The sequence below is a fragment of the Myripristis murdjan genome, chromosome 12 (genome assembly GCF_902150065.1).
Source record: "Myripristis murdjan chromosome 12, fMyrMur1.1, whole genome shotgun sequence".
Taxonomy (NCBI): domain Eukaryota; kingdom Metazoa; phylum Chordata; class Actinopteri; order Holocentriformes; family Holocentridae; genus Myripristis; species Myripristis murdjan.
Genome location: NC_043991.1, coordinates 3,659,738 through 3,803,916, shown reverse-complemented (window position 1 = coordinate 3,803,916; position 144,179 = coordinate 3,659,738). Strand labels below are relative to the sequence as shown.

The window sequence follows — 144,179 nt, the reverse complement described above, 5'->3', positions numbered from 1 at the left end:
TGGGACACACACACACACACACACACACACACACAGCAGTGGACAGAGTTAATTAGTGGCCTTTTAACTGCAGCACCTGGAGTGTGTGGCCATCCGGATCCTCTGAGAGGTCCTCCTGTCCAGCTGCTAATCCCCTGGAACGCTGCAGTATATAGACACCCCTGGGAAGATACCACACACACACACACACACACACACACACACACACACACACACACACACACTGACACACATGCACCAACAAATGTGATTGCAGAATATGATTTTGCTGTATTACATTATGCACCCAAAAGTACAGATAGGCTACACCAGCACACACACAGACACACAGACACACACAGACACACACACACACACACATATGGACAGGCATTTATGAATACAGATACACACACATACACATGAAGCCCTAAATAGACCCTTGGAGTTAATGTCTGGCAGATGGGCCTCAATCTGTAGCTTCCCATGGTGGTGTATGTATATGTGTGTGTGTGTGTGTGTGCAGGTCTCTGTGTGTAATCTATATTTAACTCTGCGCTGAGAAACAACATGTTGACTTTACTCGTCTCCAGTGGGGCACAACAGGAAGTAGGTGCGAGTGAATGTGAAAGCGTGCGTGTGTTTTTGTGCACGAAGGTGTGTGTGTGTTTATGTGTGTGTGTGTGTGTGTGTGTGTGTATCCTCATGCTCATATTTTAAGCGGGTTGACATTTAAAGGTAAACTGCAGCAAAACAATGGCACTGTGGCTGTCAGGCTGTGTGTTTGGATGGAGCTCGGTGAAAAAAAACACCTCACTGATGACCTCTGACCTTAAAGGGGTGAGGAGGTTTGTTAAGTTTGTCGTATTTTGAATGTCCACAGTTTCGGCTTCAGTCGTCCCCCCGTTTTGCTCCAAAGAGCTTCACAAACCGCGGCTCAGAAACAAACTTAAAGCTAAAACATGAAGAAGACGGAAATTTCTCGATTTGTTTCGTGTCTTTGGTTTACTTCCCAATGCCGGGTTAATTTTTTATTTATTTATTTTTTTTTCTCAGCCCACGCCCGAGTCTCTACGACGATGTATGGCTCCGGAGATACGGCCGAAAAAAGCGTCCGGTTCATAGGCGGTTCTAGGGGGTGGCAGGGGGTGGCAGCTGCCCCCCTAGAAAAATGCCTTGCCACCCCAATTTCAGACAGTTTATTTATTTATTTTTTTAATTGTGGCTGTTCGGAAACTCTCTGTTACGAGACTCAAATGTCCGAGTGCAAGTAAATTCAACAAAAGATGACACTCCTACTATTTAAGGGGTTGATAAATGAATAAATAAATAAATAAATCAAAATGTATATTTCTAATGCCACCTTTTGGTTTTCTATTCAATGCTTTACTCATGTACCACAATAATGGAATGTTTTTGAGTTAAAATATCCTCATTTGGGGGTTTTCCCAAGCAAATATTGATATATGGGATCGTTTGGTATTAAATTAGCATATATATTTCTGCCACCCCTTAAAATCTCCATGCCACCCTCTTGCCACCCCATGAATATTTGTCTAGATCCGCCCCTGGTCCCGTTCAAAGTCAATAGCGTCCGGTCGGGAGTGTCACAGCCCAAATCGACCCTTCAGAAAGTGGTTAGGAGCGCGTTTCAGACCATTTGGAGTTTTTTCTTTTGGAAGTGAAATTTTTTACAACAAATTGCCCCATTGGGGATAATAAAGTTACCTTGACCTTGACCTAAAGTTGGGAAGAACAAACAACGGCACGCTGTAGTCTGATTACATTTTTGTATACATATATCACACGTTTCTCTGCTCTGAGGTTTGCAGGTTTATCCGCTTGTGTTTAGAGGCATTTTGATGTCTGAAACTGAACGGAGAGCTTCCAGACAAACTCACATTTTAGAGTTTAGTCTTTTGATTATCAGGCTACAAATAGATAGATAGATAGATAGATAGATAGATTTATGGATTAAGACGAATAAAACAGCAATCCATAGGATGACATGCAAAAGTACAAAACTTATTTCCAGCATGGTCCTTGGTGTTACACACAAGAAACAAAATAGACAAGAAACAGAGAAAGTCAAGACAGAGGTCATACAAAAATAGGTGGGAACAGAAGATATCCCATAAAACAAATAACAATTAAAAAGCAGTGAAACTATCTAGAATCAAGGCACATTCACCTTCTTCCATAAAAGCTGCTTGACCTGCCTTTTAAAAATTTCTCTAGATGTTAGGAGTCTTATGGCAGTGGGCAAACAATTCCATGCCATGATCCCAGTGTAGAAAAACGAATTTTTAACTGCATCATCTCATCAACTCCTTGACTTAAAAAAAAGCAATGTTAATACTGTACGCTAATCTGTGTTTGTGCATTTGTGTGTGTGTGTGCGTGTGTGCGTGTGTGTGTGTGTGTGTGGCAGAGCACCGGGCCTGCTGCCCCTGGAGTCCTTCACCATGGTGGCGGTGAAGATGCTGAAGGAGGAAGCCTCGGCCGACATGCAGAACGACTTCCAGAGAGAGGCGGCGCTCATGGCCGAGTTCGACCACCCAAACATCGTACGGCTGCTAGGTCAGTGTGTGTGTGTGTGTGTGTGTGTGTGTGTGTGTGTGTGTGTGGAAGCGCTCGCTGGCTGAAACGCTGAACGATTTACAAGGAGAGGTTGCACTCACAGCTGAATTTTACATCACACAGCAGCTGGGTCAGAGTTTTTCCTCAAGACCGAGAAAGAGAAAGCAAACACAGAGAAAGAACGAGAGAGAAAGAGAAATAAAAGAAACAAGACAAATCAAAAGGAAAAACTGAACGCTGGAAAAGAGAGAGAGAGCTGATGCTGTAGGCGAGGATGCGAACTGTTCAGCATCAAGTCAGAAACTTGTTTAAAGTCAAAAAGACATTTTATTTTTGTCTGATTTTGCTTTTTTCCCCCCAGTGATTACAAAAAAAAGTGTTATTTGCTCATTTTTGCTGGAGTTTCCGTCGTCCTACCTGCAGAAAATAAAATTTGAACTCTGTGAGTGACAGGCAGGAGGTCCTATGGTCTGCACTGGGCATCGAATACAATTAGTGTATCGTTACCTTTACTGACTTTTTAAAATATTCTTTATCACCACAGATATTTGTTAGATTTTAGACAAATGGGTGTGTTTCAAAATATATCTTCAAAAGCCATAGTAACAAATTTAAAACAGTTTTTAGAAGAAATGAAGGCATTTTTGTGTGCAGGTGACACATTTCGGTTTAAGAGACTCCAGCTCTTGGTTTCCACTGAAATAATTCCCCTTATACAGAAGCCCCATCTTTGGGCTTTTATTCTGAAATGTCATAACCCTAGCAGAGGTTCAGATTGAGTCTGAGCTGCAGCAGAGCGCCTGCTGTTGGCCTGAGTGAAACAAACGTCTCCCATTCAAGTTTATCTGGACTATTTGAGTCGATCTAATCTGATCCTCAAACGAGTCCCGTCTAAATTTAGCTCCAGGAGGACGTTTCGGGGAATGGCCGGCGCTCAGAGCGAGTAAACAGAGCCATCGATCACGAGCTGCGATCACAGTCCAGTTTATTTTCTCAGGTTCATTTTATGGCTGAAACTTTTTCCAGCCGGCCTTTGATCCAGCAGAGAGAGAGAGAGAGAGAGATATTCCTCATCCTCACTGTCCTTCATCCAGGCAGCTTGACAGGAAAATACAGCTTGTTAAATACTAATGATGATGTGCATTATTATTATAATAATAATAATAATTATTATTATTATTGTTATCTTTAATATAGGTTGGATTATCTTTGTTACTTTTGGTTCAGATTTCAAATTTTCCTTTTTTTTTTTTCTTTGTTATTTAAAGTGACCTTTAGTTTGGTTTCCTCCTTTTGGTTTTATAACACTTTTACAAAAAAAAAAAAAAAAAAATCTCATAAATTGCCCCCTGATTCAACTCTGGAATAATTTAATGCAACAAGAAATATGAAAAATATACACATGCACAGATGTGTGTGTGTGTGTGTGTGTGTGTGTGTGTGTGTGTGTGTGTGTGTGTGTGTGTGTGATGGGTCCTGTGTCCCTGTGTTCTATTTAGCAATAGAGTGAAACATCTTGATCCCACCATTGACCTTTTCTCCCGAGGACACTACTGTTTATGACTGTCCTCCCTCTCTCTCTTTCTCTCTCTCTCACACACACACACACACACATTCACACACACACACACACACTCACACACACTCAAACACCCTAGAGAGCAGTAATCAGGGCTTTCCTCGGGGGAGCTGTCCCGCGGTTTGACCCACAAGACATGAACTAACTGAGCATGACATCCCGACTTCCTCTGCTCGCCCCGCGGCCCGGCTCTCCTCCTCCTCCTCCTCCTCCTCCTGAAAACATCTCACTCTCCTCCTGCCCGCATCCCGCTCCTGCTGGACAAAGAATTAACGTAGGAGAAAAAAACAGTCTTTGGGCCAATCCCATTTCTTATTCTCACCCCTACCCCTACCCCTCTTTTTCGAGTGCCACTTGCCCCTTGCAACAAAGTTACAAGGGGTAGGGGTTGAAATACTCCCCCATGAAATGGGACAACCCTTCAGCCCCGGAAACGTCATCATTAGTCATCAGCAGTGATGGGAGTAACGGCGTTACAAAGAAATGGCGTTACTAACGGCGTTACTTTTATCAGTAGCGAGTAATCAATGAAATTACTGTTTCTTTGATTACTCAACGCCGTTACCGTTACTGACAATAAAATGCGCCGTTACTTACTACTAATAATTATTATTACTTTATTATCCTCTTCAAAAAAATGTGCGTCTTGTGGAGAAAAAGCGGTGTGTCAATTTTTTCGTAACTTATCAACATGCATGGAGAATGAGCACAAATTACAGGAAACACGTGTTCCCCGACGGCAGAGCAAATAGTGCCTCCGCCTGCCAGACAGAAGACCGGGGGTTCAATTCCCCACCTGAACAAGCTGGCATCACTACTTTAAACTGTAATGAATTACTTTTTCAAAGTAACGTGCCCAACACAGACAATGATAGATGAAATTTGACAGCAATGTCCACACTGCAACAGCAACGCAAAAATATGTGCATTAATAAGAGGATTTAAGAAAAGAAAAAAGTAATCATAAAAATTACTTTCCCCAGTAATTGAATTACTCTTCTGCTGCAGTAATTGAGTAGTAATCAAAATTACTTTTTTACAGAAGTAATTAGTAATTGTAACTTATTAGTTTTGTGAGTAATTGGTCCCAACACTGGTCATCAGTGACGTTGTAAACAGACGCGACGTTTTTTTTTTTTTTTGCCGGTAAATCACAATCACAAAATGACGTCTTCAGCTGTGGTAATCTCTTTTACGTGGGCTGTTGGCATCTTTTTGCGGTTGTCAATAGCGAATCGAAAGAATGTAAGGAGAAGAATACGTCTCCGCTGCGCGTCATGCCGCCGATAAGAACGCCCCTCAGCCTCAACAAGAATTGGGACATCCCTACCCCTATGCGTGAACGCGCAAAACAGAGGGGTAGGGGCAAGTGGTCGGGTTAAGGGGTAAATTGGGATTGGCCCTTTATATTCTGTCCTCGCTGTTGTGTGTCAGTCCAAAGCAAGACAGATAGCAAACAAAAAGTCCAGTCAAGGTTTAAGTTTGGCTGAGGTTAAGAAAAGTTCGTGGTTAGTGTTACAAAATAGAAATCCTATGTAAGGAAACAGGAAATGGACTTGGGAATTGAACCGTGATCTCCTGCAGGGAAGCTGATGTTGACCGACTGATCCACCAACCCTCCGTCCTCCTAACGTCGACTTCCTCGCTCTTTTACTGCCTCACAGTGTGAAACGTGCTTCCAGCTGAAATGCATTACTTTGAAAATAAAGTGCATATTTTTGTCCGAACCCGACCGGAGACGGGAGCATATAACTGAGCCTGAGCCGAACCTGTTTCTGTGTCTGAACCCGACCCCAGCCCGAGATTTTGCTCGTCCCCCATCACCAGGATACATTTACAGCCTGAGACAGCCTACATGTTGCCTTCAGTGTCATCACGTAAACTAAAGCACTGTACAGGAAGTTTTCCAGAACAGACAGCAGGTCCATCATTTGTCACTAAAATAATGCCGATGTGACCGAACCTGAATCAAACCTGAATATAATTTCAAAATTTTTGTCCAAACCTGGCCTAACCAGTCGGGAAAGTGTGCTCCTCTCTCTCTCTTCCTCTCTCTCACGCTCTCTCTTTCTCTCCGCCCACAGAAAAACCTTGAGCAGAACCCAGAGCTTGGTTCTGGTCAAGGTTTTTCTGTTAAAAGGTTGTTTTTTTTTTTTTTTGCCGCTGTCACCCTGTGCTGCTCTTTGGGGCAGATTTTGGTCCATGGATTTGGCCGATATCTGTTGGGTTTCTGTAAAGCTCCTTGAGACAACTTTTGTTATGATTTGATACGATACAAATAAAATTGAACTTACAACTGAAAATTGAAAATTGAAAATACAACTGAAAATTGAATTGAAAAAAAAAAAAAAAAAAAAAAAAATGACAATCCAACATAACTTACTGTGGCTATCACACAAAATACCTTGAGACTGGGCTTCACACGGACCACGTGATGCAGCATCTGAAGTTTAAACTGAAGAGAGAGCCACACTCACTGTAAAAAGTCTTTTTTTTCAGTCCATAACAGACATGTTTCATCTTACGGCCTTTGTCAATGTTTCAGGAAAACATTTACAGACAACAGTTCAGTAATACCTCTTCATTAAGCTCTGTAGGGTGCCTCCTTAGCACATTTTCATTCCCAAGTTGTCAAATTCTGCAGCTCGGTCACGCCCCTTTCTCATCCTGATGCTGAAGATCACCTTCAGCATCAGGATGAGACGGGTTAGGTTTACTAACTGAGTAACTCTGATGCAGTATTTATTTATTATTGTATTTATTTGGTCGGAGAACACTGTTTTGTTTGCGTTCCTGAAGAAGACAGTATGTGCCACAATCCTGCAGTAAATGATCTTGCATCAGTGTTGTGACGCTGCAGTTCCCTCGCCGCCTTCTGACTTTGTTTGATTTACAAATAAATCCTGATCAGAAGCGTGACGTGGCCGTGAGTCCGAAACAGCGGTCCAAATAAAAACGGGGAATCCCGCTGTATCCATGAATCCTGTTTTATTGACTCATAAGCTGTGCACGTCCAGTGGGAATGAAATAAATTGCGCAACAACATGAGGCATTTTGTGTGATCATCCTGCTGATGGAGGGATGTGACTGCGCTTTGTCTGCTGCCAAACATCTCCGTGTTGTTGAGATCGCTTACTGCTAATAAGTTCAGCTGGAGATGCGAACGCTTCTCTAATGAGATCAGCCACAAATATGATCCCTGCAAATCTAATCTCCAGTCCTGTATCAACCCACCACCACTCAGGGTTTGGAGAATATTTCTCCTGTCCCCACCGGTCCGCAGACATTCTCTCTTCAGCTTAAGAAAATGCCAAGATTTAGAAACGTCCTCCACCCACTCCTGACAGCTGGTCATGTTTTTAACGTTGATTTATACAGGTGATGTCACTCAGACACACGGTCTCATTCTCCAGACCAACACTAAGTGCCAAGTGATAAACAGATTAGGATTAAAATGCTAAGAACAGACGCTCTCTCTCCCTCTAAAAGAAGATGAAACTCCCTCGGGGATCAGGCTGCTGTGGTGCGTTCCAGGTTGAGGGGGCAGAGCAGGAAAATACCTTTTTGCTGAGGTGACGGTGAAAACAATGAAGTTATGGGAGCGAAGGCCATGGCTGCACTTTACCGGACATATAAAAGGAAAAATAAGTGTTCAGCAGCCCAAGGATGAATTTATTAATAAAATTATACCAAATGTACCAATGCAAAGAAAGAAAGATGCTTTTATCTTTACTCACTTTTATCTTTACTTATTTTTTCACCACTTGGACCATCTCCTATTACTGTGAGGGTTTCTCATTATGGCCTCTGAAGCTTTTTAGTCCACAAACATAAGACGTATAAATGCCAAGGTACACCAAGGACACATCTATGGCCTGTGGTTCTCTGTAATCCCGTGCATTGCAAACAGAAATGAATGCACACACTAATACGGGGACAAAGGAACCCTGAGGGCCTGGATGTTGTTCAGTAAAGAAAACTCGAGAGCACTAAGGAGAGCGCAGACCTGGACAGTTTTGTGCCTGTCACACCCAAAGACAACATTCCCATCGGGTCGTTTTTCAGCTAATTTGATTTCTTCACACGGCAAACATTCACTTATATAATGTGGAATCAGGTTCTGTCTCCCCCCAGTTTCATAGTTTTGTCTAAAAGAGGGCACTGTCCAGTAACAGAAATCACACAGATGAGGACACTCAGACACTCAGCCAGAAATTTTTTAGATAGAGATATCCTGCCAGCAGACAGATGTGCGCAGCAAATGTGTGCAAACAGCTGAACTTTACAAGGACTGAATAAGTCAGAGAATAAGCAAGTAAATAAATAGGTATTCTTTTTACATAGGCTCAGTTTCTAATTCCTCTATCTATCTATTTATTGCACATATTTTTTACATCATCCACATAATGCACACACTGTTTTATGAATTTCTAACGCACATATTTTTATATTTCTTTTTTTATTTCTTGTATCTGAACATGATTAGTCTTCTCTTGAGAATTTGAGCAAATGACCCAATTTCTCCTCAGGGATCAATAAAATATGATTCTGATTCTGAAATAAACAAGCAAACTGTGCCGTCCATTGCACACCAACATGCAAACAGCGGAGCTCCTCGGTGCCTCGCTCTCCGGCCTGTGCGGATAAAACACGAGAGGAAATAACTGATTGTGTGTGAAACTATGAATTTTGGATGAGCCAAGCGATTCAGGAAGTTCTAAATTATATCTGGGATTTCCAGGAATCTGGAGAAATTCGATCATCATTTGTAAGTCGTCTGACTCGCGGCCAAGTTTTCCTCACACGCAGCCAGAATCAGATCACCCGAGTGGAGGAGTTTCTCCGCGGGGCAGAGCACGGTCGGATCAACATGAGGTTATTTTAGAAACACACCATGTTTACAGCACAGAGCTGGCCCTGTAACGCTGACCGTCCACTTTGTGTGTGAGCCTGCACACACTCCGCTTTAAGTCTGTGTTTACGTCTAGGTGAATATTTATTTTCCCTTTTTTTTTGTGAATGAACTCATTTTATAACATACTGTAGAAGAAAAAAGCCACAGTTGATCCCACATGGTGTGAATACGTCACTTATTTCTGAGTTTGTTTTGCCTCCTCTGATTATCTGTGCAGTCATTTGCCAGCCGTTTTATTTTGTCGTCATGTGCTCACAGTATGATCGTGTGTGTGTCCCGTTTCCTTAGGTGTGTGTGCAGTCGGTAAGCCCATGTGCCTCATGTTTGAGTACATGGCCCACGGCGACCTCAACGAGTTCCTGCGGCGCCGATCTCCCACCCAGTCGGTGCGCACCTTGAGCCGAGCCAGCCTGTCCGGTCGCAGTTTCTCCTCCGAGCTGGAGGCGGGGCTCCTCTCTTGCTCCGATCAGCTGTCGATCTCCAAGCAGGTCGCCGCAGGAATGGCCTACCTGTCGGAGCGCAAGTTCGTCCATCGGGACCTGGCGACCCGAAACTGCTTGGTCGGGGAGGAGATGGTGGTGAAGATCGCCGACTTCGGCCTGAGCAGAAACATCTACTCGGCTGATTACTACAAAGCCAACGAGAACGACGCCATCCCCATTCGCTGGATGCCCCCCGAGTCTATTTTCTACAACCGCTACACCAGTGAGTCGGACGTGTGGGCCTACGGTGTGGTGTTATGGGAGATTTTCTCCCATGGGATGCAGCCGTACTACGGTATGGGTCACGAGGAGGTGATTTACTACGTGAGAGATGGTCACATCCTCTCCTGTCCCGAGAACTGTCCTCTGGAGCTGTACAACCTGATGCGGCTGTGCTGGAGCACGCACCCCTCAGACAGGCCCAGTTTCAGCAGCATACACAGGATACTGGAGCGCATGCATCAAAACACACTGAGCGTGAACCCCGACCCTGAACCGGACTGCTAACCTGGGAACTCTTCCATGGCCAGTAGCCTTTTTGTCCATATGCAAAACCTTGAGGTTGTATAATGTTTTGATGCATTTTTGTAGCGTGCACCCATCAAATAGACGTAGTTCTAGGATTATAAACAAAGTATTGGAGCATTGCCTGAAAACATGTGGCATGAACGCTGATCATCAGCCTGACTACTAACCTTTTCGACTTCTAACCTTTTGAACTTTACATAACCCTGAGTTAAGCCTAGTTTTAGTGCCATGCATAGAATATTCCCCAATTTCCCCTTGGGGATCAATAAAGCATTTCTGATTGTGATTGTGATTTCTGATATTAGATATTTGCCATCAGCTTGACTCTGAATGGTGGAAATACTTCAGGATTTCTTTTTTTATATACCGACCAGGATCACAACTTTGTACTTTTTTTGTTTTGCCATTTATCTATGGAAGGTTTAGCAGACACATTCGCTTTTTGGGCAGCAACCTGCCTCACGCAATGGCCAGACTGGAACAGCTAAGGGTTACATGCCTTGCTCAAGGGCCACTAGATGGAGAGAATGTTTTGGGTCACTGTTTCTACCAAAATCTTCCATCGAAGGACTCAAATTGGTAATCACAAACTGTCATCCTTAAGTAATTTGCTTATTAATGCTTAAGTGGTTTAAATAAATGGTGAAGAGTCCTGTTTTTCTAATACACCACACCCTAAGCCTTCACTGCTGACCTTACATGTCTGGTTTATGCATGAAAAATGTTTGAAAGCATGCATGAGCAGACGCCAACTCCGAACCCTGGACCCTGAGCTTAAGCCACAACCCATGAACACTTGAAGCCGCCATGCAGATGTAGCCGCCGTAAAATCAAGGGACTTCATCCATTGCATGTTTGCTGCGCATGTGGGAGCATTTACTTGAAAAATTCTTCTGTTTTCACTTTAGTTCAGTTTTCCAATGCTTCAAAAATGGTCTGCAACGTAAGATCGTCCACAATAAGTCAGGTAAATCTGAAGCAATGTAATTGTGTCTTTTGCTCCACAGCCATAGTAGGACATTTTCAAAAAGTTTCCCTACACACTGATGCGCTGAAGTTTCCCTGGGTAGACAATGACATTTAGCTTCTTTTAGTAGCAACTAACAAGTACGAGTTATTTTGGATGTTGGCTAGCACTTTAGTGTGATCATGTGACAGTCATGCACAAACGCTCTGTGTTTTCCCCGTCCACACCACGACACTAGACTGCCATGCTAAAATGAGCAGATATCACTTTTTCAGTGTCTTTTCAGGAGTTTTATCGTTGTCGTTGAAGTTGTAATTCAAGGTACGCTGCGTAATTGTGTGATGCTTTGGCTCCATCTAGTGGCTGTTGCCATCTGCAACTGTATACAGACTCAACAGGTCAGGAGTTATAAGGTATACTACATTATTTATCACAGAGTTAATATTTTTACGCCATAACACAAGTTGAGACAGAAGCTTAGACTTAATTAAAGGGGTTGCATCACTTCAAACAATAACTGCAGGAAACAAAGCAAACATACAGTGGTAATGCCCCGCTGTTTGCAGCAGTAAGTAGGAAAGGACTGTTTGGCTAAGCTGAGCTACGCACTGCAGGTGTTGTACCTGAAAAAAACAAATGTAAAAGTCGATAATTAGTTTCATGGATGTGACGATGTTATTCCAACTTGAAGTTTGGACGTTAAACCGCTTGAAGTGCATGTGCCTTAGCCCGGCTAACACTGGACGTGGCTATTTTCAGAGCTCAAAATAATGGCAGCCATCAAGGTAACAGTGGATTGTTTTGATCATTTACAGATTTGAGCAAGTAAATGATTGTGTATTTGACTATAATACTGCGTCATGGCGACATCTTATATTTTGCTTTTGGGCTTACACCCACCTAGACGCTCTCTAGCCTATTCCACGATGGCACAATATCACTTTAACCTGTCGCTGTTGATTGTTTTTGTAGACAAGACTGTCTATTCCAATTTTGGGCATTCTCATTTTGTCTTTTCTTTCTCTTTTCATTATGTTGTTGTTGATCTTTGTCTTTTTATTTTTTTTTTTTTAAACTTATTTTACAGTGTTTGACACACAGCATTACACACTGCAAATCAGTTACAGCAGGCATTGGGAAAAGAAATGGTTACAAGTATGGTGATAGTTTCTTTGGAGTTGCTTCATAATTGCCAATAAGTCTCTCCCTGAAGCACACACACACACACACACACACACACACACACACACACACACACACACACACACACACACACACACAGATCTCAATTTCTTCTATGGCATCATTATAACCATTAAATTAAATTATGGTCACATTGTTCCACAATCCAAAAACAGTTAGCTCATGTGTCATCAGTAATCTGTTTTATTTATCTTCTGGATTAATCAAAGCATTTTTGTGTTCATTTGGTTTGTTTTGAGAATTGATGTAATTCATAATTTGTGGTTTATCAATACCAAGTGAGAGAAAACTTTTATCAGCTTGTCTACTGAAGATGCCTTTGAGATGCATGACTTTTTTTTTTCTTTTCACATGTGGTGTGATGTTATATTGTTTTTATTTGTTTTATTACATAAACCATGATGCAACTTTTATCGCATTCATTTCCCATCAAGTATGATATGTCTCTGAGTTGTTTGCAAATAAACAGAATGATCGAACATGTTTGTATGTCAGATCTGGGCAGGAGTTGATTTGTGGAGCGGACAAGATCCTTTTTCCATCATGTTTCCAGCATATTGAGACAGTTTACCTGCCCAAAACCCCTCTGTGAGATCTGTGTAAAATCATCTGCTGAACATGAGCATAGTGATTTAGTTTTGGTGATGATGCTTCATTGGTTAACATATAAACAGGCCTGACCACAGAAATGACTGAGGCCCTGAAAAGGTCCAGTCCTCAATGACTGGAGGTCCAGGACGGCTGGAGGCTGGATGGGTGGTGGTAAGTGGGCGCTTAGGGTCAGGGCCGGGTGTTAGGGTTACCATGGAGGCAGGTTGGGTGGTGCTAATTGGGTGGTTAAGGCTAGGGCTGGGTGTTAGGGTTAGGGTTAACATGGAGGCTGGGTTAGGGCTAGGGTCAAGGCTGAGTGTTTGGCTGGAGGTCCAGAATGGCTGGAGGCTGGCTGGGTGGTGGTAAGTGGGTGGTTAGGGTTAGGGCTAGGGCCGGGTGATAGGGTTAGGGTTAACATGGAGGCTGGTTGGGTGGTGCTAACTGGGTGGTTAAGGCTAGGGCTGGGTGTTAGGGTTAGGGTTAAGGTGGAGGCTGGTTGGGTGGATGGGTGGTGCTAACTGGGTGGTTAAGGCTAGGGCTGGGTGTTAGGGTTAGGGTTAACGTGGAGGCAGGTTGGGTGGTGCTAACTGGGTGGTTAAGGCTAGGGCTAGGTGTTAGGGTTAAGGTGGAGGGTGGATGGGTGGTGCTAACTGGGTGGTTAAGGCTAGGGCTGGGTGTTAGGTTTAGGGTTAACATGGAGGCTGGGTTAGGGCTAGGGTCAAGGCTGAGTGTCTGGCTGGAGGCTGGCTGGGTGGTGGTAAGTGGGTGGTTAGGGTTAGGGCTAGGGCGGGGTGATAGGGTTAGGGTTAACATGGAGGCTACATGGGTGGATGGGTGGTGGTCATTGGGCGGTTAGGGTAAGGGCCGGGTGTTAGGGTTAGTGTTAGATAGATAGATAGATAGATAGATAGATAGATAGATAGATAGATAGATAGATAGATAGAATTTTATTGTCTGACCCAGAAGGTGCCAGAAATCTTTCTTTGACAAGGCTCAAAAAGGCTTACATGTATACACCCACACACACACCAACACACACACAGTAGGCATTAAAAAAGACAGAAACAACAACTACAGTACTCATTATAAAAGACACAAAAAAAGACCACTATTCCTTAAAAGAAGGGAGAAGGGAAAGGACCGGCTCCAAGTTAAGCTTTTGAGCTGTTGAGGGCTGTGACTGCAGATGGAATGAATGATTTTTGGTAGATCGTTTTCCTGGCCCGTGGAACTTTGTATCTTCTGCCTGATGGGAGGAGGGTGAATGAGTGATGGAGCGGACGGGAGGGTTCCTCTGTGATCAGGGTGGCTTTCCTGATCACAGAGCGCTCATACAGATGGGACAGTGGGGTTTGTGGTGAACCAATTATTTTGCGGTTAAGGTGGAGACTAGGTGGGTTAGGGTTAGGGGTTAGGGTCAGGGCTGAGTGGCCAGGAGGTCCAGGATGGCTGGAGACTGGATGGGTGGTGGTAAGTGGGCTTTTAGGGTTAGGGTCAGGGCCGGGTGTTAGGGTTAGGGTTAATGTGGAGGCTGGGGTAAGGGGTTAGGGTCAGGGCTGAGTGTCTGGCTGGAGGTCCAGGACAGCTGGAGGGTGGCTGGTGGTCATTAGCCGGGTTTCCACTGTGGCGCCAATCGTGCTGCCAGGGCCAGTTGCTCTTCCACTGTCACTTCCGATCTCTGCTGGCTCCTCGGTGGAGCTGTCGGTGCCAGTTTCCAGGTGCTGATCTCCCACTTAATACCCATGAGCCAGACAGGGCTAACCGAGGTCTGAGTTGAGGGCTTACCTGGCTTTGGGCAGGGACACAGTGCCACCCCAAAGTGTCTTGAATGTCTGCTAAATAAAGTTTTTATTGCCTTCCTCATAGAAAACAAAGGCTGAAGTGGTTCGTCGACTTCGACCAACAGCATCAAAACGGAAATGAAAATGTCTGTTTCAAATTGTCCGACTCTTCATGCAGGGTAATCCCAGTCTCCACTCTCCAGTCCTATATCTGTTATGTCCAACATCAGTGTACTTCAGCTAAAACACTGTAAAACAATCCATCAGCTTCCTGCATGAGGGCATGTGGCCTGCACATTCACCAAATCAAAGACCCGCCTCCAACTCATCCATTGGCCAGGAGTCTGTGTCACTCACTGACTACACTGACAAATAATAAATAGCTGCTGGGGTGAAGTTTTGATGACTGAAGTCCAATTCAGTAACCCAACATTGGATTTAGGGCCGCCCAAGAAAAACAGAGCACAAAATAACACCAAAACAAATCGTTGCTTTAATAACCCGTTCTAGACTAAAAATCATGCCAGTGGTGAATCGTGTGAAAAATGGATGTTGTGTTTTCTGGAGGCGAAAAAAAATCCCATGTGTCCATTTGTAGATGTTTTAATAGCAAAGGTCGAGCATGTCTGCAGTTTATGGAAGTGGTTTGCACAATTTATAGTTAATGAGGCTGAAACAGATTTGTGAAAAAAAGAGCAGTCGAGTCTGAAAGTGTTTAAGCTCAGCTGTGCGCTCCTCGCCCGAGAACTTATCGTGCATTATGTGATTTGCATCATAATTGGCACTTCATGTTAAACTCCTTACGCTTTGCATTCAACTGCTTGCTGATTAGGCACATCACGAGCAAATAGAACTATAATCCACTCAGGTATCATAATCTGTGCCCTCAGATTACCAATCCATGCCCTGAATTTGCCCTGAAATCTGAGGGCACAGTTTACAAATCCATACGGCATGGATTCTTAATCTGAGGGCACAGATCATGAATCCAAAATCATGATTTTTAAACCGTGTACGATTTCTAAACTGAGTACAGGTTTACACGTGGGTCTTTTTTTCATTTTCACATGACATCCAATGGAGATCCACAATAATATTTATACAAAAATCTGCATTTAAAAATTCATCTAAAGACTAAATTTTCTGAGCCGCTTCTTCTTTCTTTGGCTGTTGTTGCTATTCTCACCTTGACAACCATAATCCACCTCACCGTCATCCATGCCCACATCACACACACACACACACACACACACACACACACTCTGCAAATGGTAAAAACCACAGAAACGTCCCCTGCAGAGTCTTGCCCTGATGAGGACCTTATGCCTGCAAAGCGCTGACTCCCATGACAACAAAGGCTTTTGTAGATTTAAAGCTGCGAGCATCTTCCCTCCTTGGTGGATTTGGAGAGCCTTGGACACTGTGGATGCAGCTCAACGCTTCACTTTCTTCTCAGTGGAGGTCTCATTCTTAGAGGTAGTATCTCAGTTGTTTTCTCGCGAGCTGGTTCCTGTTTCCAATGAGCAGCCATAAACCCCAGGACTTCACTTTTTTTTCTTTTTTTCTGTTTCTAGAGTTGTTTCTGACTCACCCAACATCACCGAAAAGCCAATTTTCAGGAACAAAAAGGGGGATTTTGGCATGAACGTTGAGGGTCTCTCTCTCTCTCTCTCTCTCTCTCTCTCTCTCTCTCTCACACACACACACACACACACACACACACACACACACAGTCTGTTAATGTGTAATATGTAATACATCCTATTTATTTTGAATTATTTGTATGTGTGCAGCAGCTGTGGAAACAGGAGGGAACAGGGATAAAGACTCTGTTGGTTTTACTTGAACTGATCTTTAAATTCCCTTTAGTGTTTTTTCTTTTCTTAATCTGTTCTCTCTCTCTCTCTCTCTCTCTCTCTCTCTCTCTGCTTACCTCATCATGAAACTTCCCTTGAGACACACACACACACACACACACACACACACACAGACACACACACACACACACACACAAAGTAATTTCCCATTCTGAGCCAAGTGGATGCTGCAGTACCGTAACTCACCACAAGAGGGACTAGATGAGTGAATGGCAGAGAGGGGAAGGCAGGAAAAAAAAAGATTTATTGTGTTTTACAAATAAAATGTATTATTATAATTAAGACATTAAAACATGACATGCTGGAGCTCAAATGTTTCTTCTTCTTCTTCTTCTTCTTCTTCTTCTTCTGTTACCTCTCTCTGCAGGGTTCATCCACCTCCCATGCATTTTATTATTACTATTTTTTCTTTAGCAGGCTGATATGCAAAATCATAATATGTGCTATTTACACAGAGAAGATGTGTTTCTTTCTTTTATGCTATGCACTCATTTGCAATTAATTTGATCCAAAGTAATATCTCTGTGTTGATTAAAACACATTTCAGTGCTGTGGAGCCGCTCTGTAGTAAATCCACTGATCTTTTGCTTTCCGGTGTGTTCCTCTGTGTGTGTGTGTGTGTGTGTGTGTGTGTGTGTGTGTGCTTGTGTTTTGTCAGTTTGTCTGCTTTGCTGAATGTGTGTTTTCGCCTGTCTGTGTTTACGTGTGCATTCGTCTGAGAAAGTCTGAGCATGTGCTTTATGGAGGACATCTGTGTGTGTGTGTGTGTGTGTGTGTGTGTGTGTGTGTGTGAGTGTGTGAGTGTTGAGGATGCCCAGTGTAAACTGTTTAGACCAGGCAGTGTGGACGGCGGCCTTGGCCTCCTCTCCTTCATCTAAACTGTGGATAAGAGCGTCTCGTTCTCACTTCCTCCTCATGTCCCTCTCCTCTCCCTCCCTCCTTCCTCCTCCTCTCTTTCTTCTCTCCTCTCCCTCCTCCCTCTATCCTGCTCAATCCTGGTTATTTTGGTTGCTCTTTCGGTAGTATTTCTTCCTTTTTTTTTTTTTTTTTACTATTCTGTCAAATCCCCCCTCAGGTCACCTGGTATAGAACAAAATAATCCCATGTGCAATGAAAAATAACAAATTCAGAAAATTTGACCATGTAGGCATGTAGGAATTCATCTCATGCATGCCTACAAATTATACACAATTATCACAAGGCTTCTTCTACATGAGCCCAAAGTAGGAGCAGATCTAAACAAATTGAGTAATCTAAAGACTTTTTCATCTCATGCTGCTCTCTGCAGCTCGCCAAGCCCTTAAACACGACATGAAACTTATTTTATCTCAATAAAATAAAACCCTGAATCGTCCAAATCGCAGGGGAATCAGAGGCAGTCAGTCTGACGGGGGTTTCCAGCAGCCGAGGCGTCTTTGGCCGCTCGACATCAACACTGACAGAGACAGGTCGCACGTCTTTTATGTTACAGAAACAGTAAATCAGCAAAAACGGTGACATCAGATCAACTGATGGGAGAAAAAGTGGAGAAATGAAATGAAACTCGGAGAGAAGAGCAGCAGGAAAATCAGCTGGATCCCCTGCAAACACATCACATGATGCACAGAAAATGTCTCCTTTTTTTTTTTCTGTACCAGTTACTTGTTATTTTTCTTCCTACCTCCTTACCTCCTCTCTCCTTGCTTCCTTGCATCCTTTCCCAGTGTTGAAAAATGTACTCAAATCACTTGAATGCTTATAAAAAAATAGCAAAGCCATGATGAAAAAATACTGCAATCAAATCCCTGCAATAATAATATTACTAAATAAATAAATAATACTGAATAATATTACTAAAAAAGCAGAGATGCATTCACAGTAAAAGCACCTAAAACATCAAAAATAAGTCATTCTGAAAAAAAAAAAAAAAAAAGGTTCCTAACTCCTCCATGTACTATAGGTTAGGCTGTTAAAGTCTGATAATTCATCAGAATTTATTTAATTTATCATATGTTTTGCAAGTGGAAGCTCATTTTAAAACAACAACAACAACAACAATACATTCTAATAATATAGCACTTTTCATACATAAAATGCAGCTCAAAGTGCTTCACACAAAATTTTAAAAATGCCCAAAGAGCTTTCCAAAAAAAAAAAAAAAAAAGCACAGAGATGCAGGAAGCACTTAAACTCATCCCTAAAGAACTTAAATATGTTTTGCATATTTTGCAAAGCAGCTGGTGCCACAGATGTCTGATATCCAAATACACAGGAAGTACCTCCAAACTGTACTCAGTTACGTTCCTCACCGCCCCTCCCTGGCCTGTTACTCCTCTTCTTTTTCTGTCATCAGCTCCTCTCTCTCCCAGCATGCCGTTCGCTTCTTCTGCTTGAAGCATCATGTAGCTGAGACGCTGCTGCAGCTGAAAGACGGACGGTTTCATTTCGAGGCCGGCTGCAGAAAACAGCCACGACGTCTCACTCACAGCTTCACTTTATCTACTTCAAATAATAAAAAAAAAAGAGTTTATCTGAACGGACTCTCCAGCCTTCCTGCCGGATTCCAGCGGCGGCTCGGCCTCTTTGGAAAATCAGACTGACGAGAAACCTGTGTTGTCATGGTAACCCCCCCTGGTGTTCGTTTGCAGCAGAGTGATTTGATAAAGTCGCAGAGGAAGTTGGGATGTTTGATGTGTTCAGAGTTTCTGAAGGTTTCAACACAGCTGCTGCCACGCTGGAGTGTGGGAGTTTCTTACTGTGCTATTTGACCTTTGACCTGTTCAACACAGCCTGGATCAAAGTGCTGATTCCCATCATTTCTAATCAATACAGCGAAACCTCAGCGCTCGCTTCTGTGAGGAGGGACTCGCCTCTGCTGCAGCTTCTTGTCGGCCGTTGCCGCAGCCCAGCAGGACGAATGCTCAAATTCAAACTCAAAAAACAAAAAAAAATGACCCTTTAGAAATTTGATTTAAAACGCTCAGAGAACCTTTTATTCTGAAAAATTACTAAAGAACCATTTAAAAAGGTTCTTTACTGAACCAGTTGGATCCACAAAGAACTTTCTTAAAAACAGTTCTTTAAATAGTTAGTCCTTTAAATAGTCTAGAACATTTTTGATGGTTCTTTGAGGCAACTTTGAGGTTTCTTTAAAGAACCACTTACACAAATAGTTCTTTAAAGAACCTCTCGCTCAGGGGTTCACGGTAGAACCAAAAATGGCTCTTCAGTGGCATCATTTAACACCTTTATTTTCCTCTGTGTTGTGCCATTTCCTTCTTCTCCTTCCAAATTGAGCTAACCCTGCTAACCATGACCTTTTCCTAACTTGAACCATGTAGTTTTGTTGGCTAGAGGTCTAAATGTCGATAAGCAACATATTTTGGGTTCAGGAACTTTAACATTTCAACAAATTTGTCGCGTTGCAGAAACGTAAAATGGAAACATTTTTATTAATTCTAACTTATTATTATAACTTTTTCTTTTTTTTTATGATCAAATATTTGTAGCCGTCCACCACAGAGAGCACCTGAGAAACTTGGATTTTTTTTTTTTTTAAATAACAGAGGGAGACAGGGCTCTTTGGCGCCCCCTGTGTCTTTGGAGGGGAAACTGTTTATATATGTTGTTCTGGGATACGTGTTATTATTTGCTCTCCATATTTAGGGACACTGTGAAACTGTAAACCACAAGCAATGATAACATTTATTTTGTAGGACATCAGTGCTGCAGAAAAATTACATTTTCCTCTCTCGTTTCTATGGTGACTGGTACACAGTCATGTCAAAGTGTGTTAAAAATGTATTCTGAGCCGGGCTGTGAGAAAGACTTTCCTTCTGTCTTTCCTTCTTTCTTTCTGTCTTGTTTTGTTTTTGTGAATTTGAAGAATTTGTGAATGAGTTATCTGACTAGGAGTTTTCTGTTTTGAAAAGATGGACAGTGTTGAGGCCTGTAAAGAAGCTGCAGCAGAGCGGGAAGTTTATCACAGTTCCCATCGATGGAAATGAACATTTTAACAGGATCTGGGTGAATAAAAAAACACCTCAGTTCAGTTTCCAGCGTCTCCTCTGCCGCTTCGTCCTCTCCTCCTCGCCGCCGAGAGGACACGAGGCCGCCGGGACGAGTTTGTCAGTCAGCGCCGCCGGCCGGGACCCGCAGAGAGCGTCTCTGTCGACACCGCCGTGAGGACGCGACGTCCGCCTCACTCAGCGACGGCACACAGGAACTTCCTGTGTGGCTGCTGCACCGCGAGCTCTGATTGGCCCGTCCACGGAGCAACAGGAAGTAGTGAGCACATATATCAGTCAACTGGAGTCTGGTGCTCCACAGCCATGGAACAATAAACACAGCGCACACACACACACACACACACACAAACACAGAGAAAACATTCTTTCCAATAAAAACATTTGGCTGCTGTTTAATTCGTGTCACACATGACGCATGTGGCCCTGAGTGCTCTCACAGTAGCGTTCAATATTTAACCCCAACACACACACACACACACACACACACACACACACACACATATTTGCTTGTAGCGTACATCTGTAACTACTGTGATATGACGTTTCTGTCCACAGCCTTTAATAATGAAGTCAGGACATTGACACAGAGCACAGATACAAGCTCCTTTATTAATAACAAACTAAACGTTGCTGCCAGCACAGAGTAAATATATAAAAAACAGCCAGCAGAGACTTTATTTCCTGTGAAAAATGAATCATTTAAATGTAGTCAGGACATTTATGGTCGTATTTTGGTCGTAAGTCTTTGTTCTCTTGGTTTAGATGCTGAGAAAAGCCAGAGGTTGATTAACGCTGAGAAAACAGGCCAGAAAAACATCAGGGGAACAATGTCGTCCTCAATCAGTCAATCAATCCATCGACCAGACTTAATTCATGCAGCACTTTTCATATAAATACATTAGCGGAAAGTGCTTCACACAATAAAACAATGAAACAATAACCACACGGTCATAAATCTGATCAATGTGCAGCGAGGCAGGATTAAAATCAATGAGAAACAGATAAGAAATAAAGGCAAAACTCAACTTCGGACCATCTTTGAGACACGGGTGCTCCACAGAACCAGGTGCGTTATGGTCAGAACCACAAGGGGATTTGTTGTTATTATTGTTAACATTATTATTATTGCTGAGAAAAAAGCTACAGAGAATTCCTCTGTGCGTCATGGTGTCACTTTGCTGCCTCTGTTGGCTTTAATACATTTTATATTTTTTTAATATATATTTTTATGTAATTCTGTATGTTATTTTCTACTTTACTATGTGTTGTACTTGTATTTTACAAGCTGCTGTAAAGCAAATTTCTCTTCAAGGGACAATAAAGTGAAATGAGACACGATAATATATTATTTTCTAAACTTGATGTTCCAATACAATTTGAGATTGTTTTATTCTTAACAGGAAGTTCACAAAGTACAAGAAAAGGTCAGAAATTAAAGAGGCACATTTGCCAAACGTAGATTTTCCACATTGGCCGGAGGATTTTAACCAGACAACTTTCCCGACACGATTCAGCTTCTCTGACTCTGGTTGGACATGAGTGAGGGTCTAATTTCAACGTTACATAATCCTTTAAAACTGAATTTGTTTGAGAAGGCTCCTTTCAAAGAGAGAAGACACAGTCATACGTCAGAAAGACACTTTCATATTAAATCAACACACAATCACACAATAATTCAGACATTTGTCATTTTTTTTTATTGTTGTTGGGATATCAACAATATGTTTCTGGCTGGACATTCATTGATATTGGCCCCTATTTATAAATGTAAATATAGATATATGTATATGTATGTAAATCACATTAAGTTCCTTGTCGTGGTTCATTTCTATAGACTATATGATTTGTTAAATCTGAGACATGGCGGTATTTTCCAAAAAGCATTTTAAAGCGATATTTCACTTTGGTAAGAAAACAGTTTTCAAACATGGAAATGGAATAATGTAATAACGTACAGACATGTCGTCCTCTGAAAATGTCTTTGTAGTCGACATTTTTCCTTTTTCAAATAAAACAAATGACTGTAAGAGTCAATTTGTGAGCCAAAATACTGTGATAGAATATTTCAATTTTTTTAGCAAGTACATAAATATTTAAGGAGTTCATGAAAGTTCATAATGAGACAATTACTAAATTTTTTTGCCCTTACTTACTGATAACTCATAGTAGACAATTTTCACTTAGACATTGGATGTGTAACATGTTTATATTACAAACTACACTCTGAAGTAGCTTGTAAAATATGACAGATTTCTTGCAGGATGCAGCTACCAAACAACAAGTCCTCCAGCCCAACCCTCTAATCCGACCCAAAGCAGCGTCTCCTGAGCGAGCTAGCCCGCTAGCCACCACAAATGTGTGGTTAAGGTTAAGAAAAGGTCAGTGGTAAGGTTACAAAAAGTTCAGCTACCTAAAAAGGAACACTGCTTTAGCTCGGGTTTGAAGTCGGGTCGGCTGAGTCAAAGTCACCTCACTAACGTCCTTATGCAAACTGTGTCTCTCCTTTATCACCACACCACAGTGTCATTATTTACAGGACCACAAGAGGGCGCTTGACTTGACAACATGACTGTAGGTTGTAATAAGCTGTACAAACGACCTAAGGCGGTCAATTTTTGCTGGACAGTCTCCTACAAACACATGTGCATCATCAGCAAAACGTTTTATCCATGACACCATACCATGAATTTAACCAGGCTTTTAGCTGCTTAAAGTTTTTCCACAGCACATAATCGCTTTTTTTTGGAGTCCGTATGGTGTATAAGCATCAAGAGCCGACACATCACACCATCAAACGAAGTAAAAGTTTCTGCAAAAGTGAAATATCGCTTTATCACTGGCATTAGTCTTTGCTCCATTTAAAAGGAAATGCAAAATGAGTAAGTAAGTTTGTTGGGAAACACAGAGGACATTTATGAAGATAACTGGAAGGCACTGTGCGCGCGCGCACACACACACACACACACACAAACACGCACACTTACTTTCAGGTCACAGACATCTTAAAAACTCTGCAAACACTGTCTAAAAGGAAAATTAGTCATCGGGGTCACATCACAACTGAATTCTCCATATTATCATGACATAAAAAAGATAAAATAAAATAAAAAAAAAAACCTACAGTACATTTGGAAAGAGTATTACACAGTAGAATTTACAGACACAGAACACTTTCCCTTTGGTGATTAACTTTGAATAATATATTTTATATACATACATACTGTACACATATACTTACACTGGTATACAAGGAATGACATACTTACAGACAAAAACATACACAGACGGAGAGTTTAGTTGGTTTACTATATGACCTGAATCGATGCTGTGTTAGAGGACGGTTACAGTGAACGTCAGACATGGAGGATCGGGTCCAGAGCCACACATTTAAAGAGTTTGCTCAGTGAAACTACGGCTGGCATGTTGCTGCCGCCGCTCTGTAATCACCAGACTCCATCGCCTCGGAGGAACCGGGTGGCGGAACAGATTAGAGAAGCTGCCCCCTCCTTCAAAGGTCAGCCTCTGTTTTTTTCAACCCAGGCCATATTAAAATGATGATTAATGTCAATACACGTGGAATAAAACCTGTTAAAAAACAGTTTGCAACCATTTCCTCAGTGGACAGTTTCAACATGTATTTGCCTGTACTTCTTACGTTTCCTCAAGACAAAGGAGTTCCCTGTTGGACGGTGTAAAAGCTAAAAGAGGTGAGTTTCAGAAAAGCTCGTGGTGAGGTTTTGCTCTGTACAAATCAACATATTAATACAGCCTGAGTTGAAAAATACCAAACCTTTTCCTTAAAGGAATACGGCAATGTTTTGGACAAAATAGTCTTTTCCCAACTTTCCCAGATAGAGACAAGAGGTTTGATACCATTTCCACCTCTGTACATCCAGTGGTTCAGTTCCTATGGGTAGCATTTCATGTTAGCTTAGCATAAAGATTTGAAGTCTATGGGAGTTGTTAGCCTAGCTCTGTCAAAGTGAAAAAATAAACCTTACAGCAACTCTGAAGGTGTCTTATTTACCCAGTGGATCATCATATCAATAAAAAAACAAACACAAAGAGAGAGAACACAGTCCATACAGCGAACAGATTTGTTGCTGTGAGGTTTAATTGACAGAGCTAGGTTAATAACTCCAATAGACTTCAAGTGTTTATGCTAAGTTAACATGAAATGCTAACCATTGGAACCACACTACTGGACACACAGAGGTGAAGATGGTATCAAACATCTCGTCTCAAACTGGGTAAACAGGAACAAGGGAGTTTTGCCAGGAATTTTGCAGGCAATGTTTGGCTGAGAAAGACCATTCAGTCAACTTTTATCTGGGTGAATGAAGGTTAAACAAACGTTGCCTCTATTCAGGCATTTCAGTCGTAAAAGGCAACGTGACACAAGGCAACTTTTTGGGGCAATCCTGACAAGTGACGATGCTCGAGTACTTCATGTAGTGTTGTTACCTGATGCAGCTTATTTCCATTTTCGACCCTGTTTCTCATTCTGCTGCGAGCTGCTGGAGGCATTGTCTGCCTGTTTGACCCAAAAACTGCTTTAAGTTTCCCAGCACAAAAAAAGCAGTCACCTGGAAATGTTGAGATGCGAAGCACCACCGTGAGGTTCAGCTGAAACTCGGGTAACTGTAGGTGCACTCCATTTGGCTGTCCCAGCTTACCGCTTGGACATTAGAACTGCAGTAGCTACTGGTTATTATGCCAATTGTGTAAATGTAGCTGTGAAAACAAACAATACTTTAATCTGTTTTTTGGCTCTTCATCAGGGCCGAACCTTAAAATAATCTCTGAGCTTCTGCAGCATTTTGATGTTAATCCAATGACGATATCATCATGATTTAACTGGAATATATGCCGTCGCGTTGGGTCTGCAAAATCTGAAGCACACCCAATCATTCAGGAGGGGATCTTAATCCCACAGGCATCAAAAATACAGATTAAATTACGACATTAAATTGACTAAATGCACCGAAGCGGCTCAGTTCTTTGTGCTTCTGGTTGTTTAAATTGTGATTTGATTTTCAGATCATGGGTGCAAATAAAGAGTGGTGCTTCGCATCTTTGACACTGTGCGTCCTTGCTTTACCAATGCACTTCATACAGGAGCATCATCGAGATGAGATGCTCCACATTTTGGCAGTCAGGAGGTTATTAGGCATAAATCCATCCTGTGATGGAGTGACTTAAGGCCTCTCTGCAGTTATGTAAATTCACAATAGGCTTTCTGAGTATTATAATAAAAGTAAACTGTAATGCACTTCAGTGCCTGAGAGTGTTCAAGGACAATGTGTCTTTTAATGAAAATGTAAAAGTTATGATGAGCTTACTAACTCAAAAAATGATGACATAAAGAAAATCAAAATAAGTTGTACATCTTTACTTCATATCACCATATAATACCTTCACATCATTAATGTGCGTGCCTGTTTTTTTTTGTTCAAACTGAGATTGTGTGTTAGTTGGAATGTTTTTCTGTACAGTCTCCAATCTTCTACAAAGACCCTCGCTGGTGTCGGACCTATACAAACACTTCGTGGCGGCTTTGCTCCTCTGATGGCAGAAATAATCTCAATCTTGGTTGAGTTTAACTTTAAAGGACGGAGACAAAAGAACCACAGAATTTTTTACAGAAAGCCTATAAGGTCTCAGATTATCGAGGAAAAAGGCCACGAGCTGATAAGACCCTCGCATCGTAATCTCATTGTTGTTCACCTGAATGTTATCCGGAAAGTGCAAGTTCAATACTAATCTACCAATATCTGAAGCAATATATGAAATGTCTGTTTTTTTTTTTTGTTTGTTTGTTTGTTTGTTTGTTTGGCATTTTCTTTATTCAATAGCGTCAGCGAGCTGGTCTCAGTCTTTGAAAACCCAAACCAGTCGAGCCCTAATTACCCAAAGCCTCTTCAATATATTGATTTAATTTTGCCTCTGAAAGCTCTATATTTCGCCGGCTGCTCGTGGTTCGCCTTCACGCGGAGTGTTTCCCTGGAGAAAAATGTCCAGTAGGAAACACAAGAATTTTCCTCATGAGGGAAATTCCAGACTCCAAGGAAACTTGTTGGCTTTGGCCAGGCGGTCTGTGACTGAATCTCAGTAAAAACACACGAAGCAGCACTTTTGCTGCTGCTGACTGACACATTGCAGTGTACACATAACTAATTAGGTTAACTAGTTGGCCAATACTGTGAACGCCATGTGCATGAATGAATGAAAAAAGAAGCTAGAAAGACATTTATATTTTTATTAATGTCTGACCAGAGCCAATAATATTTGCTGGGTAGCTAACGTGCCCTCTGAAAGGCTCCAACCGCTGCATGTTAACTCCGCCGATGAGATTATTTCTGCCTTCACAGGAGCTTAAAACTATTATTATTATTATTACTTGCATAAACAATACTGGAGTGCAACTCCTTCTCCTCCTGTACACCAGCTGGTTTCTGCAAGCTGCTGTCCACCACAGTGACGCTGAGCTGCAGGAGAAGATCTGCAGGTGAACACGTTGCAGTCTAATCTGAAATGGCATCACCTGTTACGCTGCGTTTGTAAACCACATGCATGCAGGTGGCCGTCCTCATCAACCTCGTTCCTTCACGCCAGGGTTTCCCACCCCGCTGCAGCTGCCGCCCTGCCTGAAGGAATTTAATTACTATTGGCTTTAAGGGCTTTTTTATTTTAGGCGACACAATTTCTTCATTCCCCTGTGCAACAGCATCCGCCGCGTGGACAGAAAGGCTCTAAGATACTGTTTACTGTACAGGCACACAACTGCACAAGGCACAGAGCGCATTCCTTCAAAACTCTGCGAACGCTCACTGGATATGTTTCTCGAAAAGGTGACCTTCACCTCGCCTCTGCAATGCACTGCGGCACAGAGCCTGCTCCGACAGAGAAAGACACCATCCTGCCCTTATTTATTTTAATTATTATTATATATGTGTATATATATTTTTTGGTCAAGGTGTCTGGAACAACTTGTTTTTAATTCCTTAAAGGCAACAAACAATTCAAGACCTGTCACAGATCTTGGATCTTTTGTGTGTTAAATGTTAAAAAAAAAAAAAAAAAAAAAAAAAAAGCAAGAAAATACTGGGATGGTTTCACAAAAGCGTTTTAGTAATAAGAAATCATCGTGTGGGACATTGGAGTAACTGAGTCCCCGGCGTATAAAAGTTATATGACCACTTGTGATTAAAAGAAGAACGATTAATGTAGTGCAGAAATTAAATTTAGGTCTGTTTAGTCAAACTGTGGGCTCGATCCAAATGGGCCTCACATCATAGCACTGCGGTATTTTTGGTGTCTCTACATGTCAAGAATAATTATATACTATTAAATAATTCTCATTTGAGTCTCTAAAAAAATACATTTAATTTAAAAAAAAAAGTTTAAAACCTTGGGCTTAGAATATGGGTGAAAATGTTATCATGAAATTCAGCCGAGATTAGCATGAAGTTATGGAGATTAAGTTTTATAGGAGAGAGTGGAATAATGTTCAAAGTCTGGGTTGGGACCTAAAAGTTGTTTTTTTTTTTTTTTTTTTTTGCAATTGAAAAATTAAGACAAGTCCTCAACTGACTTGTCAGAATTTTAATTTTAAGCCATGGGCGCCCAAATCCAGCGGCTGTTTCATGTTGCTTGCATGAACGTCTCAGCCCTTGAAATGTAAGGCACAGTGAACCAAATACTGCAACTTTGTAAACACGGGATGAAATCTGTAATTTCAGCCTGCAAAATCAATTCTCAAATTAAAAAAAAAAAAAAAAAAAAAATCTTTTCTCAGATCCTGGAGGGTGGGGGGGTACGGTTTAAAACCCACCGCTACAGGTCGCAAAGCTGGATCAGAACAGAACGAGAGAGGGCGGGTTATACTGGCATCACCTCGACTTCACAGATTACATCTTAAATAGTTCATATCAGCATCGCCAATAACAACAAATTCAACACAATTATAAAACAATAAAACTAAACAAAAATACTAACAGCCCGTCAGAGTCTCTCCGACGAGCAGACTCCGCCCCTTTTTCTGTCTCCGCACAGATGAAGTGTATTTGTCTCTTCTTTATTTCTTTTATTCATTCTTCATAGCCGCCATCATCCTCTTCTTCATCCTCTTCTCCACCACATCGATCTCTGCACTTTCATCTCAGCCTCCTCTAATTCCCGTCTTCAGTCCATCTCTCGATCCGTTCACCACATTTCCCATCAACCCCCCCTTCGTCAAAGCATCTTCTCCTCTTGGTTTAGCTTCAACGCCATTTATCCTCTCTTCCTCAGTATCTCCTGCACAGAGATTAACCACCGAGCGACCGGGTTAATCTCTGTAATCTCCTGCGCCGCGACACCGTTACACCACCGAGTGTTCGTTGTGGTGGTGGTGGTGCATGCCGCCGCCGCTCAGCACCGTGTGGTTGATGGACGACGCCGATCGGTCGGACCCTTCGGCGGCCGTCCCGTTGACGTTCTCCTGGCGCTGGCAGCACAGGATCTGCCTGAAGGTGGCGCTCATCTCCTTGTCGCGGTACGAGTAGATGATGGGGTTCATGGCTGAGTTGAACTCGGCCAGGAGCAGGAAGAACTTCTCGTAGGTCAGGACGTTGCAGCTGGCGCAGAAGACGTCGAGGAGGAGCAGGACCAGGCCGGGCGTCCAGCACACGATGAACGCACCTGAAGGAGAAGGAGAAGGAGAGGAGAGATGGTTAGAAAACACTTCTGGAAAGGGATGATGGTAAAAATACAGAGGCTTTTTACAAAAATGGGCAGGAGTGCCTTCACCGTTTCACCCATTCAACTCTGATTTTCCCTTAAAGGAATATTCCAACAATTTGGGCAAAATACCATTTGTACATCTGAAACAAGATGTTGGACACCATTTGCACCTCAGTGGTTCAGATCCTGTGGGTAGCATTTCGTGATAGCTCAGCATAAAGACTTGAAGTCTATGGGAGTGTGTCAATGTGAAAATATAAACCTTACAGCAACTCTGAAGTTGTCTGATTTGCACTGTGTGTCATGTGGATTTCTTGTTTTTTTAAAAATGAGTTTTAGGATCATTTCAGGAGAAATTAGATGGTGGAACTATAGCCGCTTAACAAATTTATCCTTCCATCTATTACAGTGATCCACTCACTGCTAAAGGTACAGGAAACCGGCATAACTTAAGCTCTCCTAAAGTGATATTTTAGGAGAACGTTTTAAGAAAATTCCAAGATGTTTGGAGACACTGGGAGGTTTATTTTTTCACTTTGATGGAACCAGGCTAACGACTCCCATAGACTTCAAGTCTTTATGCTAAGCTAACATGAAATGCTAATCATAGGACCCGAGCCACTGGACACACAGAGGTGAAAATGGTGTCTGACATCTCGTCTCAGTCTGGGGAAATCGGAAAAAAGGGATTTTACCCAAAATGTTGAAGTATTCCTTTAAATTTCTCCTTAAGAAGCTTCAAAGTTAGAAAAAAAAACACACTTTTCCATACTGTATGACAATGTCTTCTACATGTTTGCACTGAAGCGACATCACACTTCCATGCAATGAAATATTTTAAGCCACGATGCCGCAAACTGCAAATATCTAAATGTATTGAATGTCATTTTTTACACTTTCCCATGGAATTCAGCAGGACATATCTGGGGTCTCTGGAAGCCGTGGGACTTCAAAATCCCCAAAACACTGATTTATTCCAACTGCAATAAAATTCATTGACAGAAATCTCCCAGACTTTAGCAGAACTTGTACACTTTCTCGTTTCTGTTTTGATCTCTTTTTCTTGTACTTTCTGTGTGATGCTTTACTCTGTGCTGCAACCACATTTCTCCTCCTGAGGATTATGGCGCTGAGCTGAATGCCTCTTCTTGGAAAACGCAACAAGAACAAGCTCTTATGTGGGAAAGCCAAAAAAACATCAAGCGAATTTGAAACCAAGACATTAGAGAGGCCTGGTACATTTGCGTTGAAATAATTTATTGATCACTTAAGTCCCTTTCCCACACGCACTGCTACCCTGAACCGATCTGGACGTTACCGGAGGAGCTGGATGTGAGAACGCAAATGTCTAAATCAGCTGGACATTAGTCAGATTTGACCCTGCTTTCCACTCTTCTGCTGATATTGCAGAGACGTCCAAATGCATGCACTATTGGTTTCTGCAGCGATGTTTTTGCGTCACATCCTGCCTCCTGCATGCTGCTTCCCTCGCCTAAACAAAAAGGAGTATTTGCAAAAGGAGAGAGTGCGTCTAACACGGACGATCTCCTGAGTTCACATGAGAAAACGGCTTTACGCTCTTTGAATTTGCCCTCACACTGAAAGATGTTAGCACCAAATGTTTTGCACAGTTTGTGGTTGTTTGTCGCAAGTTACAATCTCAAATCTTCAAAGTCCCTCTTTTCTTTTCTTTCAATCTCGATACTGAGCGTGAAACTGTAAGTCCCTATGCCATCCATTAGTTTGACTGAACAGTATAAGCTCGGACCTTTATTTTGGGGTCACTGGACAAAATTACGGCTATAAAACCTTTTTTTCTCCCAACCATTTGAGAAATACAGGCTTCTGTGTGCCACAAATACAGACAGTTGAGATCATTTGCTTTTATTTCTGACATGTTACTCAGGGCTTGGGGTTAACTTCTCTACTCTACTTTCTGTGTTTTCAGTGTACATCCACACAGTGGTTTGGCACAGCGAGGGAAATCTGTTGAATCCAGATTGATGGACTCGGCGTGTTTGCAAAGGCCCCGGTCTCTCCTTGGTCCTCAGATTAAATATTATCCTTGCCTCGCCTCCCGCCCGAGCCAGCGCCGAAGCCTCGACCTCAGACAGCCTCTGAACTCTGACCACCGTCGCTCTGCAGCCTCGTCTGCAGCTCTCCAACAGGTACAACGCTGACATTTACTTTCTTCTACAAGTTTTAAAGATGTTTTTTGGCATCTTGTTTAGTTCACAGTGCACAATGAGAAAGACTGACCTCATTCCACAATATAAATACATATTTTTTAAATTTACTGTAGAGGTGAGGGAGGTTGAGTCATGGGATAACTGCTATGTACAATGAAAAACAACAATAATTATAGCAATCCCCCCACACACACACACACACACACACACACACACACAAATCCTTCCCACATAAATGCACGATGTGTTAAATGCCACCTTCAATGCCTCCTTGTAACTTTGTGCAAACTCTGACTCAGCAGATTGGACTGGATTAGGTTTGGTTTAATCATCCAAGCTTCCTAATCTCACAAACAGACAGTCTGGCCTGAAGGTGGCGCTATACCAGGGAGGTCATGGGATGGGGTCAAAATCAGTAAGTAACCCCAGGAATTTAAACCTCCAGAAAAAGACTCAAGTTACCCTGTGTCGGATACTTTATGTCTTTTTGACCTAAATAACCCTTTAAATAAAACATAACCTGCCCAACGCAACACTTTATACACTTTGTGTGAATCATGTTTTTCCCTCCCAAATGTCACTCTGAAATCAAAACTTTTAGACAAATGTTCAGAGGGATCATTTATTTGTTAGAAAAGTTTAATTTAATAACACTTTCTCGACGTAAAATTATGTGTTATTCATGTATTTTATACATGAATGATCTTAGGCTTACAATATTTTGATTGAAAAAACACGTAATTATCTGTACCTCAGCTTTTGTTTTGTTTTTTAGTAATGTATGGCACTATTCTTACAATTAATATATGTTAAAAGTAAAGTATTTCATGTAATTATACAAATAATGCTTGTAAAAGTACAGTAATAGTGTGCTTTTTTGCTACAGATAAATAGTTTTTTTTTTTTTTACAGTTTCTTGGTGGATTTAATTTAATTTTACACCACTTTTCTGTTTTTTTTTTGTTTTTTTTTTATGTATTTATTTTTAATTTTAGTCATTTTCTGGTTCCCTTTCTGCCAGAAAATAACATTTTTTTTTTTAACTTACTTTTTTTTTTTCTAACAGTGCAGGTGTGGTTCTGTTAGGGCTCTAAAGCAGAGGGAAGTTTTTTGCAGATTATAAATGTCATGTTCGAGTTCCTCAGTGTCCCACACAACTAACACCAATGTGTGCAAAATGTTATGATATTTCCTGCATGTTTCATACAAGTGAAACAGCCTGGAGGTCAAATCGACCCCAATGAAAAACCGATGGGTACAACCCTAACCTGGCTGTCCCCGTTAAATTAGGAAAAGTAAATTAATATGAAGCAAATATATTCTGTATCTATCTATCTATCTGTATAGTTTGAGTTTTCATAGCCAGGAGCTGTCAAGTGGAGGTCAGGGCAGGGATACAAAAATGGAGTAAATCAAGCAGGGATGAAACCAACTACATTAAAACTTGTCAACATTAATTTTGCAAGAGATTTAATGGCTCGGCCAGACGGCTCCTGAGTGCAAACAGGGTCAGACATCGATCAGAAACCCTGTTTACCACAACCGCCTTACCCCAAAATACAAAAACTACATCTACAGAATCAGCACTGATGGACCTCAGCCGCAACCTACGAGCCAGTGTGCAGCAGGGAGAAGGTCCAGAGAGATAAGAGAAGACCACAGGCGATAACTCGGAGAGCCTTGATGGGAAACGAGCAGACGGAGGCGAGGGGGAGACGACGTGGACGCGCCTGTTCTCCCTCGCTGTTTTGCAGGCAGCAGCTGCAGCGCGAGGCTTGACCTCACTTCCCAGCTATGCAGGCAGAGTCTCCGGAGTTAGATAAATTTCTCAAAACCATCCACGGCCCGGCGGTGAAACTATCCCAACTATTTGTCTCTCGGTCAAACATTTTGGCCTCATCACGACAGAGATTCAGCAGAAACACCACCGCCGCCACGGGAACCGACACAGCAGCCAAGTCAACAGACTGGGGGTCAAACACACAATCTGTCCGCCTCTAAACAATTTGTTTTCACACACACACGAAACCACAGCACTGCTGCAGCACGGTGAAACAATGCAGACAGCTTTTTAGACACACTGATCATTAATTATGTTGATTTCAGTCTCTCCAATTTTTTTTTCTTTCGCATTTTCTCACACTTTCTTATACCTGGTGCAAAATGTAAAAAGTAATGAAACTGTCTCATACTTTGCTCTCCGTTTAGGGCAGGAACTTCAGGAAATCATGACTGAAAACTAGTCGTGCACCATCCATTTTTTCAGTTTTAATACAAAACCTGGACTTTGGGTGCCAATACCAGAGCTCTTTTATTTTGATTATTAGTCGTATTATTATATTCATTATTACTATATTATTCTGCAAGATTGCATGAAGCTGTCATAAACCACAGAATACATCTTAACAAAGAGTGAAAATATACAAAAATGCATAAACTATCAATGTTTTTTCAACGCAGTTTGTTTGAACGGCAGGTTAAGTGGCTTCACATCCAAACAGTGTGGGAGTGCAAGTCGCCATGGCAACCGCTTTGCAGTTTTGAAAAGCAAACCAAGCGCACGTCGACGCGGTTTCAACCACCCGCCGGTCGATTCGGCTCACGCGGCGGCAGAGGTTTCTAACTCGGGCTGCGGTACCGGCACACGCCACCGGGGGCGCCGTAACGTAATCAGCGCCGTGCGTCCGGGACGGCACTGCAGAAGAAGAGAGAATGCGTGTGTGTGTGTGTGTGTGTGTGTGTGTGTGTGTGTGTGTGTGTGGCTATTGCTGGACTGGTAAAATCAGTACGATATCTGATCCTTTAAATTACATCTGCATCCCAAATGAAAACACACAGTTTCTCGGGACACACATTTCTTTCAGTATCTTGTCTCTCTCTCTCTCTCTCTCTCTCTCTCTCTCTCTCTCTCTCTCTCTCTCTCTCTCTCTCTCTCCCTCATCTGCACTTTGACAAAACCTCCTCTGTGTCTTTAAAATCGAACCCAGTCGGTCTGAGCAGAGAGAGGAATGCAGGATGTTTGATAGGGCATGTAGGACCTGAAGCCAAAAAAAAAAAGAAAAGAAAAAGAAAAAAACTCTCCATGTCCTGTCACTGCAGAAGAGGGAGAACTCTGTTTTTCCCCCAGACCGTGGCGGCGGTTCAGTTTCTGTGAATTTTTGAGGCCAGGTCCCGAGAAGTTTCACTCTCCGCTTGAGAAATGAGCGTTTTCATTTCCCCTCTGAATCCACGTTCAGCCCCAAACCTGCGAAAAAAAAAAAAACCAAACGAGGGAAGCGTGGCACACAGAGCGGAGCGGCGTTCCTGCGACACGAGGTCCGCCGAGGGTGATCCAGAGTTTTTGTTTATGGAAGAAGCGAGGGAGTTTTTTTGGCGAGGCGTTTTTTTTTTTTTTTGCCTCGTCACCGCTGACGCCGCGAGTGGAGGAGAGATGGAAAGAGAGGACGAGAGAGCGGAGGAAAATAAACAAACAGGGTTCCTTAGCAGGCCTGGAAAATAAAAAATTAAAAAATTAAAAAAAAAAAAACTGGAAAGGTATGGAAAATGAAAAACTCGGTGCCGTCTTTGATCCTTGGTTATTTTGCGGATTACATAAAAGCAGAGGTTCAAAAAGACGCTGTTACCTCACGACCACACACTTGATGTGGTTTGAAGGAAGTGAGGAAGGGAGGAAAGAGCACAAGATGTGAGAGGATCAGTTTACGCCTCTGCTTATTAGTTTATTAGATTATTATTTCATTAGATGGTGAAAACACCTCTCTGGTGACAGACTTTGCACAGACTCAAGTCATATTCATATTTTTACGGGACAGAAAAATAAGAAAACCACATTTTTTGAGCGGAAGGGGCCTTTAAGTTTCTTAAACCTCAGCAGCACAGGCATTAGTAGGATTTTCCTCCAAAAAAAAAAAAAAAAAAAAAAAAAGTGTTTGGTGGTGTGTGTATGTGCAAAGACACTCCATCCTCTCACTTTTCAATTTCAGAGTAAAAGAGAGAGAGAGAGAGAGAGAGAGAGAGGACAGAAAAACGACTGGAACAGGAATAAGGGAATAATGGAGACTCTGCACTGCCACACACACACACACACACACACACAGTAGACGTACACAAGGACGCACATGGCGTGGCACACGACGAAAGACACTACAACACGATGAAGAAATGCGAGGACAGAACCGAGAGAGAAGAAGAAGAAAGAAAGAAAGAAATCGGAGTTCAGTCGGTTTCCGTGTTCGTTTCATCCGGTTACAGGCGGCTCGGCGGGCTGATCCTCGGTGTCACAGCGATTTGCTTTGTACCGCTAGAACAGAAGATTATGAACAATGACTCGGAGCTCGTTTGGTCCGCTTTCCAATTGGCTCTGCATGACACCCCCCTCCCTCCCCCCCCCCTCCCTCCTCCCTCCTCCGTTTTCTGGATGAAGAAATGGCAGCTCTTTCCTCATCGGACTCTCTGCCGGTTGGGAAAGAGCTCGCTCCGAGGGCCGATGGTGTCATGTTTGTTCCGAGAGGCAAAAATGCGTCTGTCATCGTTTGGGAGGTTTATTATATTGTCTCTTAAATGTCACTGGAAACATTTTTTTTTTTTTTTTTTTTACGTCCGTTCAACTCCGTGCCTGTTGTTGATTGTGTCTGAGGACGGAGATGTGGAAAAAAAATAAAATAAAAGTGGCTTAAGAAGGAGCTGATTTCACATTTACGTCACAACACGGAGGGCTCTACTTCAACAATCCAAGAGTACAAGTGTATTCAGTGTGTTCAAGTCCACTGTTGCTCTTTTAACAGCAGAAAAGGTGTGTTTGCTCCAGGCGCCTGGTTGAAAAAAGGCTTGTCCTGAGTCTCTTCTTTGTATTTTGCTATTTTGCACTTATTTTTAACTTATTATATCCTGTGTCTATCTCAATACCTCTTGTCTTGAATGAGCTACTGGATATCTGAATTTCCCTTCAGGGATGAATAAAGTTTTATCTATCAATCTATCTATCTTCATGAATCCTGGCTGTGTTTTGGGCGTAACATGCAGTGAACCAATCAGAGTGCCGTCTCCCGTCCCCTCTAACAGCCAGGTGTGTCCCACCTTGGTGGGCTGCTGTTCTAATGGAGGATTCTCCAGGTAAGAAGGAAGGAGACGGAGTGAAAGCTCCCGAGCAGATCAGGACTCCATCTGAGCTCCCTGAGGTGAAGCAGCGTCCCTGTGTGTGGGACAAGCAGAGCGGACGCTCGCCGGCGCCCCCTATGGAGACCACCATCACTGTCTGATGATGAGCTTCAGACAGCAGAGAAACCTGCAGCACTGACCTCAGAGCTGCTGTTTGCTGCTCAGTCACTTTCAGCTTCAATTAGACATTGTGCTTAAAGCCCATAAAAATCTTCTGTGTTCATCAGTTTTATATATTTAGAAGTGTTTTACATGAAAAACATCCCTTTGTGCTTTAAATATAACTCTAAATCTTCTCCTCATTAAAAATGCACAGATCTATAAATATGCAAATAGGCCCTGCCCCCCTCCACTGGCTCATAACCAGAGCTGTGCTCACACGGGATGTCCTGACCTGTGACTGTCCTGAAGATTGTGCCATATTTTAAAATCTAGCCATGAAAAAATAATTTCAGCAAATGTCTCTGTGCCACTAAAACTGTTCATGTGAAGCAGCTATTTCCAGTTGGTCTAGTTGATCTTTTCAAAATAAAATACTCCTTTTACAGAACTCTGCTGGAACATTCATTCATTCATTCATCTTCTAAACCGCTTATCCTCACTAGAGCCTATCCCCTGCTGGAACATGCTGGAACATGCTGGAACATCAAAAAAAAAAAAAAAAAAAAAAAAAAAAAAAAGTCCTGCGACACTCGTGAAAACTGCACCATTGTTCATAATCTGAGCATGAGAAAAAAAAATATATTTTAGAAATGCAGTCCATTTAGTGTTTGCCACCTTTTACTATTATTTTTTCAGCAAAACTCTTAGTTACACTGACATTGTTCATGTGAAGCTGCTGCTTTGTTGAAAATAAAACACAACCAGCTGTTATGCAAATGTTATATGCTAATGATATGCAAAGCAGCACCCTGTCAGATGATGGGATTGGCTGTGGGATCTGTAAATCTAGCTGGACTAACTCTCGTTTAAATCTCAGATTTTCGGAGCGTGGGCACACACACCTCCACCTGCAGCAGCCGAGTGTGAAAACACTTCTCTTACGCCCCTGAGCTTTGGAACACACGACCTTTAGACATCAGGGAAGCCAGCTCACTAGACATCTTTAAAAGAAGATTAAAGACCCACCTTTTCACTCTGGCCTTTAACCAGCTCCTATTTTATTCCACACTGTTGTCTTTTATTGTTTTATTTGCATCTTTTGTTCTATTTCAAATTTTATTTCAATTTTTCTGTTTAATTCCACCCTGTGCTGTGTTTTATTCTTTTTAATGTTTTATTTTAAGGTTTTCAAATGTTCTTCTTTTTATTGTGAAGCACTTTGAGCTGCAGTTCTTGTATGAAAGGTGCTATACAAATAAAGTTTTATTATTGTTATTCTCTGGTGAAAAGTCAGGAGAGTCACGGTCAGACATTTTTCAGGTGATAAAACTTAAGAAAATCACATTTCTGAGTGGAGGAGACTTTGAGTTTCTGTCTTGTCACAGAGAGAGAAGTTTAAAAAAAAAAAAAAAAAAAAAAACAGCGTCCCGTCAGTGACAAAGTGATTTGGGATTAACGCTGAACACCGCGGCCTGCGCTCGGACAAACGCTGAGTGACTCCTGCACACCTCTCACTGTGTTTCTCAGCAGGTCAGGACTGTTCTTCTGTCTTTTCTGACTTTTTTTGGGTAACCTCCTGTTTGAGCAAGACGTCAATCCTTGTATCATTCGTTCTTTCTATTTTCAATTGCCAATCAAAAATTAAAAAATGAAAAAGGTGACTGGTTATTTTGTTATTTGTTTTTTAATCTAACACAAAAATCCAAAATATGCCTTTTTTGGCACCGGACGGTACCCTACCGCGCCCACCCGGTCAGGTCTGCCGGATCTGACAGGTGAGCGTCCGGTGCCGCTCAGCTCAGCTGATTTTTTCGGTTGTCATGTCCTCTTCTTTTAGAGCCACACGCTTTGGTCCTCGAAACAACACTAATAACTATCCATGGTGGCGGTGATCAGGGTGGCGGGACTGAATGCTCCTGGCTGCTGTGATCTGCTGTGAGCTACCGCTCATTACCAAACTTCTGGGTCACGTAAACCGGACCAATTAAATAATAAAATCAAATTCAGTCCTGATTCCCGTTTTTCCATTTCGCATTTTTGATCCGAGCCTAAAATTGAACTATGAAAAACCAGGCATATTTTGGATTTTGGTGTTAGATTAAAAAACAAATCATAAAATAACCAGTCACTTTTTCATTTTTTAATTTTTGATTGGCAATTGAAAATAGAAAGAACGAATGATACACGGATTGACGTCCCGTGAGACTGAGGACTCCTCTCTGAGGGAGTCCCAGCTGGGACAGAGTAAAGCTAAATGAGAAGCGTCTGTCAGGCTGAGCGCTGACACACTGCGCTGCTCGGCTGGTTTGACGTCTTCATGTTGGGCTATCTTTTCTTCTTTTTTTTTTTTCGTGTGTGTGTGACGGCCCGCCGCCTTACACTTATCGTTTCTCATGTGTGTCTCTGCGGCGGCTTAGAGTTTCCACTAATGCTCTCCTCTCCCAGGCGCCTAAAAAAAGAAAACACCCACCAGTAAATTACTAGTCTCAATCCTCTCTGTGTGTCTTACGGCCTCTCTTTTCCCTTAATCTCTCTCTCTCTCTCTCTCTCTCTGTGGTCACTCCATTCTCTCTCTCTCTCCGTCATAAATCTCTCTCACAAACACCGTCTCATCACCTTTAAGTATCACTTCCACATTTTCCCTTTCTCTTCCTCTCATTCTCTCTCTCTCTCTCTCTCTCTCTCTCTCTCTCTCTCTCTCTCTCTCTCTCTCTCTCTCTCTCTCTCTGTGGTTATAACCATGATCCCGCTGAAATAAGGAAGCGGACAGAGGAAGCCACGACATGTTTCTGAATTGGCCCAGCGGCTTTCCTGTTTTACCAAGAAGACTTTTCTCTTTTCTTTACCAACACTTTCCCACATCAATTACACCCCCCCTCTTCCTCCCAACACACACACACACACACACACACACACACACACACACACTGTGCAGATTGTATGTAAGTTCAACTTCAAAATCCAAGTGTTTATGCTGCCTGATAGCGGAGGCTGGGGTCGCGGTGGCGTGAGCTCGTGACCGAGGTGACAAAGTTTGCAAGCGGAGGTTCAGTGTGTGTGTGTGTGTGTGTGTGTGTGTGTGTGTGTGTGGGCCTGTATGTGCAATATTCTGACGTTAACCAGATCAAAAGTTGGGCTGGGTGGCACGGACACAATCAAACGTTGCGATATCTCCACATTAGCACTGTCACGATGAATATTAGTGCTTTAATCCAACATTTACACACTGTAGGGTTTTGATGAACAGCTGTTAGTAAAGTGAGATGTATAAAGTGATAAAATGTATATCCCTTCACTGTAATGCGGCTTTCAAATCCAGGAAAAGACAAAATACAAACCCAAAACCCTTCACGCCTGTTCTCATGTCACAATATGGATAATATATGTAATATCGACCCTACAAATACTTTTCTCATGACTATAACCTGAATAAAGTCATAATCAGTAAGTAAAACCTGCATAAAGACGTGTGGTGTATTCTGATGTTAGCTGGGTTACTGAGGGCCAGGTTATCGCCGTGTGCACACCTTTTATCGAGTTTTTGCAGCTGTTCACACGCTCTGCTTTAATCTCCTCTCGTAAAAAAAAAAAAAAAAAAAAAAAAAAAAAAATGTCCTGCAGCACGATGCTTTGCAAGAAATGCAAGAAAACAGCCGGCAGGGTCAACAAAGAGGTACGCAGCAGCGAGGAATATGAACGGAAAAGCTCCATAAGCAACTCAGAATATTGTTTTATTTAGATTATTAAGTCAGTATGAACACAGTCTATTGTTGTGTCTCAAATCGCGCACTTCTGCACTTACACTTAGTACTTTGAGTGCATAAGTGCATTCACACTGAAAATACTAACAAAATGCAGCGCACTGCAAATACCCGGATGTACTCTCAAAACGGTCAGAAAGTTGAGTGTGGAGCGACGGACACTTCTCACCCTCACGGCACCACTGACCGGAAGGAGCTACCTAAAAAAGTTGACTTGACTTTTCGTTTTACGACTGTTAATATGTCACTTTATTAAGTTTTAATTTTTTTTCAGGCGAGAAAGTAACCACATAGATTCCAAATATGTGGTCAGTTTGTCCAAATAACGTCTGTTTTGAAAATTGCTTCGACGTTTTCGGATAACTCTCAAGCTAGCGATTGTGCAAAGTACAGTCACTTCCGGTTGTTTACAAAAATAAAACTCTAATACCTTAGAAGCAGTGGTGATGCTTTTATTTTGAAGATAGGATGTGTACACGTCTACTTCTGGATAACTTTACCACCGAAAACCAAAGCCGGCCGCGGCTCTGGTCGGCATCAGGCGGGCCGGCCGCGGCTCCGGCTGGTACCGCACCCACCCGGTCAGGTGTGCCGGATCTGACAGGTGAGCGGCCAGTGCCGCGGTCGGCTCGCCTGATGCCGACCGGAGCCGCGGCTGACTGTGGCAATCATCATTTCCGGTAAGTGCACAACGGGAAGTGCACCAATTGAGACACCCTTCCATGTCGAAATTCGCGCACTGTGCCGGTAAGTGTACTGTCAGCTAAGTGTGCTTACAGACAGTGCACTAACGGAAGTGCGCGATTTGAGACTCACCATATGTTTTTTTTTTTTTAATTTGTTAGTTGGTCCAGTGAAAATAAGGACTGAAGTTTATCAGTTTATTTGTTCTGTTTCTTGTTAATATTCAACTTAACATCAACTTTATATCAACTCAGTATAAAGTTAGTATTAGCCTAGTTAATACCATGTTAGAGGTCAACTGACAGGCGCCTTTTACTGTAACAGAGTCAAGTTGTGTTTGTACTGTCACGATTCTCCAAATCCACCATTCACTTTGATTTTCACTTTAAACTTTTTTTTTCTCTCCAGTACTCTGTGAGTCTTGATTTGCAAAGACAAACAGCTCAATGCTTTTCAGCCTGAACAGCTGTCATTTACATTTTCAAATTCTTCTTCTTCTTCTTGGTGTCAATGTGATATAAATGCCATGTTTCTTTTTTTTTTTTAATGCACCTCACTGGCTGCTCCACAGTCACAGTATTTTCCCGTCTCCCTGCAGGCAAAAAACAGGAGAGGGAGAAGGTGGGGAGGGAAAAAACCCAAAACAAAACACAAGAAAACTGTGAATCTGCGAGTGATTTCGAACGCACATTTCAATCCATTTTCTATGTAAAACAGAAATCATGACAACCCCATAATATTTACGCTGGACCATTTCATATGAGGCTAATCTGCTTTGACTATAAAGACTCAAAAAGTTGAATATCAACATTAGACAATACAAATAAAATGTGAACTTTCATTTCTAATACACTACAGTGGTGCACTAACACTAACCCTGTGCACATTTTGCTGACAGCTACACATAGCTGATCTTTCTGTTGCACATATGTATATACATTTGCACATACATTTGTATATATATTTGTACATACATTTGTCATGCTCTTCTGCATAGTTAATATTTCTTGTGTATTTCCCACATGCTGCTTTTTTTTTTAAAAAAAAAATTTAAATGTGTATTTATCATAGGACTATTCTGTATTTATTTATTTTTTTTTACTATTATTATTCTTTATTGTTTAACTGGCATTCATTGTGGGCAGCAAAGTAAGAATTTCATTGGGCAGGGAAACTCATTTCTTTCTGTGCACATGACAATAAATACTTTGAGACTTTGAGACAAAAAGACAAGTTCTATAGATTCCTGTTGTTTGCCGTTAAAAAGGTTAATAAACATCACAAATGACTTAAGGCCACTTCCTGCTGCCCGGGGTCCTGTGAGAGTGGTGCACCTTCTGCTCCACACACACACACACACACACACACACACACACACATATTCTTTCTAAAAAAACAAGATAAAAAGCTAAAGCCTGCAGTGTCTCTGTGCAGAAACGCTTCATGACAAACCGCCTGCAGACGTGTGCGGCGGCCAGAAACCCAACAAACGCCGCCTCACATGCGGCGTCGGCGAGGACAGGTGCACCCGCCCAGCTGGCCGCCGGCGGGATGGATTAGAAATGCTGCACTGTGACCGCAACGCTACACACACACACACACACACACACACACACACACACACACACACACAGAGAGAAAGTGGATGATGATGTCAGAGAGGAAGAATGTTAATACCTGTGACATCATGAGCCGCATGCCAGGCATGTTTCCACGCTGACAGGGGATTGGTGGGTTTGGCTCGCACTCAGCCCTGATTGGTTCTGCTCTCAGTCAGCCAGAGGACACACAGGCATTGTTGTGTGTGAGAGAAAGAAATGTGTGTGTGTGTGTGTGTGTGTGTGTGTGAACATTCTGTGGCCTCGACATGAAATGTGATTATTTTAATGTTCAGCAAATACCACGAGGTTAGGCAATTGTTTATTATAGAGGTTATGACATGAGTGTAAGTCAATAGTGTGTGTGTGTGTGTGTGTGTGTGTGAGAGAGAGAGAGAGTGTGTGTGTGTGTGTGTGTGTGTTGGAGGGGTTACAATGTGAGTACATACAATACCGTGGTGTTTAAGATAATCAGATCATTCACTGAGGCCCCCCTGCACGGCTCTGCACCTGACGTCCACACACACACACACACACACACACACACACACACACACGCCGAGCTGAGCTGATGAATAGAGTGAGGTCATGGTGAGTTGGACAGGGCGGTGGAGTCACTGGAAAGCGTCGAGGAGGATCTCTGTCGGTGTCAGTCAGACGGGATGAGACAGAGAAGCTCCCAGGATGCACCGGGGCCACGTTCCAGCGAGGGATCATCAACAAGGCGAATCATAAATATATATTTTATACTACCTGACGTGGAGTGGTTGGTAAACTCAGCTATAATCTACAACTCAGTCTCAGAAGAAGTATAAAGTAAGGCGGCATTTCAGACTTTTGCAGGACAAACCTCACAAAGTTGAAAACAATAATAATAATTCCAGCCATAAACAGGCCTAATTTCATGTTTTATTTTATTCTTGTTTCTATTTGTCTGTTAGTTTTTTGTGTTCAAAGAGAAATAAAGAAGCGTAAAGAAGCCTGGCCATGCTGACACATGGACTGTTTATATACTGTATATACATACTACTACTACTAAGAGTACTACTACTGCTACTGTTACTACTGCTGCTACTACTGCTACTACTACCACTACTACTACCACCACTACTACTACCACTACAACAACTACTACTACTACTGTTACTACTACTACAACTACTACTGCTACTACTACTACCACTACAACAACTACTACTACTACTGTTACTACTACTACAACTACTACTGCTACTACTACTACCACTACAACAACTACTACTACTACTGTTACTACTACTACAACTACTACTACTACTACTACTACTACTACTACTACTACTACAACAACAACAACTACTACTACTACTACTGTTACTACTACTACTACTACTACTACAACAACAACAACAACTACTACTACTACTACTGTTACTACTACTACTACTACTACTACAACAACAACAACTACTTCTACTACTACTGTTACTACTACTACTACTACTACAACTACTACTACTACTGTTACTACTACTACTACTACTACTACTACTACTACTACTACTACTGTTACTACTACTACTACTACTACTACTACAACAACTACTACTACTACTACTGTTACTACTGCTACTCCTACTACTACTACTACTACAACAACAACAACTACTACTACTACTGTTACTACTGCTACTACTACTACAACTACTACTGCTACTACTACAACAACTACTACTGCTACTACTACCACTACAACAACAACAACTACTACTATTGTTACTACTACTGCTACTACAGCTACTACAGCTACTACTACTACTACTACTACTACTACCACTACAACAACTACTACTGCTACGACTACTGCTGTTACTACTACTACTACTACTGCTGCTATTACTACCACTACAACACCTACTACTACTACTGTTACTACTGCTACTACTACTACAACTACAACAACAACAACTACTACTACTACTACCACCACTACAACAACTACTACTACTGCTACTACTGCTACAACTACTACTACTACTACCACTACAACAACAACTACTAATACTACTGTTACTACTGCTACTACTACTACAACTACTACTACTACGACTACTACTGTTACTACTACTACAACTACTTCTACTACTGCTACAACAACTACTACTACTACTGTTACTACTACAACTACTATTACTACTACTGCATTTCATATACATGCTAGTTTCTTCTAATTGATACATTTGCTGTTATTTTATTCTAGTACACTATTGTTCAACATTTTAGCATTAATTCATTCATTCATTCACATTTATTGTTATTTTTTACGTCTGTTTTAATTTCCCCTATTCAAATTGTTTCTTCTAGTTTTACTGAGCTCTTTTATCATCGTTACGACATCACATCAGTGTGTATTTTTGAGTACATCTGATGCTGTGGCAGGCAGTAACACATTATTGATCTGTACTTCTCGCCAATAAAGAAAATGATCAGAGCGTCAACAAACAAGCAAACAAACAAACAAATAAACTTTACAGTCATATAACGAACTCTCATATTTTTCTCTCCTCTTCTTTTAGCCGTCTGCAGTCACTTGATGAACCAAAAAAAAAAAAAAAAACTTTAATGAAATACAGAGCTGTTGATTTTATTTTCATGAAACGGAGCTTTTGTCTCACAACAATGTCGTTTTTAGTCGGTCTGGAGGATTGGGATAAACGCTGGCTTGGTGTGTGTGTGTGTGTGTGTGTGTGTGTGTGTGTGTGTGTCCCTGTGTCTCTGACCCTGTTTATGTGCTTTCTATTGTCTTTGGCAGCAGAAATTAATAACACACCAGATTCTGCAAACCGTTTTTGCTCGTGTTTTCCCATCATTGACTTAATGATACGTACATGAACTTTTATGCAGACGGAGTTAATCCCACGTCCCAGTGTTCTTTATTAGACCTGGGGGCTCGTGTGTGTGTGTGTGTGTGTGTGTGTGTGTGAACGTCCCCGTATGCCCGTTTACACCCACATATCCAACATGTGCTCGTGTGTGAGCGTTTCTATGTGTGTGAGCGCTTGTGCACGTGTTTAAGAGTGTGCAACAAGCAAGCTGGGATGTCTTTTTTTTTTTTTTTAATTTTCCATTTTCTCCATCTTCCCGGGAGAAATCAGCCGGTTTTTACGGCGTCCTGAGCGGGAGGAGCCGGGGCCGGCGGGGGAGCCCTCGGTGTCATCTGGTCAGCAGATGGAGGCGCCCGCAGAGGAAACCGCTGCTCATCTACTTTCTGTTCAGGCCGCGAGCGCCGGGCTCATCAGAACTTTCACCGAAAAAAAAAATAAAAAAAGCTGAGAAGAAACAGAACCCTGACCTCGCTGATATCGTCGAACTCACCAGAGGTTTCATGCTTAACGGCCTTTTTCTATCATTTTGGTCAGAATGAGACAAAAACCCAGCAGAAGAGGGATTTCCAGAGATAAAACGAGAGTTAAGTGAACATTACATGTCACATACAGTCAAAACACGCAGATTATCTCCCTTAAATCAGCAAGAAAAATCCGCTTTTTTTTCCTTGTCTCTCCTCCCCGTGTTCCAGAGTGCTGACAGATGACCTCGCCCAGAGCAGCGGCGCGTTCGTAAAAACTGAAACAAAACACGTCGAGCGCTCGCTCTGCCAGGAGGGACGGGGCTTTTGTGAATCAGAGAGGAGAAACAAATCACGCCTGTTCACTTTTACAACACACACACACACACACACACACACACACTTTACTGCTTCCCTTTTCCACAACACCTTTCTGGAGAGAGCGTCGCCTCAAGGCCTTACTTGATGTTTTACCTGTGTATCTTACCAGTTTAATTTCACTCAGAACTAGTAACTTGCACACTCGTTCACAAGAGATTTTGATTTTAAACATTCCTAATGGAAGGACAGAATTAGGGAAGACTGCATTTCAGTTTTATGCTCCTCAGAAGTGGAATGACCTGCAGAATGTCCTGGGTCTAGATCACCTGATTTCTTTAGATTGCTTCAAAAGCTTATTGTTCAATCTTCTGCAACCGGTTTGTAATTGTGATTTATGATATTATGTATGTTTTATTGTAATTGTAATCAGGGCGTCATTGGAAAAGTGAGCTTGCTCTCAACTGACCTTCCCTGAATAAATAAAGGAAATAAAATAACCTGCACGCTGCCGGCCAGAGATCATCAGAATGAAGTGTGAAGCGATATTTGTTGCATTGTGATAATCGTTATGAAGCTGTTTCTTGACATTTTCTACAGCTCAGTTTAAGACCAGAGTCACGGAGAAACTTTCTTTGGAGAGTCCCATATAGATGCCAGACAGAAATTTGAATTGTTATATACCCTAAAACTTCAATGAAAAGCCGAGTGTCTTTTACTGGCCTGGTTTGGTGGAACTACACGGTGTGACAAGCAAACGCCACCTCAACAGATTTTGGCATATTTTTTCTGTATCGTTATATATTCTCCGGTATCTTTTGAATATGTTTTCTAGCTTCTGTTGAGCAGTAATTTTGGGTAAAAGGAAATAAAGGCACATCAGAGGCACTTAATAATAAATAACCAAATGAATAGCTGAAGTTTTACAATAAGCTAAATATCACCAAGAGCGCAGCAGAATATCAATAAGACATAAATTATACTTCAAAATGTCTGAAGAACTGATTTACCGGTTTCTAGGCCTTCCCCAGCAGCAGGAGCGCGTTATTATGGATCCCACCAGAGTTCTGGGCAAGACACGCCCACCAGCTCTGTGATTGGGTCATAAAATGTGTTTCCCGGTTTCCCATTCGCTCAAACAGGCTTGTCATGAGCCAGAACCAGAACCAGGACCAGGACCTTAACCAGGTGTCTTGCGGGTTGCGGTGGGTTTCATAATAAGCCAGCAGGCCATGTTTGTCAGCTGATGTGTTCATATGTTGTTGAAAATAACATCTTATTGGCATTCTGCTGAGCTCTTGTTGATATTTACATTATTTATCAGCTGACATTCTGTTCCTCCATCTAGTCCACATCGTCACAGCAGAAACTTATTTATTGAAGAGACTCTGGCAAAAAAAACCCATACACTGCTTGTACAGCAGCTTATTAAGAACTATAGTTACGTTTTAAAGTGAAACGCCCTCTAGTGGTCCAATAAAGAACGATGCCGTGGTGTGGTGTCAAAGGAGAGACATGTAAGGAGGTTGGTTGGGGGTTGGATGGGTCAGTCCACTCACTCAGCCCAATATTATCTGGCTAACTTAAGCAAACCTCAACCCTGACCTTTCCCTAACCTTAACCAAGTAGCAGCCAGCTCACATGCTGGAGAAACAGTCCTTCTCAAAACTTATTTCAATAATGTATCCTCTGTGAAATATTTTCTCAGCCAAGTGCCAACAACAGTTGGTAGAAAAAAATCCTATATCATCCTATATCCTATATCAGCATCTGAACCAACAACCTGATACTGAGATTCTCTTGTTTCTGTTTCTGCTTCTTCTTCTCCTCTTCCTCCTTGTTTCCAGCTGTATCGCTGCTACGCTTCAACCACTGATCCACTTTCTGGATTATTTTATTTTGTCAGAGTGAACAAACACCCTTGCTCCACGACCACGGCAGCAGATTTAAACCACAAACACACACACCTGACACCTTCAGGAAACCCAGAGGGAAAACTGAGGATAAAATGTGCTTTATCACACTTACATTATGGTAGCATTGGCTAGTCATTTTAGGAATAATGCACGACTGATATTTTTTAAATTGACACGTACCCCCTGCAGTACTGCAACGAACCCCTAGGGTCCCATTTGAGAATCGCTGCTTTAGCTCGTATTAGAGGGCTGGGACAAACGACGACGTGAGGATCGGAGGATTTGATGTTCTTGAATGTTTCAGAGTCGAGCCAAATTAGTGTTTTGTAACGCAGCCGCCTGGTGTCTCTCAGCTGGTGAGAGAGAGAGAGAGAGAGAGAGAGAGAGAGAGAGAGAGAGAGAACAAAGTTTTTTGGGGATTTTCTGGAAGAGTTCCTTCAGGGGACGGAGCAGCAGCAGGCGGTCAGCAGGCGGACAGATTTCTGTAAAGACTCAGACTGTAGCTGTTTTATCTCTTGTGGTGAGGCGAGGGAAGGGTTTTGTCTCTCTTTTCTTTTCGGAGCAGATAGTCGCACGTCACCTCCCTGAGTCCCAGCCAAGCCTTTACTGGCAGAAACTCCTGAGAAAGGAGAAAGGGCGTGACGTCTTCTGTTTGTGTTCTGGAGAAGTGACTGCTGTTTCCAGGTGAAGTCACCGCCCGACAGCGTCTTGCAACACGTCGGCACTTGATAACAGCTTCTTTTTCTTTTCTTTTTTTTTTAAAGTATTATTGGGTGAATTAGAGGCTGTTCCCACCTCGTCTTAACAACCGTCTCTGCCAGTCCTCCTTCCACACAAAAAAATAAAAATAAGAGCACTGAAGAGGCAGCAGGTCTTTAACAAAAGGAGACGTCCTCGCTCACTGCAGCTTCATTTTAATGTCAGTCACTGAAAATGTATTTCACCTGTTACAGCTAGGGATGCTAACCGGTGGCCGTTTGACCGGTTGTTGACCGTTTGAACTTTAACCGAATAATCTTGTCGGTTAAAAACCCTTTAAGCCCGAACTAGAGTGCCTGTAGAGAGAGGGTCTCCTTACGCCGCCATTGCTGTGAAAAAACTGAACCGTTGGAGTGAACGGAGTTGTCAACACAAATGCGCATGTCAGATTGTCAGATTTAAATACCGTAACTACCGTAAGGTTTTATCGATCGAAAAATTTCAACTGTTCCTGAAGGCGGAGAAGTTGCTCTTGCACTTACATACAGTTTAATACGGTAAACATGGCGACGGGATGCTCTGCCAGGTTTCGATGACGTGTCCGACTCTGAGAAAAACGAGGGTCGATACGCTTCAGTCTGCTTAGTTGCTCTAAGAATAAATGATTTGGCTTCACTAAAAGATGGAGTGCCTTTTTCCATGGTTTAACAATTTTCTGTTCCATATGTCTTAGGGATGCTAACCGGTGGCCGTTTGACCGGTTGTTGACCGTTTGAACTTTAACCGAATAATCTTGTCGGTTAAAAACCCTTTAAGCCCGAACTAGAGTGCCTGTAGAGAGAGGGTCTCCTTACGCCGCCATTGCTGTGAAAAAACTGAACCGTTGGAGTGAACGGAGTTGTCAACACAAATGCGCATGTCAGATTGTCAGATTTAAATACCGTAACTACCGTAAGGTTTTATCGATCGAAAAATTTCAACTGTTCCTGAAGGCGGAGAAGTTGCTCTTGCACTTACATACAGTTTAATACGGTAAACATGGCGACGGGATGCTCTGCCAGGTTTCGATGACGTGTCCGACTCTGAGAAAAACGAGGGTCGATACGCTTCAGTCTGCTTAGTTGCTCTAAGAATAAATGATTTGGCTTCACTAAAAGATGGAGTGCCTTTTTCCATGGTTTAACAATTTTCTGTTCCATATGTCTTAGGGATGCTAACCGGTGGCCGTTTGACCGGTTGTTGACCGTTTGAACTTTAACCGAATAATCTTGTCGGTTAAAAACCCTTTAAGCCCGAACTAGAGTGCCTGTAGAGAGAGGGTCTCCTTACGCCGCCATTGCTGTGAAAAAACTGAACCGTTGGAGTGAACGGAGTTGTCGCCTCTCTCTCTACAGGCACTCTAGTCCGAACGTGTCGTCGCCGACACAAATGCGCATGTCAGATTGTAAATACCGTAACTACCGTAAGGTTTTATCAATCGAAAAATTCCAACTGTTCCTGAAGGCGGAGAAGTTGCTCTTGCGCTTACATACAGTTTAATACGGTAAACATGGCGACGGGACCCTCTGCCGGGTTTCGATGACGTCATTACGCACAAACAATAACAGTACACGTAAGTACACATACTTGTGTACTTCTGGCTGTCCGCTGCCTGTGAGTACTGCGATGATGTAAGACAGGGCGAATCACACGGATTCCTTTGGCGTGTTTCAGTCGAGGACAAGCACAGCTGCTTTTAGACATGACAATGCAGTTTTCCAACAAGCACACACACACACACACACACACACACACACACACACACACACACACACACACCTGAAGCAGTGGCCTGTGTGAGCAAACTAAGTGTTAGTCTGCGGCTGTGTGTGTGTGCAGAAGCAGCGATACACACCACCGAGCCGGCCTGGCGTCTTGCTGAGTGGAAAACGCGCCACCTCTGCTGACTCCTGAGCCGTGAAGCTGCCTGAAGCCGCCCTTTTTTTAAATTTAATTATCATTCTCATTATTATGGAGAGAAACTCATGACGGCTTTGGGTTTTAACTGGATGGAGGCTGTCGTCATACAAAACCACATTTGAGACAAAAAGGTCAGTTAGCTCCTGAATCCCAGTACCGGACGTCGGGTTCTGCCACTTGGTTCTTGGTTTCGTGGTTTCATGCTAACTCTCCTTATCTATACAATCATGTATATACTTCAATCCGATCTGTATATTTCATATTCATTCGTATATTTCACATCTCATATCTCTTTTTCTTAGGTTAGCCCTTATTGTATATTTTTAGTTTTAGCCTTTATAGTCTTTATTGTATATATTTAGCTTTTATTCTATTTTATTTAACTTTATTATATGTTTCTACTGTTGCTGCTGGAACACCAGAATTTCCCTGGTTGGGATCAATAAAGTATATCTATCTATCTATCTATCTATCTATCTAAAAGCTGAAGTTTGTTCATGCACTGGAACAAGTTACTATAAAATCACCTGTACGCAATCTGCAGCATGCATAAGCTCCCTCTTTTATTTGTAAATTGTGTATAATTTTGAATTTTATCATCTTGGACTGCCGACATCAGTGGATTTGCTGCCATTTTTGTGGAAAAAAATATTTTTGTTAACTGAAATAAAAATGAAACTTTAATAAAACGATAACGAACTCCAACTGTCTTGTGTACAAAACGAACAAAAATAAACTAAATTTATAGACAAATTGCGTTTAGTTTTTGTCTGTCAGTTTATTTTATACATTTTTTTAAACGGTATGATTTTTCTTGTTTTTTACTACGCACTACCTTTTCTGACCTCTTTCTGACAAATAATACCCCATATTACAAAAAAAGACTAAAACTCACACTGAAACTAATTAAAAACTGAACAAAAACTAAACATTATCAAAACATTACAATGAAACTAAACTAGTCAACCCGCTTCACGCAACTGAACTGACACTGAAAACAAAACGGCAAAATGAAATAAAAACAGAAACTAATGTAAAACTCTAATTTAATTTAAAACATCTACAATTTTTACCAACACTTGTTTGGGAATTTGAAGTCTCGGCTGGAGCCATAATGACCTGTGAGCGATGATTACAGATAAAACTTAGAGAAAAAGGGAGTTTTAAGTATGAAAGTAAAATATAAAGTGCTATACAAACAAGCTGTTACATGCAATATGGCTGAATATGCACATGGGATGACTTCTCTGTGATTTATGATTATTTATATGCCTGTGAGACGGTTTTTTGAATTATAAATTAACTGTTGCTGTTATTTTGAAAGTAATCTGGAGAGCATTTTCGTTAATAAGTTGTGTTAATAAATTGTCTTTGCTGACTGCAGATCCACAGTCGCTTATCGGTGTATGTGGGATTTCTTGAGGCCACTTCAGTCTTATTTCACGGAGCTGCTGCAGCGTTTTGGCTTTGCTTTGCACGACGCTGTAAAGTCGCCCACAGTGCCAAGGCCTCTTTTTTTTTTTTTTTTTTCCAGAGCTGTCATGAAGATAACCTGCAGGCCGCGCACTCACCTCGCTGTGAACCTCTCCTAAATGCTTTTTTAAGCACTTTCCACCGAATTAAGTGTTTGAGGAAATATTGCGGCACTTGGCGTTTGTTCATTTTTTCTCTGTTTTTCTTCAGAAAAAGAAAAAAAAAAAATCAGGTTTATACAGCGGGAAATGGGGCGGGAGCTGCGGGGCCACAGTGAAGGCCTCTTTATCAGCGGCTTCCACAGAAGTTTACACCATCGTGCCGACGTGCATTTCTGTCATGGGAGTCTGAAAACGAACGTGTTATCACGGGAAAAGCATGACTGTGTTTGTCTGGCAGCTGCATGGAAGATTTGGCTTTCTGAATCTCATGCATGTTGTAAAGCAAAATGCTTATTTCCTTTAAAAAACTACCAAACCCACAGAGGTGAGCATCTTCTTCATCCCTTCTCTGCATTTACTGACATCAAACTGAACATAAAAACCTTTAACAGAGATTAGTTTGTGTGCAGAAAGTAATATAATCCATTTTAATCTCATCTCATGAGTTTATTAACCTGAATTAATCCTGAACAGAGGCGTTAACAAAGCTGAGTTTATATTAAATCCACCGCTGTGTTAAATTAATGCAGTTACTGTATTCTTTATGTAAACTTGCCTCAAACCCACAATAAAAAATCATGAAACTGTTATTGCTGTTTATGATCTGCATTAATGTGGTCCTCAGTCTCTGTATGTCATGTTTTATTATTATGCATGTTTGTTTATGCTCATGTTTTGTCTAAAGTGAGACCGCAACATCTTTATGTTTTATTTAAACACACGTTACGCCGGCGCCAACGCATTTGTTCCGGTATTACTGCGCCGACAGCTCCCGTCAACGCCGCGGATGTTTACACACCTGCCAGGTGAAGCCAAATGTGCAGCGACACTGAAACAAAATAGTTCCAGCGGCTGACAAAACGATGGCTGAGAAGAGGTTTTGGTGATGAATCTGTGTGTTTGCATCCTTCAGAAAACATTTTCCCTCTGCGGTTCACGGCTCCACACAGGAGAGGAGCTGATGGGTGACACCTGGATGATCTATTCCACTCACCACTTCATGTTAGTGAACGCATTACTTCACTAATATTAACAAAATCTATCTTATAGCTTATTCAAGCAAGTCATGTGCATTTAACATGAACTGCAACTGCTTACTGCTGTCAGTGAACGCGTTATTTAACATCAGGTGTTCTGTCTGCTCTGGTTCTCTGTGTCTGTGAGGGAACCAAGACAGCCCTTTATTACAATTTTGAAACACTCAAAGTCACACACACACACACACACACACCTCTCGTGCTTGTTACTGAAGACACTTTCCTCTCTTTCCCCATCTAATTCATCCTGATCCAGCCTAAATTCAAACTGTGTTAACATAAATGTGTGATAAGGAATAAGGAAGGATAAGGAAGGAAGTGAGGAAGGGAGGAAAGAGCACAAGACGTGTGAGAGGATCAGTTTACGCCTCTGCTTATTAGTTTATTAGATTATTATTTCATTAGACGGTGAAAACACCTCCCTGGTGACAGACTTTGCACAGACTCAAGTCATATTCATATTTTTACGGGACAGAAATGTAAGAAAAACACATTTTTTGAGCTGAGGGGGACTTTAAGTTTCTTAGAACAGGCATTAGTGGGATTTTCCTCAACAGCAAAAATAAAAAAGTGTTTAGTGGTGTGTGTATCTGCAAAGACACTCCATCAGAGAGAGAGAGAGAGAGAGAGAGAGAGAGAGAGAGAGAGAGAGAGAGAGAGAGAGAGAGACCCTGAGAATGGAGGAGCCACTGTGAACAGAAAAACTACTGGAACAGGAATAAGGAAATAATGGAGACCCCGCACTGCCACACACACACACACACACACACACACACACACACACACACACACACACACACACACTCATCAACACGATCTTTGTTCAGGCGCTGTCGATGAGTTCACGGTCACACTCAGACTGCAGATATCACAGAATAAAAAACCCCGTCCTGCATCTACACCCAGTGAGAACAATAGAGTGACAGTGATAGAACGATAGATAGAACAACAATGGAACAATAGAACGACAGACAGATAGAACCGGAGGAAGAATGACAGAACGTTAGAATGACAGAGAGACATTTAGATGATAGATACACGGACAGAACAACAGATAGAACAAAATATAGATAGAACAGTAGGTAGAACAATAGATAAATTGATAGACAGATAGAACAACAGGTAGATCGGTAGATAGCTCGGTGGAATGATAGATGGTAGAACGACAGACAGACAGACAGACAGACAGACAGACAGACAGACAGAGAGACAGACAGACGGACGAGTGAAGGAGGCCATGTTGGTGTTTCTCCTTACTGAGGACGATCACCACGGTCTTCAGCAGCGACATCATGGTGTCCCGGTTGCGGCGCGGCCCGGAGCTGTGCCGCGACATCCTCATGGTCCTCTGCCGCACGTAGACGAAGATGTGGGCGTACAGCGTCACCATGACGACAAACGTCACCAGGTTGAACACGGCCCAGAACACCAGGTAGGAGTTGCTGTACAGCGGCGCCATGTTGGAGCACGAGTCCACGCTGCAGATGCAGTTCCAGCCCACGCTCGGGATGGCGCCCATCACGATGGACATGGTCCAGATGATGACGATCACCACCACCACGCGCCGGTTGCTCATGCGCGTGTGCAGCTGCATGCGGAACACGGTGATGTGGCGCTCGATGGCGATGGCGAGGAGGTTGGCCACGGACGCCGTCAGGCTGGTGTCGATGAGGCCCTGCCGGAGGAGCCACGTGGACACGGTCAGGCGCCGCGTGTTGGGCCCCGTGTTGAACATCAGGTAGAAGTAGGCCAGCCCGGCGAAGAAGTCGGCGGCGGCGAGGTTGGCCATCAGGTAGTAGATGGGGAAGTGGAACCGGCGGTTGACGTAGATGGCGATCATGACCAGGAGGTTGGCGAGCATGATGAAGATGCACACGGTGATGCCCAGGCCCATCACCAGCCGGCTCACCGTGTTCCACTCGGTGGCCAGGTATTTGCCGCTGCGGTTGTAGAAGAAGGCGATGGACTCGTTGTAGTAGCACTGCTCTTCGTCCATGGTGGAGGTTTCTGATTGGACAAGGAGACAAAACATTAGGGCTGAGCGATTCATCGAATGTTATTTTCAGTTACGGTTTTGGCTTCAGACACTTATGAACCCAAAATAATCGAGATAAATACGTTATTATGCAGCTTTCCATTTCACAGTGATGCTCTCGTTTTGTCGTATGTTGGTTTGTCAACGGAAAAAAGACAAAATATTAGGGCTGGGTGATTAATCATATTTTATTTTCAGTTACGTTTTTTTGGTTTCCGAAGATTATGAAAACAAGATAATCAAGAAAACCATTCTTGTTCTGCATTTTCAACGAGGCTCTCTCATAAATTCACTCATCCGGGCGGTGGCATGTTTACATTTGAAGTAAAAAAAAAAAAAAAAAAAAAAATCAAATGTTAAAGACACTTCCAAAGACAATCATGTTAAACAATCATAATCTCAAAATAACCATGATTATGATTTTTGCCGTAATCGAGCAGCCCTACGAAAATATGACCTTAACTGGAGACTGACTCAAGTTATCCATTTGATTAAAGACGGCCACCTTTCACCCGAAATATATCTCTGTCTTGCAGGTTTAATAGCAGATTATAGATATCTGTCTCTCTGCAGCGGAGCCAAAAAGCCAAAACCAGATTACTGAAAACATGAAGCAGCGACGTCACGCTGCCAGCTGTGTTTACAGGCTGCGTGCTCCGGCGTGACACGGCCAGATTGGAAGACAGATTAACTTAGATGGAAAAGGGGTCTGTCGAAATTCCCACATATCTGTTTTGCTAATTTGTGACGGGACACCACAAACAACAAAAAGAAGACGCATTTGTTTCATCCTTTTGTCACACGTTCCAGTGTTCTCTCACACATGCTGGATTAAAATTCAAGTTCCCGTTTAAGACTTTGCTTCTGATGAGGAATAAAACACCAAACGCACTCAAAGTGAATAAAGTGCACGGTGCACGCGCCCGGAGGACATGAACAACGGGAACGGCGGTGCACTGAGCGGCCGGGGAAGTGGGACAGAGGTCGGCGGATAAACGAAAAATTAAATCTACAAACAAGTCCAGCTGCCCTCCGTTCAGCTCTCCTCGGATAAGCGGGACCTGGAGGAGCGAGGGCCTCCGCAGATGAAACCTTGGATCAACATCTCCCCTTAAAAAAAAAAGGCTCCAGGACGTTCATGATGTTCTGCTTTTCATTTTGCGCCAGACTATAGATCAGCTAGGGCGATCGATTTATGTGTATTTATGCATCTGTATGCATCAGGGCACGGACAAACAGCCATCATCTCCCTCAATAACACTCTGTAACCAAGGCAACCAATCTTCCTGTACAGTCTATATCCTTATGTGCAATACATTTTTCTCTTGTGCAATACTTCGATTATGTGCAATATATTAGTAAGTATAGCAAGTATTCATGTCCACTTATATCTGCACTCATATTTGTACTCCACACTGTAGCTACATTCCTGCTTACTATTACGCACTTTATTTTTTTTACTTTTATACTGTTATGATTCCGTGAATCTGGTACCTTCGTATATTCTTATATATTTTATATTTTGCATTGTTGTTGTTATATTGTCTTGCACTGAAAATGGAGTTGCTGCGATTTCATTCTACTATCTGTAAAATGACAATAAAGGGCATTCTGATTCTGATTCTGAGAGTCAAATGTGTCAAATGAAAAGCTGGTATACCTGGAATAGACCAGGAATGTTTGCAGCCACAGCATGCACGCACACATACACACACACACACACACAGATCCCCCTCCATGACCTCTGATGTGCTTCACTTCACTTGAGGCCACAAATTTATACAATCGTTATTAATCCTTTTTTTTTCAACACAAGTTTCTCTTCAAGCCGTCAAAGCAACAGGTGATCGTTTCTCGCCTGCAGGTGATTCTGCTCCTGATGAAAAACCGACAAACAGCTTCGTCTGTGTTGCTGACGGTGGTTCAGGTTTCTAAACGCAACTTTTTGAAATTGAAAACAAGGCAAACACTACCGTTCATAAGGTTACTGCTTTAACCTCCTCGTCACGTTTCGTCACAGAAGAGACGGACAAACCGGAGGAGGAATGAAGAGCGACGCGGCAGACGGGTTTTTTAAAAGTTGGCCTGAAAGCGAAACGAACAGATGTGATGTTGTGAAAGCTGTAATGTGACAGATGGAAAGCTGCAGCAGATGGAACGCTGCATGTCGGCTGTAAACCGTAAACCCCTCAGACTGGTTTATGCTGCTAAACACGTTTTAGTTTGGGGGACTGGGCTTTTTCATCTGAGCGCTGAAAACAGTCATCCCAACTTTATTTCAGCGCTTTGTGAGATAAAAATGACACTGTTGCTATAAAACTGGAGCAGGACAGTCCAGGCCTGTGTGTGATAGTCAGTAATGTCACGGCTGTGGTTTTATTTGGTTTAAGACAAGGCCTCTCGACGTCTCTCGCCTAAATAAACCTCTGATAAAACATGCGGCGCTGTTGTGGATACTGCTGAGTCGCTATGTGGTGCAACGTTTCCTCGGAGCTGCACAGCCGACCTTCAGCGACACGCTTCACCCCGAACCGCACCTCAAAGTCTGATCGCTGACAAAAACTGCACGGCTCATCATGTGGAGATTTTTAAAAGCAAACTCAAGACTAACTAAATTTTTTAACTAAATTTTATTTCACAAAATTTTATTTATTTATTATTTTTAACCTTTTAGTCTGAATTTTATTTATTTGATTATTTATTTATTTACTTAATTATTTTACCTTTTTAGACTGTTTTTTACGTGAATTTTATTTATTTGATTATTTATTTATTTACTTATTTATTTTACCTTTTTAGACTGGTTTTTAATTGAATTTTATTTATTTGATTATTTATTTATTTACTTATTTATTTTACCTTTTTAGACTGGTTTTTAAGTGAATTTTATTTATTTGATTATTTATTTATTTACTTATTTATTTTACCTTTTTAGACTGGTTTTAAAGTGGATTTTATTTATTTTATTAATTATTTATTTACTTATTTATTTTACCTTTTTAGACTGGTTTTTACGTGAATTTTATTTATTTGATTATTTTTACCTTTTTAGTCTGGCCTTTAACTGAATTTTATTTATTTTATTACTTTTATTTTTTTGGATGTTTACTGAATTTTAATGTATACAGTCGTCTTATATCTCTATAGTATCGATTATCTTCTCTCTGGTGTTTCCTCACTTCAAAGTGGCGAGTGTAGGACAGCGTTTCCTCAGTGTGTGTGTGTGTGTGTGTGTGTGTGTGTGTGTGTGTGTGTCTATGTATGTGTGGGAGAAGGAGGGATATCTCTTGTGTCTATTGTTTGTTGTATTGTTTTTATGTAAAGCACTTTGGGCTGCTCCTTTTGTATGAAAAGTGCTCTATAAATAAAGTTTGATTGATTGAGTGATTGATTATCTCGTCTGCACACACATACATACACACACACACACACACACACACACACACACACACACACTTCATGACTGCTAATCCAAGAGATGACATGCAACATCAGCGGAGCTCGTCTCACTGAGTAGGAATGAGCGTGGCCTTGACTGTATCTCCCTGCTCCTTAAACAAGAGCCAAAAAGTGCTGAGTCGCTGTTCAGCAGCTCTTATCAAACCGAGGGAAGACAGGAACGCAAAGCTGAGGGCCGAGGCGAGTGTGTCTGAGCAGGAGCACCGTTCAAAGAGTGTGTGTTTAATCAATAAACCCAATGAATTAGAACATTACAGCACAGAATGCAGTGAATCTGATGTGATGCAGGTCGGCTGCCTTTAAAAAAAAAAAAAAAAACACAGGTCATTTGTTTCCTTCAGGCGGGGGGGGTGGGGGGCCGAGGTAAGGGTAGGTGGAAACACTGGCTTGTGTGTGTGTGTGTGTGTGTGTGTGTGTATGAATGAATCCCAGTGTGATACGCGGCTAAAACATGTTTGTTTTTTTCTCTTTTTTTCCATCTGGTTGAGCTTTACGAGAGTTCCTGCTTTTAAAAAACGCTCCAGAGGAAACTGAGAAAACTCCGCACAGCAACAACATGCCACTTAAGAGTCACACACACACACACACACACACACACACACACAGTCAAACAAAACAAACAAGCAACAATGATCCCGTGTACAGACACACAAATACAGATACACAAAAACACGTACACAGCCTTCTTTTGTTATTAAAGTTCATCGTGTAATGTGTGTGTGTGTGTGCATGCGTGTGTGTGTGTGTGTGTGTGTGTGTGTGTGTGTGTAATAAAATCCACACTGATGCTTGCCAGTGCTTAGTCTCTCATACATCCCAGACCGGAAACGGGACCTCAAGGCTACAACAGCGTGCGTGTGTGTGTGTGTATTTGTGTGTGTGTGTGTGTGTGTGTGTGCATGAGTTAGAGGAAAAAAAAAAAAAGATGGAGCATTGCAGGTTCTGGGTTGAGGCCCAGTGTTTTTGTGGAAATCCTTTCTTCTTTTGATTTACTCTCCAACATGGCTGTGGTGCTGCTCTGCTCTGCTCTCTCTGCAGTGACACAGCAGAAATCCTCCCAGAGCTGCAAACGCGAGGAGAGACCTTCCACTCGGGCTATCAAAACTTTTTTAACTTCTGGAAAACTTCACCCCAACAAAAACTAAAATAAAATAAGGGAGACTTGTGGGACACATTTGCAGAAGTTTTTTTTTTTTTTGCCAAAACATTTTAAACTTCCGCAGCCCATCTGCATCGAAACACACTCCATAAATCTCATCAGCAGCGTACTCCCCTGAAGCCCGTTGATGTACAGGGCGGATTACGCAACGCATGAGGAAGAGTTACAACCCACGCAATTGTTCACTCATTCTGCTTTTGTTCCACAGCACGCCACGACATAAAACGTTAAATTTATCCCTTTTATTAATCCTCGTCTCGGAGCCAAAGGCGATATCGCCCGTCGGCTATATAATACAACTCAAAATGTTGGCAGCGTATCACATCCTTAATGGTGTTTTTATCCCCCCGTGGCCAAATTGGTGTATATTAGGCATGGCAGCGCACCAATGACAGTATGAAGGAAGTTATCAATTAAATAAATAACTTCCCCGGCTTTGTTTATGTCCATAATTTCCTGCGGCGGTCTGATAAGGAGCTCCATCTGCAGCCGTGTTTGCTTGGAGTGGCTGTAAAATGTTATTTCGCTGGCTGTAACTGCACTGGCATTGTTCTGTATTATGCTTGATATCATGTTACCGAAGGGACGAGCGAGTGATTTATATCTGCAGCCATCCTGTTGATATTTGAGGATGCATAATCCAACATAAACAGCGGCTAATAATGAATATTGCTGTATCTTTATTATAAACGGCGGCTGTGTGTTGACACTGGGTTTAATGGCCAACGTGTCAAGGTTTCCAGTCCGTCATCTTTTTTTTTTTTTGGACAGGGGTGAATGATTTTACACGACCGACTTAACATTTCGCCTCATGTAAGAATACGATTTTATACCATAAATTATGGGCTTAATCCATCAGATAATACATAAACAGTAATCTGAATTTATAGCCGTAGGATCGCCATGGAAGTCGTGGAAGAAAACACGAAACTATAGGGGGCGACATGATAAAATTTTTGGTAATATCAAGAAAACACTGGTCGGATTATTGGGGAAATATTGCTGCCATGGAAATTAAAACATACCACGGAGATTATCTTTGACCCAAACAGCGGCAACCTTCTGCATGACTCATACTGGCTGTCAAAATAAGAGTCCCTGATGGCTGTGGGTCCTTAAACAGCCGGCGACTGCTCTTTTTTTGTGTTACAAGTCTGCTTTTGATAACTGAAGACTCAGATTTTGATTAGATTAGAAAGTCTTTATCGTCCCCGAGGGGCAATCTGATTTGCAACAGCAGTCGACAACCAAATTCATACCATAAAAAAAACAGTACAATACATAGAAACATAAATACAAATAATAAATGTCATCAGGTGAGTTATCATGACCACAGATGTACAGGTCAAGGACACAAGCCTACTTTTGGCAAAGTTTAACAATACCTCCCAGCCGATTTTTAATAGTAATGCTAAGGTTTCCCATACCAGCAAATCACTGCAAAAGTTAAGATCGACTCAATAAAAGATGAATAAAACATTTTTAAAAGCGATCTGTCAACATTAAGACCCCTCAGCTTCCTTAAAAAGAACAGTCTCTGATTGGCTTTTTTGCAGATGTAGTTAGTGTTGGCCTCAAAAGCCAGTTTGTTATATTATCTTCTGTTCAGCTTAACTTGTTGTAATGCTAACAGCACTTTAAGCATAGTGGACATGAAAGGCTGTGTGCCGCGGTAAATAATGCCAGGGCTGTGATTTGGTCACACACACGAGCCAATGGCGAACGCCTGCATCAACGGATTAAACAAACGAACAAGTTGCTTAAAAAAAAAATAATAATAATCGACGAAACAGTGCTTCAATATAGCTCTATCTGGTTTTAAACACTGGAGCACCACAAGGCTGTGTGCTGTCACCTTTGCTGTTTTCCTTTTACACTAATGACATGGCGGTGAATCTTAATAATGTTCAACTTTTTAAATATGCCGATGACACGGCCCTGGTTGGGCTAACGTCTGAAAATAATGCCACACACGAGGAGGCCTATTTCAGACACACCCCTGTGTTGCAGGACTGGTGTCAGGCCAGTTATCTGCAAATTAATGTGCTCAAAACAAAAGAACTTTTAATACAAACAAAAACAAAGGGAGCTATCAATATCACCCCTGTCATTCTCAACAACCAGCCTGTGGAGGTAGTGGATCATTTTAAGTACCTCGGCACAATCACTGACAAAACCTTGAGCTTCACTGAGAACTCAGAGAGCATTTTAAAGAGAGCAAATCAGCGACTGTTTTTAATGAGGAAACTAAAGAGCTTTGGTGTCAGTCAACACATTCTGGAAATGGCATACAAAGGCCTGGCAGAAAGTATTTTACAATTCAACATAGCTGCTTGGTGTGGCAATTTGAGAGCGAAGCATAAAAATAGGCTCTCCAAAATTGTACATTGACAGATATCTGAAGATGCTTCACACCCTTTGAATTCAGAGTTTGAACTGCTCCCATCTGGCCGCAGATTCAGGGTTCCAAAGGCAGGCCGGAACATTTATAAGAAATCTTTTATTTCACATGCCAGACAAACACTGAATATGATGTGACCATCACTTCTTCTCTGTGGGTTGTGACGCTCTGATCTGCTGCTGCTGTTTCATGTTCATTTGCAAAAATTATTCTCTTGTCATCGTACTGTATGTTGTGGAGTGTCTTAATAATTTGCTTGTGTGTCGATCTGTTTGTGTGTGATTTGATGCCTTGGAGAGGCCAAAGACAAATTTCCACTAAGGTGGACAATAAAGTCAATCTAATCTAATCTAATCTAATCTAATCTACAAAACGAACGCACAACAAGAAGTCTGCAGTGAAGGATAAACAAGAAACTTCTATTTGCACGGGGGCTTGTTGATTTTTCTGTAATCGATATATTTGGTCTCTGTAAATATTTTATAGAGAGCATTTTTAAGCACTTTACACATAAAAAGGGCTCTTGTATGGCTGTCTCTGAAAAAAGGCCCTCATGTGAGCCGCTTGTAGTTTTGAGGTTTGTGATCGTTGTGTTCGCGGAGATGAGCTTGGCCTTTAGACGAACTGAGAGGAGACGCTTAGTGACCGATGAAGGATTAATGCAGGGAGGATCCCTAATGGAGAGCGAAGGGGAGGGTGGTTGATGACAACTCGTGTCAATTAAAAAATCCATCTTCCCTTGTCGTCTTGTGGTTCGCAGTCATAGTGTGTCTGGCGGGAGAAGTCGCCAGCGCCTCACATGCCTGAGGGCAGCAGTCACTGCTGCAAAGTGGAGGAAGTGTCAGTGGCCTCTCTCTGCACATTCCCAAAGCTTTCATCAGACCCTTGGAAGTTCGACCCTGCAGAGAGAGATCCTGTCACTGTGTGTGTGCGTGTGTGTGTGTGTGTGTGTGTGTGTGCGCGTGCACGTGCATCTCCAGCTGCTTTTCATAAGGACATCTAAAAGGGAAAGCTTGAGCAAAGGCGTGAAAGGATGCAGGGACAGGTTTTAGAACAATAATCACGATAGTAATAATCATAGTAATCAATATCACAGTCTTAATAATCTTTATTTCTATAGTTCTTCTCAAAACAACAGCTCAGCGTTTCAGCGTTTTACAGCATTTCATAAAGCTGCATGCTTGATAAAAAATCACGATACCTGAGTTGGAGCTCAATACGTTGCACAACTCTTCAGAAATGATCAATAAAATGTATAAATAAAGCTTCAAATACGTCCTGTTACATAACACCTGGGCTGATTAATAAAATACAAAACATGTATGATAAATTGGGTGACACTGTCTCGAGAATTTAGCTCAAAATTCCCACTGACATGAACACAGCAGAGCACAATGCACTAAAACGTAGACGTCATGAAATCATAAATGATCTGTATCGATACACGGGGCGAGATGATCACTTCAATACTGTGAAAAAAAAAACTGCGATACTCAGCTGTATCAGTTGTGTTTTAGCATTAGAAAAGTAGAAAGGCACAAGTCAGGAAACTTCAATAAAAAAACATAAAGGTGTGTAAAAGAGAGCGTGAACAGACTGACTTGATGATTGACAGCTGCTTTCTCCTATAACCATGAAAACAGCTCCGCGCTGCACCTGATTGGACGAACGAGCGCTTCACTGGTGGACCGTCAGCTCCTGGATTTCAAACCGGACCAACATGGTGGCTCTTTTGGAAACTTCCTTTTATATTACCAGTACAGTTCAAATGTGTTTCTGAACCCATCTGAGGCAGGAATAAAGCCTGCAGCTTTAGTTTGACCACGGCGGTGAGTTGTGCTCGATGGGCCTAACTTGCATAAAGTAGCGTAAAGACCTCGACTTTACGGAAACGACGAGACGCCGGTGTGATGTTTTCTCTCGAAACACAACACAAAGCCACCAGACTGCATCACAAGGCTGCTTCCATAGACAGTGAATGGGAAGCGTGGAAATGAGTGATCCACTGAGGGCAGAAAGGAACGACAGAGCTAATCACAGACCACGTTTACATGCACACCATATTCCTGTATTATTCGGAATATCCTCAATATTCCGGTTGCGCACGAGTCATGTAAACACACTGAACCAGATTAAGGTCATATTCCAGTCTGAGAATATTCTGGATCAGACCCCTGGTATGTGCCTGTTCTAACCGGAATATTGTGCCGTGTAAACACCTTAGTCGGAAAATTCCCCGTACTGGAATATTCAGTCGCGTCTGCGCATGCTCGATACGCAATGAATCCTGGGGCGTCTTTGTTGTTATGGTTACTGCAAGCGGGGAGAACGACGTGGCAAACAGCAGCAAGAGCCAGGAGACTGCAGTCTGCCTTCAGCTGATCAGAGACTTAAATATCATGGAGGATATCGATGGAGAAAACACAGCTTCTTCTTCTTCTGTATTTCTGTATTGCTGCCCCCCGCAGGCTGAGTGTCGCATTACGCATGAGCGTGGACTACACTGAAACACGGGAACATGCCAAGTAACATGTAAACGGAATATTCCAGCTGCTGCAGCGCATAGAAACACCTTATTCTGAAAATTAACCGGAATATTGACCCGAATCAGGATATAGTGTGCATGTAAACGGAGTCAGTGGCTGAGCTCACCTGACGCCTCTTCTGACACCGAAGAGAAAACATCACTTTTATGCGATGAGAGCTCGCCGCCTTCGACTGAGCTTTCCTGAGTCGGGGTGTCACGAGAACCGATCCACCCGAAACCACATGGAAGCCAAATCTCAAGAAACAAAACGGCGCTGGGATTTCTTAAAAGTATCTGTACAACAACTTGTGCTGTGACTTTGTGCCGTCTACCATCAGCAGAGCACGCAGGAACCCTCTGACCTGCGAACCAACAAACAAACTTCTGCAGAAGCCGCGTGCGGAAAGGCGACATATACGAGCAAAAGCCTCGGAGGAAAAGCTGCTTTAGCATCTTCCAGACCTCCAGACAACCACGTTTATCGTTTGAAACCAGGACACAAATTCATGCTGTATTAAGTGTACGGGATGAAGCTCGTCTTCTTTAAATGCATGAGTGGATTATTTCCAAGACATAAAACTGATCCATTTTCAAAGTGAATGTTCCTGACAAAAACAAACAAACAAACAAAAAAACTCGTATAACAACCAGAAAACTGCAACCGCTCCGAAGCTGCGCGGCGATGCGTCCACGCTGATGATGCCGCCACTGCTGCCCCGTTTTCGGTGGTGAAATCATTTCACTCGACTACTAACTCTTTGTGTTACGTCCCACATGGAAATTCGGACCAATCAGAGCGCAGTTTCCTTGCGCAAGGCTTTTTAATCACAGACTCCGGTCGGCTCGTAAATACCGCCGCGTGAACACAAACCAAAACTCAAGGCAATTACGCAACAAACTGGTCCCTGTGTCGGACCGGGGCAAATGAACTACAGTTGTGAAACGCCCTGAGTGTGTGTGTGTGTGTGTGTGTGTGTGTGTGTGTGTGACATGTATGCGTTCACAGCAGGCCGTTGAACCCCTGATGTTGAAGACAGAGAACAAAACGCTTGTTGTGCCTAAAATGTGTGTCGACACACTCCCTTCATGCTTGTTAGCAAAGTGTGATAATGTGTGTGTGTGTGTGCATGTGTGTGTGCATGAGCAAGCGAGGGAGAATAAAGTGATTTGTGTGTGTGTGTGTGTGTGAGTGTTACAGAGCAGGACAGGACCACCCTGAAACCGATAGAAGTGAGGTCATTTCTCAAACATCAGCAACAAGGCTGCATCCATAAACTCACAACATAGGACTTATTATACACACACACACACACACACACACACACACACACACACACAGTTGTCCCTTTCTGTCTCATACAAGCACACACTTTAGTAAACTGCTAAACCCAAAAAAGTCATAACATTGCTTTAAAATATGACGCTTTAAAGAAGAAATAAAGGAAACACTGAGGAAAAGTTTCAGCTCGTAGCGTCAATTTGTTTTATTTATTTCTATTTATTTGTTTCAGCACATCGATGCATCAATAGTTTATAATTGATGAGCTGAAATAATGAATCAGTTGTTACACCTCATATGATACACAGTCCAACCAACCGACACACAAGAAACGCAAACCTACGTCTTCAGTATTACAGGAAATCTATTTTTGTTTTGATTTATTGGTTTTATTATTTCATTTTTCCAGTTTTTCCAGTGTGTGCAGCGACCCGGCGCTGGGATGCACTTCCATCAACTTTTCTAAACTCACAACTGTTAAAAATAGTCATTTCAACAAGTTAATCTAGACTGAAATTTCAATTTTCTTGAAATCAGTGAAACAAATCAGCAAATGAGATGAGATCATGTGTTTTTTTGTTTGTTTGTTGTGTTTGTTTTTTGTTATTTGCCTTTTTTCTTTTTTTTCCAGACATGAAATCCTCTGGGAGGTGGTGGCTTTGTGGCCGCTCCTTAATTAATCCTTGATGTCGACTTTGATTAAAAAACAAAACAAAAAAACAAACGAAACAAACAAACAAAAAAAAACAATCAGCCAATCACTACAGAGAACATGAGTGGAGGGCTGACAGGACAAATGCCGGTTAATATGAACTAACAACATTACCTCTGCCTTCTTTTTTTTTTTTTTTTTTTTTTTTTTTGCACTGGTCGAGGGGGAACTTGGCCGAAAAAAGTCTGCGACCCAGTGATTTACACGACCAGTAGGGGTCGCTCCACTTTAAACGCTGCTTGTACAAATGACGTGTGTGTGGTCATTTTTTAGGTGGAGGACCGACTCTGGAAACAACAGGAATTACCTCACACCATTTGCTTTTTTTTTTTTTTTTTTTTTTTAAAGATTCTGTGTAAGAGAAGTCAATATATTTAGAAGTGCAGCCATCACACCGCCGGCCTCACACACACCGCTGGGATAAACTCTCTGGATCAGCTCTGCAACCAAGCCAAAGTCCGCTCGCTCTACACTGCTTTTTTTTTTTTTTTTAAATGAAAAATATGAAATAAAGCCCTGCTAGGGATACGCTTTCAGGAAAATACCGCTACATTTCAGCTCTGACATGTTATTCGTCCACCCAGTGAAAGCTGAGGCTGAGTTAGAGAACATTTTTATATCTCTGGTGGCCAGACAGGCGATGTTCCTGTGATGGACGATCCACCGGGGGGATTCACTGCAAAAATGTGCAAGAAAGAGGAATATGACTGTTTCCTGCATCGCTTCGAGGGATAATGATTCATTTCCCCTCTTTCTAAGCGATAAAACAAATTTATTTTGGTGTAAAAGCTTGGACGGGAAAAACGCAAACCCACAAAGTTGAAGTTTTTTACATTATCAGTGAACTAGCAGGCTGTACATCATCTCTAATCTGGCATTCCAGATTATACAACCCAGATAAAACTCATTTTGGCTCCTCGATTAGAGAGGGAATCGTTCATTTGTGCACAAAAACTCAGTGAACCTGTAAGAGTTGTTGCATTAACGCGTGATAGATGAAGCTGGATGCTGTAAACCCCCGGGCTGGCACACATCTGGGACGTGATCAAGGTTTGCAGGAGTAAAAAAAAAAGCATTTTTAATATAAAAAAAATAAATAAATGCCCAGAGTGCAGCGAGTTCAGCTGTGCAGCACTCGTCCAACGGGGCTTTGATGTGAATGAGTTATGGGAGATATGACGGAGGTAACATCTGAAACTGATAGAAACCGTCTTCACTGGACGCTTTGATGCTCGTCTGTAAACTCTGTCTTTAGGCTGGGATTCACGGTGAGAGAGCCTGTCTGCACTTCACCTCTCTTTAGCTGGCTAACACTTAGCTTATAATAACAATAATAATAATATAAGTATAAAACCGGATAGTTATTCAAAACACCCGATCAGTGCCTAAAAATTAAAGGAGACAGTCATATTAACGATCAAAGCTACATTTTATATGAAGTCCATTCAAAACAATGGCTTCTTTTTCCTCAGTGGTTTTCAAAGCGTGGTCTGGGGTGCTCCGGGGGTCCTTGTGGAGCTTCTAGAGGTCCTCAGCAAAATGAGGACCAGTTTCATTTCATTGTTATGGTGCAAAAAAAAGTATGAGCGATTATTTTAACATGATGTTTTAATCTCACCACTTTGAATATGTTTGTTAATGTTGTGTGTTGAAGTGTGAGCTTCACAGGCCTTTCTCCAAAAAATTATGTTCCTTTACAACCAAACTGCTTTCTTCATTCTGTTTAAGGGGAAATGCACTTTTGTCGTGGATTATATGTCTTTGTTTTATGTTTGTTCTGTTTGACATATCTTGAATATCATGTCAGATGGTATTTTAGCCTTTTTTTTTTTAACTTTAGCCACCAGAGGTACATGGTTAAGGTTAGAGAAATACATTTATGTAACGTCTGCAAAAAACAAAACACCACTAGTTGCTTCGTGCTGGACTCTCCGGTCACCTGGATGAAAGTGTTTGACCCGACCTGCTTGCTAGTGTGCAAACGTTGCAAACATAATCCACAACTCAATCACATTTCCCTCAAAACATGGGCTGTGACAATCACCAGGTGTTCTCACAGATTATTTATTTATTTATATTTGTCTATTTTGCTCTGTTATTTTTATTTATTTATTTTTTTGGTTTATTCACATTATGTATTTTTACTATGGGTAAAAATGCACAAATGATCATATGATAACACGTGTGTTTATGGGTATATGGTTTAAAAATTGTAATTTGGATAAATCCTATGGAAGTCAGCTGATACAGTAGCTACTGAGTAGTGGAGAAAGGGTAGGATTTAAATAAGCAGATCCGTCTTTCTAGACATGTTTTTGTTGTTTTGACTATTCTGTATTGTTTTTGCATCCTGTTTTTTTTTTTTTTTTAAATAAAGCCTACATTCATTCATTCATTCATTCATTCATTCATTCAAAACGCCCCTGAAAAAGCAGTTTAAGAGACAGGTCTTGCCTTTTATTCCTTAACCGACACGAAAAAGGCCTCAGCAGAACTCACACCTCCATCAGCACCACGCCGCTTCCACAGGTCGATTCATCACCAAACGTTACTCAAGCCCGGCGCCACACCCCTCTTTGGAAAAGTGTGAAAAACTAATATGTGTTTCCTTGCCTTGTGATCAGCCTTTCCACCAAGTTTCATCCAAATCTGTTCATAACTTTTTGAGATATCCAAACAAACAAAGAAACAGAGAGAATGGGGCCCAACCACTGGCAGAGGTGATAAAAACCCAAAGTCAGACTCACTCAAACTGGGAGTCCACAGTTTAATGAGTCAGCATGCAAGAAAAAAAAAGCCTGAAACCCCTTCATTATATGATTAATAGTGACAGTCTGGCTCTTTTCCATGTAAGAAAGCCCTTCAGCCGTTCATAACTTTAAACTGTCGCTCACAGGGCCGCGCCTAAAATCACCTAAATCACAGCACAAAAACTGCCATCTTTATCTGGGAATTAACATTTTGATGAGGAGAGGATGCACACCTGAAGCAGTCTGCTAAATCTGGACACACACCTGAAGCAGTCTGCTAAATCTGGACACACACCTGAAGCAGTCTGCTAAATCTGGACACACACCTGAAGGAGCTCAGATTTTCTGTCCCAGATGGACACGACCGAGGCCTGAAATTAAAAAAAAAAAAAAAAAAAAAGCAGTGGTTTTCTACCTGGAAGCTTCTCTAAACCATCACTGTGACTTGGTCTATATAATTTAACATTATTTATGGGTGTAATTTAGGCTGATAAAGCATGCAAACCTGGAAACTCGTGACCTTTGACCTCTAAAGCATAAAAAAGTATTTCTTTTCTCCTCATATGGTTCTGCTGCTGGAGCGACGTTGTTTAGCCTGTTTGTTTGTGAGGCAGCCAAGTGCTAAGAGCTGGCTGCACACACCTCCTCCTCCTCCTCCTCCTCCTCTTCACCTCTCCTCTCCTTTTCTCCTCTTTCCTCCTCTCTTGTCCCCCGTCCTCTTTCCTCCTTCTCCTCCCTGCCTTTCCCTCTCTTCCTTTCCTCCTCTCTTTTCACCTACATTTTTACTTTCCTCCTCTTTTCTCCTCTCCCCTTACTTCTCTCCCCTCTCCTCCTCCTCCACCTCCTCCTCCTCTCCCCTCACCTCCTCTCGTCTCCCCTCTCCTCTCTGCCAACACTCCACACAATGGACTTATTGTTCCTGTTCCCCCACCCCAGAAAGCAGCGAGAGCTATGAAACAGAACTTCTACAACCCAGAGCACACACACACACACACACACACACACACACACAGGCTGCCTTTCTCTTTTACAACACACACACACGCTCACACTCTCACACACACTGACACTCCCTCACACACTCTCTCTCTGCCTCACACACACACACACACACACACACACACACGCGCGCGGTGTCAAACAGTTGCAGCGTACGGGCAGAGCTCAGAGCTCCGAGCTCAGCACAAGGCCGGGATTGAGAGCTGCTGTTGAGTCATGTGTGACTGCAGCAGCGACGGGGCTGAATCAGGCTCTGCAGAGGACGATGCCCTCTGAGCCACTCGAGACGCTGCCGCCTCAGGAGGGGAAGAAACCCCCTGAAACCCCCTGGAACCCCCTCAGACCCCCTGAAACCCCCTGAAACCCCCTGAAACCCCCAACGCACGCTGCAAACACCCAGTCACCCAGGCTGCTGGTTGAGAAGAGATTTAAATGCAATGGAGCAGAATATGGAGCTCTAATGTAGAGAAATGAAGAAGTACAAAGATAAAAATACTGAGTTCTGACATAGAGAATAATAAAGAATAGAATAGAATAGAATAGAATAGAATATGGAGTTCTGTCACAGAGAAGAGAATATGAAGTACAAAGAGAAAAATATTGATTTCTGAGAAAGAGAACAGAATAGTCAAGGACTGAATAGAATAGAACAGAATAGAGTAGAACGAAATGGAATAGAATAGAATGTGGGGTTCTGTCTCGTAGAATAGAATAGCACAGAATATGGAGGTCTGTCACAGAGAACAGAAGAGTCAAGAATAGAACAAAATAGAATAGAATGTGGGGTTCTGTCTTAGAGAACAGAACAGAATAGATGAGATTAGAATAGAACAGAATAGAATAGAATAGAATAGAACAGAATAGAATAGAATATGGAGTTCTGTTGTAGAGGAGAGAAGACAAAGTGAGGCGTGGAGAGAGAAATACGGAGTTCTGTCCCAGAAAATATAAAGAAAATAGATTAGAATAGAGTTGAATGTGGGTTTCTGTCTCAGGGAATAGAATAAAGTAGTATTAGAAGTAGAATAGTACACACTGGACGAGAATAGAATATAATAAAACAGAATATGAAGTTCTGTCGTAGAGCAGAGAATGTGAAGTACGGAGAGAGAAATATATCCCAGATTAGAATATGGGGTTCTGTCTTAGGGAACAGAGTAAAGTAGTATTAGAATAGGACAGAATGGAGAAGAATAGAATAGGCCTCACTGGAGCAGAATAGACTAGAATAGAATAGAATAGAATAGAATAGAATAGAATAGAACAGAAGGCGTTCCGACTTCTGGAACATCAAAAAATAGAATTAAATATGGGCCTCTGTCATACAAAACAGAATAGACTAGTACTAGAATAGAGTAGAATAGAGCAGAATAGAATTGGCACCACTAGAATAGAATAGACTAGAAGAGAATAGAATAGTATAGAATAGAATAGAAGGCGTTCTGGCTTCTGGAACATCACAGAAAAGTTTGCCGAGCGACCCCCCAAAATGAAAACCAGGCCTTTAAAAAAAACATAAAGATGTGTTTACATTTTCATTAGTGGCATCCTGCTCCCCTTAGTTATTTGTTTGTTTGTTTGTTTGTTTGTTTGTTTGTTTGTTTGTGGCTTCAGTCAGGGAACTGAGCTCCTGCAGCAGTAACAGCTTAAATCCAGACAGATACACCCGGAGCTCCTCGGCTGCTCTGGGGGTTCTTGTCGGTGTCGGTGCAGCCGCTCGTTGTGGCCGCTCAGCTGATTTTAAAGCGGCTGACATCACGGGGCCATTTTTCAGACAATTTAAAATCCTGTTTCCAAAAAAAAAAAAAAAAAAAACCTGCGTCAGCCCTTTTCTGAGCGTCTTTTTTTAAAGCGTCCACTTGCGGAGCGTTTTACAGTCACTTCCCACAGGATTCCATAAAAATATAGACAGTGGCAGCTGAGGAGGGAGGGAAAAAAAAAAAAAAAAAAAAAAGGCGGTATGTGTGAACACGGCCGCCGCCACAGGGGGGGAAGCAGTTAACTCGCTGCTTTTTAATTACCAGTGTGTACAGGCAGGCGGAGCGGCTTTCACAGCGGCTTCTGGTTGGTCCAAAACCACGGAAAGCAATGTTTCATTTCTAAATAACACCCAGGATCATAAATAACTTACCCTCATTTTAATTTGGCTTCAAGTTTTTTTTTTTTTTTTTTTTTTTTTTTTCCAGGCATCACAGCTTGGGAAAGCCCGGTGACCAAACCAAAATCCAGCTCGCACGTTCTCACCAGCAAACAGCCGTCCATCTGATCAGCCTCTTGCTCTGCGACCTCTGCCTCATGATCGGGCCCACATGTTTAGGTTCAAGCCGCTTTCCAGGCGAAACGGCAGCAAAACAAATCCATAAACGGAGGAATTAATCCGTGAAAAGCCCTCAGAAACACAGTCAGAGCAGCTGATAAGCCGTGTAAAACACACACACACACACACACACACACACACTGTACACAGTGCACAGCATCAGGCTAAACCCAAAGCGTATGTGGTGACGTAACACACCCTGAAAAAAAAAATAAATAAATAAAAATACTGTATGACTTGGAGCTGTTGACTCCCTGACTAACCAAAGTCTGTCCATGTGGTATTTGTTGTTGTTGTGTTGTTTTATTGTCTGCTTTGCATTAGGCGGTGTTGCCCTTTTGTTGTTTTGTTTGTTGGCTTTCATCTTTCATCTTTAATCTTTCGTCCGTCTTTAATTGACTTGTTTGGCGTGGAGAGACAAAACATCTGCGGAGAAAAATCATGCATATCACTGGAGGATCTCCCAGTTTGCCTCATTGTGCCCGCGAGTGCAGGTTTCTGTTATAGTCTCTGCTCTTTACTGAAAAACCAGAACGAACAGGCTTATCATGACTCCCTCTGTGATCTACATCAGTATAACACATCGTGGCTAATTATCCAAATGCTGCGACTACCTGCTGATGCCCTGCTACTCTACTTTCAGCAGTTCACGCAGGAAATGTACATCGGCTGACAAAAATATTCTGTCGTACGAGGAAATGATTAAAACTTGACGGGGCTCGGCCAGCAGCAGCTTCACACTTACAGACAGACAGCGGACATGACTGACGCACAGAGCCTGTCTCACCTCTGATGGTGTGTGATAGAAACTGTCTGGTGTGTGTGTGTGTGTGTGTGTGTGTGTGTATGTGTGAGACACTTTTTATGTCTAAATCTAACCGTTACAAAGTGCTTTTGGTGATTAAATCTAACCATGTGAAACTGATATATATAGACTATATACACTACTCACAAAAAGTTAGGGATATTCGGCTTTCGGGTGAAATTTCAGGATGAACCTAAAATGCATTATAACCTTTACAGGTGAACTTAATGTGACCTTCTGTAAACTTTTGAATGCACATGTCCAACTGTTCAATGTTTCAGTACTTTTTGCACAAGTTGCTGTTCTCTAACAAGGAGTTTAACGGCAAAATTCACATCAGGTGTTTGATCCATGAATCGACCAATAAATTTCCTGGTTCAATTAGAATTGGTATTTAAACAGTCCTCCTCATCATGCTGTTCACATTTTGACATCATGAGACCAAGACAACACCTAACAGTTGATCAGCAGCACCTCGCCATTGCGAGGCTTCAAACAGGATGTTCTCAGATGGAAGTGGCCACTGAGCTTAGAGTGTCACAGAGTGTCATCAGCAGGTTGCAACAGAGATACAGAGAGACTGGAAGAGTCACAGAAAGGCATAGAAGTGGACGTCCTTTGGCCACATCCCACACTGATGACTGCTTCATTGTGAACAGTGCCCTGCGGAACCGGATGATGAATGCCACTCAACTCCAGGCACATTTAAGGGAGGTGAGAGGCACCCAAGTGTCACGTCAGACCATTCGAAACCGTTTACATCAGCATGGTCTGCGTGCTAGACGACCTGCAAGGGTACCTGACCACACCACCAGGCACAGGTGTCATCGTCTTGCATGGGCCAGGGAGCATTTACGCTGGACGAGGGACCAGTGGGCCTCAGTGCTGTTCTCTGATGAAAGCCGATTCATGTTGAGCAGAAATGATGGCCGCCAACGATGTTGGAGACGTCAAGGAGAGCCCTATGCATCAGCCACTGTTGTCACCAGACGAGCCTTTGGTGGTGGTGGTGTTACTGTGTGGGCAGGTGTGTCTGGTCAGTACAGAACTGCCCTACACTTTGTGAATGGTACAGTGACAAGCCCATACTACCTGAATAACATCATTAATCCAGTCATTGTACCCCTGCATGAACGACACAGGCCTAATTTCATCTTCATGGACGACAATGCTCCAGCTCATCGAGGTTGCATCATTAGGGAACGGCTGCTGGAGACTGGGGTACCTCAGATGGAGTGGCCTGCGCTTTGTCCAGACCTGAATCCCATAGAAAACCTATGGGATCAGCTGAGTCGCCGTGTAGAGGCTCGGAGCTCTGTACCCCAGAACCTCAATGTCCTGAGGGCCGCACTTCAAGAAGAGTGGGATGCCATGCCTCAGCAGACAATAAGTCGACTTGTGAACAGCATGAGACGTCGTTGTCAAGCTGTAATTGATGCTCAAGGGCACATGACAAGTTATTGACACTGACATTTTTTGTTGTGGTATATCCACCACTGTTGTTGGCTTTTGTTTCAAGAAATTGTTTGAGATGAGGAAATCACCAGTGTATGCTTCTACTTAAATGCCCTACTTTCATGATATAATATCACTGTAGTGTGAACTTTTTACATTTTCCATAAATTTCACCCGAAAGCCAAATATCCCTAACTTTTTGTGAGTAGTGTACATAGACGATATATATACACTCATACAGAACTAATCCTCTCCATCATGACTGTGAGCCACTAGCAGTGTGTGTGTGTGTGTGTGTGTGTGTGTGTGTCAGCAGAGACCCTGCCCTCTGCCTGGATTTTCTCGTTCTGCTGAGCTCGGGACTCTTGTGGGCGTCGGCCTTTGGGCAGCAGGTGTGCAGCTCCCAGCCAATCACAGCGCAGCGAATCACAGAGGCGGATCGTGCAAAAAAAAAAAAAAAAATAAATAAAAAAATAAAAAAACCTCGCCAGGTGAAACGCTGAGCGAATTTCCAGAATTTCCCTGGTTGGGATCAATAAAGTATATCTATCTATAAAGCTCCAGAGTGAATCCGCTGGCAGATGTGGGAGAGGATGAGGGAGAGGAGGAAGAGCGACGCCCTGTTGGGATGTTTTTAACTGGACAGGGAGGTGCTGACGGGGCAAATCTTTTTTTCCATACACTCTGAATGGCCATTTCATTCCATTGCTATCCTAGGAAACAAAGCCTTTAAAAAAAAAAAAAAAAAAATGTTATTGTTATTATTATAATCATTATTTTATTATTATTGCATTTGTCATTATTATTATTATTATTATTATTATTATTATTATTGTAGTCACAATTGTTTGTACACGAGTACATGAAGGAAGAGATGGATTTGCTGTTATTTCACTTTATTTTTAAAAAAAAAAATTTCTGTATGGGTGAAGGGTGTAAAAAAGTGTCGATGTTTGTCTATTAAGAACAGGACACATGAAATATGCACAAAATGATGAGGTTGGTTTGGATGTAATGTCTGAATTTCCCGACACAAGAAAGTATAAAAAAAAAAAAAAAAAAAAAAAAAATTAAAAAAGGCAGTTTGTGGCCAAGTTGAATGTTGTGTGTTTAGAAACTGCAACAACAAATCCTGCTCAGTCTGCCTTTCAGTGCATGGGACGGGGCTGGTGTGTGGATGTGTTTGCTTCAGCCCTGGACTCGGACTTGGACCTGGGACTCAATCTCCTTCAGGTGGTTTTGCACCTGTAGTCCGTCTGCTTGTTCCACTTGCATCTCTCTTTTGGTTCGTTTTGGTTTTAAAACACTGAAGAAAACCCAAAATCTATGACCAAAAGCCATGCATCAGCCTGCTGCCTGGCCGGCTGAGGATCTCGGTGACGGGACGGTGAGCCGGTGACTCGGACCGGAGACTTGAGTCAGACGTGACGCCGGTGACTCGGACCTGGACCCGAACGCTGGAGGATCAAAGTCACTCGAGCCCTGCCTGCTTGTGCATGCCTGTGTCACCGTCCACAGTCACATGCTTTACAGAGAGTCATTCACATCTTAGTCATCATCTACACACACACACACACACACACACACACACACACATTAAGTACACATTTAAGACTTGAGGTGAGTAACAAGTGAGTAACCTGAATTAGAGGAACTCAAAGTTTTAAAAAAAAGACCATTCCTTAATTAATTACACATAAAATCTGTCTGCTGATGTATAAATCTAATTATAAACCTGCATTTCAAGACCAGACCTGCCACAGCATCAAATACACTTTTATACGGAACTTTAAAGGAATAATCCAACATTTTGGCCAACATAACATTTTTCCGACTTCCCCAGACCGAGACACCTCTGTACGTTCAGTTCCTATGGGTAGCATTTCCTGTTAGCTTAGCATAAAGACTTGAAGTCTATGGGAGTTGTTAGCCCAGCCTTTTTTTATTTTATTTTATTTTTTTTTATTCCAAAGCATGTATTTCAAACATGCATGATCCTCTGTGGAAATCAGACAGCTTTAGAGCGGCTGTAAGGTTTATTTTCTCTACTTTGACAGAGCCAGGCTAACGACTCCCATAGACTTCAAGTCTTTATGCTAAGCTAACATCAAAAGCTACCCACAGGAATTGAACCACTGGACGTACAGAGGAGGGAATGGTGTCCAACATCTGGTCTCAGTCTGGGGAAGTCGGGAAAAGAGGATTCCACCCAAAATGTTAACGTATTCCTTTAAACGGACTTGAATGCAGTGATTTTGTTTACAACCGAAGTGGCTGTAAACACTTTAATATCACAGGTAATGTTTATTTTCTTCATTATAATGATATTTGACTTGTGTCGCTCTTGCAGGGTGCACACACTGTGATCCCCGCGTGGCTCGGTCCAGATAAACAGCCTGGACCGGACGCCTCCCTGTTCTCTCTCTCCACTTTACTGCTGGGTGTGTTCAGCTGTCCTCTGATGAAATCACACTATTGGAGACAGGTTCCACAGATTACATCAACACAGCTGAGATGCAGCGTGGGATTACATCAGCGCGGCCTGCAGGGAGTTCTGGGTTCGACTCCAAACCGTTTCCCTCCAAATTCATCGCCTTCTGCTGCGGGCCGCCGGCCGACAGAGCGAGCGGCGAGCCAAACTTGGCAGGACGGACGTGTGCAGATCTGCTCACACTCTGCACTAAACATCAGCTTTGCATCATCATCATCACCAGATACAATTCAATGCAGACGTAATGGAAAGTAATGCAGGGAACAGAACATACACGGTATTCAGATTACAGCTCCATCAAAATATTTGAGGGGAATACGTGGAGAGTACTTAAATAAATTAACTTGATTTACTTAATTAACTCAAATAATTTTTTTTTTTTTTTTCAACTCAACATTGCCATCATTAGGATTGGGGTCTTCAGCTCATGGGAATATCCTGAATCTTATTGGTTCAAGCAGACAAAGGAAACACCACTGGAATGCAAATTTAAAGACTTATGATAATAATAATAATGTGCTACTATGATAATGTAATACTAATAAGCTGAAAGTAAATTACCGGACCCCCTATTAAAAGCTTTAAACAGCTTCCTTGGGGTGACCCTTTTCACACATCCGATTGTGGTAAAAAAAAAAAAAACCTGTTGTATACACCATGTATTGTATTGTATTTCCTGGATGATGTGTGAATAAACTTAACTAAAAAAAAAAAAAAATGCTTTCCAGCCACAAAAAACTCATCAGTATCTAAGGATTCAGAAAAAAAATGCTAAAATAAAAAAAAATTTTAAAAATGTATAATAGATACTCTATCATTTTGTTGCCACCTCGTTAAAATTAACCCACAAAACACGTAAAACAAATGGTTCAAAAAGTAAATCTGCGTCAAATTATAAAATTAACAGATTGGCATTTCATAAGAGGCAGCGCACCAGATTTTATGATATTGCGATTGAGAGTTTAATGGATATAATACAACTACTACTACTACTACTACTACTACTACTACTAATACTAATACTACTACTACTAATAATAATAATAATCTTTATTTGTGAAGCATTTTTCAAAATCCACTTTACAAAGCGCTTCACAAAGGCAGCAAAAAAAAAGAGGTATAAAAACCAATAAAAGACAATAAAAGACTGTTCAAAGTTTGAAACAGTATGTTTAAAAGAAATCGGTGAGGCAGCCGACCTGACTGACATCATCACATCACTTTTCCAAGATGTACTCTGAATGTAGTCTAAGTTACTTTTTTTTCTACAGTTCCTGTAACTGATTCCATAAAGGACAGTGTATTCAGCATCCAGACTTCCTCAAAGTATTCTGCCCAACCCTGAAAGCAGATGAGACATGACAAAATATTATAACTCAAAGACTATCAAAGGCCAGTTTATGATTCTCAGTCCTGGAACAATGAAAACCAACCAGTGGTGATTATCTTTGAATCACTGTCATTCTGACTGTCTGTGCATCCCCCTCAGATTACTGCCTGTGCATCCCAGATTACGCAGCCTGTCGCTCTGTAGGCAGCGGAGCCGGTGACACGGCGAGCTGCGAGGTGCGGCCCGGCAGGCCAAATGATACACCAGATCCCTGAGTCAGCAAGAAAAAGTGAAACTGTGGTGCGATAATGCATTCAGAGTCACGAAACACTGAGCTATTGTTAGTGTCGGTGACTCAGTAGCTGCTTTTGAACACAGTATCCTCAAACCTCTCACAGCAGAAAATATTCGGTGTTACAAGTTCAGAGTTTCTGGCCCGAGCGGGCATGGGAAAGACATTTATGGTAAATATAAACGTGTGTTTTAAAAGGTAGTTGTGGTGGAAACCAATTCCTCTTTCTTGGCCGATTCTGCGGTTCCTCTTTCTGCTTTGACTCTCCTCGCTCACAAGACACACAAATAAAACGACGGTCTAACTTTGGTGACGGCCGCGATGTTTGACGTTGCGGTCGCAGGTCGCACCAAAAAGTCCTCGCGGTTGCATAATCAGCATAACCAGCCGGGCTGTGAAGGCACCGCCAAGCACCACAGCAAGAAGGAGAGGGAGTGGGCTGGAGACACGACCGGAGGAGTGAGGAGATGCGAGGGAAGGGACGGCTGCAGGGAGGGAGGGAGATGAAAAGGGAGTGAAAACAGGGAAGAAGGGAGTCATGTCTCAAAAGCCCCAGTCGAGGAAAAACAGACAACATACTTGTTGGGGTGGGGGGTGCAGGGAGAGAGGGGGCGCCGTGGGCTTTTGCACGGCTGTACGCCTGTCTCTCTCTCTCTCTCTCTCTCTGTCTTCGTCTGTCTGCCTCTCTGCCTGTCTCTCTCTCTCTCTCTCGATGTGTTAAACACATTGCAGGGCTCTGGTGGTTTCTCTCAGGGAGTTTAAAGATAACAAGAGGCTTCACTCTCCTCTCTCTCTCTCTCTCTCGGTCGTCCCGGCAGGCAGCAGCTGCGAGCTGTTGAGAGCGCGGCCAAACTGGAATCGCAGCTCGGAGGATCTCGACTATTTAGCAACCAAACTGAAGGATCTGGCAGGGAAAGTGTTCCCAAACTGGCAACCGGACAACTCGGTTTAACTCACCAGACACACTAAGGATGATTAATCACAGCGAGTATAAACTAAACCTGGGCTCACAAACAAGTCGGAAAGGAGTGGAGGAATAAAAGACCGATGCTTGTTTTTTCCACTGGCACATTTGGCCGGGTCGAGTCGGGCCGTGCCACGTAGATTTGCATTTCCATGACCAGTTTTACGTGCGCCGAGATGTGCCGAGTCGTGCCTGACACGGTCCGTCTTCAGGATGGGGAACAAAGCAACATGAGGGAAAGGCTCGGTAATGAACGCAGCCGCCGAGGTGCTGATTAGTTTGGATGTCGAAAGCTTTGACAGGCACGGCGTTGCATGGCTTCAATCGACAAAACATACTTACAACAGAGATCAAACCTACAAGAAATGTACTTTTTTTCCCACCAGGGTTTTCACAAAATAGAGTCCGGTAAACCTGAGAGGGCTTTGTCATTAACCAGCGGTCAGAGAGAATCTGCCGTACCATGTCAAGTCAAGTCAAGCTTTATTTATATAGCATATACAGAATTAGTAGAATATGCTAAAATAAGATATACTAAGAAAAGAATAATTTCGAGTACGGATGTCGCGATCACACTTTTTTGCCCCTGAGTCCGAGTCCGAGTCCGAGTCCTTTGATTTTGAGTATCTGCCGATGCCAAGTCCCGATCCGATACTTTGGCAATGCAGTAAAAAAAAAAGAAGGAATACATCCAAGTTGTCCCTTAAGGTTATTATTATTATTATCCCTAATTTCGAGTCAAAATTAAATCAAGATAGAAAAGATAAAAAAGATAAAACATGGAGAAACAAAAATTATGTTGGGATAAAACATGCTCATCATGAAGGGAGTCTTCAACAGTGACTTCAAATGGGTAACAGAGGTGGCAGTTCTTACATGGAGGGGTAAACTGTTCCACAGATTTGGGGCGGCCAGCGCAGAAGCCCGATCTGCCCTCGATTTAAGTCTCGATTTAGGGACGTCCAGCAGCAGCAGCTGGTTGGCAGATCTCAGAGCTCCAGCTGGAGTGTGAACGTGAAGCAATTCGCTGAAATAAGTCGGTGCCAGTCCATTAAGGGCAACCACAGCCGATAATCTAACCATGTCTCTAGTATCGTTCGTGTGAAGCAGCCATTTCGAGTCAGCCGTGTTGACTTTTTCAAAATAAAACACTAGTGTGGGACACTGGGCCAGACATGCCGAGTCAAACCGAGTTGAGACAGGTCGGCACACGTTTATGGACAAAGGCTATTTTTCTAGAAGGAAATCACCACAAAAGGTATAACATCACCAAACTGGCAACCCAGCTCAAAACCACATCAGCATCACCAAACAAATAAACGGACACAACAAACAAAATAAGAGACGAAGCGTCCGAGACACAAGGCCAGACGCAGGCAGACATATACCAGCAAACTACTTCTTATTTTTCAGCATATCTATGATTTGTTCTTATTTTGTTTGAACCATGGATTGTTTTCTTATTTTTGCTTTTCTCTTAAGGTAAGAGAAGCTTTTACGAGTGGCTGAGAGCTGAGATAATAAAAAAAACGTTCCCGATTTCACCGTCTACAAATCGCTTCTTCTTAAAATTGAATAATGTTGCAAAAGCATAATCATATTTGAGTAATTATAAGGATTAAATCATTAATATAAGAATATCTGAGTGCATACATTTGACAGTTTGCTGAAATAACAGGAAACAAACCCCATATACCACGTGAGGTTTACGAGCAGCTGCTGCACGTGTCCCTGTGGGTGGCGCTGTGGTGGGCGACACTCATCAGTTTCTACTGCGTGCGCCATACACACATCAAAACCCCCGTCCCGCTGAAGGTGCTACATGATACGTCGCCGCGCCTCTGAACCAACACGGTGCGGTATGTGGCCCGAATCTGAATATTCAAATTTGTTCTTTTTGCAACTTCCAAGAAGCCGGTCTGGCACCCAGCTGTTCAGGCACATTTTTGTGCTGCAGCCTTTCCTCGGCTTCCGGGCGCCGCCGCTGAGCGTTACAGGGAAAGCAAACGAGACGCAAGGTTTTTCTGGACCGGGCCGCGAACGTTGTCCTCACGCTGATATCTCTTCCCACAGACGCCCGTATGAGAGACAACAGCTCATGTGTGTGTGTGTGTGTGCATGTGTGTATGTGTGTGTGTTATCTTCTTGCAGCATTTAGCTGGGTAGGATGCATCACTCAACACGCTGCAGCACTGTCACTAATGACAGCTTCCTGTCAAAACCTCAAAGCTTATTTCTGCATTAGTGGACACATGAACATCTACTGTTTAAGTTCATCAGTAGATTGTATGTTCTCTTTTGCTGACAGGTTGAAAAAGTAAAAAATAATAATCCTTTGACACAATTGATATTTGCAGCATCTGTGTACTTATTAAGGTAATAGCAATAGCCAGAATATGCATGCTACTTTGCAAATAATACTGATTTCGCTGTGTGCATGCTGTATAGATAATCACAATGTAGGCCATTTACAATAGGAGAGGTCATAAATCAGCATAAGCCAACCGGGAAATGCATTAGAGCCAGGATGGGTATAGCTACTACATCATGGAAGGTAATACTTAAAAAGTCATGCATCATAAAAAAATGGAAATGGTTACTATAACTCTTGTGGTAACCATGGAGCCAGGTAATATTTTAGAAAGTCCACACCGGTAATCTGTCTCATACATATCTGAATCACCCTGGTAAAAACTGCCTGTCGAGTGTTATTGGCCTTTCAGCGTCATATCCACCGCAAACCGTGGCCAGTTATTGATTTAAAGACGCAGAATGCATAAAATCAGATCAAGCATGTGCATGTTAGTGCTCGTTTCTCTGTGTGCAGCTGTGAACTCTGCGCTCCACTCAGCGCTTAGAGAAGTGAAAGTTCACAGACTGGGTGGGAAAAATCCGAGCAGGGAAAATGAACAACACTCCCATCTTTTTTTTTTTTTTTTTTTTTTTTTTTTTTTCTCAACAAGCGCTACAGAGACGCCTTTTAACTTCCTCCCCCCCGTGCAGAGGAGCTGCTCGGCGCACAGCTCTGAGGCGTGAGCGTGGAGCTCAGTGTGAATATTAAAGGGATACTCCACTCAAAATCTGCATGTTTTGTATCATCATTTAACTCCTCCTTTTAGTTTTGCACCTCATGGAGAACGGAGGCTCCGAAAAGTGTTTCTGTTACCGTGGAGTCGAATGGCGACTTTGAAAAGCAGCAGCAAAAAGGAAATTAAAACATGTGTTTCAAATTCTTCAACTTTTCATGCAGCATAATCCCAGTCTTGACTCTACATTCACATATTCAGCATGACCCAAACCGATGGACTTTTGCTAAAAATGTTGCACATTTTTCCAGCGGTTTGACCTTTAACCTAAGGACATTGGTTTGGGGTGTAGTTAACATAAGAATAGAGAGTCAGGACTTGGATTATGGTACACGTTTGAGAATTTTAAGCAGATGTTAAAAAAAAAAAAAATCCTTTTTTCTGCTGTTTTTTTGAAGTCGACAAACCACATTATTCCAACAGAAACTGCTATATCTTTTGTTCTCCATGAGGCATGTGGTTAAAACTTCTTTGCTAGACATTGTTAGACACTTTGGGGTGAGTAAATGATAAAAATATATGTACCATGGGTAAATCATTCCTTTAAAACAAGAGCATTGTTGTCTAATTGTTTCATAGTGGAACAACAACAGCAACAAAAACCTGATATTCTCAAAGCGGTGGAACATTTAGGGAGTTGTTATGCTTTCCCTTCGGTGCCGTTTAAGCAGGAAAGAAATCTGAACATGAAACTTGAAACAAACAAAATCGGACTGTTTTCCTGCATGAACGCGGATGCAATCTGAATTTTGAGCGTATGGATGGAATGCGGGGAGGAGAAACCAGACTTTCGCTCTTCGCCACACAGATGTTTCAAGTAGCCCTTCCTCCGCACGGTGTCAAAGTTCACCTGAGGAAACATAAAGCAGTCATCCTAAAGAGAGAGACGGCGAGTGTCTTTATGCACTGGGCATTTCGCTCTGATTTAATGAGAAAGAATGACGGGGTTTCTTCTACTCCCTGCTCAAATGTTCCTGTGTTGCTGTACAGTATTTCCAGCATCACTCACAATGTGTGTAATGAATGTTGGAGGCAAATCTGTCCATCAATCAAAACTCAATACTGGGACCAACAAGCATTGCGCTGGGCTTTCCCAGTTACCCAGGAAGGCAGGGGTCCTGAGAAGCATCCCGCGCTCATATTTGGGGTAGCGGTGTTATCTCCATGGTGACAGTCGCTGATTGTGCGCATGGCGGAGCTCCTCGGATACATGGAGGGGCTATAAAAGCGTCAAAGGAACACAAATAATGAGTAGTAAAATTATTTCAAAGCAAAGAATGTACTACCAGGCTCCACAACAATCATGTTAAGGCTAATTTTGAGCCTCCTATCCTCTCCTTCTTCTTGCTCGGCCTTCTGAAGTTGGCGTTTTGTGATTAAATGCCACATATTTATCGAGCGACGCCTCGACCCTTTCAGGAGGCTCCTACAGATTTATATACTGGCACTTTCCCATCAGCCATATGCAGCTGCCATGACCTGCAGCGACACTGATGTGAAAATTAGGGTGAAGGTATAAGACAGGCACTATTGTTTTTGTGGCAAATGCTACTCATCTATATGACGGCGTGTCAGGGCCATTTTAGGGAGAAAAAAAAAATTTCTCTGGCATTAAAGTGGTAAATCTTTGAGAGGAAACTCAAATTTATGAGAAAAATTGTTTTTTTTAAGAAGGAAAGGACATGTGCTTCCTTCACAAAAAAATATTTTAAGTTTTCTCAGATTTTTCTACTTTTTTCCGCATAAATTTGTGAGTCTTCTCTCATAAATTTGTGAATTTATTTAATTTGATCTCGAAAATTCTGAGGTTTATTTCTTCAATTTTTACCGCCCATAGCCCATCTACATCATGTTTTTTTCCCTCTACAATGGCCCTAACACACCGTCATAAACCTAACACTTGGATGAAGTAAAGAAAACAAAACAAAAAAAAAACAAAAAAAAACAAACAAAGAATTATTAGTAGCCACTATTTAGTTTATGCCCTTGCAGTTCACAGTCTAAATCGGTGGCTACATTCGATAGTGTTTTTTAAAAAATGTTTTAAATCATCATTAACTATTATAATCCACATGCAAAGGGGTTGTTCTTTATTCTTGGTTTCATAAATTACAGGTCAAAGACACAAAGCGTGGCCGTATGTCTGAGGGGTTTCCCCATGATGAGCAATAACGACATATTTAAACGTCCACATAGCTCAATAACCCTCAATGTCTTATTTTCAGTCCCAGACTACACATGTTGAAGAGCCATAGCTATATTAAACCCCAAATTGTGGCTTTTGATATGTCTCTGTGTGGTTTAGGGTTTTTCGGAGACAGGCTTGAGCCCTGAGGAGGTCACAGCTCGATCAAAACGCCTCCCGAAACGAGACTTCAGCGGCCGACGTTTTCCGGACTTCCCGTGTTTGACGAAGGGCTTGAATGATTTACTGCGCGGTAATAGGTTAACACTCTAAAGTGGGATCAATTCTGCGTGGTCGGCTTGGGTTGGAAAACATCGCTTTAAGAATGTGGCTTCCTTTGGTTCCTGAGTGAAACAGCTTGAAAGTCACTGAGCTAATCTATCTGCAGGCCTGTAAATGACTTTCACACTCCACCACGGCATCAAAGCCCCCCCGAGGTCAGTGGCAGTGGGTGGTAGGTAATCAATTATCTCTGTGCTGCTCTCTGACACACACACACACACACACACACCATTTGAACCGCAGATTAGCGTTGGCATGTCTCTGTGTATTTAATTAGGGCACATCAAAGGACGTTTTTCACTATCTTTGGAGGAAACCTTCCCAGTGAGCTACAGGGGAATGTGAAGAGATGCTCTGAGTAAAGTAAAACAGATGACCAACAACAAATAAAGTGTCAAGGTTTTTTCCATTTTATTTTTTTTTTTTCCCAAGGCCATAAGACTCACCAAATAAAGGCTGATGTCATCTGATCTACAGTTTTAAAGAGCAATTAGTTCAGGGAGTAAAAGAGCAACGAGAGAAAGACTTTGCCATCTTTGGAGATCTAACATTGTTTGAGCGTGTGTGTGTGTGTGTGTGTGTGTGTGTTGGGGTGGGGTGTGGGATGTGTGTGTGTGGGGGGGTAAAGCAAGACAGTTAAAGTCAAGGGAATGAGTCAGTAATTTGTACTCCAGATACCTGAAACCTGATACAAAATTGTAAACCACTATTATTTATCGGACACAATTCACTTTTATGGTGTTTTGTGTAGAAAGAGATTGAAGCCACACTGAAATATAGATATGGAGCAATCAAACCATTGATTGGTTCAATAGACTCAACACAAATTATATTTCATTTTGGTTCGATTTCTGCACTGTTGTGATTGAAATGCAGTGAAGAAGACTACCATGGAATTTGGACAAATGCAAAGATGTGCTTGGCATGTAGTTTGTCATGTTTAAAGCGTCGCAGTGGAAAACAATACAGCTGAGTGGATCGCATTTCAGAGTGTCCCTGTATTTCAGGATGGCATGAAGCATGTAAATGTAAAACAATCTGGAAATCACTATCAATTAAATGGAAATCACTGGTTGCTATGACAATTATAGGGGAGATAGGGGACATCCTTGTTTTATACCCCTGCTTTACCCTTAACTGTTGGAAGCAATACAATAACTGAACAAGTTAATCCCCGAATATTAATTTCTTGAGCATTGAAAACCGTTCAATGTTCCTGTGTGAGGAGCCTTTTCAGCATCAAATCGGACATGAACCTCTGGGAAATCAGGAGGCTGACGGAAAGGTTATAAAAGTCAGAGGCTTCCCAGTATTTGAAAAAGAGCAAAGCCTGTGGGGGAGGGTGGGTGGGAGGGGGGGTCAGTTAAAGCACAACAACTGCAATGTTGCCTGATGCAGAACTGAAATCAACAAGTCAGCAATATATCCACTAAAACCATCAGATATAATGTGTGGACAGTTCATTGTTGTAAAGATGATCCCTGAAAGATCATATTAAATTAAAGCAACCCTATCGTGAGCTGCGGAGATCCAACACTATCCATTATGACAGTGTAATCCTGAATACAACAGCAGCAGCAAGTCACAATCTGTATTAAATATGAAGGGAAAACCTGTGCATTATGAAATTAGGTGCTCACATAATCAATAACAGCACAGGTAACACCTTTCACTCCTGCACCAGCTCCTTGACAGCAGTGGAGCTAGTCCATCTGCAGGATTAATCCCACTAAATGCACCAGTTCTGCTGTTGACTAAACACGTCCAGAACTGTTTTCACTTCCATTGCCAGAGTGGTATTACTTGGTAATAAAGCCAACCAACTTGCAAATGAACCTAAGCCTGTTACCAGTGTGTTAATGACAATAGGTGCTTAGATGAGGCAGAAAAGGTCCATAAATGTCAAGGATTTCCTGGTTAGGCGCTAACCAGCCGCGTCACACTGAATGCTCCCCACCTCTGCTGAGAATAAATCATCCTGTTAGTGCAAAGCAGCCATTTGTCCATGCAGCACAAGCCATTAAGAGACTCACATTAGTTTGTATTGGATCAGTGTCTCCTCCGCCCAAGTCAGCAGCTGAAGTTTTCCCACGTTTTGTCCGTAGTGACAAGTGAACGTGCCAAGTGGACCTACTTCACTAACTCGAGCTTTTTAATCACATTAAAACCATAATCTGGTGGGACAAAGTGCCCCTGGTCAATCTGACAAGCACAATCCAACACTGAGGGTGACAGGAATAACATTTATCTTTAATCTGAACTTCAAAAGATTAGTCAACTCTCTGTGATGAAAATGGTTCAATATCATGTCTCAAGTTAGCGAGGGATCCACTCTCATAAACAAGGGATATCACTTCAAAATAATCACTTGAGTGTAGCTGGACACAGCGCTGATGCTGCGTAAAGACATGGTGATGAATGATTTGTTTGCAGTGGATTTCTTCCATGTCCAACAGATGTCACAGGTTGACAGGCAAATAGGATAATCGGCTGCTTTGGCTTAGCCTATTTCCTGTGTAACTTTTGGGACAGCAACAGCAAATGAAGGATATTCGGTCCTTGAAGCTGCGGCTTTGACAAAAACTAGACAAAATATAGCAGTTTCTCAGTTGTTTTTTTTTTTTTTTTTTTTTTTTTTTTTTTTGGTTTAATCCACACTGCAGGTGAGATTAACACTACCAATCTGCAAAAAAACTGACTCTAACTTCCAACACATCTGTATTTTCTCACCTGGTTTGGCTCCGAGGGCCATGCCTCCCTGTAAATTTAACCATAACTGCCTTAAGAGAGTTTGTAAGAGGTTAAATGAATGCAGGAGTTTGTTGCTGAATTTGGATCCAATTAAGGCACAGCACAGTGCATTGAACCCACAACCGAGTCATGTGCTTTGGGAGGAGGCCAACACTACCAGAGATGTTTAAAGTCTATTAAAATGCAGCTGGCAAGTAAAGGCAGTGCTGTTCTTTAGGAAGGGGCTGCAGCGCGTCCCTATGGATGATGATAACTGATAATGGGTGATGGATTTTTTTTCCCCTGTTACAAACGTTAGAGCAGGGTTCAAATTTGGGAAACAGATGGAGAGAGAGGTACAGAGACTCCCATGAACACACACACACACACACACACACACACACACACACACACACAACAAAACGAAGAAAAAAAATCCAAATTCCAAACACATTCCCTGAATGCAGATCAGCGTGGAAAATCAAGACAGATGTCAATTTTTGTTCCTCCCAGACCCGAGCGCGCCGCTGCTTGTGTTTTTTCCGGTCGCTTCCTTCCACAAATATTGTTGCAGCCCCAGAGTTTGATAAAGATCCCAGCTCTGGAGCAACACGTCCCTCATTCCGGCGGAGCCTCTGTTCCGCGGCTCTATAGGCGCACAAACCGAGCGCCTTCCTGTCCAAGTAACGGTGCGCACGGCGGATCCAGGCATCTGCTAATGCCATCACAACCTTTATCTGCTCCCAAACTCCCCTCGCCGCGTCTACGTGGCAGGTATAGTTTGATTATGTAAAAAAAAAAAAAAAAAAAAAATCCCCCCTTTGGAGCACACCTAAGAAAACAAGCTCGAGTTTTAAAAGAAAAAAAAAAACTTAACAGGGCTATTTTCTGTGCATCAAGTGCGTCAAGTGTGCGTCAGGAATGTTTAAGGATTCATGGAGTGAGGGAGAGGAGTCGTGGTGTACTTACAGTGTGTCTGTCTGTCCGGTGAGGGCGGCAGGAAGGTGCTGTAGCTTACTCCCAGACTGGTTCCTGGATGTCCAACTTGACTTGAATTCAGAGAGAAATTCCTCCGGCGGAGAGCTCCTTGAGACGGTGCCTGCGCGGCGCTGCTGTCAGAGGCGCATCGGGGTGTTTTCAGGCTCCAAATCCGCTGCACTGACACGTAACTCTTTCATTTTACGTCCGTGAAGAAAAGCACAACCTTTCGTCCGCTTTTATCACCAAAGTGAAGTTTTTTTCTCCCCCCCTCGGATGGAGCAGCCTTGAAGTCTGTCGGTCACCGTGCCTCTCTGCGCTGGCGCGGCGCTCCGCTCTCTCTCTCTCTCTCTCTCTCTCCCTCTGCCACACACTACACAGGAGAGGACCTTTGTCTGCACGACGTCACACACACACACACACACACACACACACACACACACACACACACACACACACACACACACACGCTGCAAAAAGTAAGCACTTGAACAACTTTATTTAGTCTACAGTTGAGGCTGCCAGAGCTGTTTTGCATAAAATTAGTGGAAAATTCCTGCCGCCGCGGTGACATCACCTTCACTTCTTTCCAACGCAAATCAACTCGCCTCGCCTCTTGTGTTGGATCAGCTGACATCAGCCTCACACCCGTGGAGGATCTGCCTAATTTCAAGATAATCCCACCTATGTGAGACTGCAGGCTGTGTGAAGTAATCTCACCCCATTGATAGGCAGATTCTTCAAACTTTCTTTCTTCCTTTTTTTTTTCTTTTTTCTTTCTTTTGTACAATAATACCTTGATAGGTTGGTGTATTGAGGCCTTTGTAGGGAGAAAAAAAATTATGGGGCCGAGGTCATATTTTCAGAAAAAAAAAACTCATAATTTCTGAGATTAAAGTCAAAAATTCACAAGAAAAGATATAATAAAGTGGTAAATTTGAAAAAAAAACAAACAAACAAACAAACACAAATTTATGAGAAAAAAAGAAAATTCTAAGATTATAAAGTTACAAATTTGCGAGAAAAACCTCAGAAATTCTGAGATTAAAGTTGTAAATTTACAAGAAAAAAACTAAAAAAGATAATTAGCAAAAAAAACTAGAAATTTCTGAGATAAAAAGTCACAAATTTAGCCTATATAAAAAAAACCCTCTGAAAAATATTTTCTTATGCTGTCAGACTTACCAAGAAGTAAATCCTGGTGATTTTAGCCCAGAATCACCAGATTATCATCAGCATCCGGACCCTGAAGAAGTCAAAGTGAAGCCACGAGGTTCTTTGACCAAAAAGTCAAAGAAAAACTATTTTGCTGAGTTTTTCGCTCGCAAATTTGTGTCTTTATCATGTAAAAGTTTTCAGGGGTTTTTATTTATTTATTTTTTAATTTTGTACTTTTATTATTTATTTTCTCCTAAATTTACCACTTTTATCTTGGAAATTCAGATTTTTTTTTTCATAATAATACCCCCAAGCACATTCTCCAGCACCATATTTTTTTCCTCCCTATAACTGCACTAATACTCCGTTGTATTTTTTAAGACTCAAAACCCAGAGCAAATGATTTTTCTTGAGCTTGACATTTCTTGTAGTGCACACAGTTGAGAGTTGTTCGTTTTTCCCTCAGTGCGTAATTGGAAACACATTTTTTTTTTCTTTCAGTAACTTGTTAAGGAGGAGAGAGGAGAGAGACAGGAAGGGAGAGACGGGTGGAGGGGAAGGAAAGAGAGAGTAAGAGAGAAAAAGATAGAGGGACTCAAAGACATATTGTGTTCCTAACCAATTAACCTTCCACATAATATATTGGAAATATTTCCTCCTGTCTGCCAGCGCTGCCGTCCAAGTGAAATGAAAACCCTCGCCATATGAAGTTCTCCTGGGTTATGGGAAAGTATTTGGTAGGGACAGTTGTGTCTGCCAGCTTCACACCATCTGTGAACACTTAGCGAGGTGTTTGTAGTAAACCAACCACCATGGCTGCAGGAACCGAGTGTTAAAGCTCTGATATATGGGTGCAGCTTTAAAGCAATGTGGCTCACCAGCTCCTGCAAGAGTTATAATAATCTTACAATAATGTTTTCTCATAATAAACTCGTTCCAATATTGAGTTATAAAATAAAAATATGCCAGCAACATTGATTTTACATGGCATTTGCCAGTACCCGTCTCAAAGGCAAAACCGCCTCCATCGCTTTAAAACATCACCCGTACAGCAGCACCTGCATGGTGTGTGGAAAGACACCAGCTCTATCAGATACTGTACTTACAGTTTTGAGATAAGCTACTTGGACTTTTCCATTTTGTGAGACTCTCTGCTCTACATTATCTGAGTTACTTTGCAGAAGAAGCTTTTCCAAGTAAAAGATCAGATGTGCTGCATCGTTGGAGGGTAACAGGATGTGGAGCAGTTAGAGCAGCAACTTTAAAGCACTTCTTACAAGTTAATGCAGCGATAATTTATTTTTCTGAAAAGAACCACAATGATTTTCACACTGAGGTACATTTTATTCATAATAATTCATTCATAATTCATGATATCAATCTAAGTGCACAGTCTGCAGAGCATGGCACAAGTGCATTTAGGGCGTGTCAAAGTCCACTTTAGCTATTTAGACAGCAAAAAAAAAAAAAAAAAAAGTCTGTTTGCTCCAGGCTCCTGGTTCTAAAGGCTTGTCCTGAGTCTCTTCATGAATCCTGGCTGTGTTTTGGGCGTAACATGCAGTGAACCAATCAGAGGCCGTCTCCCGTCCCCTCTAACAGCCAGGTGTGTCTCACCTTGGTGGGCTGCTGTTCTGATGGAGGATTCTCCAGGTAAGAAGGAAGGAGACGGAGTGAAAGCTCCCGAGCAGATCAGGACTCCATCTGAGCTCCCTGAGGTGAAGCAGCGTCCCTGCCCTGTGTGTGGGACAAGCAGAGCGGACGCTCGCCGGCGCCCCCTATGGAGGCCACCATTACTGTCTGGATAATGAGCTTCAGACAGCAGAGAAACCTGCAGCACTGACCTCAGAGCTGCTGTTTGCTGCTCAGTCACTTTTTGCTGCCTCCAGACAGCAACACTGCAGCTGAAGACACTTGAGTCGTGTTTGGAGCCACTTTTTAAAGTTAAATTATGAGTTAAGGACTTTTATTTTTAATGGGCTGTTTGTCCATTATGGTATTGTTACTTTTACCAAGGGATTTGGGCCTGTTTCTCAAGACTGTTGTCTAATGCACAGGCAGACAGACAGCAATCTTCAGAAAAACCCAAATGGCTCCTCTGACAGCTATAGAGCATTATGTGTCTAGTCGCTCACCACCCAAATTGATCCTTCCAGTTATAATTAATCCCATTAAAGCTGCACACAAACTTTCCCTTCTTCACAGGGAGCAGAAAGCTGCACGTTCTCTGGACATTTAACGATGTAAAGTCCTGTTGCAGAGCCGCTTGCGTCACCTGACAGAGTCGAGGACAGGACAGGAAGGAGAGGAACCGCACGGATCGCAGCTGAGGGGAACTCTGTTTGCTTTGAGTGAATTGTCAAAATTCTTGGGAAAACCAGCTATGCAACATTTGTACTCGTATTGTGATAGAGGCTCTTCTATTTTATACAAGTGTAACAGACCACATTCAAACCGTGGTTTCCCACAGTTGACAGCAAACGTCTGCTAACTGACCGAAGGTGAAACCTGCCGGCTGTTCAGAGGAGACGCACAGACCTTCAGTCCTTAAAATCCTAACAGACAGGGCGCATTACACTAACTGTTTCTGTATATTTATTTTTATGATGACTGAAAAGAAAGAAAAAAAACAACAAACTTTCAGGAACACACAGGCTCTCGCTGTAAGCTGCAAAAACAGCAAAGAAGAAAGCCACAGAAATCACCGCTGTGCAACAAGTCTGCACACTCAATGCAAACTAACAATAATAATAAACTTTTTTAATCTTATTATTTACCATTCAATAAGGACATGGGCTTTAATATGCATGCGATTAAATTATTTACAGGAAAGTAAAAAATAAAAGAATCCTTAATCTTTTGCAAACACTTTGCTGCAAATGAAGATATTAAAGATGCATTCACCTCATAAATCACAGCACTTGGTATCAGACTGAAACCAAATGTTTTTTTGTTTTTTTTTTACACGCTGTTTTACTTTCAAATTTCTACACGTCAGTAAATAACCGTTCTTGTTTCAGTTTTAAATACATTTAAAGCCTCCAAGTTCTCTACAACTTGTCAACCGTAAAATACCTTTCTAAAAAAAAAAAAAAAAAAAAAAAAAATACTGTGCTATTGGGGTCTGTGATGTAGGTTTTGGTCAGTTTAGTTCAATTTTTAAATTTTGGATTGAAATTTTCTAATTAGAACTGTCCTAAACCTATGTTAACTTAAAGTTTGATATCACTTTAATATTAAATTCTACTTCTGTGGCAAACAGCTCTGTGGACTCTAATATCAAAGTGGCATAAAATAAAGGATTTGCACGTTCAAACCTCAGTGGCCTCACTAGATTTTGGAGATAGATGCAGTCGGTTTCAGAGCAGCAGTGCAGGACAAACACTCGGCTGCCTCCTCAGTGTTCCTGTTCTGGACATGCAGAGCACCCGTCCCATGCAGCATCCAGCTCAGTTTAATTAGGAGTGCCATAAGGGTTTGAGCGAGCGCCGTCCGCCGAGAGTCATCTGGACGTGTTGCGCCCGCAGGCCGGCGCCCCATCTGTGAACGTTTAGAGAGGTGTTTGTCGTAAACAAACCACCGGAGCGGCAGGAATGAAGGAGAAGAGCGCAGAATAGAAACCGAGGCCTCGTATTGTTGTGCAGTTAAACTCACTGGAGGCGTAAACCTGCTATTATCACCTCGGCCGGTTCAGTTTGTTCATGTCATAGCTTATATTGTAATCATCACATTTCCCATATCGAGGCCTGTGCCCGACTCAAAATTTCCGGCGTTGACTCAGAGTCGCTGTTTTGCTTCGATGAATCCGCCTCTCTTTCCTTTCCGTTTCCTTTCCAGCGCTGCTCGTTCCTCCTGCAGCAGCTCAGTGAGCAGCAGTCCACTGTCCTCTGCAAGTCTCCACTTAATTAACCCAATTAACTGCACATCTGACACACAGGTCACACCAAACCTGAAGTGCAGTGTCGTGCAAAGTCGGTGCCAAGACACAAACGATAAGGCAACGCAAAATTTGTATCATTTATGTGAGTCGAAATTTTTCAAAGAGCAAAAAAAAATAATTCACAAAACATGAAAATTCCCATTGCTTTTACTCTCAACACACCATAAAAGAGTAATAATAATAACAGGATATTTGTACATTCCTTATTGTTATATTTGTCCAGTGCATTTTCAAAGTAATATTCCTTTTTTAAATGAGGCGGAACTGAAACCGCTCAACACATTCATCCCTCCGTCTATCGCTACACACCGCTTAGTGAAACTTCTCCTAAAACCACTCTCGTTTGTCTTTTTTAATTTCCAAGACGTGTATTTCAAATCCACATGATCCGCTGTGTCAATGAAACAGCCTCAGAGCTGCTGTAAGGTTGATTTATTCTACTTTGACAGAGCCAGGCTAACGACTCCTATCCGCTTTAAGTCTTTATGCTAAGCTAATGCTACCCATAGGAACTGAACCAGTGGACGCACAGAGGTGAAAAGTGTCCTACATCTTATCTCAGTCTGAGGAAGTCAAGAAAAAGGGTCTTTTGCCGCAAATGTTGGTGCATTCTTTTAATAAAATGTGTCTTGTTTTATTGTGATATTGCAATGCCCTGCAAGTAGCATTATCACAAAAAATAAATAAATACGACTCCTCAACTCTGCCTTATCAACCTCTGGCGGTCCATTTCTGATGATTTGTCATGTTTGCTTTCATAGCACCAGTCCGCTGCCATTTTAGCACGGACATATTTAAACCCATAAATATAGAATTAATCAGATAAACTGGGGGCATCAAATGGTGCAGGTGAACAAACAAGCAGGGAGAAGTTTGAGCTTGTAGCAGCAACAGAAAACTGGTCAAACAAAAGGAAATTTCTTGGCTTGCAAAGAGACATTATGGCTTCATTTATGCCAAGAAAGGAAAGTCATTTTACATTGATTAGTCATTTTAAAAGATGCCAAAGTAATTTTAGACGTCTGGTCTCAAAATTGAGCAGAATCGGGGTCAGACTACATGTTTCTGTGCAGGTTAAACGGGTTAAACCTGTGCGCTGACGTCTGCGGTACATATATTTTGCATGTCATACAGCTAATGCCTTGTTTAAACATGTACTCATATATTTACTTTTTGAACATGGCCAATAGATCCTGATCTACATGAGAGCTAAGATGCAGACATGATACTGAATTCACATCTGGTGCCGAGTGAGCAGGTGGCTTATCGTGTTTATTAAATTCTGTCATTTGAAATAATGATGACAGTGATAATATCTGATCTGGTCTGGAGTCGGTGTTATTGAGGAATGAGACGCATTTTTGTGCAAAAAGTTAAATGATGCCTCTGGGGCTCCTTTGCACATGATAACGCCACAAACACAACTTTCATCTCAGGTTTCTGGCTTGGAAAGAGGGTGTAACCTGCTAAAAAAAATATTGATGGGACTTTCCTAGACAATTGGAATGTCATGAAGGAAATTTAACTCTGAAATTTAATTTTATCCTGTTGTAAATTGTGAGGGAAACCTGACAAATACAGTGTTTCCTGGCACTGGTCTTAGTCCACGGCGGTTCATATCAATCTCCCCATCGATCTCAGTTATTAATATCCCACTTGCATGCAGAAAATTATTAGGATTACAATGGAAACAAAGCTCACGCAGGTTGTCAAAACTGGTTTACTTGAAGTGTATCTGCCATATTATAATAACAGCATGGTGGTGTCGTGTTAAGGGAGCAACAAAGTCCTGGTAAAGAGTTTGATGAGGTGGTGGATGGTTCAGTCAACACTCAAAATTTTGTACCGGACCTAAAGCTTGATAAAATTATATTTTAATAGCTCCCAATAAGTCCCATCAATATTTACTGGCATAAACCAACGTCTTCCAAAGTTCAAATTTCAGGTTTTTGGAGTCACAGTTTGGTTTCTGCTAAGCCGACTCCAGTTCAAATCCAAGTTAGAGCGTTGTTCGTTTTTAGGTAGCAAATTTTAGCTAATATTAGCGAGCGTTCACTAATATTAATTACCAAGCATTGGCTAACGTTTCGTAACCTTAAACGTGACCTTCTCCTAACCATAATCATTACGGCAAACCTTCCTTTACCTTAACAATAACCTTTTCCTAACCTTAACCAACTATTTTTAGTGGTTAGCGAGCTAGCTAGCATGCTAACATTTGCTGGCGATTGTTAGCCTTCTCGTTAGCTTAATGAACATTAGCTCACTGTTAGCTCACTCAGGAAATGCTCCTTTGGCTTGTTTGTGTTTGTAAGAAATGTTTTTGTATGTTATGAGAAAAATAACGTCTAAAATAATAATCGATCCAAATAATAATCAAAAGTTGGTATTTAGATTAGATTAGATTAGATTAGATTAGATTAGACAAAACTTTATTGATCCCTTTGAGCAGGTTCCCTCAGGGAAATTGTGGATCCAGCAGCATTACAGTACAATTAAAAACAGAAAGACAGCACACAAGAAAATAAAGATAAGAAGTAAAATAAACTATAAATAAAGTAATAATAAAGTCGAAAATAAATAAATAAAGTGTGTATTTTGACATAAATACTGGCATTGAAATTTACATTAAATTAAAGATTATGTGTGTTATTGCACTTGGACATGAATACTAAAAGTGTTTATTGCACATTAACATGAGTACTGAAAGTGTTATTGCACATTGTAACTGTTTATCTTTGTGTTATGGCTTGATTTCCTGCTCTACTCTGCTGCTGTTTGATGGCATGGGAGACAAAGGAGTTCTTTAGTCTGTTTGTTCTGCATTTGAGGATGCACATATTCAAAACCTGCGTCACCGCTCTTTAATGTACAGCGCAAGACGAAGCGAAAGTGCTGCTTTTATCTAATACAAACTTCACGTGATAACATTAATAGTCTTTAGCAGGCACGCCGCCTCGCTTCACTTAACATTTGCCCACACAGATAAGGGAGGCTTGACCTTTCCGATGTGAGCGCACAAAAGGTAAACTCTCGCCGCAGCTCCCTCTACCAAATTATCTAAACGTACCTGCTGTGGCAGTGAGTTACACGCCCGCTTTGTTTATCGAGAGGAAAGCATCTGCACCGAGCAGGCGGGACGGTCGCCACCAGGGTTGCCAGATCTGTGAGACAAAAGCAGCCAAACAGCAACTCAAAACCAGCCCAAAACCCGCCCAACCGGGTATAAAAACGGCCCAAAAATCAGCCCAATACCAGAACTCAAAATATGCCCATAAAAATCCATATATGTTGCTTTTGAAGTCCAACAGCATTGCTATAATTGCAAAATGCACTATAATATCTATAAAATAACATCATAAACATTAAAGGCAATTTCCCAGGCAAAGGCAATTGAAAATCATTTCAGCTCACCTGTTAAACTGCTGGCTGTCTCCAACATCAAAAAGAACGGGAAAAAACTCCATGAACTTGAACTATTTACAGCGTTGTCCAGTTTCTTTTTAGACATGTTGAGATGCCTCGCCCTGGTCCCTGTCATACAGAACTGTATTGAACAAGGCAGGGGCGCCGCCAGGAATTTTGGGCCCCATGAAAAAAAAAAAAAAAAAAAAAAAAAAAATATATATATATATATATATATATATATTTACTCGATGATGGTTTAATAATTTTATATTAGTTTTTACCTATTTTTGGGGGCCCCTGTCAGGCAAGGGCCCTTGGAATTGTCCTAACTTTTCCCCCATATACGGCAACCCTGGAACAAGGCCAGCTTCTCTCTGGTGGGCTCAAAGTCGTGGCAGCAGGTTTCATTAGTCATTCAAAATATGAATCTTTATTCACAGGCATTATTCATCATCTGTATGCCACGGGTCTGCCCAAGCCCAACCCGTGGACAAAATTTGTTACCCGCGGCAACACTTAAAAAGTAGCCCAATTTGGCAGAAAAAACGCGGACTTGGCAACCCTGGTCGCCACGAGTCGGCTCGAAAGGTCCAAACACCGTCGAGAGAGAGAACAGAGAGGTTGAACAAAGAAGAGGAGGAGGAGGAGGAGGAGAGGGAAACGTCTGCCGTCCAGCTTGTGAAGAGCGATGATGGTCGAGACAAGCGAAGGCAGGCATCGGGGGAATAAAAGAAGAATTTAATGCGAAACAGAGGAAATAAAACAGCGTATTAACAGCTGTAGTCTGGAGAGCTGAGTTATGTCACACGTGGACGAGTGTGAAAAGAGCGGCTCGGCTGATTTACATACTAAGCGGCTTTTCTACAAACCAGCAGAACAACACTGAGCCTGGACTCGGGCCTCGAAATGCCTCGCTCAAACACACCAAACCTCAGGCTGCTCTCGCCAAAGCCACACTCCTCATTGAGAAAGTAGGAAACAAAACATCTCTGAGGCCGTTTGAAGATAAAAAAAAAAAATCACATCTATCATTTACTGAAGCCTAATAAACAGGAACTTTGAGCCACAAATGGTTGGTCCTGAGGGTCAGGCTCATGATGTCATACACAACCCCGAATTAAAGTTTATTAGATAATACGAGGTTTCTGTTCCCCTGCATTGTTTGGGGGCCTACGCAATAACATGGATGTTGTGCAAATGTTGAAAGAAAAGATTTCCTGCCTCAAAAAAAAAAAAAAGAAAAAGAAAAAGAAAAACACTTTACCCGCTGAATGATAAATTAAGTTTTAGCCAAACCTGACCTCTAACGCTCAGCTCCATGACGGATGATCCCTCCTCTATTTTTGCGTCTTCACTCCTCTTCTCCCCTCCTCGTGTGTCTGTTGTTTTGATCCTAGAACTAAGGGATTTTATTGTGGCGAATACTATCTGATGGTCTAAATTACACAGAGCAGATGCAAGGCAGGGACGGTCAGACTGTCTCTCTCTCTCTACCTGTCTCACTGAGCTGCCGTCAGACCCGGAGACAGGTGTAGGACGGAGGTGACGGCGTGCACGTGGTGGCTTCCTTGCCCTCGGTGGTGAGACGTGGTTCCTCCTCATTGCCGATGACTCCATCACATGATGACTTAGTGTTCCTCAGGTAATGGACTCCCATATAGCGCTTTACAGCCTCCCCTGCAATTACTGGGTCCTAAAAAAACGTCATTACCGGGCTGTCATTGTAAACAAACAAAAAAAGTAAAATGAAAAAAACCTCCATGTCTGGCTAAATTAAGGTTAATTCAATAACATTAGGAGATAAAGTAAGGAAGTTTGATGATGGCAACATCCTCTGCAGTCACTAATGCCTCGGCTCCATTAGGCATTGATACACAATGAACGCATTACATTTCCACATACCCAGATGTAATTAAGAGCTGAATGGTCGGGGCAAAAAAAACAACAACAAAAAAAAAAAATCGGGGTCGATAATGGGTCACAACAAAAATGGGTTCGGAGGAAATCTCCCGACGCGAGCGGACCTGCACGAGTTTGGCGCGGTAGCTGTGTTTGTTGGCCGCGAGCCACTCCTCCTTGTTGTTTCCAATCAGATTTAAATAGTTTGACCATGAATATTCCTCCTCTGCTGCATCCGTGATGGAGGATAATCGCCGACAGCGTGACAAAACAAAACCAACACAGCTGTAAGCCACAGAGCAGAGAACACAGCAACACTGCGCAGATATACATTCGAGCATGGTAACAATAATAAGATGTTATGAGTGTTTCCCAAAGGCTGAAGAAATGTAGCTGGGGTGACGAGTCGGGGTTTATTTGCAATATATCACGGCATGTCAGTCATGGATTAAAAATTAAGTAATTCTTATACGCAGCATTGGGTCAAATAAAAGCTAAAGTATGCTTGTCTTTACACTGAAGTGTTGGATGGGTTTATAAAAATATCCAGTAAATTAAAGGTATCAATTACTGGATGGGTTTGCGTAAAACTTGGTTGGAAGGTCGGTCATGAGCTCACCAGAGAGATGGATGGATGGATGGAGATTCTCTTGTTTGGTGGGCGTGTCAGAGGTGTCATCCAATCAACGGCGACGTGTATCTAAACCCCAAGGCAGTGAGCAACAGGGTTTTCAACACACAACCTCTTACATTTGAATAAACGTTTTGTTGGGGCTGAACGCCGCCCTGGTGGAGAGGTTGGCCACAGCTTAAGGCGGCACTGACCTTCAAACCTGATTGGCTGAGAGGAGCATCTCCCATGACAACCGCATTGCCTAAAGGGGCGGAGCTTAGCGCAAACAGGGTCATAACATCCAGCTGGAGGTCTGAGCTCCACTGGGTTCCTTCATGTTTAAGACAATATAGTCAACAAGTCCTCCAACTAACACGACCTCATAGGTTGTTGGTTCCTGCCGTCTAATACGACCCACTGGGGCGTTTCCTAAATTAGCGCCCCCTACTGGTGACAGGAGAGGCGCCACAAGCCGTGGTGCGCGTGCCTCAAAATGGACACAGTTTGGTTCAGTTCAGGCACCCAAAAAAAACCTGGTTAATGTTGGGGTAAGGTTGAGGTTATGGTTTGTCGTCATGGTGACAATAATAAAGAAACAGAAACAAACCAAACAAAAACACCCGGAATGAACACTGGTCTCATGTGGGAACTGAACTGCAGTCTCCAGGTTGGGATTCCTCTGTAGGGATTCTGGGTTTTTGGGGGGGTTTTTTTTGCCCGCGGCACGACGCCTCACTTCCCCACACACCACAGTGTTGTTATTTACACGACCACTAGAGGTCACTTCACTTTAAAATGTCACTATAGGTCTAATAAGCTGCTTGTACAAACGACCTATGGGCTCATTTCTTGGTGACGGACAGTCTCGTAGATTTATATACCGTATATATAGAAACAGACAGAGATTTGTGTTGCTTACAAGTGTTTTTGTTGCGTGGTTATGAGGAACAAAAACTCTGTTTATCAACCTCTGGCTTGACTTCTCCTCTCTTCTGTTTTATCTTTTCCATGCTGAGTCACTGTCCACCTGAAACCAAATGCACATAAACTAATCAAGAACAGCTTTATCTTTAGTGACTCCCCTCTTCTTTTATCTACACATCTGAACAGATGTTGTTGTTGTTATTCAAGAGCTATTTTTCATAAAAACTCCTCAGAATCATATCAGAGATGATCATCAGGCTCAGTGATGGATGGATCTGTTCTTCAAGCATCATTTTTTACATGATTATTCCTGCAGTCTTTCCACTTATTGGCTGCTTGTAGACAACCAAAAAGTTTTTACTGGCTAAACTGTTATCCATTTTGTACTTGCCAGTGAAATCATTGTCCGTGAAACCAAATTCCTCTGGTGAGGAGACAATGAAGTTCACAAATCTGCCCAGCTGCTGACAGCCGCTCGCTGTGAAAGTTTCGACTGTGGCCGACATCTCTGTGTCTGCTCACCGCGGAGGATAAACAGTCACTTCTGGCAACTTATTGATCGTGTTGCTTGCAGTGTGAGCACATATTAATAAATTTTGAAGCCAGTGTATGTGGGTGGTAAAGGCTCAGGCTGATTTGTTTTCTCTCGTTCCAAAATCTCGCCATTCCACTCCGTCCATCACGGCCCATAATGCAGTTTTACTTAACCGTCGCTTCAGCTAACTGTAAAATCCACAACAAATGTTGAGAGGTGGAAGTAACTACTGACATTTACCCATTTTACTGTAGTGGAACAGCTTTATGTGTCTTTTTCTGAGTATTTTTTAAAGTCAGTAATTTTACTTCCATTCCATCCGTCCATTTTTTCTTGGGTGTTGTCCTTTTCTACATTTTAAATCAGATCCGCTACAGAGAACACATGAGCAATGACAGATAGTGGAACCTTTCACAATAAAAGCGCAGTCACCAAACTGAGAAGAGGGACCTACTTCTACTTTGTTGCTTCTACTTTTTGTCATTGTCCAAATTTCACAATAAAAGCTGTGCAATGAAAAACGGCAGATGGGGAGAAAAATACTTCTACTGCAGTCAGATACCAGCAGAGGAACAGTACTTCTACTTCTACTGCAGTCAGATACCAGCAGAGGAACAGTACTTCTACTTCTACTGCAGTCACATACCAGCAGAGGAACAGTACTTCTACTTCTACTGCAGTCAGATACCAGCAGAGGAACAGTACTTCTACTTCTACTGCAGTCACATACCAGCAGAGGAACAGTACTTCTACTTCTACTGCAGTCAGATACCAGCAGAGGAGCAGTACTTCTTCTACTGGAGGAGCAGTTTGAGGTACTCTTTCCACCACTGCATGCACTTTAGGACCGTCCTCTGTGATTCTAATTGGATTTACAAATATAAACAATTTGCAACTTTTTTATTTTAAGCTTCCCTCAAGCAACAACATGGCCTGGGGTTTTCACGTTGATGGGGAAAAAGCACTATCGGAAAACTAGGATGTTGATATAATAAAATAATATCAAAAGGGGGATATTAAAAAATCTCCTTGCTTCTTTATCTCGTTGCTTCTTTAGGCTGGAGGTCACTGGCAGTTTGAGGGGCTGCGCAGCTGATTTCTGCCAACAGAGGTAGCGCAATACAGCATAAACATTCACACCTTGTTTTTGTTGACATAATAAAATTATGTCAAAAGGGGGAATTGTTATAATTGGCCTTATAGCTCAATGTCCTTTGTATTATCCAATGTATCTCAGAACTCAATGTATCTTGTATTATCCAGTGTATCATATAGTTCATATGTATAGAACAGCTTGTCCACTTGGAGCTGGCTCCGCATAACAGAGAACAGACAAAACAGGAGCCAGATGTACCTTCTCTATCTTGTTAGTTAGATCTGCTGCATTAGATACACACCCAGTCAACATTCACACATTCTAGAAACAAGGTGTGGACAGTGGTTGGCCTGTCCATGTCCGGGTAACTGGCCAATTATACTTGGTTGCGTGTAAGTCCAACCTCTGTATGGGGCAGGCCCAGCCCAAGAAGATAAATGTGCATCATTTATCTGCATCATATATATATATATTAAACTTGCTATATAATATATTTTCTTTAACTTTACTCAGAGATGCACCAACTCAATTTTGTTGTATGCTGTCCTCAGTAGCACAATGACAATAAAGCTTCTTATGTCTTATGTCATCAAGGGATCCCAGATCAGCTGTTCCTGCGCCATGCCAGCTCAGTAGTGGACTTGCATGCATGTTTGACTGTTTCAATGTTGATATCTGGTTTATGGAAAATGGTGTGAAATTGCTGGTGCAGTGTAGTGGTGTATTAACATTTACCCGGTTTAATGTGTGTGACTGACATCCTGTCGTTCAAGTCAAACTGCGACAAATGGCCTCATTGTTTTAGACTGATGAAGGATTTTTGAGAGGCAAGATCAGCTTTGAAGCTCTGTGAACACACACACACACACACACACACACACAATCAAGCAAGCAATCAGGTAAGCAAGCATGCTTAAACACCATGGATACACACGTATGCACTTACATACACACACAAAGAGGGAGAGTGGGCGAGAGAGAGAGCACTCATGGATACAATCAAGCAATCAAGCAAGCCACCAGGTTCAAAGACACACACACACACACACACACACACACACACACACAAAGCGACACACAGGCTGGCTACATGTGACTGCTGTTTATTATTGAGTCAGTGAGGTCAGTGAGGGCTGGTGGTTGTAGTGGTTTCAATTCTCACTGCGGCATAAGGGTCAAGGGACTGCTGTGTGTGTGTGTGTGCGTGTGTGTGTGTGTGTGTGAGAGAGAGAGAGAGAGAGAGAGAGAGAGAGAGAGAGAGAGACTTAAATAGAGTATACATGACTGGATTTAGCGCACCATGTATCTTAAAACTCCTTTAAAACATAATGGAGCGGTTTGAACCCTATTTTGTCATCTTTAACCATCATGCACAGCCCATCCATCACACAGCACATTGAGAAAGACTGCAGGAACTATGGGTGCTTTTGGGGTTGATTTTATTTTTACTTTTCCACTGGACAGCATTGGAGAGCAAGACATAAATACCTTTGTAGTAAAAGCTCTGTAGTGAAGTAACTGATGAGAATTTAGTTTTTAGTAATTTTTTTTTTTACTACGATTATTAAGGCATATGTTAAATACCTAGTGCCTCAGCTCCAGATGAAAAACAGTGGGTATGGGGTTCCACACTGGTCTGATATATAATCTAAACAAGAGGGAGCTCAGCAGAGTGCAGGCCTCCGCCAAGGCTGCAGCTGTGTCGATGTATGGGAGCTTAAAGGGCCAATGTCACCGAAAAGCGTTCATTCTTGCAACAAGAGAGTGGATGTATTATTATAGAGGCTGGTTGTTAGTTACATTCACATTTTATTTTTATTAAACTTTTAGATCAGAAAATGTCAGGTGGTCGTGTGCTCAGCTGCCAGAATCGGCATTCAACCCACAGAGATCTGAAATCCCATCAGGCTCCATCAGGATCTGGTCTTTCTCAAAGCGACAGGGGGAAGCCGTGGCTGCAGGCGACGACGAGAGCCGAACGAACAAAGGAGAGGAAAAAAAAAATGCACAAATCTGTAGTGTGATCCTGGTTTTTAGCGTGCATGTGATTGAGTGCGATTTCTGACAGTTCTAGTTCCAAAATGTACACGCAGCTTTCTGTGTTCCCTTCCACACGTGCACTGAACTCTGCAGCTGAATGGAGTGGAGCTGAATGTGTGAACAGAAATGTCCACATCTGTTGATCCGCACTTTATCCTCCCCGCTCGCTAGGACTATGTCTGCAAAATGTGCGGCTAGTTTATTCCAAGCCACACTGTACAACATGGATCTAATAAACTTGGGTAAGATATGAAGTTTGATGCACGTCGACTGGAAGATGATCACACTGACTGAATCTTATAGGCTGGGATGCACGTCAACATACAATAAAACGTCATCGGCGTACGTGATCCATCTGTCGTGGTAAACCATGAAGCTCAGCAAGAACGGAGCCCTGCAGTAGTAATATTCATATGTTTCGACATAAATCCAAAGAAGAAGAGGAGCAGATGGAAGAGAATGTGGACCTGGTTGTTTTCTTCTTTGTTGGAATCCCAAACATTTCATTTTGCTCTTTTTACCTCCATCATTGAGTTAACCCTCTTACCCCTGCAATTCAATCCGCCTTGATTTATTTTGCTTTTTATGGTTGCAGAATTGTCAGAATTGTGCAATGAGTGAGTGCTTTTGCTCATTTTTACAATACAACTTCAGATTTCAATACTTTATTCAATATTTTCTGTGTGTTTTGACTGTGTAATAACAGATAAAAGGGAAAAAAGAGAAAAAATGGATTTGGAATTTTCAATTTTATAACAACATAGGAACTGAAATGACATGAACAAACAATTTGAAATGAACAATTTGAACTTTGAACTTTTTTACAACTATTTTACATATGACCTGTGTCATGTTGATCAGTGCATCATATTATCTTGTGTTCTTATTGGTTGATTTGTAGATGTGGGTTGTAACAATAGTCACATTGTGAGATGGTTATCCTAAATTTCTGACACTTTGTCCCAGGCTAGCTTTGATCATAAGACCATGATGACGACCATCTTCGAACCTCTCTCACACCATTTTGGAGCTGTGACTAAAGATTTCACCTTGTTTATTTCATCTTTTCATCTAGGACAGCCAAAAATCACACAGTTTATACCTGACCTAAGAAGAAAGAAGGCTCATTTACATGAAGAAGACACAAAAAACAGCTGACAAAGCCACAGAGATGATGAGATTCAGGAACTTCTGTCAGTATGGGCAGAAAATTTAAAAACCAGCTGAAATGAATCTATGACATAATTTCATAGTGTGCATTGAGTAATATTACATACTGTATGATCTGATGCAAAGCTCAAAAAAGAAAAGAAAAAAGTGTGCTATGATTTATTTTGGGATGGTAATCTGGAGTCTGCCAGATTAGGCTGTGCTGTGGAAGCAGGGCTGCTAATCCAGCCGCCACAGTAGGTGTGTGTGTACGTGTGTGTGTGTGTGTGTGTGTGTGTGTGTGTGTTGCTGCTCGGCCTCTAATTCAGAGCAGCTTGCGAGCGATGCTGGGATGCTCGCGTCGCCCCCGCCGGAGCGCGGCAGCATGGAAAAGCCATTAGAGCCGACAGAAAGGCCTTTTATTTGGACGAGAACGCTCAGGTTCACATCAGGAACCAATTACCTTCAACTGCCTTCCCCTCCCCCACCTCCCCCACCGCTCTCCCTCTTTCTTCCTCTCCTCCTTTCTCCCTCTATCCCCTCCCTGGCAGGCACATACCTCTCTATGGCTCCTATCCCTCCTTTTCCTTCCTCCTCTCTCTCTCTCTTTCTTTTTCCTTCCTGTCTCCCTTTTTATTCCTCCATCTCTCGCTCACTGCCCTCCTCCCTTTCCTGCCAGCCTTGTGTACATTTATCCATTTTTATCACTTCCCCACCTTTTATTATTCCTCCCTGTCTCATTCCTCTCGCAATCTCTCTCCACTCCCCTTTCATTTTTTTCTGCTCCTTACCAATATTTCTCCACTTTTCTCACCCCTCCCCTTGTTTCCATCCTTCCCTTCTTACTAACTTTCTCTTTGCCTCTTGCGCACTCTCTCCTCCGTGTGGAGAAGAAGGAAAAATCCAGGATTTCAGCTACGCCAGGTGAATACTAATGCAAAAATATACCTAAAGTGCCGAGGTTAGATTTCCATGTTGTTGCACCAAAACATTATACATTTTCCCAAATAAAATTCTGATGATAGATACACAGCCACACCTTTCTCCACAAACCAGAGGTGATAAACCTGATGCTGAGATGCAAAATGATTTCAAATATGCCACCCAAGAGCCCCGTCACCTAAAAAGTATGTTCTCCTACAACTAAACTGCATGTTTCGAGTTGTTTCTAAGGCATTTTTATCCTGGATTACGTTTGTTTGTAATGTTTCACAAGAAGCTTTGTAATCCTTAGTTTCAAGGCCATGAGAGGATAAAGGTGGGGTGGTGGAGGGGTCAAACAACATCCCACTTTCACCCAGCAACCCCAGTTAAAGTCCACTGCAAGGTGATGGGGATGTTTTTTTTTTTTTTTTTTCACGTTACCATAACCAAGTTTCTCGGCTCTCTCTTCAACCTGGTGCAAAACGGCTCCGAGCGTGACTCGAGTGTCTTTTCTGAAGTCAGTGCTGCAGGTTTCTCTGCTGTTTGAAGACAGTAACACACACCTGCATGGGTGAGCGCCCAGGAGGCTTTTTCTGCTTTGCTGAGTCTGTCAAAGCCCTTTGTAAACTCCGTATGTAAAGGTGCTTTATACATAAAGATTATTCTTACTGTTTTGTGTTGAGACCCTCCTTCAGCTTTCTTCATGTTTTTAGGGAATTTTGAAGCAGATATTTTCATAAAACATCCCCCTTATGTTTCGCTCAATGCTTATATTACTGTAAAACCTGCATGTTTTAATGTATTACTATGGGACACAATTTCCAAAGAAATTTCGGTGAAGTTGTGAGCCGTGCTGTAGAAACACACTCACTGTGTCCCGAGGTGTTTAGAGCCACAGCCTGAAAACCAACAGTTCAGCTGACAGCTGGGAGGAGGTTGGACGCTGTGTGCACGGCTGGAACTGAAACACACATAACACGGGATTGAGGTTCAGATTTCACCTGTCTGTGAAACTAAATTAGTCAACTGTTTCATAAAATCCAAGTTTGCAGGCTTTAAATCACAGGTTTTATAATGAAACATATTGAATCCCCATCCACAGGCATGTATGTGGTTAATGTTGCCGTTACAAAAGGCTACGCAGACACAGACACACACACACACACACACACACACACACATTACAGTGCCAGTGCCATGTCTGTGGTTAGAAGCCTAGTGGTACCATGTAAACACAGCACTCAGTGGCATGGCTGTGGTAACCCTCACACTGCTAACAACCTCTCTCTCTCTCTCTCTCTCTCTCTCTCTCTCTCTCTCTCTCTCTCTCTCCTTCTTGTCTCTTCCTGAGATCTCTCCATCCTGTCCTTCCGTACAATCAATTTTATATCAGCACAATTAACTTTGACAGCACTGCGTTCAATTTATTGTCTCCATTCTCTCTTATTAAAACCGTGAACCGTAATCACTTTTATCATGAGGAGTAAACAGAGTCACAGTAACGAGAACGAGGCCGAGTAAAGATTTAATAACCCGGTCTGTTCAATTTGCATACAAACACAAATTCACACTTTTAAATTGCAACACCAGTGTGTAAAGTAATAAATAATAACGTAATCCCTTCACGCAATTTATTTTTTAAAAAACATAAGTAATTGTATTCAGATTACCACCCATTCAAACTGCAACAGAATACAGTTACTCATATTTTGTATTTTAAATATGTAAAGTGATTACAGGTATTCCGTTATTCCCCCAACCCTGCAACTGATCCACTGGGGCGCCCCCTGGTGGTAACTATGAATGTTTATTTACTACTAAGCAGCCACAGCACAGCTTACATCCTCTCGGTTCCCAAGAGAGTCTATATTTAATTTATTTAATGAGAGTCTATATTTAATGTAAATACTACTATTTATCGCACATTTTTATACTGTTTTTATACTATATTTTTATATTTAAATACTGTGTTTTAAATATTGTGTTTAATTTTATACTATATTTTTATATTTAAATATTGTGTTTAATTTCAATGTATTGTTCTCAGTGCTTAATTTCGTACCTCCTCATGTGCATGCCTGTGTTGTTGGTATGACAATAAAGAATCCTTGAGTGTGACGAACTTCACGCTCGCTGTCACTGCAATCTGAATTTTATTTTATTCTGAAGGAGCCACATGAAAACACCAAACAATTCAGAGACCGTTATGCAACTCAGGATCAACTCAGTGTCAAACAAACACAAAGTTGATTAATCAGCCAGTAATCGATTAATACTGTTTCGACCAGGCTGATATGGAGTTTACTCTCTACGCTGAACATTAATTGGACCAATGTTGCGTAATTTGTGAGCTGGAATGAAAATAGACCCGGGGTCAAGGTTTTGTTGGTTGAGAGGAGTTTGAAAGTCAAAACAAAAACAAAACATGAACTCCATTTTTGTGGTTTCAGCAACAAGAGAATGAATCAAACTGATCAAAAATAGCGATCGGGCGACCATCGATACTTTGGGGAAAGACGGTGTATTGTGTCTCTAAACCACCTCGCTGATGTGGGAACTTTCCATTTAAACAAATAAACACATAAATAAACAATAACGCATGTTAATAATTCTGTTTGTTGGAAGGACAAGGTGTAAGAAACAAATATAAAAACATGTGACTCTGTACTGTCAACGTCCTGAAGGTGACAAACTGGAAATAAGCGAACAGTAAAAAATGGAAACAATGTCAGCGGCTGTTTTAGCAGAAAGAAAACAAAAACAAACAAACAAACAAACAAACAAAAAGTGAACGTGTGAAACCTGCTCGGTGTGAAAGAAGCAGAAATCAGGTCAAAGTTCACAGCTAAATGACTTCTCTCTTTCTTCTTTCTCCCTGTGTGATCTTGTGCAATATGTGGGCTGTGTAAATCTCTTTGTGAGTGTGTGTGTGTGTGTGTGTGTGTGTGTGTGTGCATGTGTGGACACAGACATATAAATCAACCAGCAAGCGATAACGGCAGACCTGTCAGCTGGATCTCCAAGGTTGATGGAATGAAAAACTTGCTCAGCATGACACACACACACACACACACACACACACACACACACACACACTTACTGCATACATTTTCATGCACAACACTGATACATACACGTGTGTGGGCACATCAGCACAGAGCGGTAACTACAGGCATGATGGTGCTCTCTCAAAAACACACCTATCACGCTCTCTCTCACTCACACAAACACACACACACACACACACACACATTCTTGGATAAATAGCGTCTTGTTTTAACGGCTGAGGGGAGGATGTGGATGTACCACCCGTCGTGATGCTGTGCTGAGCGCTGGGCTTTGCCGTCATTGTATGGAGACAGTCGGCCCTAAAAGCTCCGAGTCAGACACAATCAACCTGAAAACCTCCGGGTTCGACTCCCGGCCGCGACCGCACGCTTTAACAGCCTCTCCGTGAGTCAGACAGTGGCATTTACTCACGCTTTGTACGGTTGCAAACCCTCTTTAGGCGGTAAAAAGCAACCGTACACCGGTGAAGCGGGCAAACACAGCAGAGAGGTGGCTGCTGTGTTTTAGTTTTTTGCCTCACTGCAGACACATTCATGGGAGTTTCCCTCTGAAAGCACAAAATGCTGGGAGGACACTTATTGTGATTTATCAAGGCTGTTGGGAAATACCAGCTCAGTGACTGTGTGGGCCGTTTGATATCAGAAAAGCCGGTGTTTTTCAGCACAAACATGCACTGGGCTGAAATGCAGCCAGGACGCCCGGTTACTGTGGGGAGCCAGGTGAAGACAATCAGGTAAACCGACTGTCCTGAAGCAGTCTGAGTGACAGTCGGCTGGTCTTTCTGTTTCAGTTTGCTGGTGGGCTGCCCTGCCTCCTTTAAGAGGTCCACACCTGCTCCGCCTCCTTTAAGAGGTCCACACCTGCTCCGCCTCCTTTAAAAGGTCCACACCTGCTCTGCCTCCTGCTCTGCCTCCTTTAAGAGGTCCACACCTGCCCTGCCTCCTGCTCTGCCTCCTTTAAGAGGTCCACACCTGCCCTGCCTCCTGCTCTGCCTCCTTTAAGAGGTCCACACCTGCCCTGCCTCCTGCTCTGCCTCCTTTAAGAGGTCCACACCTGCTCTGCCTCCTTTAAGAGGTCCACACCTGCCCTGCCTCCTTTAAGAGGTCCACACCTGCTCCGCCTCCTTTAAGAGGTCCACACCTGCCCTGCCTCCTTTAAAAGGTCCACACCTGCCCTGCCTCCTGCTCTGCCTCCTTTAAGAGGTCCACACCTGCCCTGCCTCCTTTAAGAGGTCCACACCTGCTCTGCCTCCTTTAAGAGGTCCACACCTGCCCTGCCTCCTTTAAGAGGTCCACACCTGCTCTGCCTCCTTTAAGAGGTCCACACCTGCTCTGCCTCCTTTAAGAGGTCCACACCTGCTCCGCCTCGGCAGTCGAGCTCACCTGGTCCTCATCCGTTCATCACCTCACAGTACAGGTGTTTTTCAATCGGCGCTCTTGTCTGTTCTTGTGTTCTTTTGTTCGTATGCTCTTGTGTTCTTGTGTTCTTGTCTGTTCTTGTCTGTTCTTATGTTCTTGTCTGTACTTGTGTTCTTGTGTTTTTGTGTTCTTGTCTGTTCTTGTGTTCTTGTGTTCTTGTGTTCTTGTCTGTGCTTGTGTTCTTGTGCTCTTGTGTTCTTGTCTGTTCTTGTCTGTTCTTATGTTCTTGTCTGTACTTGTGTTCTTGTGTTTTTGTGTTCTTGTCTGTTCTTGTGTTCTTGTGTTCTTGTGTTCTTGTCTGTACTTGTGTTCTTGCGTTCTTGTGTTCTTGTCTGTACTTGTGTTCTTGTGTTCTTGCGTTCTTGTCTGTACTTGTGTTTTTGTGTTTTTGTGTTCTTGTCTGTTCTTGTGTTCTTGCGTTCTTGCATTATTCTCTGTGCTTGTGTTCTTGTGCTCTTGTGTTCTTGTCTGTTCTTGTCTGTTCTTATGTTCTTGTCTGTACTTGTGTTCTTGTGTTTTTGTGTTCTTGTCTGTTCTTGTGTTCTTGTGTTCTTGTCTGTACTTGTGTTCTTGTGTTCTTGCGTTCTTGTCTGTACTTGTGTTTTTGTGTTCTTGTCTGTTCTTGTGTTCTTGCGTTCTTGCATTATTCTCTGTGCCTGTGTTCTTATGCTCTTGTGTTCTTGTCTGTGCTTGTGTTCTTGTGCTCTTGTGTTCTTGTGTTCTTGCGTTCTTGCATTCTCGTCTGTACTTGTGTTCTTGTGTTCTTGTGTTCTTGTCTGTGCTTGTGTTCTTGTGTTCTTGCGTTCTTGTCTGTACTTGTGTTCTTGTGTTTTTGTGTTCTTGTCCTTGCGTTCTTGTGTTCTTGTGTGTGCTTGTGTTCTTGTGTTTTTGTGTTCTTGTCTGTACTTGTGTTCTTGTGTTTTTGTGTTCTTGTTTGTGCTTGTGTTCTTGTCTGTTCTTGTGTTTTTGTGTTCTTGTCTGTTCTTGTCTCTTCTTGCATTCTTGTCTGTTCTTGTGTTCTTGTGTTCTTGTCTGTTCTTGCGTTCTTGTGTTCTTGTCTGTTCTTGCGTTCTTGTGTTCTTGTCTGTACTTGTGTTCTTGTGTTTTTGGGTTCTTATGTTCTTGTTTTCTTGTCTGTTCTCGTGTTCTTGTCTGTTCTTGCGTTCTTGTGTTCTTGTCTGTACTTGTGTTCTTGTGTTTTTGGGTTCTTATGTTCTTGTTTTCTTGTCTGTTCTCGTGTTCTTGTCTGTTCTTGCGAACTCGTGAAACGTCATCAGTCACGACCCGAGTCCTGTTCTAATTCAAAGTTTGCATCTTAACCAAGTTCGGTCCAAATTCCCGGATGTGTTCTTGCTCCGCCCCTTTTGGCGAGGACGCATCGGTCGGTGACTTGTGTGGACTTGGAGCAGCCAGGTATCCCAGCATGCATTTCACTCCGACCAGCGGCGATGGCGGCCACACTGGAGGAGAGAACTCATAACTGTAAAACTGATAAATGAGATCAACAGTACCTCTCTGAGCTGTGGGCTGTCATTTATTTAAATTAAGTTAACTAAATTAAATGGAATTTATTCATGAAAACGGAGGAGGCAGAGGAGTGTTTACATCATTTTTCTTTTTTATTATAAACACTACAGGAGATCTGCTTATATTAAATATTACCAACACAGTTGAGATGGAGAAGTCATCAAGTTGCTGCTGCAAAACGACTGTCTGTCCTCCAAGTCTGTTCTCCCGAGTCGACCTCAACAAGTCTGAACTTGGTGAACTTGGTATTGAGAAACACCCTGTATCTGCTCTGCACGGCTCAGCAGGCCCTGCCGGATTGTCTCTCTGCACACGATGTAGTTCCAGAGGAGTCCGGCCTCCTTGACTTAAGTCATTTTGTCTGCCAGTTTGCCCGTTTTCCTGATTCTTGTTTCCGTCTCGTGCAGTTCTTCCAGCAGATCACCATCCCAGATCCCAGATCCCTCTTCCACCATAAACCCCTCCTGGACTGTTTTCACCATCACCGTCTCTGTGAACAGTAAATATTGTTTCCTCTGTCAAGCTCTGAGTCTGCTCTTCTGCTAAAACTGACACTGATAACTCATAAACTCCCCTTCACATGCACGAGGTCATAATCAGGTCACCCTGCCGTGCTGCAGCTGCACCTGTCAGCTGCTTCCTGTGGGTTTGGCCCCTCCCCCCTGCAGGTTCGAGGCAGGCGGCGGCAGATGTGTTTTCAGTTCCTTATATTTTCATCTGAGGTGACATTGACCCACAAATGTTTAAGTCCCAATCAAGTCATTTATTGAGCCCCTAAAATAACCTCTGTTCATCAGCATTATATATTCAGAAGGTTTTTTTTTTCCCATGGAAGAATTACCCCTAGTGTGTTAATTCCATTATTAAAAATGAGCAGATCTATTAATATGCAAATAGGCCCCGCCCACCTCCCTGCCTGCTGGCACACCAGAGCTCTCTTCTCACGACCAGGACGTCTCGTCCCGTCTTCACTGCAAAAACTCAAAATCTTACCAAGATTATTTGTCTTATTTCAAGTCAAAATTGTCTTATTACTAGTCAAAATATCTCATTACACTTAAAATAAGACATGATCACCTCAGAAGTAACTTGTTTTTAGACAATTTTCTCTTGTTTGAAGTGAAAATATGCTTGAAACAAGTGAAAATTTGCTTGTTTCATTGGCAAAATTTGTTTCTTGTTTCTAGCTAATTTTCACTTGTTTCAAGTGAATTTTCACTTTTTCCACTGGCAAATTTTGCCAATGAAACAAGCAAATTTTCACTTGTTTCAAGTGAATTTTCACTTGAAACAAGTGAAAATTGTCTAAAAACAATTTACTTCTGAGGTGATCATGTCTTATTTTAAGTGTAATGAGATATTTTGACTAGAAATAAGACATTTTTGACTTGAAATAAGACAAGTAATCTTGGTAGGATTTTGCGTTTTTGCAGTGTTGGACATCATGCCATGTTTGAAAATTTTAACAAGACAATATATATATATATATATATATTTTTTTTATCACAAATGTTCATGTGAAGCAGAAATTACTAGTTGATCTTATGTGATCTTATGTTCATGTGAAGCAGAAATTACTAGTTGTGTTTTTGAAACCAAAACACAACCAGCAGTCCAGCAGCTGATGGCTGATTGGCTGTGGGATTTGTGGCCTGGCGTCCATCTGAATCTCTCTCTCTCTCTCTCTCTCTCTCTCTCTCTCTCTGTCTCACACACACACACACACACACACACACAGACACACCTCCACCTTCAGCAGAGGAGTGTGAACACACCTCTAATGAAAAACTCAGAGCAGATACAAGTCAGTGGAGTCAAGCTCACACATTATAGGAGACAGAAACAGAAGGAAAAAAAAAACTTTTGTGTGGAAAGCGACTTTAAGTGTCTTAAACAACCATGTAGAGCCGACAGTTACATTTTTATTCTCCATAGCATTGTGCAGTGTGTGTTTATTGTGTTTATTGTGTCCATTTGTTGTGTCACATGGTATTTAGCAACATTTTCATACTGTTTCTCAGTAGATATGCATCATAACATCGTAGGCTATGTTCACACAGCAGCTGAAGTGACCCAATTGTAATTTTTTTTCTTCAATCTGATCTTTTTGCCCACATCCATCTTTTTTCTCAGTGTGAACAGATCTGCACCATGACCCCACGTGCACACTGCTGAGCAACCAAATGTGTCAGTTGCACGACAGTCCATCAGCACAGTCACTGAAGTGATGATGCAGGCATTTGGATTTTTTTTTATTTATTTATTTTTGCCTTGCCGTGGTGACAGTGATGTGGCGGCAGTCTGTCAGCTGCTCAGACTGAAGGCAAGAAGGCAAAAAAACGACTTGGGTTGAACTATCTTGCCATATATCTATTCAATTTGTCAGCTCCTGTCTCCCTGTCGTTGCTGATATTCTCCACATTTTTTTTTTCTTTTTGGCCCGTCACCGCTGACAATAAATGAGTAATGGCGCTCTGGCAGGGACGTGAGTGTACTCAGTGGGATAAAACCACATGGATTCTGATCTGGGCGTTCACACGGCCGGATCAGACAGACTTATTCAACAGGAATAAGACGCGTGTCTAATTTAGGGGGACCGCATGTGGACGTGGCCCAAATCAGAATTGAAAATGTCAGATTTGTGTCACATCCGAGGGGGGAAAAAAAAATCAGATTTAGGTCACTTTCTACTGGCAGTCTGAAGGCAGCTTCAGTAAATCTGGCAACAAGTTTCATCTGAACAAGATCCCAAATAAAAGGACAAAGTTGAGTCAAATCTCTAAAGTGAAGTTTAATGAGCGGTGTCGCCTGGATAATAGGGATGTCACGAGAACTGATCCTCGAGTAGACCAAGACCAAGACCAACATTTTTGCAAATAACAGCAGTAACTGTGTTTTTACTATCAGTCGTAAAGTATCGACTCGACTTGATCCCTCGCTCCGAAACCTCAGCGCTGTTATTCTGAAGCGGCCTGGATGTTTAAATAACGAAGCACTTAAAGTGTCAGTCAAGCTTACGGGACTGCAAATCAGAACGAGAGCACATAAACATACCGTATAACATATTTATTGTTACAGCAGCATATTTCACACACGCCCTTTAATTTGAAATGCCAATATTGCACTTGTAGCTTCGTGTTCTTGTACTCATGCAGCCGGGACGCTTAAATATGCTTGAGACACATGGAGTCTGTTTACTTTTTAATGTTTGCACAAAGTTTGGATGGTAGGAGTAAACACACACACACACACACACACATACATAGAGGTGCACATATTCACAAATTCTTCCAGTGCTGATCCCACTGAAACAGCACCAGTTATCTAAATCCAAACATGCATTGCACATTTTTTTTAATTTTACAATATATCAGAGGTTGCTAAATGACTGGATACCCATTTTTTTTCTTTCAAAATCCCTTTTGCAATCGTTTGACAAGCTGATATCATCAATCTTATGAGGCAATAGAAATCCAAGAATAGGCCTATGTGAACATGCATGGCACCCCTTCAAAGGCACAGTTGGTGGGTTGGCTCTGCACAATCCTATGTATTATTATTGGGCTGCAAACGTACAAAAACCAATTTTCTGGAACCGGAGCCACACTGAGGATTGTGTCAACTGCAGGCAGATTCCTATATTTCAGAATTACTCAACGCCGCCAGTTACAGCAACGCCTCTGTCTCCTATGCAGCGCAGTGTTCACTCCACTTGTGCTCCTCAGATCTACATAATCCAGGCAAAAACTTTCTCTGTTCATCGCCAAATATGGATCACCTGTTCCTTCTTGGTGAACACAATCCTGCTCTAGCTTTAGTCACGACTTCAGCTAAATTTAAAGGAATATTCCAGGGTTTTGGGAAAAAGATGTTGGATACCATTTTCACCTCTGTACATCCAGTCGTTCAGTTCCTTTGGGAGGCATTTAGTATTAGCTTAGCATAAAGACTTGAAGTCTATGGGAGTCGTTAGCCTGGCTCTGTCCAAGTGAAAAAAAAAACTAAAAAACTTTTAGCACCTCCAAAGCAGTATTCTTTACAGGGTGTATATTTGAAATACACGTCTTGGAATTCAAAAAAACAAATATGAGTCATTTTAGGAGAAGATTTGCGCACCGCTGAAGATGCTAACACCAAACACCAAATGCTGCCCATAAGAACCGAACCACTGGACGTGCAGAGGTGAAAATGGTATCGAATTTGTACTGTGGACTTAAAAATGCATGGATTTTCCTCAAACTGCATGGGATTGGCATACAGTGGGCAAAGGCCAGACTCTGCCTGGAGAACCCATTTTCATTCCAAAAAAAATATGGTCAGAGGTCACAGGATCCCTTAGAAAATTCCTTTTTCTAAGGGGTTTTCTAAGGGAAATTTAGCCCAACTTTGAAGCGATATTTAGCCCCTATGCCAACAACCTAGCATGACCCACTTGGCACTAATAGACTCCTTAGGTCGTCTAGTTTCATGTGATACCTGCATCTTCACTCGAAATCAATTCTGGAGTCAAAAAATGATGAAAAGATGCAATATTTAAGAGAATCAGATTTCCCCTCAACCCGTATAACTGAGATCTGATCGTGACGTGAATCGGGCCATGTCAACATGTAGGTTTTGTGATCGACCTGAGAGCGAACACACCTGACAGATAACACATCCCGGTGTGCACCAGGTGGCATTAAAACATCAGATGCAACCACAGTCCCAGGAAGTCAGGGACCAGATCGTCCTGATGGACACGATGAGGCTGTCACTTTGATGCTCAGGTGACTTTGAAGACTTTGACTTGAACATGTTCCGGCTGCTGTACCGCTCAGGCTTGACTCTTACCCCTTTTCCTGTGAATTTCCCAGTCTGGGATCAATAAAGTATACCTATCTATCTATCTATCTATTTTCCACCAAAGAGGTTCCAGAGCTGGTTCGGAGCCAGTACCTGACTTAGCACCGGTTCTTTGGGTTTCCACCACCCAAGCACCGGCCAAACTGGTTCCAAATCGGCAAGCACCAACTTGAAGCAGGGGCTAAACAGGAGCCAGAGAAAGAACCGATGATGCAACCCACCACGTCATTGGTGGGCAGGGTTACAGACCCAAACGGGAACAGAGAACGCTATAAACGTATAGCTAAACGTAGTCGCCGTTGGTTCTGACCATCAATACGACGGGCAACCAGCAATAATTGCGTTTTTTTCGCCTCTGGATCGCAGTGTAGGCTTGTAAAGACACGAGCGGTATTTGCATCGCTACAGTGGCTCGTCCATTTGTCGTCCATGTTTGTTATTGTGATTCCAAGCGAGCGTCCCACACATCCACAGATACAGTCACGTGATCACGTTTTGCGCTGACGTCATGATGTGGCTCTGACTTGGCTCCGCTTGGCTCTTGGCCGGTGGAAAAGCAAACTGGTCCTTTGTTGGAACCAGTTAAGCACTGGCTCTAGCACCAGCACCGAACCAGCACCAGGTTCTTTTTGGTAGAAAAGGGGCATGTGTGTTCACTGTTTTTGCCGTGGTGCTTTAGGTCTGACCCCGTCGTCAGAAGGCTGAGGTTGTGCAGGGAACCTCCCAGTTACGTGACAGGGTAAGAGCAGTGTAGGGGATCGCTGAACAAACAAACAAACAAACAAAAGCCTTGCTCAGCTCCCTGTCGGTCTTCATCCAGACATGGTGACTCAGGCCTGGGTTTTCTTCAGTCTTGGGTTTCTGTACACAAGGAGAATAACTTGATACGACTGCATAGCTGCATATATAACAGGGGAGAGAATGGAGATACAAAAATAAATTCACTTAGGGCTTGGCTGGTAACACCCTGTTTATTCTATGGCAAAACCAATGAAAGACTGGCCTTTTCCAGCTGTTTGCCAACTCTTTGAACTCTGCCTCTCTCTCTCTGTCATAATCTCTGCTCTTTATTTCATCCCTTCATTCCATATGTTCCACATTGTTCGGTTTATCTCTCCGTCTTACCACCTCATGTTCTCTGTGTCTCGCCACATTTTTTTCCCACATTTTTTCTGCAATATTTGCATATGCATATTTTGTTTAATTTTTCATTTACCTTTCACTGTCACCCCTTCAATCTCTCCTTCTGTTGTGTGTGTATGTGTGTGTGTATACGTGTTACCCTTGCTATATGGTTAGTGTGATTTATAGGGAAGCTGCAGACTGTGGAGAGACTCTGGTTTCAGCTTTGAAGTCACGGCGACCACAGGACCTCTGGCTCACACACACACACACACACACACACACACACACTCAAAGAGAGAGAGTAGAGAGAGAGAGAGAGAGAGAGAGAGGACCTGTGGATTCAACACACACTCTCAGTTCCTGTGCCAGAACCCTAAAAGAGAGGAGTTTGCCAGGGAGAGATGTGACAGAGAAATAAAGAGGGAGCGAGAGAAAGAAAGATGGTATAGAGTAGCAAGCGAAGAGGGAAAGGAAAGATATAAAGGCCTTAATAAAGACAGAGGGAGGGAGGAGGGAGGAGGGGAGGGGAGGGAGGAAGGGAGGAGAGGAAATGGTCTCGGCCCATAGAGGTAAAAGAACCCCTTGTCTGCCTCAACAATGTCACATTTCAACTCTCCTCAGCGCAGCGCAGCTTGTCACCTATCCCAAATTCCCAGACACTCCATATCTAACCATTTAAATGAGTGTATTTATACACACACACACACACACACACACACACCCTGGAGTCAGAGGTTCTGCACACTTAGCTCCTTGCAAGTCTCTTTAATACAAATACCAAAGTCTCAGTAGATTCAGAGTGTAGTGTTTTCTACACACTCCCCGTGGAGCTGCAGTGAGACACGCGTTTAATCTACACACTTACTGTAATTATGATGTATTATGTTGACTAAGACAACTGTGAGTGTGTGCTGCGATGAAGGTCTTAATGCGTGAAAGCATGGCATTTTGTATTAGAGAGTTTGTCAAGGATATTGGAGTGTAGAAGTTTTCTTTTCCAATATGACACCTCATGATTTTGCCACCTTTGCACAGTTCTTGGTCCAGTTCTCGTCTCACAGAAATACGTGAAATGGGTTTAAATTACATTCTGGTGCTATGAAAAACCAAACCAAACCAATGCAAAGTCAGTTAGGATCCAATTACTGATACTGTTACGATTTTAGAAAGAGTGTAAAAGTCCATGTAAGGAGGTTGGTGAGGTGGGGGGTGGCTTGGTCAACACCACTGTCATTAAGACAGTGAGTTCAAGACGAGACCAGCATGTTGATTTCCTGTTAGCTGGCTGATGTTAGTTTGTTTGTCTCCCCTGGTAGCATTAAGTGAGTGGTGTCAGTGCCTGAACCTGACTCCTTTAGCTCGCTAACATTCGCTGGTGGCATGAAAACCACTTGAGGTGAGGGAAAGGTTCGATTTAGGCAGTAAAAGAGACAGTGGACAGGCTCTTGTTCAAACACCAGAGGTCTTAGTCCCTTCACAGACCCTCTCGCTCTTTATAGACTCCTGTTAAACTCATCTCCTCTGTGGCTCCTGGGTGGACGAAACAAGATACCAAACTCCATCTGATCCACAGAGTCCCTCTCAGGCTATAAGAGAAGGCTAAACACCCAGCTCTTTAGGAAACACCTGCTCAAAAAAACCTGCCTCTATTAGTCCAGTAATTTTAGGCCAAAACTGGGGTCAACCTACTATATATATAGTAACCTTTTAATTCACTGTTATATAGTAACCTTTTAATTCATATATAATAACCTTTTAATTCATATATAGTAACCTTTTAATTCACTGTTATATAGTAACCTTTTAATTCAAGGTTACTATATATATAGTAATCTTGAATTAAAAGGTTACTATATATTAAAAGGTTACTATATATATAGTAACCTTGAAGTAAAATGTTACTATATATATAGGACTATATATATAGTAACCTTTTAATAGTAACCTTTTAATTCCTTTTAACTACTACCTTTTAAACCTTTTAATACTTAAAGTTTAAGTATCTGTTCTGGCATTTATTCCAATTAGCACATATCAAATCAGATAATGTGTGTGATATGCATGTGTAAACAGAATAATTCAAAGAACTTGTAATTGACTTTTTTTCTTGTCTTTCTGTGTGTAATCAACTTGTGAATTTTTATAGTGATATCTGAAAGTAAAATGTTGAACCCCTTTCCCCTGTGTGTTAAAAACAGTGTTTTTTGGTAATATGTGGTCATAAATAGGTGATTTTCAAAACTTTCCACCAATGGGATTCCTTGGGACTTTTTTCCCCTCACTCAGGACAAACTGAGGATACAAAATCAGTTGAGTTTGCTTCTCTTGCAATTTGTCCTAGGGTTTTTTCATAAAATGACTGGACTATATGCTTTCTTCCTTCCTCTGTGCCCTCTGTCCATCCCCTCTCTGCTCTGCCGTGTAGCTCCTCCGTCTTTTGGACCAGAACCGGAGCTTTGTGGCTCTTTATTTCGTTCTGGTGTATAAAAATCTCATATGTATGTACGTCGCTTTGGATAAAAGCGTCTGCCAAAGCATCTGTGATGTCAGATGCTGCATTCGGCTTCTAATGTGTGTGTGTGTGTGTGTGTGTGCGTGTCTGAGTGCATATGAGGGGGTGGGGGATGAGGGGTGGGTGTATTTTAATGTAAAGCACTTTGCGTTGCATTTGTTTTATGTATGAAAGGTGCTATGTAAATAAAGTTTGATTTGATTTGATTTGATAATGGGCTCCTTTTGCATCAGTATCAGACGCTGAGCGGTGCCCGGCTGCTGGCATCACAAGAGGAAGGCTCTTTATTTATTTATTGTTTGTAATGTCTTCCTGACCAAGCAGAGGTGCAGACCCCAAATTTCATTGTGCAACTTGATTTGATTTGATTTGATTTGATTTGATGAGCATGCTGCGGTGTTTGAATCAGAATGGGCTGATTCATCTCATCACCATTTTACTGTTGTGAAATTCTTTTACTTTTAAATTGCTGACCTGCGACAAAAACGGCGTTTACGGTGATGAATGAATGATCACAAGAAGAAGATGAGCCGACAGCCACAAGAGATGACACACACACACATTTTTCAGCAGTTTCCGACAGCAGTTTTCAGGAACCATCCAGTTAGTCTGTGTGTGTGTGTGTGTGTGTGTGTGTGTGTGGCAGTGGTCGAAGATCCTTCAACATGTGGTTGACGAGGGAGTGGGCATATGTGTAACTCTTTGTGTGCCAGCCTTTGTGGCATGTTAAATGTGAGAACACACACACACACACACACACACACACACACACACACACACTGGGGCTGTTGTACTATCACATCAAAGTGGTGACATTTAGCACCCAGCCTCAGTTAGAGGTCAACCACGGCAGATCACCCACCGTCAAAGCAGTGGTGAGAGAGTCACTCACATCTGTCTGTGTGTGTGGGGGTGTACGTGCGTGTGTGGACGTGAGAGAAAGCATATGTGCCTGTGTGTGTGTGTGTGTGTGTGTGTGTGTGTGTGTGTGTGTCAAAGAGGCCAAATGATGCTGTCAGCAGTGTCTGTCACTGAGCTCTCAATCCGTCTGTGATGCAAACCAACGACTTTACCCTCTGCCTCTCTTCAGGGTGCTGCTGCTGCTGGTGTGTGTGTGTGTGTGTGTGTGTGTGTGTGTGTGTGTGTGTGTCAGAGTGTTTACATATGTCTTTTCTGAGTGCAGGCTATTACATATGTCAGCAATGTTGAGGTAAATTGGATTTACAGCTGTAGGAGCGCAGAATCAGGATGTGGGCTGATGGCGTCTCGGTCCAAAACATGAACTTTCCTTTATTCACATGCAGAGATTTATTTATTTATTTACATATATATTTAAATGTTTAAAGACTTTATGACAGTGTTTGGAAGGTGTGAGCACTATTGTGAACATTACCCTGCACTTAGGATTATTTATTGATTTATTTAAATGTTTGATTTCCTATTTAATAATTTAAATTGGGTAAAATGTAAGGAAAGTCAAATTGTATTACAAGACGGGTCGGCATAATAATTAAAGCCATCAGAGAGATATTTCTATGGTTTCATTTGATTGATGTGTTGTTATGTGATGAAAGACACAAATAAAGAGCAAAATGAAATAAATGAGCTTTTAAAAGTCATTCATTCGTTCATGATTCATTGCACCATAACATAATGCCACATTCAAACTGTAATGCATAATCAATACGATTAAAAGCACAACACAAGGCAAACTAATAACGGTCTCATTTTTATGCATATTCCTATATTTTGCGATCTCCTAGCCGCTCTGAACTGTTTTCTTCAATAATCTTAACGTTTAATGTTCAGTCGCTGTCTGACTAAATCATAGTCAGATTTCTCCAGAATGATTCTGTATGGATCTGTAACTGTTATTAAAAAAAAAAAAAAAAAAAAAAAAAAAATCACCATTAACCGCTTTAGCCACCACTTGTGTTCCTCGGTACTGGCTTCTCTAGAATTAGGAATTTCCTATTAAACAAAACTGCCTCCTTGAGTCATGGTGATTGTACTTCCTTCCCTTTTTTCCCTGTTTCATCTGTGTTTTTTGTTTTTTTGTTTTTTTCTCTGGCCAGTATGAGGGTGAAGTGATTTTGTCAACTTACTGGCACGTAAAGCCCTTTTTGAGGCTGTAAATGGAGAATTTGGGCTCTAAATACACTTAAACTTGAATTTTGTGGACGCTGGTAACACTTGAACGCATCTCATTATGGTAAACATCAGATCAATGCAGTGATGAATCCTATTTTATATATAATATAATTAACTGTTAAGAGTTTGGACACAATGGCAAAGATCAGACACATTAAATAAATGGACTTAAAGTGGATAGTCAGTTTAGGACATTTCCATTGTGGTGGACCTGCACTATATCCATGTCTTATTCTACAAATAAAGCTAAAACATACAAAATAAGAAAAAAAAAAAAAAAAAAAAAAAAAGAGAGAGAGAGATAGAGCTCCGATAAGATGGAAAGTCAAGTTTCCCAGGGCATTATGCCAGGAGATGTGATGCAATGACTCTGCAATAAAAAAAAAAAAAAGTGGTGCATTCCTAGGTTTGAATACATTAATCACTCTAGACACGCCGTTCCTCAAATGCAGCGCTACGAGCAGCAGTGATTGTGCAAATGCTGACTTTCAATTTCAAATCGAAACCTTTCCACAACTGAATGAAAGATATTTTTGAGATATAGAGCTTTACTGACTTTTTGAGTGACCAATTCTTTACCTTCAAGGCAGATGATTGTTTTTTTAAACAGCGTTCAACTTTAAATTTTGACTTTTTTCTCTCCTTTTTCCTTTTTTATTATTTATTTAACTTTATTTATTTGCTTATTTACTTTTTTTTTATCTAATTTATCATTATCATAATTATTATTTTTATTTTTTTTTTAAATTAATTAATTATTATTATTATTATTATTTTCCTAAACTAGCGTCACAGGTATTTTTTTTTTTCTAATATCATTTTACATGTCTGAGCCGGGGTATCATTATTGTTGTTGTTATGTCTTTTTTTCCCTTTTAATATAAAACAATAAAAATAAATAAATTAAAAAAAACTTAAAATTTTGACATTTAACCTGTGATTTTTCATGGTGAAGGACCTTGTAATGTTTTTGATGTTGGTTTTAAAGTGTATCACCCCATTATAGGAAAAAAAAAGTTGGGTAGCCTATTTATTGCTTTGCTTCATAAGTAGCTGCATATTAGCCTATGAAACGTGAGCTGGGAATTAAACAGTTAACCCACTCAGAAGTTGCTTAATTGGAGCTGCAGTGTTTTCATGTCTTAGCAACTCCGTCAACAAAGCCAAGAGTGTTTGTCCTGGCCGGGCGTCCGTTTGACCCACATCCACAAACGCTTATCTGATGGAATAATACAACAGTTCACCACTAATGTAATTATTTACAGGAGAAAATCCCTGCTTACTGTTCTATTTTAGCACGAGTGTGTGTGTAAGCCATTTATGTGTATGTGTGTGTGTGTGTGTGTGTGTGTGAGAAAGAGAGATGCTGGTCTGAATGTGCATTTGTTTGTGAGAGTGTGTAGGTGTGCAGTAGGTTTCTGCTGCATCCTGTGCAAGGAAAGGAATATGGAGATTTCTCTGAGTCCCATTCAGTCAGACTTGTGTTTTGATCAAATCTCGTCATCGACTGAAAAATCATCTTGCATGTGATGATTTTGCATGATGTGTTTTATGATTTAGTGAAGTCTGGTTCAGTATGTCAGGCTGTTTTTAGACTTTGAAGCTTCTTCTGTGAAATATCACCGAACATTCAAAGCTTGGGGTGGGGTGAGGAGGTGGAGGAGAGTCCAAACTTGCTCTGTTATTAGCCTGAACTATTTTAATGCAGGTCATATATCAGTGTCACCATCTCACACACACACACACACACACACACACACACACACACTTCTCTCTCTCTTTTTTTTTTTCATATTTAGTAGTCTAGTAGAAGGTACTTACAATTTTTAAGTCATTTGCCAAACTTGTTCCAGGAGACTTTCCTCTGGCAAAAATCGACTCCATTTGGCGTTTGTACAGCAGCTTATTAGTTAGTGACGTTTTACAGTGAAGCGACCTCTAGTGGTCGTGTAAATAATGACACTGTGGTGTAGAATAAAGGAAGCGACAAAGTCTGCGTCCAGAGGCCGGTGAGGTGAAGGATGGGTCCAGTCAACACACCTTTCACTCAGTCGCCCCAAGTTCAAATCCAAGTTAGAGCCGTGTGCTAGTTTAGGAAACACTGCTTTAGTCGTATTAGAGGTATTAGAGATTGTTGTGTACTGGGTTTACTGGATCTGGCGTTTTTTGAGGGGACATATCCACAAATTTTACGATTATTCTAGAGCCATTGCTGACTGTAAGCCTGTGACATGTAAAGGTGGCCGCAGACTTTCACTGTGTCCATATGCACTTTGGTAATCGGATTATTCTCACACATACGGGCAGGTACCTGGTTTTTCAAATGCCATGTAAATGTGAAAGACGGTTTTCATTAATAGGTTAACGCGTTAAGAGAAATACAAGCTCATGCAGCTCCGTTTCTGATCGAGCTGCAGGAGGTGAAGACAGCAGAAGCAAGTGGAGTGAATTTCTTTGGTGCACATCAAGAGCAAACTACCCATCATCTTCCTACTCTAATCTGGACATTAAACACCCCATCTCCGTTTTGCTTTTTTGTTCCTTTTAATGCAAAATATGAAACCGCAGCTAAATCTTCTGCTTCCCTGATCCATGTTTGCGTCATCACCATCGTAGCTGTTCCCTGCAAGAACATCTACACAAATCATTTAGTTTTACATTGAGTTATTTATTTTTTTCCTTAAAACAAGTGATTCCAATGTCTGCAATCTGTCTGCTTATTCTGCCTTATATCAACATATTTATCTTTGTTCCCACAAAAAAAAAAAAAAAAAAAAAAAAAAAAATGCTGAAACAAGTGAATCTGCATTGGGAACAAGACGGATTATTTCTTCCCACTGGTGGAGCTTTTTTAAGAAAATTATGATTTCAACACCGAATAAAACCACTACTTAAGATGATGTCCACCAGCGTCTCAACACCGGCCTGTAGACACATGACATCTCAGCTGGTAACGTCAGTGAGAGCTGCTCTGAAAGCTTAAACATCCTTGACTGTAAAACTGATTTATGTCGATGCATGAACCTCTTATTTATTTTTGGAGGGGTGCTAATTAGAAACACCGCCCTCGTCTAAAAACCAACAAAAAAACACATTTGATTACTGACTTTGGCGTTGGTTACCGTGCCAGCCCTGATGGTATGTTGGCAATGCGATGGAAAAGCAAAGTGAGGAATGTATAGCATGTCCTGTGAAAATACAGTCCACTGATAATGTGTGTGCTAATGTATATTCTTGTGTACATTGTGCGGCCATTTAAATATGATTTTAAGAGCAGAGGGAGGACAGAGACGTGCAGACCATATCGCAGATGACAAGCACGAAGAGTCGGAGAGGAGCGGAGATGGAGATGCGCGTGTGTATTCACTGACCTGCACACAAACAGAAAGCTGAGTCAAGCTAAGCGATCCTATGAAAACATGTATCTGGGGCCAAAGAAAACAGGGTCGAGCAGAGCAGGGAGGAAGTCAGAGAGTGAGAGGTGGCTTCACTCTCCTCCTCGCTCAACACACACACAGACTCGCTGGAACCAGCCCACTTCCCTCGCACACACACACACACACACACACTGACACTGACGGTTTATCTGTGCATACAGGAAAGTATCCGTTGTGTAAGTCGCGCTTTATCTTGTGCGAGCACCGAACTGCTGCTGCACTTGTGCACCATCGCCAACAGAGACTATGTAGAAAAAAGTCAAAATTCGCAAATTATGACATTAATATAGCTGCAAAACTTGATGCCACAAGCTAGAGGTTGTTTTCTGCTGTTTAGACTTAGACTGTATAGTTGCAAGCAAAATATAGATGTAGATGCACTATCAAGACGAGCACATCATGTTGTATGTGAGGCCTCTCAAAAGGAAAGTGAAAGAATCTGCCAGTTTGCACTGACACCAGTCGGCCAAATCGGATGTTGAGGCCGTCTGTGACAAACACTTTGCTGCTGACGCTGATTTCATGCATTTCTCTGCTCTGTGTCACTTCATTCGGATGCTGTGGCTGATGTTCGCTGCGATGACCGTCTTCACAGGCTTCCTGGAATAGCTCGTCTAACACCAGATGACCCGAGGGGAAAGCGAAGCAACGATCCTCGCATGAAGGAAGTCATTTTCCAGATGGAGTCAGGGGACAGCCCTCCTCCAACTCTCAGAGCCGAACTTCCTGAACTTCCTTTAGTGCTTAGAGAATAGAACCGCCTTGAAATTAAAGAAGGTATCCTCTACAGAGAGAGACAGGATGAAGCGGCCGCAGTCTTATCAATCAGTGGTACCAGCTGATCTGAGACCTTTGGTACTGCTGGATGTCCGTGATGACATGGGGTACATGGGCACCGGATGCACTCTTGATCTTGTAAGAGCACATTTCTTTTGGCCCAAAATGGCAGCTTCAGTTACACAGAAAATACAAACATGCGATCGCTGTGCACATCGCAAAAGTCGACCAGAAAAAACAGACCCCCTAGGAAATATCACACCAAGTCGACCGATGGAGCTCGTCTTAATGGATTTTCTGGCATTAGAGCCAGATTGCAGTAATAGAAAAGATATTCCTCTGATCGCAGACCGTTTCCCGAACAGTAGCCAAAACTCTGTGGGATCATTTCGTTGTTCACTATTGGTTTCCATTGTGATCAAGGGCCAGACTCTGAATCTAAAACAATAAAAAGAGCCATGTGAAACTGAAGGAATAAAGAAAACACGCATGACTCCTTCCCTCCTCGAGCTAACCCAGTCGAACGTTTCAACCACACCGTTCTTCACCCTGAGGACAAAACCCATTGGGAGGATTTGGTGAAAACCTCTAGTTCATGCCTGCAATTGCACAAAGAGCGAGGTAACTGGATTCAGCCCCTATGAACTAATGTTTGGGTAACGGCAACCATTAGCAACTGATCTGACTTTTGGTTTACCTGTTAGCAGCCAACGACAACCTCACTTCCAGTATGATCAAAACCTTAAAAGCCACTAAAATCACAAGTCACAATAAGATGCATTTTGACAGGAGGTTTACAGAATGAAAGCTTGAGGCTGGAGATCGAGTACTTGTCAGAAATGTCAGACTAAGACAACATAGGTTGGCCAATTAGTGGGAATCTAGAATCGAGAATTTATACTGTAGTTTAATGTGGGTATGCAATAAAGCCTGAGGAGAATAATGGCTTTGCACACTCTACATCGAGACCTACATTGTGTGTTCTTACCTACAAAATACACTATGCTTCAACCTGCCTGGGACTCGTGCACACACTGGTTTTGAATGTCATGAGGCTGAGGAAGATGAAGAGCTCTCTGGGTCAGATGACATTCCTTTGCCAAGATCCTGCAGTGAGGATCCATTTAAATTTGTTCAAGAACGACTGTGCGGTTTGTTATATTGTGGGAAAAAGAATGATGAATGCTACTCAATTCTCAAAAGATTAGAACTTAGAAATGCCTCAGTAGTTCAGTACATTAATTTTATGGGTTATTAGTAGTGTGTCTCCCATTTGAAGCTGCATAATCTGCCTTTAACGTCCATGAAAAATGCAGGGAACAAAGTCTTTGTGATCATGTTGTAGCCACAACAAGTCATTGGAGTCCACCGTCGGTCAGCCCTTCTCCACCTACCATGCAACAGGTGGAAGCATCTACCACAGAAGATGGGCACCTCCCCTGAACGTATCCCACAAACTCTTATTGAATATTGACACCTGAATATACAGCTAAATATATGGAGCCTGATAATATACAGCAACAATCTGCCAACTTGTCTCTGGAGGCAACACTACGCCTGATATAGAACAAATAAATCAGAGACGTTTCAGTGGATGGGGCAGTCTTAGGCAAATCCCTTTGACAGGATTCACACATAAAGACGATGCTGAATATTGAGCTGTTGAGGTTTCCCCAGCCGATATTCAACTGCAACTTGAGGAAACTCAGTTCAAACTAATGGAACTGGAGAACCTGCTAGACGTTCTGAGGCAAAGAAATCCTCCTGAACGCTTGCAGTACTCTAAACGAGGAACCACTTCTCATCTCATGTCCTTCAGTCTTCATTCCATGGTCTCAGTTCTGCTGTTTCAAAGTATAGACTGACCCTGAATCTCCTGATGAACAGTCAATGCATGACATCCTCACAGCTAGTACTCCTGTGACTACCCAACCACAAAAACTAACTGCTAAACTACTGACTAACTAACCGTAACCCACAATAAACTGCACTTTCAATAAAAGTGAAAAACCTAAGCTTGTTCCCTAAAGTTAGATTTACTGTCCAAAGTCAGTCTTGTTGGCTTAAGCTCATCTTCTTTCCATTAGCTTATTAAGCTAATTAGCTCATTAATCAAACAGCAACAGGGTCCCTGCATCCGATTTGCAAAGCACATGGATGCAAAGCTATTTCCAGTTAGCAAACTTAGATTTTCACTGTTGTATTGAGAGATGGACATGCACAGAGCCGATCAGGTAGTGACAACGCTGTTAACCTTTTTAGCCCATATTTCTCCCATATTTCAGATTTCTGTCATGCTGATTAAAACTGCTAAATAACACAAGTTCTCAGCATTGTATTCCCCCAGCAAACACAGTGGTGGAAGGTCGACACATTTTACACCTGCTAAAAACCTAACTGTCGCTTTTGCAGCCTCCATTTGTTCTTTTGCCCATCATGCATTGCACAACTGACTATCTAAGTCAGTGTTACATTTGTCACTTAATGCAACAGGTAAATTTAAGTGTGTATAGCCAATCTGACTTATTTAAGTCAAAGACCAGGTCTGTTTTCATGCAGCTGGACCCTGGACTTCCTTCATATCATCAAGCATCAAATTTAAATCTTGTGTTTTGGTGTGTGTGTGTGTGTGTGTGTGTGTGTGTGTTTGCGTGTGGCCTGCAGGGATTACATCTTTAGTCAATATGCTTCAGTATTCCATCTGTATGTGTCATCATCAGGTTCAGAGCTCTAACAGTGACTCTGCAGCTCCACAGTTTCTTTCTTATCTCCTGCGGAACACCCAATAAACTCTCCAGCGCTCACAGGAAGTGTGTGTGCGTCTGTGCGGCACAACATCATGCTGCAACAATTCATCAATTTTATTTAAAGCCTCATTATGCAGCCTAAATCGAAAAAGCTACGCCGGAAAAGGGAAGGACATCACATGCCTTCTAAACGAGACCAGACAGATTCCCCTGGCTTGCCAATGTTATTTTTGGGCATAACCGCTGGCATGACATCGTCTGTGCACAGGAAACGGCGAAAGAAAACTGAGGCGACCGATCTCAGGCACTGTGCACAGGCGAGAAGCAAAGCGACTGTGTTGTTCCTCCAGGAGACTTCACAGCAGTCGCTGTTGACTGTGGCTCTGAGAGGGTATTTATAGTGAGCAACACATATTCACCAATTGTTTTCTTACTGATGTATATTTGTACTATGCTCGTTGGTTAATAGCACATTAATAGTATATTTCTTAGTCTACATTATTATTAGACAGTCAGAGTTACTGTCCACTAATTAAACTGTTTATTTAACCATTTGTGGGACTTCAATAGTGCAATATCCCTGTGTGGTGTAGGTAGGTAGACTTTTTTTTTTTTTAACATATGCTTAATTTCTTATCTCTGTATTTATTATTGTAATACTGTTGTAATACTAGATGTAATAGACATAATTTTTATATTCCATACTTCTTTCTACTTTCTTATATTTTAATTCTCTTAAGATTTGAGCAACTGCAACCGACCCAGTTTCACCTCAGGGATCAATAACGTATTTCTGATTCTGACTCTACAAGTATAGCCTATTAACTATGACTTTTCATTCAACAGCCTCTTAATTAGTGCTTATTAACAGCCAGGTAGGAGGTTGTTGCTCTGTCTCTGCTCAGTAGTTAGAGGAGGTCCATGTGGGCTGTTGCATTTCCTTACTAAGTTTGTGGAATTGTCTGCAATTAAGTTACGCATACCACCTTGAGTGTGTCTGGTCTGGTCTTAAATGTGCTAGAAATAAAAACATGAGTGTCTCAGTATCCAACTGAGAGAGGAACTAGTTTTTTGATCATCTTTAGCCATACCACAGCCTGCGTTTTGGCTCCTATGATGTTCTGGTCTGAAAATCTGTGGACAATTTTCCAAGGCATTTGATGGGACTCTCCTCTGTTGATGGAATGGACAGCCTTATCTTTTTGGTGACATTACATCTCCTGATCACCACACACCTTTATGTCCTCAGCTTAAATTTCATTCTGGCCCATTTTGCCATGTGGTCAAGCACCAACAGGACCCACCTTGAAATTGTCATTGTCAAATCATCCATGAGAAAAACTCCAGTGTGTTCCCTGCACCCAGAGAAGCCTGGAAGCCCTCTGCCTTCTTCAAGCTGGCAGGAATGGTGACCTTCTTCCATATTCTCAGGAACAGATTCAGGAGCCTTCAGAGATGCTTTGGGCACCTCTCTTCCTGTACCGTTTGAGGAAGTGGTAGATCCTGTTCTGGCCTTTTTCAGCAGCCCTTGGACCTTTCCTCAGGATGGTTCCTGGTAGTGGTCGACTCTTCCTGAGGATCTTCTGCTCGGCTGAGCTTTGGATTGACACTTAAGGCTCTCTGTGGGTCTCTCTTAGGAACTCCTCTACAATCTTGTTTGGGTAGTCGTCGCCCAGATTTTGCCTCATCTAGAAATGCTCCGGTGACTCTGAAGGGGTCTTTGGTGAACTGTTTTCACTCTCCCTCTGTTTCCTCTCTGCTCTGAGTCTGCATGGAGAGTTTCTCTTTGTCATGTCCCTAATGCTTCAGCAGGAGCTCTGTGGTGAACTGCTTGATAAGAGACTTGATTTCAGACCTCCATAAGCGACGGATCCTCCCTGTCTCTGCTGTTCGGCTGCTTTGCAATTCTGGAACTCACCTTCTCTTCTTCCGTGTTGGAGCGTTTCTTTTTGCCAGATTGCACATGATTGTTGTAAACGTGTCGACCGTTCAACCGGTCCCATCTAGTGTGGCTTCTAAAGCTTTGGCGACATCTTGGTCTAGTTGGTGCCATCCATTGCTCTGGATCATCTTGGGCCATTTGACTCTCTCTCTCACTGGATTGGTGCTAGTTACTGGGGTGGTTTCTGGATTGTGCCATAAAACAAAAATAAAAAAAAACCCAGGGGCACTCTCACAGAAATAGCTGGACCCCTGAAAAGGTCCAGTGAATGGGCGCTCCCTAAATCTGCTTTACTCATATCAGCCATTTTTCGAGGTCCAGGGCGGCTGGAGGCTGGAGGCTGGGTGGCTGGCCGGTCACTGGGGGATTAGTGTCAGGGTCAGGGCGGGGTGTCTGGCCTGGAGCTCAAAACCTTCCCCCTTTCCCCCCTTATGGGCGGCCCTGCCTGTGTTTTGCATAGCTCAGCAATAAAATTTTGTCAAAGCAGCATCCAGTAGGCCAGCATTTTTTTTTTTTTTTTTTGTACACATAAGAGGACTCGCTAATAAAATTCTAGTGTGACAGTTGAATGAATGCTCACGACATAGTATTTTCCCTGCTTTTTTACCTCACAAAAAAAAAGGAAAAAACGACCAAAGAGTGAAAAACAGCCCTCTGGATTTGATTCCCTACTCTCACTGTTGCTGCTGGTGGGAAAACTAGAACATTGGGAAACATAATTAAAGTGATTTAGTTCACTGCTGCCACTATACACTGCCATGTGTGTGAGAGAGAGAGACAGAGAAAGAGAGTACCAGAGGAAAAAAAAAAAAGAGAGAGAAAAGAGAGAGGGAGAGTTGTGTATCAGCTTGGAGGTACAGAGTGGAAAACCAGAGCTTTGGAAACAAGATTTCCTGTGGAAAGAGTGATGTCATGATGGTCTGTCTTTCACAGTCACGCACACATGTGCATTGTCTGTGTGAATCAGGTTCTCTCCTGCAGTCAGTCATGCTAATGCCCCGCACATTACGCCTGCAAACCATTTGTTTTCAATACATTTTCATATTTTACCGCAGTAGCCGTGCAAAACAGTTTCTGGACTGTGTTTATTCAGCAGTGGTCAACAAGCACAGCACAAAAAATCACAAGAGAAAATGAGAAATTACAGGAAATACATATTTATTTGCAGATATTTTCCCGTTAACATAATCAGGTGTACACTACTCTTTTAAGAACTGATGCATTTGACCGTACTGGAAAGACTGGTCATAAATCAAACACACTGATTTACCACATGTTATGGTGCGTCTGTCATTGTATTACATTATATTATATCATATTATGTTATATATTCATGAGTGAAATTAATGGGCCAGATGTAACTGATGAAAAATAAATAATTACACACAAGTTGGCTGACCAGAAATCCTGAAGACAAAGAATACACACTGGCATCTTTGCATTAGAGTCTCAGAAGTGGGGTACTTTGACTTTAGAGCGGGGCTATAAGACAAGGTCAAGCACTACAATATTAATCTGGAGTAGTAAAAGTCAGCTATTGATGAATGTTAGGTCTCTTAGCTGGATTCAATACACGACCACAAAGTAATCGTACAAACCACAAAGTTATAGCAGCTCGCCGCTGTGCACTTTGGCTTGCAGAGCATCGGGCTACCTGCTACAAGGCAAACGTCCTGCCAGCAGATACAGCCAAACACACTCCCACAGGGCAATTATATTGATATTCAGCTGTTCACAGTGGAAAAGTAAAAGCAGACTCCTGCTACTGGTAAATTGTAGAATGACTTGCATGCAGATCAGAAAGACAAACTACCCATGTTTTCGCCTCTCCAGCGGCGAAACTGAGCTCGAGCTCAGCCAAGCAACAGGAGCAGCCACAACATCCTCCTGTGTTTGGGACAACAAATAATTTACACGTATCTGTTAGACCGATGTTCAGCTCACAGCTCCCTCGAAGTCACACGGGGCAAATGCATGACTCAAAGCAGCTCTACACAAGCGTGGCTGTCAGATTAGGACATCACGTTAAATATGACTGACAGATTTTATTATAAAAAGTAAGAGCAAGAAAACTGAAGCCAAGGGCCTGATGGGACTGTATTCATATGCATTTACTGCCCAAATATCTGATGTGGAGGCTGTCATGGGTCACTGACCAACTTTCCACGCCGATCAGCTGAAACAGGCGTGTCCTCTGACGGCGGCGATGGCGAAAAAGTGGGCGTGGCTCCGCAAAAGCAGGGCTGTAACTTCCATCTGGGAGCCCGCCGCTGCTGCTGAGTGACTGTGGTGTCTGAGGACGACTTTGAAAGCAGCCACACACACACGAAAAAACACACACCAGACAACTTTGTACATTTTGCCTGCCAGTGCATTTTCAAACTGGCCCAATTTGGCAGGAATACTGCAGAGCTGGCAGCGCGGAGTCCTGGCCGTCTGTCCGTCTGTGCAAGGCTGCATGTACGACTACCAGTTTATGATGTGTGCACGGGCCATGTGCTTTTATGTCGTAAAACTGCGAGCAAAGTAAGCAATATGATCCATATGAAAACTGAGCACTGACAGAGTTGACACAACGTTAAGCCGGCGGCCCAGTAAAAGCACATCAGCTGAGACGTGATTGAACGAGACGACAAATAACAGCAAAAATGAAATAAACAGAAAACCTTTGCACAGATCTGTCGCTCTAATTATGTCATCGTTTCATGCTGTTATGCTGTTATAACCCTGCGTAGCTGACTGTGACTGTGTTTCCCGCAGAATTTGCTATTATTGTAGTTATTTCCTTTCTCCTTGCACTAATTATACATTTTGTTTTTGCTCATGTTCCTATGAAACCCGAGAAACGCAGTGAGAATAAATTAATTAAACTGAGGGAACAAGTTATATCTCGTGGCCACAAATGAGTAAATTATGGCCTTGAAATATATATATTATTTTATTTATTTTTTTTTTTATTTATGTATTATTTTTTTTATTGCATCTCCATAACCACAACTTCACAAATGTATAATTGTGTGTTTATTCACACCGGGCACATTATGAGGTGTGCACATCTGCCTCTCCTTCCTCCTGTGGGACGTTATTAAAGATTATTGACTGAACTCCTGCAGTTTGTCTTCCTGACAGAGCGCTCAATCTGCATATTTCACAGACACACTATAAATAGCGTGTTTATGTTTATGCGTGTGGTGTGTGTGTGTGTGTGACTGTGTGTGTGAGTAGTTTTTTTTTTTTTTTTTTTTTTTCATCCCCCTGCTTGTAGTAGGACTTCCAAACCAGATCTAGTTTTCCATCGTGTGTCTCTGGCGTGAAGTCAGCTCGCAGTTCATGACCTCCTCTCCTCCTCTGTCTTTTCTCTTTCTCTTTCGCTCTTTCTGCCTCTTTCTGCTTACTCTCCATTTCCTCCACTTCTTATTTTCTCTCTGGTTTTCTGCCCTGCCCTGTTCCTTTTTCTTGCCGTCCAATTTCCCCAAAGTTTCTTCCCTTCTATCATAAAGGGAAAGTAATAAGATACATTCCTAGCTACATTACTTTCCCTGTTTTCCAACTTACGGGCTGCAGCCCCCCCCCTAGTGGTGTGTGGTGGTATTGCAAACATACAGACTAATGATTTTTGTTTGTTTGTTTGTGTTTGTTTTTTACAAAATAAATGTTTTTTTTTTTTTTTATTATTTTGTTACATAAATTTCATTGGATTTATATTTATAACTCTGAAAATACATCACTACTGTCACACACAACGAAAAAAGAAGCACCTTTCTGCAGGAAAAAACTTAATTTTTTCCAGATAAGTGCATGAAAAGCATGAAAGAATAATCCCAAAATGTATTTATTTAGCATATAAATATAAAACTATATACAAAAATAAGACTCATACATGTCAAAAAGAAGTAACAAAAATAAATGGAAGCAAATTTAAACAATTAGAAAACACAAATAAAAAAAAGTGAATCAAATTATTACACTATTGTTATTACACCAAACCAGAAAAAATGCAGCAATATGTGAAAATGTTTATTTATTATGTGGTTTATTTAGTAGCATTTTGTGATATGATAGATTTGCACTGTACAAAGTTCGAGGCGCTCTATTTTTAAAAGTTTTGCTACGAAAATTCACAACTATGAAAATCAAGAACGTGAAAAAAGGAAATCTAGCGAGGAGGAAGAGAAGATAAAGTTCGTTCCACAGCGAGAGTGAATCTGGGGTTGCCATGACGACGCCATGTTGGCCTGTTTCCTATTGGATGTGACCGCTGAAGGTGGTGTGTGCTGATTGGACGAATCCGCTCTCCTCAGAGGTGAACAGGAAGGACTGGAGGGTCACCTGCACGCAATCTGAAAGAGTACACACACACGCACACACACACACACACACACACACACACACACACACACTGGAAAGTAAGGAGTGTGAGCTGTGTGGTTTGACTGACTGTGTCACACACACACACACACACACAGCTTAGGAGCCGATCACATGACCGCAGTTTGGTTGTTCTAGTGCTCCCAAAGTTGGGCGATACCATGAAAGTGATACGTCTCACAGAAACACACACACACACACACACACACAGTTTATACATTATGAAACCCATTTCAAAATATCAAAATATATGTAAAACTGAGGTCGTAGCCCAGTGTTCCTGTGTGAGGCGTCACTCATCACTCGGACTCCGAGGGCTGAGAGAAGTTAATCGTTTTAGTGCATGCACACACATAAAACACACACACACACACACACACACACGTAAACCACATACAGTGAAATGTCAGAAACACAGCAACACTAGTTCACTGTCACTTTCACCTTATCTCAAAACAACACACGCTGACTGCCCTGTGCGTGTGTGTGTGTGTGTGTGTGTGTGTGCGTGCGTGCGCGCATTGAGAGGGTACAGAGTGGGATTGTTCTCTCTGGGTGTTAGCTTTCGGAGCAGGAAGTGCACGTTTAGGTCAGGGGGGGATCTGGGCGCGCTCAGTCTGGCCACATCTGTTCAAATACCAGAGAACCTCGAAGTCACACAGGAAATGTGTGTGTGTGTGTGTGTGTGGATGTGTGTGTGTGCCCTACAGAAGCCTCTCTTTGTGAACACAACTTACGCAAATATTTGACCTTTCACTGTATATAACACTTTCCCAAAATAGGTGAAAGAGGAAAATGCGTGCTGCAGTTCCCATGTTCGTCCAGCAGGGCGGACGCTGAGCAAACAGCCGTTGTGAAACTCCAGAGACACAGAGAATCGAAAAAAAAAAAAACGCAGAGCGGCCGAGCTTCATATCTCTGATGCAAGCGATAGCAGCTCCTCCGGTGAAAGGGCTCTGTATGCCGGTCTGGAAAGTTTCCATGCATTCACTTTAATTTCCACATAAACCCTGGTTTTCGACACGCTCTGTGAAGCATCGCTTAGAAAGAAAAGACTTGATATGAAGAGCTTTGTGACACATTTGAAAAAAAAAAAAAAAAGCACAGTTTGAAGGCATTCTCTTATAGTCCAGTCATTTTATGAAAAAATCCTAGGACAAATTGCAAGAGAAGCAAACTCAACTGATTTTGTATCCTCAGTTTGTCCTGAGTGAGGGAAAAAAGTCCCAAGAAATCCCATTGTTAATAAGGAATATAAGGAATAAATGCCAGAACAGATATTTAAACAGTGAATTTAAAGGTTACTATATGTATATAGTAACCTTTTAATTCACTGTTATATCGTAACCTTTTAATTCACTGTTATATAGTAACCTTTTAATTCAAGGTTACTATATAGACAAGTTTATGAGCCGTTTCCGCTCTACTTCCTAAACTCCTCCCATCGATGCAATCCATTTCCGTTTTGGCGTGCTGGTTTGTTTTTAGCCACAGACATACATAGGTTTTTAGCTAGCTAGCTCTGTCCTGCCGACGAAAGGAAATTAAAGATCGATACTTAAAAAAAAAAAAAAAAAAAAGTGGTTCGGAAACGACGTGTGCGGTAGTGTGCTGGCCTAGTTAACCTGAAGAGTCCACTGATCAGAGTGCCTTGTGAGGTTTAGAATCTTGCCTTGTGTCCCTGTCTATCAGCACCCAGCCATGTTGTTCATTAAATACAGATAAACACAACAAATACTGTGTGCATTGTATTTTTTAATATTATATATGAATATTTTTATAGTGGTGTAATTATGTGGGCTGCTTCTGTATTTTACGGTTTAATACCTGTTAGGATTAAACACGTTCTCTTTCTTGTTGAAGCCATTTGTTTAGTTTCCTCAAAGTAATTCATTCATCCAGTGTTATTAATGCACAGCATGAGCTTACTATGAATGATGAACTGTGTTAAAAGAAACTGTTACACTAAGGAACATAAGGCCTAGCATTCATGATCGTAGTTCAGTGCAATAATGAAATGAAATTACATTTTACGTTTACATAAACTTTTATTTTCACACAAACAGTCAAGGTGGTTGAATCGTGTTCCCATTGTAAGGACATAATTATTAAAACTGAAACCTCACGAGCAGCGAGCTACATGTCCAGAGGAAGCTGCGTTAGCATGGAAGTTTGTTTACACCGGCATACGCTGCGCAAACCACTTCCGGCGGAAATGAAGTGCATTTTTGTAGAGTAATGGCGCCCCCCAGGATTTGGCGCGTAAACTTGTCTATATATAGTAACCTTTTAATTCACTGTTTAAATATCTGTTCTGGCATTTATTCCTTATATTCCTTATTAGCGCATATCAAGGCAAGGCAAGGCAAGGCAAATTTATTTGTAGAGCACAATTCAACACAAGGTGATTCAAAGTGCTTTACAGAGACATTAAAAGCAGCAAAACACAATTTAAAACAATAAAAAAGGGAAATAGAATTGGGAATGATAGCGAAAATAAAATACAGTAACAAAATAAAAAGGGAAATAGAATTGGGAATGATAGCGAAAATAAAATACAGTAACATAAAATATCAACAGGCTCAGTACATTGCCTGAGCTATACGGACTTCCGGTCACCCCCTGCAGGGATGCCGACAGCCCAACCTCTCGATTCCTTAGACTCTGAAACCTCTCCTATTGGAGATTTCAGTCCGGACTCAGTCCTCAGCCCTGGAATGTCTGACATTTGACATCGGAACTTTCCCCGACATCAGAACCTTTTCCCGACGTCAGACTTTTCCTGACATCAGAACTTTTCCTGACATCAGAACCTTTTCCCGACATCAGAACCTTTTCCTGACATCAGAATTTTTCATCAGAACTTTTCCTGACATCAGAACCTTTTCCCGACATCAGAACCTTTTCCCGACATCAGAACTTTTCCTGACATCAGAACCTTTTCCTGACATCAGAACTTTTCCTGACATCAGAACTTTTCCGGCATCAGAACTTTTTCTGACACTAGACCCATTCTGACATTGCCCGCAGCGACATCAGGTCCTCTCCCAGCATCAGACTATTTGGCAATAATCCAGCATCACTTTAAGTGGAAAGAAAAGAAGTAGAAAAATAAAAGGCAACAGGTAGTCCTTGGAGTGCGAAGGAGGCATAAAACAACAGTGCGTAGTTAAAGGTACAGGCAATACAACAGGTAAGTATTGAATCTAAGAGTATGCTTCGTTGAACAGTAGTGTTTTTAGCCCCGCTTTAAAGGAGCTAACAGATTGAGCAGACCTCAGATCTACAGGAAGTTTGTTCCACAGGTGAGGAGCATAATAACTGAATGCTGCCTCACCTTGCTTGGTTCTTGTTCTTGGAACACACAACAAACCAGTTCCAGATGACCTTAGGGGTCTCGATGCTTCGTAGGGAACCAGTAGATCAAGCATGTATTTTGGTCCGAGACCATTCAGGGCTTTGTAGACCAGCAGTAAGATTTTAAAATCTATCCTTTGACTCACAGGAAGCCAGTGTAGTGATTTAATGACAGGTGTAATATGGTCCAGTTTCCTGGTGTTTGTAAGGACTCTGGCGGCAGCGTTCTGAATCAGCTGCAGCTGTCTGATTGATTTTTTGTTAAGGCCTGTAAATATGCCATTGCAGTAGTCCAACCTACTAAAAATGAATGCATGAATAAGTTTTTCCATGTCTTGTTTAGACAGAAACCCCTTAATTCTAGCAATGTTTTTCAGGTGGTAATAGGCAGATTTAGTGATGAACTTTAAATGGCTGTTGAAGTTCAGGTCTGTGTCAATAATAACACCAAGATTTCTTGCTTGATTTGTAGCTGTCAGTGACATAGAGCCAAGGTGAGCGCTGATCTTTGCCCTTTCATTTTTTGGGCCAAAAATTAATACCTCTGTCTTTTCTGGATTTAGCTGGAGAAAATTCTGGCACATCCAGTCATTGATTTGATGAATGCAGCTACTCAATGAGAGTAAGGGACTGTAGTTATGTGATGACACTGAGATATAGAGTTGTGTGTCATCGGCATATGTATGATAGGAGACGTTGTGATGTTCCATAATCTGGGCTAGGGGTAACATATAGATGTTGAATAGAAGTGGTCCGAGAATGGACCCTTGAGGAACCCCACATGTGATCGTAGTTCGCTCAGATTTATGGTTACCAATTGACACAAAAAAGTCCCTATCTTGTAAGTACGATTTGAACCATTGTAGCACAGTGCCGGTGAGTCCCACCCACTTTTCCAGTCTGCTAAGTAGTATATTATGATCAACTGTATCAAATGCAGCACTGAGATCTAGTAGTACCAGGACAGAGGATTTGCATGCATCATTATTCTGATGAATATCATTTAAGACTTTGATAAGTACAGTCTCAGTGCTGTGGTGTGGCCGAAATCCAGACTGAAATGTGTTAAAAAGATTGTTTTGCATCATGAACGAATGGATTTGCTGGAAGACAACCTTTTCAATGATTTTCCCCAAAAATGGCAGATTTGATATTGGCCTATAGTTACTAATTGTTGTGGCGTCCAGATTTGATTTTTTTAGAAGAGGTTTTATTACTGCAGTTTTCAAGGCCTGGGGAAACTGGCCTGCTTTAAGAGAAGTATTTATTATCTGCAGTACATCCGGAGCTATGCAGTTAAAAATGGTTTTAAAAAAGTTTGAAGGCAGAATATCAAGGCAGCATGTTGTGGGCTTTAATTTTGAAACTGTCTCTGTTAGAGTTTTGTAATCAAGGAGGCTAAAATGTCCTAGATTAGCCGGAGGACAGGAAGGCACAAGAGTTATCATTCCTGAGCTGGAACTGCACACTGCCTGTCTTATCTGCAATATTTTGTTTGTGAAGAAGGCTGCAAAGTCATTACATGACTTGTTGGACAGTAGTTCAGGAGGGAGTGATGCTGTGGGGTTGGTCAGTCTGTCCACTACAGAAAAAAGTGTGCAGGCATTATTACTGTTTCTATTGATAATCTCTGAGAGATATGATTGCCTTGCATTCTTCAGTTCCTGATTATAGTTGCGAAGACTCTCTTTATAAATGTCGTAATATACCTGGAGTTTGTTTTTTCGCCACCTGCGTTCAGCTTGTCTACATAATCTTTTGTGTTCTTTAACCAGTGTGGCGTTCCTCCAGGGTGCCTTTTTTCTGCCTGACAGAACTTTGGTCTTAATTGGGGCGATAGAATCAATAACAGTCATAACATTGGAACTAAAACTGTCTACAAGGTCATCAACTAGAGCTGAGGGCAGGGTTGGTGATGGTGTAAAATCAGATAATGTGTGATATGCATGTGAAAACAGAATAATTCAAAGAACTTGTAATAGACTTTTTTTTCTTGTCTTTGTGCGTGTAATAATCTTGTGAATTTTTATAGTGATATCTGAAAGTAAAATTTTGAACCCCTTTCCCCTGTGTGTTAAAAACAGTGTTTTTCTGTTTTAAACACAATCCACCAATGGGATTCCTTGGACCATGCAAGGTGCCCATCTGTCCATCAGGAGCAGTTAAGGGTTCAGTGTCTTGCTCAAGGACACTTCAGCACACTCTGGAGGAGCTGGGGATCAAACCGGGAACCCTCCGATTACCAGAGGACCAGCTCTGCCTCCTGAAACACTGCTTTGGCTCATGAAGTTGCAACGATTTTTTTTGCAAAAAGCACAGGTTCTCACTATTCATATATATTAGCCTATAATATAATCTTTAGACATTGATACATATATCTATTTTTTTTTCCTTTTTCGGTTTTTGTATATCTATCTATATATTTATATCTGTTTTTCCCTTTTTTTCTGTCTACACCGATACAAGATAAGTCTTTAAGCCTGAAAGTCATGTTTTATCAATATTCTTTTAAAATTAAGAATATTCTATGGAGGCAGTGTGTGCTTTTAACTAAATTTTATTTTACTAAATTTTATTTATTTATTTATTATTTTTAACCATTTAGTCTGGTTCTTAACTGAATTTTATTTATTTTATTATTTATTTATTTATTTGTTTATTTTTACCTTTTTAGACTGGTTTTTAATTGAATTTTATTTATTTGATTATTTTTACCATTTTAGTCTGGCCTTTAAAAAGTTTTTATTTATTGTATTACTTTTATTTTTTAGATGTTGACTGAATTTTAATCTATACAGTCATATTATGCCTCTGTAGTATTGATTATCTTCTCTCTGGTGTTTCCTCACTTCAAAGTGGTGAGTGTAGGAGAGCGTTTCCTCAGTGTTCTTAATTCCTCAGTGTTTTTAAATTTGGGTGTGAGTGTATGAGTGTGTGTGTGTGTGTGTGTGTGTGTGTGTGTGTGTCTGTGTGTGTGTGTGTGTGTGTGTGTCTATGTATGTGTGGGAGAAGGGGGGGGGTATCTCTTGTGTCTATTGTTTGTTGTGTTGTTTTAATGTAAAGCACTTTGGGCTGCTCCTTTTGTATGAAAGGTGCTCTATAAATAAAGTTTGATTGATTGATTGATGTAGCCTATGTATGTGTGCATGTCTGGGTGTGCTCATTTTATATATATATATATATATATTAAAAAAAATGCCAGTAAACTTTGCCTTTCCATGCTAATGAGGTGATAAATGTGTCAGATGAGTGCACGCTGCCTGAGAGCGTCTTGGTCTGCTCGAAATGTTTTACATGTGTCATCTGTTCCACTCCCATGCATTAAAAAAAAAAGGCATCATAAAGCCCTTTATGCTACGTGGCAACTTTATACCACGCTACCCCCATCAGCTCAGA

At 41.9% G+C, this 144,179-nt stretch overlaps 2 protein-coding genes across 2 annotated transcripts in view; one reads left to right on the top strand and one right to left on the bottom strand.

Moving 5' to 3' along the window:
* musk (muscle, skeletal, receptor tyrosine kinase) overlaps positions 1-10,042 on the top strand; it is a 46,732-nt gene extending 36,690 nt beyond the window's left edge. Inside the window, exons 16-17 of the mRNA XM_030065771.1 lie at positions 2,411-2,559; positions 9,342-10,042. Of these exons, the coding sequence (XP_029921631.1) occupies positions 2,411-2,559; positions 9,342-10,042 (850 nt within the window). The remainder of the gene's footprint in view (positions 1-2,410; positions 2,560-9,341) is intronic.
* Positions 10,043-27,592: 17,550 nt separating this feature from the next.
* Positions 27,593-90,127, bottom strand: lpar1 (lysophosphatidic acid receptor 1). The gene is made up of 3 exons (XM_030064629.1): positions 89,820-90,127; positions 54,850-55,599; positions 27,593-29,171 (listed from the first exon to the last, which is right to left on the bottom strand). The coding sequence occupies exons 2-3, from the start codon at positions 55,586-55,588 to the stop codon at positions 28,852-28,854; spliced, it is 1,059 nt and encodes a 352-aa protein (XP_029920489.1). The 5' UTR covers positions 55,589-55,599; positions 89,820-90,127; the 3' UTR covers positions 27,593-28,851.
* Positions 90,128-144,179: the final 54,052 nt, after the last annotated feature.

Bases quoted from the DNA above. Each gene is read 5' to 3' on its own strand.
- lpar1 (XM_030064629.1), bottom strand. From the start codon at position 55,588: ATGGACGAAGAGCAGTGCTACTACAACGAGTCCATCGCCTTCTTCTAC. The intron at 29,172-54,849 runs GTAAGGAGAAAC...CTTCTCCTTCAG, and splicing joins GACCGTGGTGATCGTCCTCA to GTGCGTTCATCGTGTGCTGG.